This window comes from Perca fluviatilis, chromosome 15, assembly GCF_010015445.1.
Source record: "Perca fluviatilis chromosome 15, GENO_Pfluv_1.0, whole genome shotgun sequence".
Taxonomy (NCBI): domain Eukaryota; kingdom Metazoa; phylum Chordata; class Actinopteri; order Perciformes; family Percidae; genus Perca; species Perca fluviatilis.
The window spans coordinates 15189367-15333545 of NC_053126.1; the positions used below are offsets into that span (position 1 = coordinate 15189367).

Genomic DNA, 144179 nt, shown 5'->3' on the forward strand with positions numbered 1-144179 from the left:
AATGAAGCTCGTTTCAATCAAGCCATTTCAAATCAGGCGAGCTGATGGAAAGAGAACAGCTTTCGAAAGGCCATAGTGCATTTCCCATTTCCTAGACCAACATGAGTATTTATTTAGCTGCAATGCGTGAGAGTGCATCATCGTCACAGTCCCACTGGCGGTGAACTGCAGGAACCTGCCAAACAACTGTCAGTGACCCTGAGAAACATCAGCTGCTTTGAACATGTTGGAACATTCAGAATTCCTGATGTTAGAGTTAGATAAAGACGAGTGATGCCTCTAAGGAAAGACTAATCTCCACAAGTATCATGTAAGTGAATGTCACATCTATCTTAACAAGTTATTTTTTTTTTATCTCAGATTCAGCCTTCAAGACTATCAAAACAATTACACTTGATGTAAGAAAAAAACCTCTTGAAACATGTTGTCTTCTAGGACAATAAGAAAATGTGACTTGTTAAGAGGTAGGTATAGGTTAAGATGTTAATAACTGAATCCATTAAGAACCCTTGCTGTACCTTTTGAAAAATGCCATTACTTCGTATAACACTTTTAGTTGTCATTTAGTTTACTTGTAATAGGAAGTGCTTTGTTTAAACACATAATAATGCATTTCCTTTGGAAATGAAAGACGTGTTTAAGTCAACTGGAGCAGTTCCGAGAGTAGATTTATAAATGAGGTTTTTTTTATATTCTGTGTAGCACTGTAACACACTGGGTCTCACTTGGCAAGTAAAAATAGCTATTCACATACAGTATGTATAAATGTCAGCTACACAATACCATATTGTTTGACACCAGCCTGTGGTGCCCCCCCCCCCCCAGTGTGGTTTGTGGCATCAGGCGGCCTCTGTTTCCTCTGCTGCAGAACAGTTATAGAGACGGAGACAGAGCACCTGCCCTGGTGCCTGAGCACTGTTCCCAGCAGCTTGCTAATGTCAACCTGCCTGATACGCACAGCAGGGTGGCTCCAAGACAGCAGCAATTTTCCACTGCATGCGAATGAGACTGGAGAGCAATCTGCTGGCCTAAGAGCCTCATAATCAGCACATCATTATCAGGAGGGGATTGGCGCATGGGGTGGCAGCGGGGTGAAGGGAGAGAAAATAAAGGGAGTGAGCAATGGATGACAACGAATGAGCTCCAATGAGACTTTGTAAGACATGGAGACAAAGGGAAGTTGGTTATTTGTAGAGCAAATGACAGGGGAAAAGATTCACTGTGGGACTATACAAAGCAGAGCATTAAAGGGACTGAGGTGAGGCAACATCCCACTGGCAGTCTAGTACCACCTCTGTTTAAACTATAACCAGGCTCTTTGAAAAGCAGCGACAGGCTTATTGCAGGTGGTAGCTTGGATGTTCCCTGTTAGTCAATATTACTCACAAAATCTAATGGCACACACTGGTATGTTTTTAAAGAAGACATATTGTGACAGCTCTTTCAAGCTTACCTTGCCCCGCATGCATTTTTCAGTGAGCTCAAAAGGAGCAAGGACAACAAAGCTAGCATCACAGCTCACATGTACCCTCCTCTGTTTCAGAAGTGCCCACCATTTCTGGGTGCCTTTTATCCTTAGTCTGAAAGAGGAAGCATTCTGATGGGGTGAGCAGTCACATATGATAACAGTCTTACATCCTTCTTGATCTCAGACTAATTTCTGAATCACATTAAATTGTCCAGGTAAGCTTTTTCCTATGTCATTTGTTTGTGTAATGGTTTGGCTGTTCTGCTTTTAACCACAACACAGAGCGAGGGCTAACTGGGGCCAATGCAGAACAAATAGATTTATAGTGTATCATAGCCTCACATTTACTTTAAGTCTGTGACCCAGTTAATGCTTTATCCTTTGCAGTAAACATCCAAAAACAGCTATTTGGAAAGATTAAGTTGTCATCAGGTAGTTTTGAAACCCAGGCGTTTAGCTTTTATGTGTCACCAATCAATCAGAGCTGTCTAAATAGACATTTCCTACCACCTTCCGCCGCGTGGTGGCAATAGCGTACAGAACACTTGTCCTGGCAGTTTGGCTTGGGTTTTGCGCACTGCTATGGTCTATGTGATGGTCAGTTCAAATAAAAACTGCCATAAGGACACAATGGCACAATAGAGGTCGTTTTAAAAAAATCAAGAAACCATTTTTAACCTCTGTAGGAAGGTGGACTGAGTCGATTTACACTTTTAAACAGCACCCACACCTGGGAGCTATAGTGCAGCCTTCTGCTGGTCACTAATGAAGTGCCTTGCTCAATGACAGCTGCAATGGGAAGGTATTTAGAGAACAAATACACAAATAGCTGATCTTTTTATTTGATTTTAGAGGACTACACACTTCAAATGTCAGTTTGAGCAAAAGCTGTAATCTATACACCACATGAACTTACAGTATCTGTGTGGCCACCATCTCGTTTTAAATTCATTATTTTTATTTCACTAATCTCTCTGTGATACATTTAGTGGTTATTCGGAGCAGTAGGAAGATGATGTCAATATTCCGTCTCGCACACTTGACAGCCGAGCAAATTCAATTGGACTGACTCCGCCTTGCTCATGCGGGACTTGTCCACAGGCTTCTCATACTACCGCGTGCCTGTCTGCATGCCCGGTGCTTTCTGGCGGAGTGAGCTCTCTCCACAATCCCCCAGTCACTCACCCTCATCACCAGTAGGCACTCTGACGCACAGGACCAGCAGCAGCGGCAGCAGCCAGGACTCTTCTCGGGAGCGTGTGGCCACCGAGCAACATGTCCCCAGCGTGGAGAAGGGGAAGGCGCACCGGTGGCTCGACGGTGGCGCCGTGGACCATGGTTACAGCTGGACGGACTGGACAGGTCGGACAGGTGTGGGTCTGTTGGATTCTGCTGTCGGCGACTTGTATGCTCAGCGCTCGGGCTCAAGGTAAGATGCACAACTCAGATATGTTTTTCTGTTCACCTAATGTTGTTGCTGGAGGCGACCAGAGAAGCGCACAAGAAAGTATATGGTAAAGCTGTATAGTGGCAAAGAGGTTAGGCAAAAATATTAGGCGATCAAAAGCTTTTCCAAAATTGACATGCTTTTACAGATGTGGTCCAAACTTAGACCAGTTAAAGCACAATGCCTGACAAACACTAAATGAGATTAAATTAGTAAATTGTTAAATTCATTTCCTCCAACAACAGCGTGTAGAAACTGTCGGTTTCGCCTCCACCACATATTCCCCATTGTAACTACAAGGCCACTTGCATGTTCTGCTCCAAAAGCTCTAGGAGCACAGCCAACCTCTGCACAACTGTGCACTAATATTTAGAAGCAAATGTTGGTTGGTTTAAATGAGCCTATACGATTTGTCATTGTGAGCAATTTTAAATGCATTAGTCACCTGATAATCATTATGATACAGTATATTGCTCTAAAATGCTCTGTGTCTGTAACTTTAAATTTTCTAGATATACTATTTTCATAATATTTAAAAAAAAGCTCCAACGTGATATGTAAAAACAAAAAAGACCAGTGGCCCTGGATGAGAAAACTCAAAACAAATAGTTTCACTGTTTGGAGCCCTTCCTGCCTATATGCGACCTTAATAGCAGAACCATTCATTAACTTGTATGAATATGACTATGGAACAATGAAGCATAGCTGTTATTTGAAGGTTGTGTTACATTTGCCTAATGTACATTTTTGCACTCTCACTTGCAGTCAGTGTGAAAGTAATGGAGCAGAATGAATATATCACAACATGTAGGGTTGATTCACATCCAGCACATTCAGAAATATGTGGATAAAGGTGTGAACATGATCTACACTAATCATACAATTACTGTGAAATTGGTACGACTTGTCACTTGCCATCATCAGTGGATGACATGTGCTTCTTGACCAGTGAGAAGGTAATACGCTTGAGAGAAAAAGCCTGCAAGAGCAAATCTTTCCTGCCTCAATATTTCAGAATTGGAAAAGCATAACTGCCAGTTGTCAGATAAACTGAAGGTAAGTTGATTAAGGACAAAATATATTGTGTGGGCTTACTGAGTTATCAATTTCATCAGCAGTCGTGATGTATATATTCACATTACTGGCATTCAACTTCTGCTTCAGATTCCAACCACAGGGTCATGGTTTTTATTAGAGACTGTCATGTATAACCACAACAGAAAGACGCATGTTTGACGTACAAATCCTTGCGGCATTTACTTCATTAAGTCCCAAAGGAGGGGAAAAAGTCTTGTATTGGAAGTTGACTCATATGAGAAGTGGCTTCTCTATGCACTCCCCATCCTATAATCACAATGCTCAGTGCACCAAAGTGCTAAAAGCAGCGTAATCCCTTTGCTTGTTTGTCTTTGAACAGGTTGCATTGCTAAAGTGCTCCCAACCTTATCTGAAAAGAGTCTCAGGCGTCTCTTATTATGCAGGGCACAGTTCCTTTAGCTGTTATTACCATCCTTTTCTCGAGCAAACATGCGTGGAGTATGTGAGGATCTGTTGAGTGCTTCAAAGCTACTTCACAGGCTTTTACCTTTCCTCCCCAAACAGACCTCTTTCTCATCTTGCAGTTGGTATTCAGGCCCCTTGAATGTTTCCGTCTGCGCATTAGCATTGGTGAGAGATTCACTCCTCTGTTTGCCTGCTCTTTCAATTGCGAAGGACCTCCTCTATCCCTGCTTTAGGTCCTTTAGTGAAGACGCAGTTGCAGTCTTTACAGTGGGTCCTCTGACAAGCCAGAGGTCTTGTTCTTCTGAAGTAGGAAGCCAATATCATCCTCATGGGACATCCATGTGTGCAAATGACTGGCAGTGTGGCTGTGCCTTTGCCTGTACATAAAGTTAGAGATGCTGTAGTCATTCCCTGAGGATGTCATAAATTAGGTGACATACAGACACACAAGGTCCCTAGGGAACCGGAGGTGGCATGTACTTGTTTTTCAACAGGTTCCTGCTGAGGCTCCTGCTGTGTTTAATACTGCTGGCTGCTCCAGTGCACAAGAGGATACCTGATAGAGTCCACAAGGGAACCTTTCTCCTGCCGCAGGCTGCTCTCAGCATGCCATTTTTAGACTTATTAAGACCCCCTCATCGAAATAGCAAATAAATATGTGAGGTTTTGTCTATCTTCGCCTCTTAGCGGTCTCTGTATCTTCTCACCCCTCCTCAAAGACTCCGTTGCTGAAATCTACCCGTGTGTCTTGTGAGTGACTGTGTTTCTATGTGCATCTTGTTGTGTGTGTGTGTGTGTGTGTGTGTGTGTGTGTGTGTGTGTGTGTGTGTGTGTGTGTGTGTGTGTGTGTGTGTGTGTGTGCGCTTGATGACGCTTATTGTATGTTCCTGTCTATTGAGCTTTAATCTAGCAGCATGGACATTCTGCCAAACGGCAGCTGCTATAATTTTCTGGACGTACGTTATTATGCAGCTTGACAGCTGTCAGGCATTTTCAAATCTTTAAATCTTATGATAATCCACCATGCTTACAAAAAAGCATTTGTTTAAAACACTCTGAATCCTTGTGTGATTAAAACTCCCTGCTCTAATGCGGGCACCAGATCATAATTCATCTACATCAGTGACACACCAATACACACCCGCACGCAAACACATCTACTGAAAGATAGAAAAATCAATGTGTACAAGATTACACAACTCCATCAAGAGAAATATAAGACAGTTTTAATAGAATCAAAGGCATCTCTTAGTTCCAACAAAGACTGATGACAAACCAGATCATCTCCGCCCACACGTACAACACTCCATCACAAATAATAGAAAGCTTAATCTGTTTTGCATGTAGCTCCACAAAAGTAGACCTACATACTCACATTGATGCCACATTGGCCTCAAGCATCTGATTTTAGACATGATAACAAATCCTGAGCCATATGTGAGGAAATCGTTGCGTTTTCCTAATCTTAAAGTCTGGGCTGTCGTACCCTAGCAGTGTGGTTGACATATCCGGAAAAGTCTGGCGGTACGCGGACATCCAATCGAACTAACACAGCTGCAACGAGAGTCTATGGATGCAAAGCGACCCATGGCAGTGGCTCGTTCTTCGGCTCAGCGTCTTCAGGGGACATGCCCCCAGCGTCTCAGAGCAGAGAATATTGCTTATTTTTTGCACGATTTTGAAACCTCATTTTATATACTTGGCCATTTTTTTAATCATTCAAATTTGGCGGGTGGTTAATAACACATTTTCCTATGGTTTGACAGACACTATTATTTTTGCTTTACCAGGACTTTAAAGCACTTTCATCACATCACAAGTTCCATATGGTGCACAGTGATGTGGGAGTGCTGTAACATCTCAGCCACCGTACCATAATTACACGCAGTGCATATTTATGATATATGTATCTACCCTGTTCGGTGAAATGTAGTTAATTAAACATGTTCACTTCTCCAGAAAGCTAACAGATGTCTGCTGAAATTTGGACTAAATGCTTGTTTTCTTCGCAACATGGCTCATGCTCAGAAAGACCAGCTAGTGGCTTGCACAGCCTCAGGTGAAACGTGGTGGCAGCCTGGTTTCCAATTCAGGCTCCTTGTGTGTCTTCAGCGCCTGCCTCCCATGTCTGGCTGGTTGGCTGCTTTTTCTCTGGCTGCCAAATGCTGTCTACACATGTTTATTCATGTTGCCACAGGATGCTTTATTCACCAAGATGGAACATATCACAGCTGAATTAGAAAAAGAAAAAACAATCTGTGCTCACTGGCAGAAACATTTGAGATAAATTAATGAAAACGCCCGGTACCTTTTTTTTTTTTAAATAATAACAATGGTAATGTTTCAGAAAAGAAAGAAAAGTGCCTCGAACCTGTGTAAGGGTGACAAATGATTACGATCTGCTTTATTGTTGAAGAACAATCGGGCCGCTGTGCTGTCATTGTTTTTTAGCTTAAGGAGGCCTTTAATTGGCTCAGTCGAGCAGCAAAACTGTGTTTATAGTTCATAATGGAAATGTAATCAAATTAACTTTTACCGCAGGGTTTTGGCATTCACCCCTTGCCCAGTAATTGCCATTTGCCCGAAGGGCTATGGTAATGACTATTTGCATGGAGCAAAGAGTCCTATCTCCCACCATGAGTCTGTCATGCTGCCATATTAGAGGAGCTGGCTGAAATGATTACTTACTATGCAGGAGTTTAGTTTTGCTGTGCTAGGGTTAAGTACTTATCACTATGATATGAGTTTATGTTGAGAATTATATTGGCTAAAGAAGGCCCACAGTAACTACATGTTTTGTTATGATAGGCTGGAGAATTCAAGGTATGATGCAACCTGTGGGGTAAGACAAGATCCTAACCCTAAATGTTATGCAGACTGATTTTCTTTACCCACAGACAGCCTTTCTTTGTCCTATTGATAAGGAAAGGAAAGGTAAAGGCTTCTCAAATTAGATTTTCCAATACTAGCAGCATTGACTGAGGAGGCAAGTCCTTCTTTTGGGGCCAATGTTAATCATAGCTGAGAGTGGTTTTGTTTCCATGTCTCCTTGTTTACTGATGAGGCTAAGGGGAGAAGCGCTGCAGGGGGAAGAGACATATTCTTCACATATTAATTCTCCTGGTTAAAAGTCTAATCAATCTGACACAGGACCAGGAGGCACCTCTTCAACTATCAAGAACAAAAAGAAATGTCAGGCCCTGAGCTGTGACTGGGAATGAAAAGGAAATGACCTTGTATGGGGGGGGGGGGATTCAAATTGGCACTATTCGTTCAATTTGTCTAATATAATTATGTTATATTATATATATTTTGGTAAAGTTCTGTTGTGCATGCTGCTTCATCAAAGCATCATTCTAAGGATCGATTTGAAAAGCACTCAAAATGGTGTCATTACTTTCATCCAGGGGAAAGAGGGATTGTGCTAAGGCAGTTTTCTTGGACCATACATCTGTCTTGAAGCCCCCAAGTTGTTCCTTGTAAACATTTAAACAACACAAAGGCAACTCAAGGAACACTGTGGTGAGAAACAATGCCTTTTTACAGCATAATGTGCACACTGAATCTCTGCTCTCATTCGGCTTGCCCCTCCTGGGGACTGGTGAGTGTGTTCTTGTGTTGTGAATAAAATGGCAAAAGAGGCAAAGAGATAGAGAAATGGTGGGGGTGTGGGTTCCATGTTTTGTCTCCCTCTCATAGTAAAAACAACTGTTGGTGCCAATCCATTTTTCTTTGTACTGTACATTCACATGAAAGAATTCACATCTTGACATTGGGTTCCATTCTTCTACTGACCTCAAATTAAGGCAGTCACAGCAATTGGTTATGTTACCTAACCGCCAGCAGCAAGTTTCCCCGCAGGAAGTGATGACATGGATAAACAATGTTGCTGTTTCACCTAATACAGAAACATGTAAAAGGAAATATAAGCGAATCTGATTAGCAAGCCCACGACATATGGAACTGGATAATACTGGAAGAGAATATTTTCTTTTTGCTTACAGTTCTTCTTCACTGCCTGCTTGTTTGACTATTAAAGTTGCATCTTCCTTACCTTGCACGGCAGCTGGATTCTCATGATATCACGAGATCACGCAATTATCGCAATGGCTACGCGAAAGACAGATGGTTCATCTAATCACGTGCCAGGTATTTTTTTAAAGCGCCTGCCCTTTTTCAAACAGTTTCCAATGACGGCTTCTCATTTGGTTCTGTGTAACAAACCATCTGGTACGTCAGGTTAGCATCTTCCAGCTGATACTGCCAACTTTAACTTTGCTGTTTGAAGAGAGCATTTTTTGTTTATGTGCCATGTCCCATGCATGGAGGTGGGGTCAGGGGTCAGCAGGTTGGGCATTGGTGAGCGGATAAACTATTTCAGTTCATGGCAGGTCTAGAAAGCAGAATCGTCCGTGCTCTCCATCTGCAGGGCTGAGTTTGCTGCTCCGGCTGTGCTTGGCAGTAGGCCTACCAGTCCCACTAGGGGCCCTGGCGAAATGCCTCAAGCTGCATCTCAATGCCGTGTGCTCAGTATTGATTAGGACCAGAGCTGACTCTCACTCCCCATTGTCCTGTTCTTGGCCACATGGGATTCCATATCATGTTTGATATCAATTTTGTTCTGCAACACCTGGTTTCTTCCTCACAGTGCTCCACCTTTACTGTAAACAAATGGCTTGCAACTCCAGGCAATGTCAGTGTGGATGTTAAAACGCGGAACATGCAAAGGCATCAAGTGAGATAAATCTTAAGAAATTCCAACCGACAATCTCATCCAGCAGTGTGTTTGTCTTTGCTGATAAGGAATTCTCGTCTGGTATACATTGCATAGAGTATAGCTTGATGTCATTTTAGTATGGCAACACTTTAATGTATAATATAGAGAAGTACATGTAACACACACCAAGGGTTGTATTAAAGTGCTGATCACTATAAGTAAACTTGAAAGAAGGAAAAAAGGTTGCACACTCTGGCTCCATATGCATTTCTCTTTTATTTAGATGATGTTTCGGCCCTCAGGCCTTCTTCAAGAGCAACAATCATGAAGCGCTTTTATGTACACATATCATTGATCACTGTCCTTGCCTCTAACATCAGCAGAGTGTCAGTTCAGAAGTGTGATGGTGATGGGAGCTGACAGTGGCTCATGTCACATCTGGATTCCCTTTCCTTGACCTCTCAGCACAAGCCATGAAAGTGCTTCAGGTGCGAGACTAAACCATATGGTGGGATTCAACCATATGTCAAAGCCCAGACAAAACCTTTGTCCAACACTGTATGGAGGCCTGCTTTCTTCTCCTAAGGCACATTGCATGTAGAGAGATATTTACAGACGTCAACCTGATGATTTCTGTTGGAAATCTTTTTTTTAACCTAGTCACAGGTATGAGGGCATTATTACAACTACATTATCTGAGAGCTCAATGATGGATGACATATTTGATTACAATCTTCTCTACCGATAATGATCATTACATATTATTTCATGTGCTAAAGAAAGAATTGACTGGTGAGATTTAAAGTACTTAGACAGAAGATAGAAAATGAACAAAGGTTCCAGAAACAGGGATGGTCCGAGAGCTTGACTGCTTGACTGATACAAATTATGTAGGTGTGCAGTACATACAGAAATCAATACAGCACAGCAGCTCCTATTTAAATCAGCGAATTGAGAAACTTGTGTTCACTCTTCCTCTACATGGTTACAGGATTAATTGATGCAGGGCCACAGAGAGCCAGTATTTGACAATGGAGCATGATTCTGCCAATACACAAATCAAGTCCATCATGTGTTTCTGCCTGAAATGATTTAGGGTCGTTTTGGGAGAGCTCCTCAGAGGTTAAGTGGGAAGTCTGTGGGACTTTGCACCTCTGAAAGCAAACAAAATGGACAAGGATGAAAGAAATCCTGTGCAGATACATATATTTATTTCAATTTCAAAGGCAGCTTGAAAGAGGAATACAATAAAAGTGCCTTTGTTGCTTAAATGCATGTTAGCAGATACACAAACGCACACAGCAAAAGAGTGCATGTACACCAATAAGCAAACACATTTACCTACTCTGACGCATGCACCTGCAAACACATGCGTGAATTGTTTCATTATCGCTAAATGGAGCTTTCTCAAAAGACCAAAACAGTGTGTGAATGCTGTTTTCGGCACGACTAATGAAAGTGGGGCACAGCCATGGTGTCTCGTGTGAATAGACAAAATCAGAATCAGCTTTCTCAGTGTGAAACGTCATGCTCTTATGGTCCTCTGTGCAAAATACTTTCCAATTTAACTTGTCCCCATGCCATGTTGCAGTCGCTGCCAACTGCAGTGAGGTGATGGAGAAACGGGAACAGAAAGAGAAATGAATATTGCTATGGACATTGTGAGGAGGCAATAGGTGGGGGGATGGTAGAGTGGGGGCTGGGGGGGTATTGATGGAGGAAAGAAAGGATAGCGCTGCATCAGTGGGGTAGAGATTGCTGTGGTATACAGTAGCACAAATCCTAAATTCTGTGCAGATCCGACGGTAGCTAGGAAACAGCTGACAGTAAAATGGGGGGATCAAAGGGATTAGTGTGCCCAGTTTGAGCCCAAACAGTAACCCTTCCACTTCTCCCTCTGCCAGCCTTTTTATACATTCACCCCTGCATTTCAGTGGTGTGCTCGGCCCGTTAGACACAACCCATCTCTGGTTATCCTACCCTGAGTCTAATTGTTTAATTTGGAATGAGTCTTTTTACACACTCTTTAGCTCTTTATATATTCTTACAGAAAGGCAATGTGTAGAAAAAGGTCACTCTTTCAATTTTAGAAGTGAAGTAGGCAGAGTGGCAAAAAACGTCCCCGCTCGAACACAGCAGGGCTCCAGAATAACTTTTTTCACTAGGAGCACAGTGACCTCCAACTGAAAATTTTAGGGGCGCAACCAGAAAATGCAGGGGCACACACCGTAAATCAACATGCTAACCAAATATTCACATTTCTACTAATTTCTACTGTATTACTAATACATACTTTGATAATAGATGCAGAAATTAAAATGTTTCAAATTCAGTGTCACATTTTATTGTGCACTTTTGAAGATGCAACATAGAAGGTAAACCGACAGCACCATCGCTGTCATGACAGTACAAATATAAAAAAATATATACCATACATTCAGAATAAAAAAAGTGCTTAGTAACAAAGTGCTTAGTAACATTTTGGTAATTTCACAGTTAAAAACAATACTTAACAAATGCATGTACATAACATTAGGGGCACTGGCCAATAACACTCCAGTAGAACAAGTAGCTGGCTTTTGAATTTGGTGAAGGGTAGTTCCTCCTTAGCAACGAAGTAGGCCGTGTTAAATTTCATGAAAATCATCTCTGCCTCATCTGCACTCTGATTTACAGCCTCTTGTCTTCTAAAAGCAACCGTCAGTGGCGTTGCTTTTTCATTTATTAACATGTCACAGCATACTCTATGCTTGAGGCTAAGATTGTGTTTAACTAGTATCTTGTGCTTATACTGCGAAGTGCCTGGCTGCACTGACGGCAAACTTTTTGTTACACGCAGTTCATGGAGTTTGTCTCAACCAGCTGAATTCTAGCAGCCAGACGTCCCGAAAATGGTGGGTTCGGGCCTTTTTCGCCACACAAACCTCTGACTCTGAATCATTATCCAACTGTGACACTGTAGACTCTGGCACTAACACACTAGCCGCAGGTCGGAAGAATGAGTCAATAGTTTGCTTGCTCATTGTTCAGATGCACATAGCAGGTTGTGATATCTGTCTCCTTCCCACAGATGTTTATGCGTGCTCGATTATCTCTAGGACCCTCCCCCCCTCCACACATTAGCCACTTGCAGTGGCCATTCCCTATCCTTCTCACACTCATTCGCCTGCCACAGATTCTGGATTCATTGACTTTTAACGTGTAAAAAAAAAAAAAAAAAAGGATGCAAATTAAATTTACTGGTCGCACATGTGCAACTGGATGTGTTCAGTCGCACACTCTCAAATTTTGGTCGCAGTGTGGAGCCCTTCACACACACACACACACAGACACACACACACAGTACAGAAAAGAATACAAATGCCTACACACAAGTAATCCAGACAAAACAAAGCCATCGCATCTGAGGGAAGAGGATGCACATGTCAGACGCAATCAGTGCTGCCTTTTGTGATCTGAGTAAGATTTCCTGTCACTTGGGCTTGAGACGCAGCCTGCTTAATTCTGCAGGGGATTGCCATGTCCCAAATGCTTCGGTCACTGTCTCCTCTTGTCTCAGAGTCAGAGAGACGTACCTAAACAAACGAGCCCGAGCGTCCCCTGTTGGGGACATGTACTGTACCGCACCAGGAAGACTTCTGTCAATGTTGGCTCCCTATCTCCACACTGGAGATGCAGCGGACATGTGAACACACTCTAGGCTGTCACAGAGCTTTACCCAAGAGAGTAAAGCCAAATCAGATCTACATCATATGTGACATACATATGATGGCTCAAAACTGATTTGTGATGCCTGACTTAAGCAAGAGCATAACGGCAGCAACAAAGGGAGGGTTGCCTCATGTTTGTGAGCAGATTCTACGTGTGGACATATGATGGCTGCAGATGCTCAGACTTGTGTTGCAGAGGCCTCGGGCTAAATTTCTGTGTCATTGTCCTCAAAGCTTTCAAATTGCTGGTCAAGCTATTTTCATTTGCAAGTCGGGGGCTTTAATGGGGTAATTTCCTTGTTCTGTGAAAGGAAATGTTCGAGCACATATCTTATTGTAGCAATGCTGGACATGTTCTCTGCCAGTGGGGACAGCAGAAATGTTATAGTCAGTGGGATTATATCAGTTCAATGAAGTTGCTCCGGCTGATGTTTAATTTCATTAAATTAAAAAGCTTTATTTCCATTTCTGTGATCACTCAAGGGGTCGCGTTCATTAGATTATAGAGAAGGAATTGTGAGAAGAATTTACCATTAACAAATGTGTTCTTTGAGTGCATGTTATGCTGATCCGCTAGTGACTTTCAAGTGCTTTACAGTGAGTATTGTGACTGTATAAGAAGAGAAAAGCTGCAACAGAAAATGTAATTGTAGGGGAAGGAACAGAGTGGAATAAGTGGGTTGACTGGGTATGTGTGGTATGCAAAGATAGGAAGAAGTACAGCTGTTAGAAATGGACAATAGATGCAATCACGGTAGCATAGCAGCTACACTTCCACTTTTATCTTCCTCTGTCGACCCCATTCTGATTTTATTGTTGAAGCTCGTGTTATTGCTATATATGTTAAAGTGGGCCCAGCACTTTTCTTGTCTCCACTGCATTAGTGAGGCGTAGTGAAGAAGAGAAAAAGAGACCAGGTAAACGATAGAGACAACATGTACCCCACCAGTTATGACAAACACAGACTGCAGAGCTGACACATGCAAACTCAAAGGGTGGTGGTGTTTAAAAGCTTTAATCACACCACTGCTCGGAGCACATTGTGGCGTTGCACTCTGCATCATTGAAAGCTTGTTTTATTAATGTTGTCCAGAGTGAAGTACCGTGGGGTAGTGGGGCTTGGGAGGGATGCATTGTGCTCTTGATTTAAAGTGGGGTGGAGCAGAAACAATGGCCATGAAAAAAACATGGCAAGGCTGTGAGAAGCAGCCCACTTCCATTACTTTAGAAGGCACAGTGCCCAAAATGGTGCATAAGCAAGTAGATGTACAATATAGAGAGAAACAGTCACACATTATGATTCTATAACAACTATATTCATACGTCAAAATGTGCAGTCATGTCAATCTTACTACGTAGAAGAGTCTTTTTCCCCCCCAGATATCAGTCATAGAGAAAGTCTTGGTTCTTGCGCTCTGGTTGACTGTTTGAAATTAGTTCATCATGTGTCTTATGTGACACATACAAGTCAATCAAGGCAAAGTGTGCTGTCCTTGAGTGAGAGGGTGAAGTGAAATCTTGTGCGAGTCTGATGCCTAATTGCTCTCATTAGCAGCCGAAGTTCACACCAGTTATTCTGCACAATTAACCAGCTGCCACCAAGATGTTATGAGGCAGAATGTTGCAGTGGGTCAATGAAAAAAAAAGGGGTTGTAATTAATTCTCACTTAAATTAATGATTTCATATTTCAAAGGCTGGTACAATGGCATTTTTTGTTGTTGAAATTCCCCAAGGGGAGACCACTGATGAGTGTTTTTGTGCGTCATGTGTAAATGAGGTGTGCGCAAATGATGGAAATCAGGAGCCATTGTTGTTTGACAGTAGGCACCTTTGCAGTGATTGCCTGTGTTATTAATTTGTGGGATGAGAAGAGGCAGGCTCCTCCAGCCTCTGATGGTTACGTGCCACATTAAAGAACTGCTGCTATGAATGACACTCAGGACTAATGAATATGAATATATTTATAAAAATAGATACGGGCTCCCCTCTCAGTGCAGATTGGGAGTGACAGTCACATTGGCTGGGTGATGAGAGAGGCAACTGCTGCCCCTGGAGATTGAGGGATCAGACAAATAACCCTCTGTCTCCAACACACACACACACAATCACACACACACACAAACATGATGACATTCCAAAAGGACCCCATGCATTTAAGAATGACAATCGTGTCATCTCATGATACCATTCACTCACTGGACACAAACAATCTGATCTATCAAAGCCTGCACCTACTTCACTGTTATGTCCCTGAAATAATACCGCAGTATCCATCATAACTAATTGCTCCATTTGTGCATGATGAACAGTGAATAGATCATTTGTTATTATGTGTGAAATATCAAGCAGGTGGGTGACTTGAAAGAGGATTTCTCTTACTTTTGAAAATCCACAGGTGTCATATTGTTTGCTGGTGATTTATGCCGCACAGAAAACACATTTACATCGCCTGTCAACCAATTTATAGACTGTTTCCTGTGGAAACAAAGTGCAGTAATTTATTGTCATTAATGCACAATTCATTACTTTCAGACTTACTTTGGGTAAATGAGGATATGTCAATTTATCTCTCTTGTGTTTGCAGTTTGGCATTTAAACACTGTCATTACATTACATTGCTATTAATTACGAACCAATCTTAACTGAAAGGCTTTTACTCATATTGTTTCCAATATACAACAAGGGACGCTTTCAGTTTTACAGTTGCTGTTTGCAATCAGTAGCAGACTTATGCAATAGGAAACTTTTCTTCTTCGTGACTAGAAATAAAGATCAATGAGTAATCTATCACATGCAGTCCATCGCACACAGGCTGGTTTCTCTAAAGATGTATTTAATTTTCCTATTTATCAACATCAAACCTAAAAAAAAAAAAAACGTCCCAGCCAACAGCCATCAGAGAAATTTAGTATCACTGAGTTCTTTCTTTAACACAGATGATAGTTATGGCAAATAAGAATATGCAAATATCTTCATCTGTTTCCCTTGGTGGGCAGCAATTTAAATTGATTAATTGAGAATGTTTATTTGATTGGTTGCGGCTTAATAATGCAAGATGTTATTTGTCAAGCTGTTCACTTTAGGTTCAACAGTGTGACTGTTTGCCTTCCATTTTCCCCCGAAAGTTAATATCCTTATCTTCCCCGAGTTAGAAGCACAGGCAGGACCAATCCCTCAAAGATTTGTGAAGGACTTTGATTGAGATAAGTGGCATTCTCATTGGCTCTGACAGACGTAACCTTGGTGAGTGTTCTCTGGCAGCCACTTGAGGAGGATGGCAGACTGTGAGTGTCGGACATTGGGCATGACTGACACCATGGTGCTAACCTTGAGCCAGGTTCCTGTAGAGAAGCGGCTTGGTATTTAGGGCCCAGAGAAAACTCAGTGAGCATCTGACTTAACTGGGTTAGACTGCACCCATGGATGCAAGCCATCAAACTGAACTAATTAACAGCTGAAACAACCTTGAAAGCTGCAGACAACAGTGCGTTAGCAGCATTTTGCCCCCCCACCACTCTCATTCCCCCACTATTCTGGTGTCTGTGCTATGTGCTATGGTACTCAATTCATTTATTCTGCACTTCAACAACTGTTACTTTATAATCGTTTCTCTCCAGCAGAAATTAGGTTAGAAGTACCTACCCATCAAACCGTTCTGTTGAAAATTGGAGAGGCATAAAAGACAGATAAAAGCACTACATGTTGCCCCTGAAAAAACATGTCGGTTTGTGGGGTTGGAGACAGAGAAAGGGAGAGAACAGATGCAAGAGCAAGCTCGGAAAAATGCTCATCACTTTCTAGGATGCTCATAAAGATTCTGCTTAATGGGATGACTCATTTATTTACTTGTTATTTCTATGTCGGCATGTCTGTTCATGGTGTTGCGCTAGAAAGTGAATGTCTGTGCTTTCGACTTATGTTCACATGAATCAAAAACAGTAAAAAGGATTTTCTAAAAGGGGAGACTCATCACATTCTGTCAGATTTGAACTCTCATACCACTGAGCCCCAGGGATTCTGTTTGATTTCTTCCTGATTCAGCAAGGCTGCCATTTTCTTCTGTGGGTAGTTTGGCTTGAGTTGCTGCAGGGGGTCAGGGGCCAATTCAAGATTATTGAATAATAAATAAATAGAAATGTATTCTGACTGTAGCTGATCCCTGTTGTTTCTTTTCCTCTCACTTCGCTGGGCAGACAGACAGCAGCTGGGGCCTTGTATTCGCTGTAATGGCCTGTATATATGCAGGGCTTCATATTTCAATCACCACCACGGCAGCAGAAATTGGTGGTTAAAGATGAAGTTGGAATTGGAAAGTGGCTATCGTGTCTGCATGAGAAAACACATTTGAATCCCAGTGGAGAAGGTGCTTGGCAACTGCATCTGGAACGCAGACTGACAAGTCCTTAGGAGTGGAGTTAAAGTTAGAGCCACAAGTGCTCCAGCGCCTTTCAAGCCTTAGCCAAATGATTTTCCAGCGGAGGTCGCATCAGGGACATGAGATTTGAGGAAGTATTTCATAATAGCCCTATAATCAATGATTCATTACTGGAAATAGTAATGAGCCATAAATGATGTATTGGACTCTGATGAGGTAGATCTACTCACATCGTTAAATGTCACAGGGCTGCTTATTCATGTTAATAAGGTATTTGTGATAATTAATGTTTTGTGTCATTTGGCTATGAAGTATATGTAAAATGATATGCCAGTACACGTACATTTGCTTTTTGTTGTGCTGTAAGGCTGTGGAAAACCAGTCTCTACTTTAATTTATTGCTGTCACTTATTTCTGTTCCTCACACAGTCTTTTCTCTCTGCTACATTAACTGAATATTCATTATGTGGCTAATAGTGGTGCCTTTGAAGAGGAATGATCATATAAAATTTTCTTGCCTGAGAAGGAACAAGTCAGTGAAGAGAGTGTGGAGGAGAGGAGTGTATGGGAAAGATTAAGGGGAGGGAGTGAGAGAATTAGATCAAGCGATGAATGGAGCGGCAGAGGGGCATGGAGTTTATGGACCGGCAGGGCTGGGAGGGTGGAGGGAGGGAGGGGGTGAGTGTCCAGATTACAATATGATTATATCAGTCTATCTGCCTGATAGCATTGATTGACCTGCACCTGTGTCTCCCCAACTCCTCCATCTCTCAATGCCAGTACAGTGTATGAGGATTCGAGGATTCTCCCGCTTGGAAGAAGAGAGTCATTCTTTTTACTTTTTTCCGCTTTACTCTTGGCGAGAGAGGGGAGGGGATCAAATTATGAGAAGAAAAAAAAAAAAACTCAACCAGTGGCCACAGCGGCATTTCTTCGCTCCAGCAGCTGCAGTCCCTGGCTGCGTTTATCGCTTTATCGATTACCATCACAAGGCAGTAATTTGCCGGGACTTGCAGGGACATGATTAAAGATCCGCAAGCATTGCATGGTGGCTCAAGTTGGTGCCGGGGTGTCATGTTGCTGAACACACGCTGACACACACACACACACACACACACACACACACACACACACACACACACACACACACACACACACACACACGAACGCACGCACACACACAGAAACTAATGCTCTGGTAAGTGCTCAAGGGAGGGGGGCTAGGGGTGCATTCCTGTCATAGACATCAATGGCTTTAAATCTCCTGAGCTAACCTTTTAATGCTCTCAGTTCCTTATGGCTGGCTGGATAATTGATTGTGTTTGGTCTAATGGGATTAAGAGACAGTAGTGGCCTTGGGCTGGACACACTGGTGGTGATGGCAGCAGTGGTAGCGGATTGGAAGATGGAGAGCTAGATAGAAGCATAAAGTGAATGGAGTGTGGATTGAATCGAGACATAGGTGTGTGTCTGAGTGTGTGTTATAGTGTAAGAAATAGTGAGAGAGAATTATAGTGAAAGAAAGAGTGAGAGAGAATGACAGAGAGTGACAGAGACAGAGAAAAGCAGCAGATTTCAAGAGTGAGATGAAGGAGGATAAAAACAGGGCGGATAGATAGCTGTGGGTCTGCTTCTCAGTCCATCCCTAATTAGTTGTATGAGAAAACCAGGGAGTTGATGGTATCCCCAAGTGAAAAGCTTGTTAGCGTAAGAGATACTATCTGCCGGCTATTGGTTTTAGCTGTGTTTTTCTCGCTGGGTGAGTCACTGGGTCTGCGGTGTGCAGCGAGATGAAAGCAGCGGGAAAATGAGAGCCAAGGTGGTGAAGCCCATCCCCCTCTTATTACCCCGGTATAAAGCCTGTCCTATCCTAACTTATCAACAGCCTCTGTGCTTTAGCTTCATCCCTTACACCAGAGCTTTTGAATGTGTCAGTCTGCTAGCCTCCCTTTCTTCTTGGAATTATTTTTAACTTCCCTCCACACTTGGGATGAGATAAAAGCAGAAGTTTGTGTGGGAGAGTAGTGAGGGATGAGGCTGCGGTTAGTACATTTTTGCTGGAGTTTTCACTGACTGTTTGTCGCCCTGTATATTGCAGCCGTGTGTCTGGAATCCCCCGTCTCTTTGTGCAACGCGTGGCTCTATCACGAGCACACATGCAGCGCAGAGCTGTCGTCACTGCCAGTTTTTTAGTTTTTACATCTACCCCCTCTCTAGTACTACACACCAGCACCTCCCTCTCCATCTATGTTGTATACAGCAAGGCAAAGCCTACGGGTTAAGAGGGTCTGTCGTTGGTGGATTGCTGGCTCTATTCATAAGTCCAGCCAGCCAGATCATGCCACAGATCCAGGTTTTGTCTCTAGTGAATAGAAAGGCTGCTGCAGCCTACTGGCCCTTTATACTGGGCCACATTTTCACTTGGGCTCAGAATATGCCAGGTCAGGATAACTGTTGCCATTTTAGTGGGCACGGAAGGCATTTTGCCAGCTTTCTATGGCCAGAGTAGTGAAGCTAAAATGTGTTATTGTGTGTATGTGTCTGTGTGTGCATCTGTGACAGTGCGAGTGTTGGAAAATGAGAGACAAACAGAAAGGAGAGAGCACAGAAGAGAATAGAGGGAGGGTAAGAGAAAAGGCGGATGATAAATCCTGTATGGAGTAGGGTATGTGTGTCTGCTAACACTCTGGAGGGAATATTAGAGAGTATGGGGGAATGTGCAGCACATGAAAAACATCCTGTGTGTTTTTGAGTTAGAGAAAATGTGTCACTCTGACCTGGCTGTCTGCCTATTCTTGTCGAGGAGACGACAGGTGAGGGGTTGCTATGGTTACCTAGAGTAGGGGTAGGGTTGGAATGAGTACAGTATTTTTGTGTGGTGGCAAACTTTTTTACGCCTCACTTGTTCCAGTTTTGTGTAGGTGATGGGTGATATTGTATTGTCATACGGCTGCAGCAGGTGTTACTAGTAGCTGAGTGCCAGTCTGTGCACATAGTGGGTGTTAGAAAGAGCTATCAGTCAGCCCCTTTCTCGCTCCGTAGAGACTTCCCAGAGAGCTGTGTTGTCCCTACAAGGGCCACATGCTGCCTTGGTTTGCTCTGCTGCCCTCTTTCCTCTCTTCCCTCGTTCCCAGGCCCACATCAAACATGCGCAGCCCTTTTCCCCCCACAGCTCTAAATCTTTTTAATTCCATCATCTGTTGCCCATTGAGGGCAGCAATTTAGTCTTTACGCAGCATTTTAGTGTGCTATTAAAAATTCTGTGAGGTTGGTGGCTAGGCCCTGTAGCGGAGAGGTGGCCAGTCTTCAATCTATGTCTCTGTGTCTAACCTCTGCATTGCTGTCTCCCGGGACACATCCAACCATAAAGATAGTGTTTGAACAGCTCGGCCTGGACACAGAGAATACATTACATATTCCCTACATGCCACACTCAGCCACTCCATCATGATGATTGTCTCTACATCATTCATATATTGTGATAACCACTGAGGCCACACTATGGTGTGAGGGGCTGCTTGAGTAGTGATCAAGTAGTTATTTTTGTCTCTGCCGTGAACAGTCTTACACATGTTAAAGTAAGTCACTGTTCAATATCTGGCAACCGCGTGAGCTCTGACTTTAACCAACATCTGGAGAGGGAGGTTATAGGTGCTGCTGCGTGGATTTTATAGACACTAGTTTTATGTAATTTCCAGCAATTTCACCATTACTTTTACAGTGATTGGAACCTGGCTGTGCTCAGTTAATGACTTCCCTATCTCCCAGATGGGGAGCAACACCCACACTCAAAACAATGACAGAACAATGACTTGCAAAATAATTCTGTCTTGCAGAATTATACCAGTATGAATTGTTTACATCATTATGGAAACACCACTCTAGACTAACTTGTAGCTGCTCAAGCTTAATAAGCAGCCGGTTCTGCCCTATAATGAGTCAGGGGTCTCCTAAGGGTTGGATTTCACTGGTTTACTCCTGCTAATGGGGGGTTGCTTGAACCGGTGCTGGCCCTTTGACACTCTGGCCAGCGACTCTCCTCCTCTAAGGTGAGAGAGAAGCTACAGTAAACCTGACATTGACACTAAGAGTGATTGGCCTGTCTTAATCAGTGGAGTGCCTTGCCGCAGCAGGGAGTCACTATGCTTGGTGCAGACCTGACCTGCCCTTCTGCCCTGCTGTCCAGCTCTCCTTCTAACTCCTATCAAGTTGGAGGAGAAAGATGTTTTTCTCACGAAGTCTTTTCAATAAACATTTAACCACAAGAAATGCCTAAACAGATTAATCTACTAAAACCGTAATAAATTTTTGTACAAGACTTGATACAGTTAGAATGTTTGGTAACAATTTACTTGAAGGTATCTACATAAGAGTGACATGACAGTGTCATGAACACATGACAGTGTCATGACATATGAACCCTAACCCTAACTCTAACCCTAACTTGTCATGACAAAAACTGAATGACACTGTCTGACAGAAGCATGTCATAACGTTTATGACTTGTTTATAATGTTTATGACACGTTCATGACAGTGTCATGTCACTCTTATGTCGATACCTTCAAGTAAAGTGTAACCAAATGTTTTATTCCCCCCAAATAATTCTCCCTTATTTGCTGATATCACTTTAGAAATCAGGAAATCTGGAAAACCATATTCTTGTCAAGTTAAAGCAGCAACACAACCAAATCCCGCTCACGGAGTGAGTCATAGCACATAGGCCGGCAAATACCATCAAATATATAATGAATCATTATTTTATCTTTAGCACTATGTGAATCATTCCCTCTTTGTCTATGTGTACATTTAAGCAACAATTTGTATGCATGTTTATCACACTGCGTTTACCAGGATAAATGCAGAATATGTTATATTACATAGTATTCCTACCGGTCTAACACATGCAGAGAAGATGTTTATTGTTGAGAAAAGACAAGTCTCCATTCATCTGTTTGATGAGATTATTATCAGTAAATATTTCCTGTCTACCTATTTGCTCTGGTATCTCATTGGCAGCGCCCTGCTCCCATCTGGGAGTGTATTTCACCCGGTATCTCACAGACAAAGATAAACACTGGTGTTGTTTGCTGGTGAGCTGATGTCAACACCAGTGATGTCACGGATACCCATTGTAACAAACAAAACCGCAAAACAATGATACGGGATTAGCTGCCCGCTGATCAGGGACAGCCCAAGGGTAGCAGAGAGATACGGGCCTGCCCCCTCCCCTTTTACCGTGTAAATGCTAGGTGCTGGATTATTCGTGGTGTGGCAGATCATCCGCAGCCCTCTCACCCACCCAGTCAGCCTAAGAGATGGATTAGAGGCATGGTAATCTGACTGTGTGCTGTAACACATGTCAACCATGGGGTGTCTAGAGAGAGGAGTCAGGGTGAATGAAAAATGGCTAGGTAATCCAGGATATATAGCCCCAGAGTCTTTCACATCATTTCTACACCAAGCCCCAGTCACACAGAAACACACACACACACACACACACACACTTAAGTATGTGGAGGTACTTATTGAACACATATGCAGACATTCCTGTACAGGGGCCTGTGGACTTCCTTGACATTACCTTCCTGACATTACCTCCTCAGCACAAGCCCGGCCTAGGATTCCTGTCACATCCTTCCATGAGCAAGACTCACATTTTCATTAAGGTGGAGCCAGTGGCGCTGCGCAACCTTTTTCTCCACTCTTCTTCTCCTCTTCTCCTCTTCATCAGCGTGTCAATCATCACAATGCTGTCACTCTGGATCTGTCTCTGAACTAAGCTGTCTCTGAGCTAAGATCCAGACACACTTGTGAGACAGAGGCACACTACTCACTCAGACGCTTCTCTCTTGAAGTTGTACCAGTATTTCGCTCGTTTCTGCCTCTTGACACTTCCCCAAGTTTTTTCTTTTCCCAGATTTTATTTATTTTTTTCTTTTTCTGATCTAATTTGCAATATTTCTACATATTAGCTGAAGCCTGTACATGCGGAACAAAGTACACATGGCCAGGGAATTGAGAACTGCAAATAATTCCCTCATGTGGAAAGGCTGCAATTAACTGGGGATGTCAGCCTTTGTAAAATATAATTGAGTTCAGGACGAAATGAACGTCTCTAATCCGGCCGACAGAGCACTGTCAATCAGCGTTCCTCGCATCCCCAAAACCAACCGTCATGCTTGTTTATGTCTGTCTCTCAGCTGAATTTTTGGACACTAATGCTCTGGCAGCTGCCTCTCTTTAATGCGTGGGTGACTTTGTGCAAGCCCAGTGGGAGCGGGATGCTGCACTAAAGAAAGAGACTGGACATCTGCTTTTTTTCTGGTTGCGCTGGATATAACATTGTGCGCTCAGCCATGGTGTCAAACACCTGTGTGACTGAAGAAATATTTTCTCCATTACTGAGCATAAATCACCTCTTGTGACGTGCGGAATGATATCAACAGGGAATGTCGCTATTAGCATAGCACGTCTTCAACTCAATTCTAAGGGTCAAATAACAGTGGGGTATTCAGCTGTCTCTCCAGTGAATAGGCATTTTCCTCTCCCGTAGATACTGTATATGAATTACCTTTCCCATCATTGCTGAGCTGTGCAAGGCATCTTCAAGACATCCTCTTGGAAATATCAACCATTACCAGAGCTCAAATATTGCCTGTCATGGCAAAAAGACAAGTGTTGACCTTAAAGAGCCTGGATAAATGAGTCCACTTAGAGAACAATCATTTTTTTGTCCTCTTTATTTCCTTTCCACCTGTCTCTCCCACAGTGGCGGCTGCTTCAGGCTCTGATCTATGGCCTTTCTCAAATCAACCCTCTTACTGAGAGGTAAAGGGCTAGGAACACATCAGATACATCGGTGTCACTCAAAACAGGCCTCTGTGTCTTTGTCTTGTGTGTGTCACACAGTTCAGTTTTTGTGTGTCTAATGATTACCTTTCAAGGGCCTCCTCAGTCATCCCCACAGACTCCCAACAGGCTCCCATGGAAATGGATTAATTACAGGGCGCCTGACAAATGGCTACCCACAGTTGCAGCGGCTTTGTAAACTCTCTTGATTAATCAGCTAAAGACAGCGCCTGGTCACTCAGCACGACCTCATCACCAGCCTGACACTGTAGCTGTGGCTGAAGGGCCTCTAGTCCGAGATTAATTGTATTGAACTCTCAATACTGTTCACCACTAACTGACGCTGTCATCTCAGTCCTGCCAAGGAACGCAGTGGTTCTTCACCCCAGACACCTGTGGACCCGACGTGATTGAGAAAATTCTCTCCGGTGCTCTTCAAACCTTTTATCTCTTGAGAGTTTTGATCTCTTAGTGAAATGGATTTTGGATTGATTGTCTGCTCCCTGTGCTTGGTTGACTTTGAATTTCTATGTTTGTTATGCGCGCTGTGTTTTTGTGCTCTCTGTTTTCTCAGGGATTGTTGAACAGGTGAATGCATTGTTTGTTTTGCTTCCTCTCAGTGATCAGGATACCATTTTATTCGACGTTGCTCTTAGTGCAGCCCTCTGAAGCTGTGTGCCAAATGCATAATATGTCAAATAAATACTGAAATGTGTGTCATTACAAACAAATGATGTGCAAATATCCAACATGATTTCACTAAAATCCCCAATAACCAGAGTTATGTGTCCATTTTTGGACTGAAGTACTTCTCAGTCTGTAACCTGTTTTCTTAGTTGCTTACCTACAGTACCATATGTTGGTTTTGAAGCTAGTTTCTCGTCCAATGCTTCAAAATTAGAAACTTAAATCAGAATATTCATTTAATATATTCAGCCGGCATTTTCTGAAAAGCTGAGAAATGCCTGCAGCATTGTTTATGAATTTGAATTACCCCTTAAATCATAGAATACAGCAGGAATACAGAGTAATGCCCTAGTGTACCTCTAAGAACACCTTTGTGAGTGACTAAACACGTGTGTGTGTGTGTGTGTGTGTGTGTGTGTGTGTGTGTGTGTGTGTGTGTGTGTGTGTGTGTAGAGGGAAGAGGATGAGAGAGGTTTGGTGGGGTGTTGGGCATGCGTGATCCCCCTGACTGGGATCCAGATCCACAGGCAGCACTGAGCCCTCAGTCAGCACATCACATAAAAGCACCAGGCTTTGCAATATTGCAAGCGGAGAGTTTATTTTTTCCTCATTTGTTTTCCTTCCTCTCGGTGAGGACGGGTTTTCTACTATTGTGAGGTGTACACAAAAGAGTCTACCATTATCACAGCCGTAATCAACCATTACAGTTTCTCTCTCATCAGAGTGCTTGTTAAGTGCAGGACAAAAAGCCTCCAAAACAGACAGTGTCCTGGTGCAAACAACAGGATGGTTCACCGTGCCAGCTTAAACCAACAGCTTGTAAATTGAATCCTGTGGCATACAGTCAAGTTTACAGTGTTCAGTGGAGCTTTGCCACTATCAACCAGCCAGCAGAGCCCCAAACTGACCCTGCGGCTCAACAACACCTGGCTCTTCCCTTGTTAATCACTGGCAAGGATCCAACCTAAACAAAAGTGTCTGTGTAGCTATTGCATTACATGTCAGATGTGAACCATGCTTATACATCACAGTGTTTTTAGACTTCAAAAACAATGCTTTTGTTCCATGTCTAAAAGTTTATAGTCTATGTCAGCTGTGCTGCATTGCACCTATTTTAGGGTTAGTATAATTCACTGTTCCTCTCACTGTGTCTGCATCCATTTGCAAGTTTTTGTTCCCTTTGTCAAAGCGTATTATTAGTGCTAATGGCCTTAGATGCCATTCATGATTGGAACTGTCAGCATCTGGATAAAAATGAAGTCTAGTTTTAGATGGAGGACGTGTTTTAAGTGTGTGTGCGTATATGCACTTTTGGGCAAACTGTTACCTGTGCATTTGTGTGCATGCAACTTTACCTACGCTTCGGGTGGTTTATTCTGGAGGCGAACTTGCGACAAATATCAAGTCGCATCAGAGAAATTATGTGCGACAGCAATCACTTTACATTCACAGAACTGAGCAGATGGAGCATGTACAGTGAAATAAACACACTGGTGAACATAACACTGGTAGAATGAAGCCAGCTCTGGGGCTTGGGGAAGGGGTGGAGAAACAAAATCATGGAGAAAACAACATTTGGCAGGGCTTTGTTCAGGGTCGCCCAGTGCATTGATGGACTTAAGGTAGAGGATTAATCTGTTGATAGAAGTAACATTTGTCCTTAACACCATGTCATCCGTTTATTTCAAACACATCTTTCTATCCCTCAATCTGTCCTCTACTCTTCAGATTTCTTCGACTTAAAGTGTGTTGTGGTCAAATGGGATTATGAGGGATCGGACCACATATGGCCTGTGCTGGTCCCCCATCCCTGTTATGGGATGTAATCCTACCCCCCCGCCCCCACCACCACCTTCTGCCCTGCCTCATTATCAGATGTCCAGCATGTGTAGCCGTATTATGCCACATACCAGCACTATCTCTCACAGATAACAAAGCACTTCCTAAAGTTAGTTTTTATCTTCCTTTGTCTCCCCCAAATTATGGCTGACCGAGATGTTTGATATGCTATATTTGGTGGGCTGGTGAGGACAGAATGGACTTGCAAGGAGATTACAGTGAGGGAAGTAGAACAACAACAATGTAAGGATTACAGGCAGGATTTGTGTGAGGAACACATGATATCCTCTCTCATCCCTTTATCAGATTGGCTGTGATGGAGAGGCAGTAGTGGCTGGGACCAGAGAGGAGTAGGGTTTGGATTCATTAGGACAGAGCCACATCAGGACAGAGAGTGATGATAGCAGCTCATAATTCAATAGAAAATCATCTCACAGTCAGAAGACGTGGCTGCCTGCAAAGTCCATTTTCACTAATGTTAGAATCAGCTTTTTTCCTAAAACGAGAGAATACATTTGCCAGTTGGATTGGATAATTGCAGCAATCTACAATTCAACTTGTTGAATTCATAGATTTCTATAATTAAGTCACATCACTGTATTTCAGACCAAATGCAGTTCTTTCATGAACAATAACACTTGTTCCTGAACCAAGAGAAAACACCCTCCTAAAACATGCTCTAAAATAACAGGATTTTTAAAGACTATTGCAGTGGGGTTTTTGCACAACCATATTTCAAGACTGTCTTCTTGTGGCCATGGTAATTGGGACTTGCCCGTCCGTAGCAGAGGAGGGAGTCATGTGAAATGTTGAAAGAAAAACAAAGACGTGGGACTTTGCCATAGGAGACTGTTGTTCATTTTCTGTTTCCTAGTGTAGTAGTTATTATTGTGACAATGACGGTCCCCCAAATGTTTTTCTAACCTCGACTATATACCTGTTTAACCAAAATCATGATCTCTCCCTAACCAAGTCGTTTTTGTGCTTAAACATCACCAAACCTTAACCATAACAGTGTTAGGTAGTAAAGCAGAGCTTTTTCAAACAGCATTTTGAAACATCTTTTGAAGGTACTGACAAGGAGTGTTGGATCACAAAACGCTAGTTTGCGCTGGTAATTACAAATCACTTTGCTCATTCGATATACGTTGTTCAGTTCAAATATTTGTAGTCACTGACAATGTCGGTTTTTTTTTCCTGAGCATGAGCGTCCGCATCCCCTTTGAAATGCACTTCAGTAGTTCATTCTGAAAGCTACTGATTTGGTCAGTGATTTAGGAAAGTCGGTCTTTGCAGTGAGGATTCCTTGATGAAGATTCGTTCGTACATGTATTGAATGTATGTGTTGTTCTGGAGGGTAGTTACCCACAAACATATTTTGTCGAGAACGTGTTGCATTTCTCACATTACTGTTGATTTCTTACCTTCCAGGCAGACATTGGTTTCATTTCAGTTTTTGTCGGATACCTCACCTGATTGCCGCACGGTAATGCACTGTGTTGCAAATTACCTGTATTGAAAACTCTTGGTTGCTGAAAGCCATTTAAAAACACTAGTAATATAAAGCACAGTTAACTAAATGTGCACAAAACAACCAGTATGGTCTTTTAAGAGAAAATGAGATGGGCATTTTTTCTGCAGTGATGTCGGCCACATAGTTAATGGGAGTCTCTCCAATCTCAGCAGTGAAGGAATTGTAATTTAACCTATACAGACAGAAAATCTATTCTTTTCCTCCCATGAAGATGTACGCAAACACAGAGCAATCAACAGCATGCTCTTTACCTATAGTTATCTGTACTGACCGAGGGGGAAATGAATACACAGTTTCCTACTGTATTTATGGTCTTTGTTCTTGAGAACCCAACTCAGACAGCATCAAACAGACAAGGCTGGATCCATCAAGCTGACACACCTTCTCACAGTGCTGTCCTCCCACACCTTTCTCTCCACTCCCTCCACTTGTCTCCTCTAAATAGCCACAGTACAGGCTTGCTATGCATGCAATCATTGAAAAAACTCGCTAAGGTTCACTTTCTGCTAGTGTAGTTTCACCATAATGCCAGTCGGGAAAGTGATAGAAACATGAAAGAGCAAAGAAATGAAATAGCTAGAGAGAGAGAGAGAGAGTAAGAAAGGCAAAGAGCTGAAGGAATAATAGACTGAGAGGAATGGGGAAGGAAACTGATCGAACAAGAGGATGCCATGACAATTATAGGCAACAGAGCCCCTAACGTCAAAGTGGAACCTTATTTCTGGGAGCTGTCTATTCTTACGCATGTGAGACAGTAAATACCTTGTTTCTATCTTCCCCAGATGTCATTGTGACCACCAGCGCCACAATGGAAACCCTGATGAGGAGCACATGCAATTGCTCTCTCTTAATAAAATCTCACAGTTCCCATTACATCCCGGCACAATGGGCCTCTCGCCTGGCCGCTGATTGAGTTCCTACTCTCCGGGAGCTATAATAGCAGCCAAGCCACTCCCTCCCACCACCCTCCCCCATTTTACCCCGCTTCCCTCCTCTGCCTTCACCAGCCCTTGTCCAACTCCTTGCATTGCTTGGGCTTGGATTTTGTCACAAATGAGATCTTTTCACCCAATATTCGTCTCCTCTCCTCTCTACATCTACCTTTCTTTTATTATTTCTCCCCTTGCTTTGTTTCCCCTTGTTTCCTCTCCCACAGAGGAAAAGCGTGAGACGCCCGATAATGATCTGATCGATGAGTGGATACTTTTAGAGTGTTACCCCATCTTACTTATGTGAGGCACACCTTTATCAGTACGACCTTAGTAGCCCTGCAGAAACAGCCTGCCAAGGAGCAGTGCTGATTATGAGGGATTTTGAGGAGGTTTGCTGAAAGAGTCACGAGGTGGGTTGGATTCCTTTGCTGAGGAAAAGGGCAAGATAGTTCTCAGAAGTGGGTTAGCTTGCGGGAAAGGGGAATTATTTGGAGTAATTGCACTTTTTTCTCTAGCTGTACTTTGGCCTCAAGCATAAATAAACCTTGACAGAAAATTCACCCCAAAGTAGAAACGCAACTAACAAATGTAACAGTGAATGCAGAAACAAATATGTAAACCTCTACAAAGTATTTAAACTCAATTCAGATTCTTACAGCCAATTTAATGCCAATAGTTATGCCCATACATATTAAGTTGGCATCCCATAATGAAAGAATAGCATGAATAGAATTTGCCCTAAGATGTATTTTTTATCTGACAGAGGAATTTAGTCAGTTGTGGCCTGACCATGACTTCATCTGACCTTTGCGACTTTTTAAGGTGTGGTTTTGGTATTGAACTGCAGCAGCGGTTGAAACGGCTGTGTGGTTACTACAAATTAAAGGATGAGCATGAAACTAGGATATGATTCATTAAATTTAACTGACTCACACTGACTTTGAGGGCCTTTGCAGCACAGCCCACATCAACTTCGTAGTGGGTTAAAGAAGTAATTTTCTTTTTTCTTGTTGACTTGTAATGAAATAATCAAAACATTTTATGATGTGCATATGTACACACAACACACAAACACACATCCACACATACAGTACTGACCCAGTAAATAAATACACACATGAGTAAACGGACAAACACACACATAGCTTCTCACAGGTGGTAAGACTTTAGAGACCTTTTGATTAGCTGTTTTCAAGATGTGAGTCAGTTAAACTGAGGCATTCCCCACTGATGCTAGTAAAGGTCAGCAGCTGGTGGCTTTGCTCCCGTCTACACCACACTTACTCCCTGAGTAGAGCTCAGACACCCTGGGAGTGAGGGGAAAAACATGAAAAAGCTTGTATTCACTAGCTGGCTTCATGTGGAGGCCACATGTATTCTCCAGAGAAGAAATACACAATTGTGAGCAGACATAAAACAAATCACAAAACGGATGTGCAATTTTGTGCTTTACACACACTTTTTTTTAGACATGAGCATGGCTTCCAGATATCACTTTTTCTCTGGCAGGGATGATTTCAGATTTCTAAACTTGGCAGAGTGTGTGACAGCGAGCAGGAGAGATAGAGAAAAAGGAGAGATGTTCATTCTGGCACTGTCCAGTCTACTGTTTAACTTCAGTGAAGCTGTTTGATGAAGGTTTAGAGCTTTTGATGTAGGCTTTCCCTAACTCTGATATTCCCTGGGCCATGCATCTGCTGCTTATGTCATAATAATTTCACATGGACTAGTAGATGGGCAGCATCTGATGTACTTCATATTGATTTTTTGTGTGTGGCTTATATTTGATCCAGTTGGCTGACTTGTCTATGTGTGAAGGAACTGATACCATGAAGATAAGGGTGTCAGATCAGTCGGGTGCCATGCTTTATTTCCCCCTTGACAAATCCGCCGAAGTTTTCTCATCTCATCCCCGCACCACGGTGACAGCCCGACAGGAGGGGTCCGGCCTGACACACTGCAACGATAGACAGCTCACGCTGACAATAATGCCACCATTGCTTATGCTGACAATAGCTGAGAAAGAGAGAGAGAGAGGTGGAAGAAGGGAGAGTGGAGAGGTGGTAAAGAGAGGGAGGTTGACTGGCATCCAGTAAAGGTAAAACGACTGATTTTTGAATGTTAGACAGTCTGCCACCGTGATGGTAATCCTTCAGAAACACCCTTCTTCTGCTGTGTAGGCAGACTTTTAAAGTGATAAGAACATGCACACACAAAAGCATGGATTATATAAACCTGGCCTGTACTGTACATACGTAAGCAACTTGTATGCGTGGTAAGTCAGTAATATTTTGACGTACAGTAGAAATCACTCTCACTTTCAGCAATAGAAATACAAATTAACCGCTGCAGTTGTCTAAACACCAATTTTAGTTGAGTCCAAAATCAATCTCACCTCTCATGAGAACAAGATGAAAATGTCATGTTAACAGTGATCAACTGACGACTAAAAGTTGACAATAGTTACAGCAATATTAATATGTATTCAATCTCTTCTGCAAACATTTCCTCACCAGTCTCTGTTATACTACTATCTATAACTATCAGAAGCAATTTACATCAGCAAATATGGGTACAAGATTTATGTTTTGCATTTCAAACCTTGTGTTTGAAATGAGCCTGCACTTATTTGCCCTATAAATGTGTATGATGCACAGTAATGATGCCAGTCAGCAACATAGCCACATAGCCGTCTTCAAAAGTCTTAAAATCTGTCTGTGTTGTGCATCTCGGCGCAGTCTCACCCACGTTATTTAATCATAAGACATATGCTAATTATGTCAAACTCCCTCCGGTGAAAACAAATTCATCTTTGTGATTTCATTCTACACTGAAAAGCAACCATTAGTTGTTTTAAAGGTCCCATGACATGGTGCTCTTTGGATGCTTTTATATAGACCTTAGTGGTCCCCTAATACTATATCTGAAGTCTCTTTCCCGAAATTCAGCCTTGGTGCAGAATTACAGCCACAAGAGCCAGTCCCACAATGAGCTTTCCTTAGGATGTGCCATTTTTGTGTCTCTAGCTATTGAGGAGGAGAGAGGGCGGGGCAAGGTGGATGGTGGGGGTGTGGCCTTGACCAACTGCCACTTTTCTCATTTGAAAGCCATGATGTCTCTCTCCCATGGGTTGGCCAAATTCTCTGGGCGGGCAAAGCAGAGAAAGGGGAGGTAACCTTGCTCCTTATGACCTCATAAGGAGCAAGATTCCAGAACGGCTCATCTGAGCTTTCATTTTCTCAAAGGCAGAGCAGGATACCCAGGGCTCGGTTTACACCTATCACCATTTCAAGCCAATTGGGGACCATAGGCAGGCTGGGGGAACTCATATTAATGTTAAAAAACCTCATAAAGTGACATTTTCATGCCATGGGACCTTTAAAATGTGGGTGTCTGGCTCTTTGAGACTAATGTGATTAGGCGCTGCACAAATAAATTTAACTTGACTTTTCTTATTAGGAGTTGGACCTGTTAATCCAATTTTAAATGTAAGCTTACATTTTTGTTTATAACCAATAACTATGATTACTTTCAGCCTAAAGAAAAGCCTTTTTATTTTTTTATTATTTTAATGCCAAAGATAGTTTTGAAAATATTCTCTTTACTTTTGCTTGAGTTGGACGTCAGAACTGTGAATATAAAAAAACTGATTTTTATCCTTTGATCGACCAACAACCCGTACAGCCTGCTTTACGCTGCTGGGATGTACTTAACCTGTTGAGAGAAGAAGCACTTATGTGAGAATTAACTTTGCGAATGTACAAAAAAAAAGCAAGGAAAAAAAATAAGGAATGAAATTCACAACGCATAAAAGAGTAGCTAGTATTACTTTTGTGAGGAATCCCAACAGTGTTAAACACATGTAGGACAGCACAGCAGAACCTGAGTACTCAATACATAAACATGGCATTCTCTGGCTGATATGCATTAGATTAGATCAGAGTGGATTAGAGGAATGTGGAGACAGGTTGGTGAGAACAGATCACCTAGATTGAAGAGGGATTTCTAACACTTCTAAATTAGATATGGGCACACATTCAGAGACAAGAAGCTGCATATGAAAATGGGTCAATTGTTCTGCAGGTTTAGCTTGAGATTAAGAAGATTATGTTCCACCAGTGAAAAACAATGGTAAAGTCAGACAGCAGCCCAGTTGTACTGGCACTCCGTCAGCCTGGCTGATCCCTATTCTGTCCCTTCACCAGCATTCAGACTTTCATGTTTTGAGCGATGGGACTTAAGGACTGAGGCAGTGCTTGTCAGGCAGCAGCTTTTCTGCTGGTATCGAAAATAACAAAGCATAGTATAATTAGACTCGTTCGCAGACCAAAGACTATTTTGATGAAAGTTCTTGCGGCTGGTTGTGTCTTTCTGGTCCCACCACATCATCCTCCAGAGTGATTACAGCAGGAGCACTTAGGCCAGAGCTAGTGGTCTGCTATTGATTGATCAAACCTGGCCGTTGAGTCTTGGAGAACAGGGAGGGTTTCCATGCTGTCTTCTATCTCTCCTTAATGAAAGGGAGGCAAAGCTTGCAGCCCCCTTTGATCCAGAAGGGATTAAAACAGTGTTGCTCATGGAAGTAGAAAGATCAGGGCTGCCTGTTTTTTTGTCTGTCTGATGTACTGCTGGGAAAGATATACCTTCCTGTGAAAGCAGTCTGAGCCTGGGTCAGTTCATGATGGGGCCAGGAGGTCTGATTCCCCATATGGTGGACTAGCAAGACCACCTGCCGCTACGATTTTTTGATCACAAGCATCATTGCTCACTCATCTTTATTTATTTTCAACCTCTCTTCTGCGGATTTCTGTTTGTTTCTCATTTCCTTCCAGAGTGATATCTGTGTTTGCTGCTATTACATGTTTCCTCTGTGTCTGCAAACAGTTGTCTTTGTAATGAATCACAAGCCCTCCACTGCAGGCAACAGATCTTAGGTTTTTGACGGTATGTCTTTTTGCAAATTGGAAAGCATGTTAGAATCAATAAGATCATTTTTGAAATGCACAACGGCGCCTTGGACTGCTTTGAAGGAAATCCTGAAAAACACTAATAAACTTGAAGCCACGCTCTCAATAATTAAAGCTGATTTTCTCTGAGAGAAAATATTTTTGAGGGAGCTGGTGAGGTGGAAGGCTTTGATACAGCCCAGAAACCTTTTATAAAAGTTTTAGATGTAGAGAGGGTAATTGACATTTTTCACAAGTTGGCAGTCAGAACCACATATGCTTTGCCAAGTAGGCCCTCAAGTTTGTGCTGTCAGTCTCTCTCTTTCTCTCTCTCTGTCCATTCTTTTCTCTATCTCCTATACACACCCAGGCGTGCACACACACTTACACACTTTCTGTCCGGTGCATTGTCAGTTTGATCTGTTTATTGGAAACAACTCTTGTTTTTGAGCTGTGCTGTGAAATATCTATCAGATCAGGATACAGTTGTTTTTGGAGTGTGGACCATGCAGTATTCATATCTGCATGATGCATACAGTGCAAAACGTAAACCATGGTGGAACTGTTGATTAATGAACATATCTGCCTGATATATCTGTACTGTTGCACACGCACACATTGAGGCAGGCACTTGGTGATGAAGCAGTCGACCAGGTACTTAGGTTTTCGAGCCCTGGGGCATTGGAACGCAATGTGATATGTACAGTGACATGTGGTTCCGCTATTAACCGTGCACTTGTTGTATGCCCTTGTGTAGCTGTTTAGAATGGTCTGTTTATGATAAAGCTGGCCACCAGAGGCTTTGTGTGTGGCTATTTAACACACACACACAGTTTGTTTCCCACATGTATGTTTCCACAGAGGGAAGGTGGAGTTGTCAAAGAGACACTGATAGCCGCTGGCAGAAGCTGTAGCTCCGTCTGATCGTTCTCTCTAGGAGCTCTGTGCATGAGAGAGCAAAAACACAGCAAGTGGCATCAGAGAGAGTTAGAGAGAGACACTTTTTCTGCTCTGTTCATCCTCTCCCTCCAACTACCTGCTCATTAGGCTGGAGAACGGGGAGCTGCGTGAGGCCTGGAAACTGTGTGCCCACCAGAGAAAAGCTTGACATTATCGCCTATTTATCAGAAGTTGCTGAACTTGTCACTGCACTACAAGGCATCAGTGCCTCAATAAATCAGTGATCACTCTGGGCGGTCTTGACTTCTATAGCTTCTTGCTGCCCTGACACACTTTTATATACTCCGTTTATTCACTTTTTATGTGCTAGGTTGATGTATTTTATTGAGCTAGTTACTACAGAACATAAACTAGGGATTACAACCTTGTGCATAAAAAAAAATCTGCCCCCAGAGAGAAATGGAAGCAATCTGTTTTTAATATACCCTACTTCTTATTCTCTGCACTGCTTCAATGCTTCGTTTTCCGTCACTCAGCCTGCTGTCCTTGTTTCCTGTGTATATATGCAGGAACTGAGCAACATTGTTTTTATATCCTATTATCCGGAGAATTTGCCTGGCCCTCTCACCCCTCCACCCCCTCCACCCCCCTCTACTTTACCTTTCTACCTGTTAAGACTTCCAGAAGCATATGCTGTTATCTCCCAGGCTCAACAGCCTGTCACATCCACTAGCTTCTGCCTTCTTTAAAAGTCTCCCACTACCTTGCTGGATGCACTCCCTGCGGTTTCCAATACCTGCTGGGAGGTGCGGCCTGCAATGTCAAACTTGGACGACTGCAGGGAAAAAAAAGGAGGAACCTAAACAAGGGTCAGAATGATGGAAGGAAGGAGAGCGTGTGAGTGAAAGACTAAGGGGTGCTGCTGCAATACTATTATTTTTTTCCTTCTCTTTCCAAAGCTGACTTTATTGATTTTTCTAACCTAAAACACAGCCACAGTAGAAATCTTCCATCGTCCTATAGATTGGAATTGATTGCCTTGAGGCTCTCTTGTCCTGTAAATATTTGCAAGGCTTTATTGATTCCATTAGGGGCTGGCTGCTATTTGTGACAATAGTATGGATGGCTGTTGGTAAGAGTAAACCGATGCTGGGAGGACAGACTTTTTTTCACAGCACATTAAGGTCTTGTTTCACACGTGTATTGTTGTATACGACCTGTCCTTGCAGCCATTATGAGGCAAGTGGTCACCTACTTGATTTGTGTGGCACCTTTAGAAAGCAAGCTATTCAGGTGGATGATATACTAGCTCACAGACATTCTCATTAGTCCATTTACTCATCTTCAAAGGAGGCATCGGTATTCTATATGCTACCAGATGTTACCATTCTGTATTAGAGGATGAAGTGTTAGCCCAAGCTGATTTCGGCATGATGGAAAAGAAAGGAGGAGGCCACTACTTTAAAAGAGCTGTAGCCCCATGCTGGTAAAGCCTGGACAATACAATGATGTACAGTGTATATAGACTGTGGGTGTTTCATCTAATCTGAGAAAGTGAGGGGCCAGGAGAGTGCTGCTTAAGAGCACAGGGGAGAGCGAGGTGGCCCACGCACTGCTGCTCTGTTAACCTGCATCTCTTCAAACTCCTCCCCCTCCTGCATGTTCTACTGTTGTCTCAGGAACACAAAGACTATTTTCAGGCAGCCAATCCACAGAGGAGTGGAAAACTGCAGCCCTGCATGCCCCTAAAAGCCTTCATGACTTTTTAATCGGTGGCTCAGGGCTCTGCGTCCGGCGGTTTGAGAGTGGACCCCACTGCCAGAGTTTCACTTCATGGAGGGATCAAATCCCCCATGCTTGAATCTCGGGCCTGTCAAAGCAGTCAGGCATAGAGGCAGTGGATGGGTGGCATCTGCAGGTGAGAAAGGGAGGGAGAGAGACAAAGTTGGCAGTGGAAAAGAGCAGTTTGCAGATGAGAAGGGTGGATGGTAGAAGGCAGCCAGGAGGGAATGTTTGTAAAGGGCGAAAGAATGTATGTGAAACTGCTAAGAGAAGGAATAGCCCTGCACCAAAATAGTGATTTCTGAGGTGAGAACGAGTTTGTTCAGTGGAGTTGTAAGAGAAAAGTGATGTGTGTGTGTGTGTGTGTTTGTGTGTGCATGGTACGTTCGGTAGGGGCAACACAGCATTTGTAAGTGATGTATTGTTACAGCATACCAAACAGAGTAGGAAAGGTGGGTGGTGGATTTTATTGGAGAGCTGGAAAGGTTTTGTGATGAATAATAGTCATGAGTGAATTGGTCATTGTCAGAACCCTCCAGAGCCTATTGAATCAGCAAGGCTAGGGTTTTACAATGAGCTTCAGCCATGAAGATCAGCCTGTTGGGTCGTAATAGATGGAAAGTGAGTTGATGGAGGCAGGAGGTACAATAGATGAGGCTAGCTCTCACCGCTGGAGCAGCATTTGTCTGTGGGGAAATGGGCCACAGGAGAGACCTGTGTTCCTCCCACACACTGTGCAGAGATCAGAGAGCAATATGGATGCATTGGATGATCGCGTACAGGCATGTGCACCCACCACACACACGCACGGGTGCACGCACACGTACAATGAGACTCTGAGAAAAGTAAATATGCTGCAGGGGTAGCATGCTGGCTAATGATGCCCTGTTGACCCATCATTAATGATCCCCCTCAACTCAGCCAGGAACATGATGGGCTTTGATCTGTCTATCATTAAGGGACTGTGGAGTAAAATCACGTCTCTTTAATCTGGTGAAGAATTCAAACATACACGGATCAACTGGAGAGAGAGACACGCACACACACACACACACACACACACACACACATTCACTTACAAGGATGTATCCTCATTAATATACATGCACACTCACATGTGAAGACACAAGTAAACACCTATTCTACACTCACAAACATCTACATTTACTGTATACTATATAAAGGTGCCGACATTTGCATTTTACACACACCACACACACACACGCACATGTGCGCGCACACACACACACACACACACACACACACACATATATCCCCCCACATGTCCACACATTTGGGGGGATATTGCACACATATGCAAGAAAGCACACAAACAGCCCTTGAATCCATGACAGAGATTAAACATGTCATTTACTCGCCATGGTAAAGGAGAAGTAATAAATAAAACAGTTGATTTATTAATATCCCGAGTTGTAATCCACTGCATTATATGTGTATTAAAGCACATTACTTACCATGACATGGTGAGCGTTAAAGTGCTTTTAATACAATTTTTAAGTGCCTACAGGCATTTCGAAACAGCGGCAGATCTCTGAGCAGTGTCTCACTAATGGGACTGATGTAAATATGTTCATTTGTGAATCTTCCCTCCAATTTAGTGCTGCTCACATTGTAGATGAAGATTATACAGGGATTATGAGGCTTGAAAAAAAGGCGATTTGATGTGTATTTATGCATGGCTTATAGATGTAGTAATATGGAATTAGGTCCCATCATGGGTGAAAAATACAAACGTGAAAAAAGTGTCACTCCTTCCTCCCCCATCTGGCTCCTTGTTAGGTTGTCATTTAGTGATATTCGTTTCCAAAAGTGGAAATTTAGCAGACGTGTATGATGCAATTCACAGGCTCTAACTCTATGTTGTGTGGAGGGCCGCATCAAGCCTTCAAATCACTCATCCCGTTGCTTGTAACATTATGCCATATCCGCTTGATTGTTTGCATATTTCAATATGTGACTGCAGCCAACAACAGTGATGAGCCTCCGCTTTGTAGGTCCTTAGAGGCGGAGAAAGTTCAAAGAATTACCAACAAAAAAAATGTTTCACACTGGTTTGTTAAGAGCAGTAATGGGAACATTTCAAGAACACAGCAGGGAGGGAAAAAAAGATCTCTGAATACATTAACCTAATGGAAGATGGTGTTCCGATTTAAATCTATGTAATTTTTTAACGAAAACCTCCAGGATATATGTGACATTGTGTGAAGACTAAAATTGCTGTGGTTGTAATTCCTTTTTTTATATGTAAAGAGCTCTTACATATGCATAAGACTGTGACAAAAAATAGAGCTAACCTTGGTTTTTACTTTACAAATTCAGAACTTCTTCAGACCTTTCCATACTTCTCTTGTATATCAAATGGACGTGTTGGGGTACAGAGAGTTGAAGGTTTAAATCCAGGATGAGGCAGGGTAAATGTTCCCTTTAGCAAGGTACAACCCAAATAGAATAAAGCAACCTTGCCAACATCACTGCAGCAACACTGGAAGCAATGTTAGCTTGAGTGCAAGCTTACGAATATAATTACAAAAACAAAATGAACCTCATATATTAGATAGCATTGTTGGCCCAGGGCTCCAAGCTGTAGTTTGTGCCAGTGTTATGATAACTATCAAGGGGTATGCTTTGGTTTTCTTGTAAGGCAGCTTGCAATTTTGAGATCAACATGACTCAATCTTTACAAGTGGAAATTTGGGCTTGTTACATTTATCATTAGGTGAACGGATGGCAGGCATTTTAGAAGGAGAAGGGTGATTAATTACGCTTAGAGTTTGATTGTATGTTTAAAACATAGTCGAATTCAGTGGACATATCTTCTGCTTTGTTATCCTAAGTTGTGTACTTAGATAATCAAGAGAAATATACACAGATTTAATGTTCTGGTGTGGTCTGTCAGAATTACTGTCTAATCATTATTCATTAATTTCATTCTCACGCATGCATAATTTCAAATTATTCACATAGGATGTTATTAAGCGCACGCGATTCTCACAAGTCGTGTTTCTCGCACTAAACCATCCTAAAAGATCATGCGGGAGATAAGACAATTAGGATCCCTGACTGAGAATTTTTTCCTGCTTTGTTCAAATTGCAGGCTTCTCACTCTGTGCCCATTACTGTATCTGTTAATTGCGATGAGCAATGTAGTGTGAAGTCATGTAAGAACCAGCCAAAAGATTTCTATTAGCATAATGTCAGGGCGTTCAGATTTTCTGTCTGCCTGCTGGCGTTGTGTTTGCTGCCTGTCTTCACACAATGCCACGGAGCTGTGTTCATTCTCCTGCTTGGGGGGGCATGTGCACTTCACAGACACTAGAAGACTCAGATGCATCAGAGGTCAGAGATGTGGCCTGGTGGGATGTTGAATAGGAGGCTTGCAGCTTCGAGCTTCCATCTTTAAGGAGTGATTTTAGGGGGTGATGGGGTAGTCTTACACCATCACAGAGCATGACTTGGTCCCACTAGCATGGATAAAGGGAGAAAATAGTGGTCAGAGAGCCTCTGTAATGTGGTGGAGACAGGCAGTGATGTGACAAGCTCCATTCTGTTAGCTCTCACACTCCAGAAGTCTCAATTAGGATCAGGGACTTCTCACAGGCTGCCCTGCTCACAAAGGTGATGATCCTGCTACACATCATCCCAGACCTGCAACAGGTATAGAAAAGATAAAAAAAAAAAGCATCCATACACTCTTTAACTCATCTCATTACTCATCTCCAACTCATCGGGTCCAACTCAAGACCTGACGTGTAATCTGTGTGACGTATTGTAAATTTGAGAAATTCCTAAACTCCCAATCCTCGAGTGCATGATGCGTTGACACAAAAATAAGGTGTATGTCATCTGCAAAACATGTAAATAAAGCATTGCCAACAATGATTGCTGTTCACGTCTGGGCTCAGAGGAAGGAAGTGAGACAGACAGGCAGGCCGTGTAAATGTAATGAAGGGAGATAATAATTCTTTTCTCTGTCAGCTGCTCTCTGCCATTAGCATTTACTGCCAGCCCCTGCCACTCACTGCTTGGCGCCCATGCACTCTGCCACACTGATAAGAATCACAATCACCAGCCATTCCACACGCATATATTACAATGGCAGGCGCCCTGATACCTCGCACCTAGCAAAACACTATTAGCATGCCAGTGGTATCTCTCCAATTCAGAGATTCAAAGGGATCGGCTGGGGAGAAAAGAACGAATGGGACATGGCAGTTTTAGTCTATGCATTTTGCCTGATAATATTCTGGTCACAGTCACAAACACACAAGGATGAGCATATTCACATATGTTTTCATCCACAGGCACACACCTGCACACACACACACACACACACACACACACACACACACACACACACACACACACACACACACACACACGTGCATTATGAGGGATAAAGGAAAACAAGGAGCAGACACGTTTTCATAATGTCAAGAGCAATGTTGACTCTCTTCTCCAAAAAAAAAGGAGGGAAGATCCAGATTACGTCTGGTGCATCAAGCAATTAAATCAAGACCTGTCTGATATCTTCATGGAGTCACCAACAGAGGGATTCCAGGATGGACAGGCAACACAGCATTGCAGGTGCATCTGATCATCTCCACCTCAATGCATGTGAAATAACGTTTCCCCCACCATACCATCTACTAATTAGGATCTAATTATCCAGGCTAGTGTAAACAATCGCGGCAGATGGCATAGCGTGCAGTATTAACTCTAATGACCTGGGGCCCTGTGGAATTCACATTTCAGCGCGTTTGTTTATTTTCCTCCATTAGTCTTTGCCCTACTTTCTAAATTCACTTAGGCTTATTTCCAACCTTCTCATGCCTTGAGAAAAGCTGCCCGCCTCCTATTCCCGATGCAGCTTGTGTTTTTTTTATTTGCTATTTCTTCCACTTACTGTCGTTTATCTGTTTTTTGTTGCTTACTCTTGTTTTTTCTTCTTGTCTGTTTCTCCTTTTTCAAACAATGTCAATTAGCTCTCAAAAAGATCAAGTGAAATTTCAATTTGTACCTATTTTCTTCCCCACCTGCTACCATCTCCCTTCTCCCTAGTGAAAAGAGAAAAGAGAAAAGTCGGAGAAAGATCTGTATGTGATCTGGCACACAAAACCTTACTAAATCATAGAAGCCACCTGTCTCACCTGGGAAATATTACTCTTATGTCAGTCACGCACGCACTACAACGGGTGGCAAGCCTGGATCATTTCCAAATGTGTTCTACCCATAAGAGCTATCCAAATCTCACTTCCTTAAGAAAGAAAGAATTTCATATATCTTGTCTTTAGAAAGTAAGAAATTGCAATAGTGTCTGGCTTACATTACTAAGTTGAAATGTTGATCTGTTGGCTCCAAGAATATGTTGACAACTCACCGCTGCATAAATCTTATTTGAGTGCTACAAAGTCAGACACGAATCCCTGCTTTGTCTTTTACAAAGCTATAGGACTATCCCTTGGTGATTAAAGACATAACCTACATCTAGCTACAGTTGTTCATTTGTGGTTTCCCCACTGTTCATCGGACAAGGCTGAGCTAACTAGAGACTTGATGCTGCAGAGGGTGTGTATTGGTGGCTGTGGGTGTGGGAGGTCTCATTAATTGACGCCGGGCCTTGTGCCTGTGCTCCTCTGCGTGCCGTGTTCTCTGCCAGGAGCTGGACTTGCTAATTAGGCTCCTGGATATCACAGACACGTCCCTTGGTACGCCATACATTATACTGCTAGTGCTGAAGAGAATGAGAGAGCAGGGCAATAGGATGGAGGAAAATGGAGTAAGGAGCGATGCAGGGAGATGAGAAAGATGGAAAGACATCTCGACAGAGCTCAGAAGGAAGGGACGCAGAGAGAAAGGGAGAGTGATGACAACTGATGAGAGGGCAAGGAGAGAGAGTATGAAAACTACTGTATTGGGAGAGATCAAGGCCACCAAGAAAGAGAAACTGCCACAGCACACAGGGAGGAAACTGATGCTGTGGAAAGTAAAAGAGAAGACAAACTTAAGATGGAAAGAGAATAGAAGAAGAGGGAATCAAAAAGAAAAGATGGCATGAGACAAGCATAGCAGAAAGGTAGAGGGAGGTAGAGGAGCAGCAAGACAAACAGGGAATAATTCTGTGTGTGTGTGTGTGTGTGTGTGTGTGTGTGTGTGTGTGTGTGTGTGTGACTGAGAGTGTGTGTGTGACTGTGAGTATGTGTGTGTGACTGTGAGTATGTGTGTGTGACTGTGAATTTGTCTGTGCTGCCCACTGGAGTGTGTGTCCAGATAATTCAATCTGCTGCACATTGACTGGCCTCCCGCTCCGTCTTCGCTCCTAATTAAATCTCAATTTGTTGGCTGGATGCTAGTGCTTCTAATTGTGTTGCTGTAGCATCAGATACACACACCTAGACACACACACATGCACACAGGCCCCGCAGCAAGTGGGATCCCAGACACGTCACCGCAGTACATTACACCTCAATTAATCACATCAATTAACATCAATTAACCCGTGGCGATCCACTAAACACAGCTGGTATGCGGGCGGTATTTCATCTGTGGCGACCTGAGGACTTTTTCTGCAACATCAAAGCAGGAAAATCAATATTCCTACTTCATCTTTTTCCTCTGAGCAGTGAGCATGATTGTATGAGCTTTTAAAAGCATGTCACTTGGGCCATGAAACCTATATTGCCACAACATCAATACCAAGGGGATCTCATACAGGGCGTTATCCCACTGAATGGTGCACAACATGTTCTAGGGGCTATAAATACAAAGGGGGTAGGGAGACATCGAGATATGATGGACTGGCACTCACATGCAGCATGCAGATGCTGATCCATGGGCCATTTCTCTAAATGAATGTAGGGTTAGATGGAGGCTCTCCCTCTCCCCTCCCTGTCTTTCAAGCCTGGCCTGCTTGTTTGGCTCTGGCTGTAATGGGTCGCTTCACCTTGCTGCCTAGCGTTGGAGGACATCCTTTCATTTCTTGTTTTCCTTCTCTCAGTCCCTCACCTCATCCTGCCTCTGTACATCACTTCTCAATCTCTCTTTTATCATTAAACCCTGCATTTTTCTCACCATCTGTTTCACCATCACTCTCTCTTCCTCCTCTCTGTCTTTTCTTGTTTGCTCTTTTTCTTAAACCCTCCCTTCATGTCCGCCTATTTTCTGACTCACCTAAGTGATGGAGTGTAAATCGGTGGGGTGCCTGTTGTCCCGGTGACAGCAGCTGGTGACAGAGTGACAGATCAGCCTGACCTTCAGGACGGATCGTATTTCCGTGGGGGAAGGTGTGAGTGTTTGTGAGTGTTTGTGTGTGTATTTATGTGTTAAAAGAGCTTCATGTCCTGGCCCAAACATTCTCATCTCAACTTGTAAAGCAACAATTCACCAAAGGCAACCCAGTAGGCGTGTGTGTGTGTGTGTGTGTGTGTGTGTGTGTGTGTGTGTGTGTGTGTGTGTGTGTGTGTGTGTGTGTGTGTGTGTGTGTGTGTGTGTGTGTGTGTGTGTGTGTGTGTGTGTGTGTGTGTTTGTTGTGCGTGTGTGTGTATCTATAAGGGTGGTGTTTCATCAGCTTTTAAGATGCTTTTAACCCCCCTCCACCAACCCCACAACCCACACCCGTTCACCAACTCATTACTAGGCCAAGGTCACTGCCATGACTGTTGCATAACCCCCATCAGAGAGGCTAACCATGACCCATCTCGCATGTTAAAGTCCAATTGGAGAGGCTAAATGACAGCTCTAAATTTTCCTGGATGACATGATGTGCCATGAGGTGCACTGGAAGTGGTCCATGGAGCAGGGAAGTTATGTGCATAATATGTATATGTGTGTGTCTAGGAAGCGAAAGACAGGTGGAGCGAAAGACATAGCGATGTGGAGTGATTGAGAAATGGCGTCTCCAAATGTTTCAACAGGCAGAGGCTCTACTTTATCGCTACATCTCAGTGATACAGTTGTGCCAAGTGCTAGCTAGGATGTGGTTACATAGGCTCAAACACAGTTGCCTGAGGAATAAAAAGAGTGCAGGATGAGCTCCCTGCTGCTTGTGTGGAGCAGGGTTAAGGAGGTGAGACACAAAATAAGCAAGATAAAGAGTACAAGACAAAAGCCGAATGTGAACACTGTCTGTGTGATTGCATGCCAGCATGGCGCAATGGGGAACACAATGGGCCTTGCTTTAAAAAGCTGCCCTGGTGCCTGTGGTCTTTGTCTCACAGACATTAAAATTCTGTGTATGCAGCAGTGGACCCGGCTGGAGCAATGCCACCATTCAACCTCAGCTGTCAGGTTAGAATAAGGTGTTTTCATATCGTTTGTGAATAGTGTGGTGGTGCAGCTTGACTGTTGGGGGCAGCTGCTCTGCACAGCAGCCACATTAAAGCCTTCCTGGTCCTCCCATGCCAGTTTTTGGTCTTCCCTAGATCTGCCGACCCATCTCGGTTGGCTTTTATCTGTGCTCATAGTGCTGCAGGAGTCCATGGTCCAGAAGGACTGCCCTCGAGCTTTCCATCTGGATTCGAAGCCTGCAGCAGGCACTGCCTTGCACCTGCCAAACCCACCACTGTCCCTTCATTCATCACTGGAATAAGGAGACACCAGTTCTTCATGGCCAATGCTCTTCCTTTTCTTCTTCCCTCCACCCCAGACTTTTTCCAAAAGATGTCAGCTCTACCTTTGACATAGTGCTGCCATGTCTGCTTCAATCAGATGGGCTAATGTTCTCCAATCATTAAGTTGATTCTATAGTCCCCTATATGTACTTTTGATGTGTGTTTGTGTCTACAGGCACGTGTGTCTGTAAACATGAGACATGTGCTATGTATTTGTCGTGTACAGCAGTGCTCTAAAATGAGATGACAGCTGAGGCAAATTATGGATCAGCTCAGCGATGATGATACCACAGTGTAGGTGTACAGTGTAACACATCCAGCTGACATATTAGTGACAGCAGCATACTCATCTACTGTGATCTGCATGCAGTGTCTACCACAGGCACAAACATGTATCAGCGTTTTTTGACCTCAGCAAAGAACAAAAGCACAGTGATGAAGAGGAAGAGGAGAATGAGGGTCAGACAATAGGTTCTCTGTCGGAAACTCATTAGATCCCAGAGCCCAGTGTGCAGAGGACTGTGTCCTATCTTCCTTCAGCATTAAGAACTGTTACAGCCAGCAGTCATTTAAGATTTCACAGAGACTCAAAGAGAGGATCACTTCAGCTGTCTTTTACATGGTGAGAAATCTTTTCTTGGATGTCAATTCTGCACTGTATGTAACAGTGAATTTTCTCTCTTCCCAGCTGGCTTTGCTCCTTAACAAATACACTTTTGTGAAATTGGTCACGAGTGCAGCAGCTAGCCAGGGTTCAGGGATTCACAATCAGGGGTCAACTCAATAAGTAATTTAAGGCATAAACAAATAGGAACACAATGGCACTAAAACATGTAACCACATTGGTGATTTTTGTACTCGCAATTCCCTGTTCCGCAATTTCACATCAGTAACTTGGTATTATGCATATTCCTTGCCTCAGACGATCAATGTGTGAGTACGGCATGTGCAGGTCTCTAATGGTGGCTTGTTGATGTAGCTGCATTACTAAGTGCATGTAGCCACCGTGCCCCTGAACCAGCTGTGCGTTTTTTTCAGGCATAAGTAAATGTTTTGGGATTGTGTGTGTGTGTGTGTGTGTGTGTGTGTGTGTGTGTGTGTGTGTGTGTGTGTGTGTGTGTGTGTGTGTGTGTGTGTGTGTGTGTGTGTGTGTGTGTGTGTGTGTGTGTGCGTGTGTGTGTGTCAAGTACAAATGCATTTACTAGTGGATGGAATTACAGCAAAGCCACCACTCCAGCAGCTACTGCCTGTGGAAAAAAAGGGATGGCTCCCACATTTGGGCTCAGACAAAGATCAGTTTGTTTTGGATAGGTTCATGCAAAAGTGGTAGAAAGAACAGATCAGCCAGGTTGTGGAGTATTGTTGTTACCAAATGGGTAAAAATGTAAGAACTGGTTTTGGAAACAGAAAGCGTTGAGGTGGCTGTTGTTTGTTTGCCTCCTTTTATGAGTGGTGTCTTTGAGGGTAATAGAAAGGGGAATAAGCTGCAGCTTTCAGAGGGGTATTGTGTGCTAGTGTGTATGTCTGTGTCCTGTTATCTGTGTTTCTGCGTCTGCATACAGTGTGCGCGTGGTCGCCGGTGTGAAACACAGAGGTGCGGAGTCATTCTTTTATTTACAGTTTCAATCAGGTCCAATTTTTTGTATCCCCTCCCCTGCTCGGCGAGGCTGCCCTCACATTCACCCAGTTCCACCACACCATCCTCTGCTTTCACCACCATAAATCTTGGGCATGAAAATGCGTGTGGATGTGGAGAGAGAAAGAGGCTCCAGCAATCTGCCATGAGAGTGAGTCAGCCTAGTGTGGTAGACCTACAACCAGGCGTGCTTCAGGCCTTGGCGGCTTACTGCAACTATTAATACAGACTTTAATTAGCCCGCCACAAACACTGGCACAATCGGCTCAGTGTCGCCCGTGGCTGGCGAGGCAGACAGATCAATAGGTCTGATCATGCCTTTTTCATCAGCTCAAATGAAAGCACTTTGTCTCCGAGCTCAGCCCTGGACCTTGCGTATCACCTTAAAGGCTTTCTGTGGCTGCACTGGCTGTGTGCAGTGTTGCGGATGGGGCCTGTATAATCTGGCTGCATTAGGGAACTATAAAGATAAATGAAGGGAGGCACAGAGCATAACTCATCCTGTCAGAGAAGAGGGTTTAAGGCTGGGAAACTTTGTGTTTTCTAAAGCAGCCCTTACCACCCCCACCCCCCATGGCTTCCTAGTTTTACACTCTCTCTTCCTCCTACTTGCTTAGGTTTTTTTTTTGTGTGTACAATCTCTGCTGTATTTTTCTCCATCTGCTTTCTGTCTATTCCCCCTTCCCTCCTCTCTCCATCTCCCTCTGCCTCTCCCCCTCCATCTCTCTTCCCATCCTCTTTTACTGATCTAGAGGTATGGACGAGTTCATTTACACTTCCTCTGCTGCACAAATTGCTCTTCTACCTCTTTGCCAGCACATTTCAGTTTGAAATAAAAGAGTAAGCTGCTTTTGCAGCAACAACTTATTTCATGTGCTGTTTGGCAGGCTTTCCTCTTGACCTTCAAGTTCCCAATCAGTGCAGTAGAAAAAATGGAAATAGCTTGTTACTGAATCACCAAAATCACTGCCTTTTTTAACCAACTACCCCTCTGACTGCTTCACATTCTTCTTTTTCCTGTCTTTCCCAATATGTCTTTTTATATCACTCTTACGTTTTTCCCTTCCTTCTTTTCTTTGTTTTTCCAACAGATGATGTCCCACCTTATTTTAAGATGGAGCCCCCTCAGACCCAGGTCCACTTGGAGGGGAACCGCCTGGTCCTAACCTGCATGGCAGAGGGCAGCTGGCCCCTGGAATTCAAATGGATCTACAATGGTACCGAGCTCACACATTTCTCCTTGGAATACAGGTAAGGAACGCAACCTTGCCTGCTGATTCTATTATCATTTTTTTTTATTCATCAACTATAATTAGCTTACTACATGAGACATTTTAGCAGCATTTAATTGTAACTAATAGCTCATAGCTCATTTTTATTCATATTCAAGGCTCATTTCTATGGATTTATTCAGGACTGATTTGGCTGCTGTCTCCCCTGAGACATAACACACTGTGTTCAGGGGATTGTCAGATTCATTCCAATTTGTATCTCACACTGTTTGCAACATGCAGAGATGGTGTGAGCAGATAACTTCTTTTCTCCTGCGGTTTGTTGAAACTATCATTGCCGCAACAAACTCTAACTGTAGCCCACTAACTCAATTCTAATTGGTTACAGGATTATCATGTGCCCCTTCAAATCTGAGAGATCTGTTGCATGGGAGATGAATTGGTCAGGGGTACTAAAATGTAAAAGTAGGATGTGTCTACAGAAGCCAACAAATTCAGGCATATGACTCTGACCAGGATGCAGAGAGGCCTAGTTAGCTTATTATATAGCTATACTGTTATCATGAGCCTAAAGCTCCCATGCATTCATTCTTAGCCATTATATCTCTTATTTAACACATGAATGACATTACTAGCATGCTTGTTGGAGCTCATTTGAAAGGTGAATATCGTCTGTACTCACTGTTTCTCGGTAACTCAGAAAGCTGTTAATAGCAGTCTTTTCACACCCTCTGTCCAGCGGGAAGCTGTAAGATGAAGAAACCTGTCCTGAGTGTTTGTGTGCAAAACTCAGGCTCTTCTGCCATGCAGCGGAAAGTCCTGAGCATGTCTACTGCAGCATCACGTGTGGCAGCATCCGATATACTGAACTTACAACCAGCTCTTAGCGTTTCTCTGACTGTTTCCCGCTTCTCTCGCTCTCAATCAATTCAATTCAATTCAAATTGCTTTATTGGCATGAATGTCAGAAATAACAATATTGCCAAAGCATCAAGGATAATAATGTGAGAAGAAATACATACCATTCATTGAGTAAACTAAAATATATACTCAATCTGTTTCTTGTTCCGTTAAAGCAACACTAGAGCACTTTTCCTGCTTCGGTCCCCCTACAGGTTGGAAGTGGAGTTGTCCATTACCACTGTCGTAATGTCTCATTATGTCTCATTCGAACTACAGATCCGCTACCCGATCTGGCAAATTTACATAATGTAATGTAACAGACAATTCCGCTTCCAAACTGTAGGGGGACCGAAGCGGGAAAAGTGCTCTAGTGTTGCTTTAAGTCCCACCCCTCAAAAAACCCAGTAGGTTCCAAGACTCCTCTCTGATTGGCTGCACCCAATACAGAAGAAAAGCACCTGAGATGTTCAAGGGCTACTTACAGCAGTAGACATTTCACAAACTATGTGTTTCTCTATATTTATGCAAAAGTTATTATATATACCAGGCATAATTGAACCAGCCCATATATTTTTGTTAACAGAAATACATATAGAACAATATATAAACAAATTTAGCATGGTGCTATAACAATGCATATTTTTCATCAGATTGTGCTGTGTGGGTGGGCTATTAAGGTGCTGTTTCACTGACCGTGGAGTTCATCTGGGCACCTTTTTTTGTAACACTTCAGCCTCCGAACGCAATGTGGAAGAATTCAACTAACGGCGAGTTGTGGCAAGAGAAAGCTTCAGCCTGTGCTAACAAAGCCTCTCTGTGTGTATGTGTGTATGCATCAGTGTGCCCATTTGCCCATGTACTGTATGCTTGTGTGTCTGCATGTGTGTTCACAAGTCACATTTGCAGTCCACAGTGAAAGTCAGTTTCTATCTAATTCTAGCTCGTTTTCTTCACTCTCTACTCACAGTCTGGCTAGTCCCCTAGACATGGACAGACTCTCTCAGGTGGCATTGTCTGATTGCTATCACTGGCTAGTGGCTACACCCCTCCTCTGCTCCCCACACACCCTTTCCCATGTCTCGCTCCCTCTCTCACATCCTCTCTCTCCTCTTCTCCCCCTCGTCTTCTTCGGATTCTCCTGTCTTTCCTCAGTTTTTGGCTGTGCTCTCACGTGGCTTAGTCTCTGGGTCTGCTTCTTTGCAGCCCTCTGCTTGTTATTCTTCACCAGCCCTGATCAAAGAGGAGAACTGGAATCCATTTAATCAGACACCCCACCCCCACCCACACCCACACACACACACACACACACACACACACTCTGAATTGCAGTGCAGGGGGAACATGGAAGGGGCCGACTCCGCACTCCTAAGTGGCTCTAGCAAACCAATTAAAGGGGACTCAGCTCTGGGATTATCTACCTAGCATTTCACACAAACCATTTAACATGAATGCACATCAGGAATGCCCAGGAGTAACAGGTAAGAGGTGCTCATATGATTTGATTCCACTGACTGAAGATACAGGATAACAATGGGGTTTTGTGAGTCCAGCCAGTCTGTCAGAAACTCTCTTTGCTGTTCACTATACAGCTGGCTTTAATATTACATTCTTCTTTCCTTAGTTTATCATCTACTGTCCATCTGTACATCAGCACTGAATCACACTTCAAGGCTACTTTGTTATATGCCTAATTTAGAACATCTATGTCTAATGGCTAAGTGGAATGCCATTTAAACTGTTTCATTGAAACATCTCAATTAATTTAGTGTCTTGAGTGTGGGGAATAAAAGCAAGATGACAAATGCTGCTGTCTGTCATGCTGATGATGACTAATGGCACTTTGTGTTGTGTGTGCCCATTAGGTACCTGATCCCCTCGCTGGACCGATTGCACGCTGGCCACTACCGCTGCATTGTGAGAAATCGAGTGGGTGCTTTAATGCAGTGCAGTACTGAAGTGCAGGTTGCCTGTAAGTGCGAGTTTCTTTCCATACATCTGGCAGAGTAAAGGGAGGACACTGTTTTTGTTAAAGGGTTGTCAGGCACAGTATGTGGAGGAAAGGAGCTTAGCATTTGAAAAAGGTACATAATGTGGAAATAATGACAATTCTTCTTTTTCATTTTGCTGGCATCCATTTCCCACATTTTCTCTTGTAGTATTAATTTTCCTCTTTTGCTCACTTCTATTGTCTCACTTTCTTACACTCCTCTCTTTATGCCTGCTAGATATGGGTGGTTTTGTGGAGGGCGAACGGTCTCAAACTGTATCCCAGGGTGAGGGGGCTCTCATCCACGCACCGCAGATACACAGCTTCCCCAGGCCACAGATCACCTGGTTCAGAGATGGACGTAAGATTCCCTCCAGCAGCCGTATGTAAGTCTACCTTTGTACGAGTAGAGAGTGAGTGCATGTGACTCTTGTGTGTTTCTGCGCGTGTCTCATATACACTCATATATGAAATGTTGGTGAACGCTGAGCTGCTGAAGCAGAATATTTTTCACTTCAGAGAACTCCAAGAAGTTCAATACTGCTCACAGATTTTCTCCAATCCCCCCCACACACACAACATGAGCGAAGTTGAGCAGAGTAGTTGATGAACAAATGTTGGCGCCGGCCCTGTGTTCATCATTGAATCACCTCTCAATGATAAAGCGGGTTATTATATTGCCCCTATTGACTTTGCAGGCGGAATGATTGAAGGGTAGAGATAGAGCAGGCAGCAGGGGAACCAATTAGACAAAATTGGACAAAAGGCTTCAATTGATGATATGTTTGACTGACAGCCCTCACCCCTGGGTGTGTGCATACGTGGTTGTGGTTAGAATCTCTTTGAGTCCAAATGTGCACAGTGGGAGTTACAGTATATGTATAATTGTATGTAAATCTGTATTATATGGGCTATGCTCCAAGCATGAATGTGTGTGTGTGTGTGTGTTAGCTTTTTTTGTTCACTGAACATGTGCCTGTTCAGATATGCAACTTATCAATCAATCTAAAGGTAATCACCTAAGATCAATTTTGCCATCCAGACAAATATAGGTAGGCAGTCCACAACTCCTCAGAACCCAATTCATCATGTATTATTCAGCAACTACCATGTTGTAGCTGACATGAAAACTTTCACCCCGAGTTGCATGCTCTCGATTAAAGAACGGATCGGTAAGGGAAATTGTAAGAAAAATCTCAACCCCTTCCATTAATGTTTTAACCAATTCCAGAGCTGATTACAGTGTGGCTGACTCTTATCAGAAGTGAAGCGGTGAAGCTTTTCTCCGTGACAATGAGAGATACTGACGGGACACTCTGCATTTACCGCTTGTTTGCTCGCTTTGTGTCAGGCCACATTGAAATTCACAGGTGTGTGTGTATGTTGGTGTTTGTGTGTTTGTATAAGTGTCTGTTGACTCTGTGAGACTCACGGCTCTTAATTGTCCAGGAGTCTGTCTGTTTATCCTGTACCGATCAGGCAGATGCTGGCAGATGTGAAGATCCTAATCTGGCCGCGTGCTTAGTGTCAGCCTTCATTTAATGGTCCCCTCTGAAACGTTTGAGCCCATTTGCCTAACCAACATTCAGCCATTCTCGAGGCACAAAAAGGATTTTTAGCATGGTGTTTTTCAAGCAAATTGGATAGTATGATAGATGAAATAGTATAGTAGAAATAGTATCCATCCATTGTCTTGTATTCTGTGTATCTTATTGTAATTATAAGTGCAATGAATGTGCCCAAAAAACACTCCACGAAACAGCCAAGCTAACATGATGCTAATGCAACACCTTATATTGAGTTTATAGCATTTAAAGAAATATAGTTGTCTGCATGGCTAAATTCTAGACTTTATGTGCTGTCTTTTGCAATTATTCATCTATATACACTGTGGCAGGTTGCAAAGATTGGCTTTGACAGTGGCTTACATCTTAAAATATAGTTTAAATATAAATCAGTAATCAACAGGTTCATCAGTTGCTCAAAGCTATTGTAGGACCAATTCATTGCTGTATATATTAAGTATATCACAAAACCAGCCTCACTAATCTAAAACCCCTGAGTTACTTTGTGTTAATACCCAATTACTGCAGAAACAGAGAGTATAACATAATAAGGGACATTCTGAACTATTCATTTAAGACACTGCAGTACCTTGTAGATGGAAGTGCTCATAAAAATTGGTTTTCTGTGCTTCTTTTCAGACATAATTTATGAGTCAGTGTGTATGTGTGTGTGCGTGCATGCATGCATGTGTGATTGTGTGTCAGTTTACCCTTAGGATTTATTGACTGTGAGAAGCAACTACTCCCTGGTTTAATGATATGAGTGTGTCTGTGCGCTTGTTAATGTGTGTATGTGTGAGTGGTTTAGCGTATGTTTGGGGACACATTTTGTAATGCACACCAGTTGACTGGGGATGTCTGATTAATTGGGAGCCAAATTGGTGACACCAATTTGATTTGACTAAATTTTTCGCTAGCTAAAGCCGTTTATGTCTTCATGAGGGTAAGGTTGAGATTAAGTGAGTGCCATGGGAATGCATGTAAGGCAATGCAATGTCCTTAAAAGTTAAAGTTAAACTATTGTGTGTGTGGGCATGAATATTTACTTATAGTGCCATCACCCTGGACAACACGCTGGTCATCCTGTCCACTGTGGCCCCTGATGCGGGACGCTACTATGCCCAGGCGGTCAATGACAAGAATGGGGAGAACAAAACCAGTCAGCCCATCACACTCACAGTGGAGAGTAAGTACACATGCAGGTGCACGTGCATCCACACACATTTAAGCAACAGGCTTCCTCGCCCACTTAGCGAAACATACCTCACTAGCAGACTGCATTAACAGGTTGTTGCAAAAAAAGTTTCATTCCTCATATTATTTTTCAGCTCAACACACATTCATTCAGCACAGCAGCTACACAACAGGTGGCTCAGCCAAAGACCAGAGTAAACAGAGATAACGCCCTCTACTGGTGCACCCTTTCATCGTATCACTCCTTTCTGCTGTTCCTTCTTCTCTCTCTCCAACAGAGTATTCAAACCCATTACCTACAATAGTTGTCCTCTTGTTCTGCAGTCCTCCTCTGACCTCTGGCTTCGAGCAGTGAATTACGGTCATGAGGTGTGTGTTAGGTAGAGCTCCAGCAGCTCTCTGACTGGCTGGATGTACGGGCCCATAAAGTGGACCTTCAGTTTAATCGCTCCTCACAAAACGCAGATTTATGAAAGTGGCACTGGGCAAACGGGGGATGATTAAACATGCACACACACACACAAACACACACATCAGATTAGAAGGTCGGCCTCTCATATACATGCTCACAACTTCAAATAAAGTTTGGAATTGCTCATGCAAACCCGGTTACCTGTCAAGTTATTAGCGTTTAGCTGAACCTGAAGCTTCTCTATCCTTCTAACTACGTTCGCCCTCTTTCATCTGAACATAGTCACTCAAATTCTCCCAAATACTGTTACTTACTTTCTTCTAGTCAAAATCAGTCTCTACTACGACCAGCCAATTTAGGGAGCCACTAAATGCATTTTCAAACTGTCTCTGAAGATAACATATTTGATAATATTTTATACCACATATGTTACAACCTTGTGATTTGGATCATTTATACTATTGAATAAGGATTTTAACCTGCTCTCATGTGGAGCTGAACATTTTTAATATCAGCCATTTGCTCATCATATTGTGAGCACAGTGTTTGTAATTCAATGCTCAATACGCATGACACAGCAATCTGTGGGGACCAGATATCACTGAATATCACTGAATCTGACCTTGCAGATCACACAACCATATTTTGCATCTGAAAGTCAATAAGGTTTTTACAGCTGCATTTGTTCATTTTAGAAATTCTATGGAGAAAAGATGGAAAAATATGCAGTAGAGGGAGCGTGTTGTTCCAAAGGGAGCAGCATACAAATGAGACAGAGCTGAGTCTAATCGTAAAAGGCAAACTGACATTGGCTAAGTGGGCAGACATTTTGCTTTTTGTTCTCTTCTTTAGAGTGTGAAATTCACTACAGTTGACTTGGGTTTACAATTGTCTTTGGACACAGACAGATGTCAACAATATGGTGACATTAGTTTCAATAATTTGCTATGCAGGTCACCACGTTGTTTACTTTTCCCGTTTAATTAGAAGATTACACACTCGAGGTATTCTCAACACTGAGAGTTTATGAACTGCAATACATTAATTAGTCTCTGCCAAGGAACCAGTCATGTCTTCCAGAAAATAAAATGAGTTATTTGGCTAGTCTAATGGATTCCCAGTTTTCATTGTGTCATTGGCAAACATGGACACAATTCTCAGACAAACTTGTTTAATTTGTATATTTAAACAAAACTGTAACACATTTGATAAACCTTAAATATATATTAAAGTGTAATACAATCACTATATTTAAAAGGGGCACGACAACATCAGCAGTTACAATCAATGAATGATGCATAGATTATTTATAATAGTATTATTTATGTGCTGTTTATACCACTACTCGTCTCTCTTGGTGGAAAGATGAATATTCTTCTTCTTCCCTCTCCATCAATCGATTCTTCTCCTGCTCCTCCTCTCTCTACGTCTAATTTCTTCTCCACTAAATGTATCAGGAGCTCAGAGACCATAAGACCCACAACAATCAAACTTTCCACATAATCTCATCCATTAATTAGGAAACAAAAATTACATAGATCTGCCAAATGCCTGTAATCTTAAGACAGTAAATTCTGACCCAAGTGATTAAAATTTTTTCCTCATAAATCCTTTGGACTTTGGTAAATCCTTGCAGCCTGTTTCTGTTTCTTTTCAATTTTTTGAGTCTTGTGATTACTTGACAAAAAGCTGTTCTACATGGATTGATTGGTCTTCAGTATGCAAATAAATGATAATGTCAATAATGCCCTCAAGATGATGCTTGTACCACCATAATGAAATACATTCTAAAACCTTTAAGCTGCAAAATTGCAAAATTGATCTATTTACCTTTCAATCAATGGGTAATCCTTTGCCTCCAAATATTTTCTTTTGAATAAAACACATTGCATCTCAAAAGGATGAATGTTGCTGTTATTCGCCTGTCTACACGTCCAGACTGCTTGCTACAAAACCCAATTTGAGTTTTTTATCTACCAAACATAATGGCAATGCATTTCCTGGTCATTGTATGCTGCCATGGAATTATCTTTGCAATCTGAGTTTAATGATGCTTTGGTCTTAATTCAAATGTCTTCATTTTGAAATGTTAAATGCTATTCTTTAAATATGCCAGCTAAATGTCAGCAGCAGCTTCATTTGACTTGTTCTTCTTTTCCTTCTTTGCTGCTTGTGCTTGAAGCTGTACAAGCATAGCTAATAGTATGTGGCTCAGCTAAAAGCACTACTTTTTAATACAGTTGGCATCTTATAGTCTACTGTGAACATTTGTACTCAATGCCATGTTTTATATTTGTTTTAAAACCTAACCCTCAACTTTACAGTGTGTGGCTTGTTACTTAAACAAGAATTTCTGCTATGGGAGCCCAACAAACAATCACATTTCAAATGGTAAATTGTATTTTTATAGCAACCTATTGATAAAAATGCATTCAACTGGGTTTGTAAAATTGTAATGCAACCAAAATTATGATTTTTCAGACTGTACAGCTGAAGAGCTGGAGACTTGAGCGAAGCAATCAAATGGGGAGCAGAACCAAACGGCAATAACCCATCAGGAGGGCTGTGCCTGCATTTAGGCAGTGTTTGTACAGGAAGCTCTGTAATTACACTGCTGATATTCCACAGAAATGGGCCTTGAAAGGGTGTGTTATTTTGTGACACAATAAGATGGCACAAAATAACAATAATGATAATAAAAATGTGATTACGGGCCCTATTAACCTGGTGTAGCCCTGAAAAAAACCTGCGCGTGGAAACACATGGGCAACACACATGCACGCAGTACAGGCCGTTAATTAACGCGTAAACGCGCAATCGCTCAAACACATAGAAGTGCACAGGCCCATACCCGTACTCTGGGGAGGTGGGGGAAAATGAGATCAGATTCAGAGAGAGATCACTGATTGAGGGCAGTGAATCGATGGTTGGCTGGAGGCTCCGTGAAACCCGTGAGTGATGGTGCTGCATTTAATCGCCTTTTGTGTTTGTCTCAATTATGCTACATAATGGCTTCTAACACCTGGGCTAACATCGTGCTGCAGGAAATGCTGTGTGCACTAGAAAAAGAATCTAAAGTAAAGACAGGGCTGTTAATAGTTGGGTGATAGCAGGCTGGCTACCTGCTGGTGATAGTGACTGTCAATCTCTGTGTACGGATCTAGTCATGCTCAGTTGGCTATATCAGGCAGCTGCACAGGCTTAATATGAGGTCATCTTATAGTTTATAGATTTCTTTTCACTTTTTTCACTTCTATTATCTATGTCCATTTGTTTCTGTGTGTGTGATAGATGTGGGAGGACCTGCAGACCCCATCGCCCCCTCAATCATCATCCCCCCCAAGAATACCAGTGTAACCATGGGAAGAAACGAGGCTATCATGGAATGTGTTGCTAACGCAAGGTACTAACACAGACACACGCATGGATACTGAGGAAAAGACAAATACAACCCAGACAGACACGCACACATTATCAAAATACCTCCACCTTCTCTCGCCTCCACATCTGATATTTTGTGATTCAAATGAGTCTGGAAACCCTTTGTTTGAACATGATAGAAAAGTATTTTGTACATCTCTCATTTTACCTCTCCTCCATTCTTCCCTTTGATTCACGGCTTCACTCTGTTCTCCCTATCTCGCGCAATCTCAGGGCTGAATCCTGACTATTATCTCCAATTCAAAGACTTAATCAGAATGACAGATGTATCCCATTGCTCCCTCAGTGCTCTGTAACCTTGAAACGGAATAAAAATCTGTATTAAAAGCACTAAACTACACTCCCTATCTCTTGCTTTTCTTTTCATCTTTTTCTCCTCCAGACCTCTCGTCAAAATGAGTGTTACTTGGAGGAAAGACGGGGTAGTGGTCAATACGGGGATCCGAGATTTCGGCCGTAGATTGGTCATCACTTTGCCTGCAGTCAGCGATAGCGGCTATTACGAGTGTGAGGCGTCACTCCGCAGTAGCAGCGTCCCATCGGTCACTGCTGGGGCCTTCCTGCATGTGCTAGGTAAATAACCCACAATTTCCATTTTAACCTTCCACAGAGAAGCTGAGCTGAAATTATCCAAATATTGCATCAGCATGCTAACCCCCATGTTGAGAGAACATTGTGTTGCCATTTTATACTTCAGTAATTGAGTTGATGACGATATCTAGAGTGTTGCAAATGCTCATTCAATAGAGGAAGGTAGAGATAAAAAAGCACAGATGATCTGTGAGTCGTTCTTAAAGGCTTAAATGGGGCAATGTTTTATGCTTTTTCTTCTTTGAAACAGAATATCCTCTGTTTGTAAAAGAGCCGCCAACTCACATCAGTGCAGAGATGGAGAAGGTGGTCAATATCCCCTGCCAGGCACGGGGTCAGTGGTGTTTGTTTTTCTTTGTGCTATTGCATGTGTGAAAGAGCAAGAAATTATGAAACAAAAACCAGAATAAAAACGTCACAATGACGAAGAAATAAATTAATCCTCTGCTTCCTCTGCAGGCACGCCGCAGCCAGACATAGTGTGGTACAAAGATGCAGTGCCCATCAGCCCGGTAAAGATCCCCAGGTATAGGGTGTTGGTAGGAGGCAGCCTACAGATCAACGGTCTCCTGCCAGATGACACAGGGATGTTTCAGTGCTTTGCCCGCAATCTCGCAGGAGAGATCCAGACAAACACCTACCTAGCTGTTACTAGTATGTCCCCTTGAAAATATTTGAAAGCTATCTACATGTCTGCTTCTTAATTCTGCTCATCTTTCCCTCTCTGTTCCCTCCCTTTCTTTTCCTAAATCCGCTCCTCTGTTCTCTCTAATCCTCTTTTCTCACACTCTCTGTCTTGCCTCCTACACCCATCTATCTATATATCTTTTCACATTGACAGATTTGTCACCTTGGATGCTTGGGCAATTATTGGCTATTTTTGAATCAGACAAGGTGCAGGAGAAGCAGCGAGATGTCAGATTCTCAGAACTGTCCCTGAGAATAAGACCTGACAGCCGCCCCTTTTGTCAAGTCTGTTAAGCTCTCAGCTGGCGTCTGCTTTATTAGGGTGAAAGCTGTTTATGTCTCTCATTATCACCTCTGTCTCACCTGATTTTGTTTGCCTGTGTGTGTGTGTTTCTGTGTGTGTGTGTGTGTGTGTGTGACCCCTCCCCTCTCAGGTATCGCTCCCAACATCACCGCTGGCCCCTCTGACAGCGCCGTGATTGACAGCATGTCAGTCATTCTGCATTGTGAGACCTCAGGAGCCCCACGGCCAGCCATCACCTGGCAGAAAGGTGCGTGGGTTAACAGCATGAGGTTCTGAGGTGGGGGGTTCATTATGGAGCATTTGGACTTGTCAAAGTAAAACGAGATCTCTGGAAAGGACTCAAAATATGCATTTTCTCTAAAAAGTTAAAGCTTTACTTTTGCTGCATTGCTATTCCCTCCTGTTTGTTTTTTCCTGACATTTCTCCAATACCCTAATCTCTCTTTGTCCCTGTTCTCCCCTGTTTTTCTCTGTCCTCTATTCCATACCATCAATCATTTCCACCCTTCCTTGCAGGTGAACGTGTCTTGGCCAGTGGCTCAGTCCAGCTGCCCAGGTTCACCCTGCTGGAGTCAGGCAGCCTGCTAATCAGTCCCTCTCACCTGTCTGATGCTGGTACCTACACCTGCATGGCCAGTAACTCCAGGGGCATTGATGAAGCTTCAGCCGACCTAGTGGTCTGGGGTAAGCAAAACAGAAACTGGATACTCCCCTGCTTGCAGCGTGTGCAAACCCCTGTATCCTCATTTTCTACGTTGTCCAGCACAGGTGGAAAATACTGCAAACTATGAGTCCAAGCTAGACCTGTGGAAAAAAATAAAGAAATAAAAAGAAACATTCTTCATTTTTTTAATCCATGACTTACTTATAGATGCAGAAAGTACCTGGTTGCTGGAGGTCATTCTCTAGATAGTCTGAATACATTGTCTAATGACTCATGCGTGCACTCATTTTCTGTGCATAAATTCACATCATCAGTCTTTGAAAGCCTTGCAAAATACTCCACCCATTAGAAATGTGGTGTATTTCATCCAGTTTCAGAAAGACATTGAGTGAAAGATGAGACCAATTCCACTAAGCTCTGTTCAATCCGCTGCTCAAACACAGTCTCTGAATAACAACCTCTGTGTGTGTTTGCAGCACGTACTCGCATCACTAAACCACCACAAGACCAGAGTGTCATCAAAGGGACCAAGGCTGTTATGACCTGTGGTGTGACCCATGACCCCAGTGTCACTGTGAGGTAATGATAACATCCACTTGCAATATCTGTGGATTTCTTTTTTTCTTTCATCGCATACTATTTTGTCAGACATCACATACTTTCTGCTAGCTATTTCTCTATACAACCCAAGTCTAGAAAACAAGCTTGGGTAGCAATGTTTACTTAATTAGTTTATAAAATCTGCGAGAGATCTTTTAGTGTTTATCCACCCTTATGCGACCTCCTATGGGAAGATTTTGAAACTCTTAGAATCTGATTGAGGAATTAATCCATCGCTTCTCCTCACTCTTCAGACAGTCTTGATCATGATAGAGTGTGTGCACATGCATCTGTCTCAGAGGGAGTGAAATGATGTCTGTGGAGCCCAGTGATTAGAGTGCCTGTCACCTGTGGGCCCACAGCATTGATCAGATCGCAGGGTAAACAGATGAATATGTAAACAGAGTAATAACTTCAGACAGCGCCTTTAATTAAACGCAACACAGAGGAGATTAGCTGGAAAGCCCGAACAGTCGCAATTAATCACAGGAGCTCCTGGTGTGTGTGCATGTGCAAGTGTGGTGGGGGGGGGGGCAGCCATATGTACGGTTGGGTATATGACAAGGAGAGAAATGCATGGAGGAGAGGCTCTGTACTGTATGTATGACAGAGAGAAATGGTTTTAAGATACAAATCACTTTCCCATCAGCCTCACAAGGCTTTACACCGGTTTCAGCGCGTTCTGTGTTTTGCTGTATGAACTGACGCAAAGCAAACAGAGTAACTGTCACAATACTCAGAGATACAGAGTGTGTAAGTGTGTGCGTGTGCCCTGTTGTATGTGTGGACTACTCTTACATGATACGTGTGTACATACCTCCAGGTACGTGTGGGAGAAGAGCGGCTCTGTGATTGACGTGAGCTCGTCCCCCCGCCTGCGGCAGGATCCCGACGGGACCCTGCACATCTCCCAAACGTGGTCGGGTGACATCGGAACATACACCTGCAGGGTGACCTCAGTGGGTGGCAATGACTCCCGCAATGCCCACCTTCGAGTCAGGTCTGCATATTTGCCTTATGTCTCCCCTGTCTTATCTTACCGTCTGTATTTTTTTTCCCGTCTTTATTTACGTCCCACCGAGACATGATGGATGGATGTTTTCCCCACTGTTGTAGTTTATCACCGCTCTCCTCTCTAATCAATCAAATCCTCTAATATTTAAAATGCAAGGCTCTTGGTTTGGCTGTTTAATTCTGTTATTTGCTACCTCTCTTGTCTGATTCTATTTCTGTTTATCACTTTGTGCCTCTCATATGTACAAACAGGCAACTGCCCCATGCTCCAGAAAACCCAATAGCAGTTCTGAGTACCACAGAGAAAAGGGCCATCAACCTCACATGGGCCCAGGCCTTTGATGGCAACAGCCCCCTGATTCGCTACATCCTGGAGGTGTCAGAAAACAGTGAGTGGTTCATTGTGATTCCCCATCACGAATGCACCAGTGTCCCCATTGACAAAGCATGTTGCTAAAAAACTGATGCAATTGTTGTTTCTAGTCATTTTAAAGGCCATATTGTTACTTGATCCTCCCTGGAAACACTCATTTGCTGCCCCTCTTATTATATTACATTTCCATTGTCTCCCTAAAATTGGAAGTTGCATCCTCTCTTACCGTCTGCAATCAGTATAACTCAATTGCCTCACCTGTACGCTTCCTTGCGAATGATCAGGGGAACCCAGTTGTGTTGATGCCCAATGCTCTTGTCTTCCTCTCGTTTGATCAAATCAAAGAAGTGAGAATGCTTTCACCTATAGAGTGTAAATCATTCAGCCATTTCTCATTGAAGCTCAGGCTACTGAGAAGATGACAACTCATTAAGGGGAAAATGAATCCGAGCATGCAGATGGGATCTGTTTTTTGGATAATTGAATTTCAATCTTATATTTAGAGGGAGTGTACACAAAATAAATGACTTGCTTTTTTATCAGCAGCTGCAATATTATTACTGAAAATGAAAGTATGGTGTGCAATAATAGTCAGAAATAACATAGAATTTAAATTTTCCAAGTGCTGAATAGATTTATCTTAAGAATGTTCTCACAAGGTCATTTACCGTTCACTTGCTATTGCTCACAGCTCTGTCTATTATGTGTGTCTTCTCCGCCCCAGATGCTCCTTGGACGGTGCTGCTGGCCAACATTGAACCCGAGTCTACCGGGGTCACTGTTGGTGGCCTCATCCCAGCGCGCTCGTACCAGTTCCGCCTGTGTGCCGTCAACGACGTGGGCAGAGGCCAGTTCAGCAAAGAGACTGACCGGTGGGTACTGCACTTATTATGCATCTGCTGAATATTAAAGATGTTGCTGGTAGTCTGTGTAACTGTGTATGCTGATGAGAACAGCGTTGCACTTCAGGGACTTTCACAGTTCTGGAACAATCCGTTCTTCTCCCCCGCCTTGGCAGTTCTATGGAAGTGATTACTTCATGTGAGTTAACTTTTTGGTCTTCACTCCTGTGGGAGTGAGCGAGAGACGAGCCAGCTTCCGGACGGACCTTTTCAAGATAAAACTGTGAATGAGCTGAAATTGCACTTTGTGAAGACATGATGGGTGCGCTGACCCAGCTTCATCTCTCTCCCTCCTATTAACTGTCTTTGCCGTACTGCATAGTAAAATACAGAGAGGCTTGAAAGAGCTAGAGCTTCACACCGACTCAAATCTCGAGTGAATTCTCTTGACTAGCAAGACAAAACGGTCATCATCATACAGCGCCTGCCCCACACACACACACACACACACACACACACACACACACACACATGCTTAGCTCATCATGAATCACCTATACACACACCACTGTCCGACCTTGTCCGCATCAACACAACCCATTTGCTGTTTTTATACCTGCAGCAAGGAACTCCCTCACAAGCCATCACTACCCTTCACATACCTTTTGCGCCACACACTCTTTCAGAGAGTTCCTGTGTGAATGTGCCCAGACAAGAGCACACCGCAGGAGGGTGACTGAGCGTCAGTGAGAGTGCAGGGCTTTTTCTGAGGCATCTCACGGGCACACCTCTTTGATCCTAAACACTCTGCTTCATCTCCTTCAGAGCAGTGCTCCAGTCCACTGGGAAGAAATCAAGATGTCATCTTAAATTGGCTTTAGGGAAAAGTCTGCCTGGATCTCTCTTTCTTGTTCTTTTATATCTTTCTCTCACTCACACTGTCTCTCTATTGTGCTGCTCCATTTCCACCATGGCCTCTTTGATCCTTGTCTTGCCATAGCAAGATGTCCCTCCGCGGACAGTATTATAGAGAATATGCTTTGGACAAAGCCACATGTATCCCAACTTTCCTTTATGGTGTTCCGAAGAAAATACAAAAAGCTGGCTTTATTATGATTTGATGCCTATGATGAAATAGGATAGAAATATGCAGAAACTACCGATAATTAATGCATGGTTTCACTCTGTGTCTCTTCTTTAACCTCTCTTTTCCTTTTTCTTTCCTTACTGCTGCAGACTAACTCTCCCCGAGGAGCCTCCCAGCGCCCCCCCTCAGACAGTCATCGCAAGTGGCCGCACCAATCAGTCCATCATGATCCAATGGCAGCCACCCCCGGAGAGCCATCAGAATGGGCCACTCCAGGGCTACATCATCAGGTAAGAAGACCATGACAGGCTGCATTATTTTTTTCCTAGGGACAGGTGTCTGTCTGGGCCAATGCCATTCAGATGTGATAATAACTGTTATGTCAGCTCTGTTTCCTCCTCTCCATTTCGCATCAGTCTCGCTCACTGCTGCAATAGAATAATTGGTGCCAATTAAATACCTTCCCCTCCATTCTGTTGTCACCTCCCTTTTGTTAACCATTGTGTGCATGGCTTTCCCTCTTTTACCACTCTCCTCCCTCTCTTTTTTAGGAGAATCTGCGTTCTAATATATTTTTCTGTCTGTGTGGTCTCTGTCTGTCTCTCTGTATCCCGCCTCGCTCTGTCTATCGATTACTCCCTCTGCTGCAAGGTACTGTCTGTCGGGGCTTCCAGTGGATTGTCAGATGAAAAACATCACCAACCCAGACCAGACCAGTCTGCTTCTGGAGGACCTCATCATCTGGACCAACTATGAAATCGAAGTGGCGGCTTATAATGGAGCGGGCCGAGGCACCTACAGCCACAAAGTCACTGAATGGACTCTGCAAGGGGGTGAGTGCAACACACAGGCTTTACATATTCTGTAGATATACAAAGCCTACAAACAATCCAAGCTACCAAGTCTGCAAGCATTATGTTATGAATTTCAATTTTTTTCCTGCAGTTTAGTTGCTATAAGAGGCTTTATTTAGTTCTACAATTTCCATTCATTACCTGGAGTCTCATCATGTTAGTCCCTTGGCTAATGTTAAACCTGTGGCATAAAACTTGTGACTGATGGTTAATCCAATCATCTGTTTTTAACGAACAAATTAAGAGCAATTACAGCCCTGTTTTTCCCACAGCATTAAAAAAATCCTTTGCTAACCTTGAAAAGCTGATTCACACATGTTGTGAAGAAGACCACAGCAGTCATCACTTAGTACAGACTGCAGCAGCAAGGCTTTTAAAGGAATGTGAAAGACATGGTCATGTAAGAGCAATTTGCCTCTCAGCACTGCTTATTTGTTTTGTATGTTTTTATGTAGCCTCGTTAATTTCTCAATAGGTTCTGCAGTACTGTAGAACAAATTGTTTGCAAACATGAGCCACTATCTTCCTTTTCCTTTCCCCTTGCTTTTACTTTTACTACGTTTTTTTAATGTTTAGATTATTTTTATCTCATAGATTCTCGTCATATCACCTATTTTGGTACGGTTTCACAAATGAAAAAATGTTCATATTGACCACGCGGAGACGTCGGCGGGCGTCTCTGAGCACACATTTAATTGATTCTGCACATTAATTACCTGGTGATGATGTGCGTCAGACTTGTAACATACCTTTAGATTTTGCCAAAGGAAGCTGCCTCGGTTGACTCGGTTTTCTCATTCTACATGCTGAGTAGCATAATTAGAACACGCAGTATGAACTTTCCCCGGTGTCATACAGCTACATATTTTTGTCACGCCCAGTGATTTCAGCACATTATGATCCTTGCCTCCCCTGTCTATTCAAAATCTTCAGAGGAGGAAAGTCAACTTGTACTAAGCCAAATCTAAGATTATTTTTGCCACCGAATCTAAGACATTTTATAGAAATAGAGCCAAAGTAGGCTATAGCTAATGCATCAGCTTGTTGAAAGGTTAACCCATGTTTTCATTCCAGGAAGATTGAATAATGCTCACTTTACTGGCTTTCCTAAAAAATCCTAGATCATAGATTACGCAGAGTTCAAATTGCTGCTGCTAGCCTTTAACAAGCACAAGAAAGAGGATATCGCTCCTGGTTTAGATACGCTGCTGCGCTGGCTTCCAGTTATATTTTAAATTCCTTTAACTTGTATATAAAGCTTTGAAAGGCTTAACACACTCACATATCTCTGAATCCCTGTCATGTTACATCCACTCCATGGACAGAGATCTTCTACACCAGACTCACTAAATATTCTCAAGCGCACTCATAAGAAGATTCGGAGTGTTTCCATTTCCTTTCCCTGCTTAAATGCATTTATTAGAGAGGGTGAATCAGCAGATATTTTGACTTTATTAGGTTTTACAGGTGTTTGTGATGCTGTATACCAGTCTGCCAAACTTGTTTCAAGTTTAAGTTAATTTATTTGTATACCTTTTTGTTAAAAAAATAAATAAAAATAGACAGGAAAGCAGTAGCATAAAGTATTTCTCATACTTGCCTGACAGCAGCGGGTCTGAACCCCACACTCATTAAAACACACACAAAATTATTCTCTCTGTCCGAGTTGTTAATTGTGCTTCACATTTGTCAATTTTACCAATCGTTGCTTTTGATTTGCTTTCTTCGGTCTTTTCTCTTTTTTCCGCTTTCATTTTTACATTTCTTTACATTCTGCTGTATAAAGATGTTGTTTTCTTTAGTTCATTTGTATTATGAGCACTGAGCAGGTGTGTGTGCGTATGTGTCTGTGTGTTTGTTTGTTTGTGTGTGTAAAAAGATGGCTTTTATGTATGTCAGTTTCTTTTATGTTTCTGGATGATTAAAAGAAATACTTTAAAAGCTTCAGAGATAATGGAGTCTACCTGTCACACATGATATCGTTAAAACCTTGGAAACTTCTTCACCCTTGAGTAATGCCTGATCAATCAATCCATTAATAAACCAGTCCAAATCAGAGTCTGATGCATCTGCAAATAAAGAAATGTACACATATATATATATATATATATATATATATATATATATATATATATATATATATATATACAATTTTCTTTGTGTTCAATCAGCAAAACTAAAAAGATTCTTATTTTATTTCCATGTCTCTTCCCCTGCCAAAAAAATAGATAATAATTTCATCATCCAAGTCAGTGTCAGTGAAATACGACAGTGAACAAGGCGCTCATGTTGTTTAGCTCAGCTCTCATTAATTGGATGTTTCTGTCACTCACTCCATTAAAGGCTCAAGAGATGATCATGATGAGCATTTAAATACGCTCAAAACGAAATCGCGGATAGCATGGGAATATGAGGACCAATACTGGCCAATCAGCTTCATTAATGTTGGACTCCCCGACTGTTTTCTGGTGTTACATCAGAATCGCATGCTCACTTCAAACAAACTGCTGCAGGGTTCACCTGGAAGCTGCCTGAGGCAACCGCTCTCACACCCGGTTTGATTGGCATGTTCTTACTTCCCCAAATGAGCCAAAATAAAATAAAATGCTTTAGCCTGATTCTCACGCTCTAAACGAGGCTGGTCTGAAAGTGCCTCTTGTACATTTTCATTTTTTTCCTTCCTTATCTCATTACCATTCTCTCTTTTCCCCCCTCCCTCTTCCTCTACCTCTCCCCCTCTCTGTCTCCTTGGTTTTTCTCCCTCCTCTGGAACAGTGCCCACTGTGCCACCAGGAAATGTACAAGCCGAGGCTGTCAACTCCACCACTATGCGTTTTACCTGGAGTGCCCCGAGCCCTCAGTTTATCAATGGAATCAACCAGGGATATAAGGTGAGCCCCTTTATGTCAACTGGTGCACTCTAGTGGTCAGAGCTAAAGGAGCACTGTCCACACAATCTCATTACGTTGTCTGAAAGCTTAATTTTCTCAATAGATCATAAACTTAAAAGATGTGAACGGTATTTATTTGACTTTTTACTTTATTAAATGTAAAAAAAAAAAAACAATGTTGATGCTGCCAGTGGTGTGCCTAAAATGTGTGCATTAACACCCATCACTTATAGCTGTTGGCCTGGGAAGTCAATCGTGCAAACGAGGTCAGTGTGGTGACAGTGCGGCCCAACTTCCAGGACAGTGTTCATGTTGGTTACATCTCCGGCCTGAAAAAGTTCACAGAATACTACTCATCAGTGTTGTGCTTCACTACCCCTGGAGACGGCCCGCGCAGCCCGCCTCAGCGGTTACGCACACATGAGGACAGTAAGTTTTCCCATTCAGTATATAGTATTTACAAATAATTACATGTTGTTCTGTCCGTTTACTGCCTCTTTTTATTTTTATTTTTACAGCCCCTGGTGCTGTGGGACACCTTAGCTTTACTGACATCTTGGACACCTCACTAAAAGTCAGCTGGAAGGAGCCACAAGAGAAAAACGGTCTTCTCACAGGTAACCATTAAAGATAACTATGCAAAGTTAACATGTCTTCTCCGCTTTTCTCAATGTATGATTCACCAAGCTGTGTTTACTGTGAACACTGCATAACACTATTTGGATTTTGCCTCCAGGCTATCGTATCTCCTGGGAGGAGTTCAACAGGACCAATACTCGTGTGACCCATTACTTGCCCAACCTAACTCAGGAGTACAAGGTGACAGGGCTCACTGCTCTCACCACTTACACCATCCAGGTAGCAGCCATGACCGCCAAGGGCCAGGGCCTGCTCTCCGCCTCCACTATTTCTTCTGGTGTACCACCAGGTGATTGTTCAGATGAATAGATTAACTGTTTGACTTTAAGTTGAGAATGTAAAAGTATGTCAATTATCCACTGAAAGGGCTACAACCACTTACTGTGACTCAACGGATTTCTACTCAGCTTTTTCTTAAAGCAGTGACATTCGGGAATTGATTTTAATGTCCTTCCTCCATTCTCCTCCACAGAGTTGCCCGGCCCTCCAACCAATTTGGCCATCTCCAACATCGGGCCTCGCTCTGTCACCCTGCAGTTCAAACCTGGTTACGATGGCAAGACATCCATTTCCCGTTGGCACGTTGAAGCCCAGGTAAGATGCTTCATATCTATTTTTAACATAATGACAACAGTTGTTTTTTTTCTTTTTTTTTACAACTTGTTTGATGTCTTCGTATCAGTGTACAGGTATTACGATAACAAGTGGGTTGTTTAATTTGTTCTGCTGCTGATATCACCCCATTCTCTGTGTGCATTTCAGATTGGCATAATAGGAGAGAATGAGGAGTGGCTGATGGTTCATCAGCTGGCTAATGAACCTGATGCTAGATCACTGGAGGTCCTAGACCTGAACCCCTATACTTTCTACAGGTGAGCACACACAGGGCGGCTGTGGCTCAGGAGGTAGAGCAGTTGTCCACCGATCGGTGGTTCGATCCCTGGCCCCTGCAGTCTACATTTAAAGTTTCCTTGGGAGTGTCCCAAGATACTGAACCCTAAATTTGTCCCGATGTGCCATCAGTGTGGAAAAGTGCATTCATTTCATCTGTTGAGCAGGTAGCATTTTGTATGGTATGAATTTGTGTGTGAATGGGGTGAATGGTGCCTGTAGAAAAATAATGAAATTGATCTTGGGCATGAATGTCCCATGAAAAGTACATTATGAAAATCATTGAACCTAATACATTGTTGTTACTGGTTATCTGTAATCTTGATGAATCAGTTTACTGTTATGTAAAGCTTGATTTATCCATCAGCTGGTTTCCTTTGCCCCAGGTTCCGTATGCGTCAGGTAAACATTGTGGGCACCAGTCCTCCCAGTCAGCCCTCCAGAAAGATCGAGACCCTGCAGGCCCCTCCAGACATCTCCCCCACCAATGTCACCCTGCGCACAGCCAGTGAGACCAGCCTGTGGCTTCGCTGGGTGGTAAGTTGTCACAACCCATCGCACATTGGGCCTTGTGTATATGAATTAAGTGTAGTTTTAGTAGATTGTTATTAGATTTAGATATGAATGTCTAGGTTTTTCCTATTCAGACTACACTGAATGCCTTCACATGCACATAAGCTATTTGAAATTGCGGTCTTTTTTTCTTTTGTGTGCTCTCGTTGGTGGAAAATCATGTTGGGACTGAATTGGCAATATGCCCTTGGGATATTAATTGGATACAACATTGATAAGATAAGCTTTTTCGAATCAGATTTAGGCAATTTCCGTTTGCCCATCCAAATCACAAAAAAATCCAATTTTTCATGTATTTAAAAGTTTGACATTAAATTATGACTTTCTCCTTGACAGTTGGCTTCATCTCAACTGACTTACAAGCCTCCCTCTTATAACCCCCCCCCCCCACACAATTTAGAATTCTGCACACTCCATTGGGTCTTAATTGTGTACATTATCGTTTTTGTTCATGAAATGTTGGCTTTTTCTTTACATTTGTTCTTGTACACTTGGGGTTGTGATATGATGAATACAGGCCATGGCACTGATGATGTTTTTACGCGCTCTGATTATTGCTGCTTCCTGTGTCAGCATTTGGCCAGTATATTCTTTGCCACATCTGTCCATTATCATCACTGTGCCAGTGCTTGAGCAGTGCCAGGCAGTGAGAGAAAGAGGAGAGATACCGCAGCTCCTGCAGGATTATAAAGAAGGCATGTCACCTGGATTTAACAGCAGATGGGTGTCAGCTGTGCGATATGACTCTTTAAAGGTGCACTATGAGATACTGCATGGTTTCAGCACGATTTAATTTTTGTCTCAAATCGTAGGCATCTCTTCTTGATCCGCTAGCTGCCTGCCCCCTGAATAAGCTGTGAAGAAGCCCGGTCTCGGGAGACAACACAGGGGTCGTAAACGTCAAACAAACACTAGGGGCACAGGCTATGCACCAAGATACAACAAACCACGTTTGCAGCAGCTACTCTTAGATACAACTCACGCTACTTAATCAACTCTGCTCACTGCCCCCCCATTATATGCATGCGCACTAACCCCCACTCCCTCCCTCAACCATCTTGTCGGTGATTGGGTGGAACGTGGCTTGTTGTATTTTGGTGCATAGCCTGTGCCCCTAGTGTTTGTTTGACGTTTTTGACGTGCTTGACGTGACAACCCCTGTGTTGTTTCCCGAGACCAGGCTTTTTCACGGTGTATTCAGGGAGCAGGCAGCTAGTGGATCAAGGAGCGATGCCTGCGATTTGAGACAAAAATTAAAGGTGCTCTAAGTGATGTGATGTGTTTTTTAGGCTACAAATTTTGTTTTCACATACAGCAAACATCTCCTCACTATCAGCTAGCTGCCTGTCCCCTGAACACACTGTAAAAAAACACAGCCTCTGTAGACAGCTCAGGCTCCACAAACAGCAACAAAAACAAACCGCGCCAACCTGCCCCACGAACCATAACAAACAGTGTTTCAGCCAACAACCGACAAGAAGGAGTTGGTTTTGCTAACGCTGCTGTAGTGATGACTCAACCAGCTCCTTCTTGTCGGTTGTTGGCTGGAACACTGTTTGTTATGGTTCGTGGGGCAGGTTGGCGCGGTTTGTTTTTGTTGCCGTTTGTGGAGCCTGAGCTGTCTACAGAGACTGTGTTTTTTTTACAGTGTGTTCAGGGGACAGGCAGCTAGCAGATAGTGAGGAGATGTTTGCTGTATTTGACGAAAAATGTAGCCTAAAAAATCCGTCACATCACTTAGAGCACCTTTAAATTGCGCTGAAACCATGCAGGAACTCATAGTGCACCTTTAAATGAATGATAAAGCTCAATGATTGTGACCCTTTTCAAAAGATGTGCGTTAAACTGTCATAAATGTTTGAGGTCATGGCCGTGGAAGTCTTAATCAAGGCCACGTTAATTTCAAGCACTTTGATAGAAATAAGCCCAGTACATATTTAAGTATACTTAAGTAAGATATACTGCATAGAACAAAGGATGGTCTAGTTTTAGATTCCTACTCACTGAGGGACTTTTGGTGATTGCAAACACCCTGAAAGCACAACAGTTAATTTCAAACCTGTACCTATGCCTTTTAAGAGCTATTGTACATTGCCTTATATTATTATTGATTTAACAGATTTAGTGAATGTGCTATTATTTTAAGACAATGGAGTATTTTTACATTTAATAAAACCAATAATTGCAGAACTAAGTGCTGAGAGGGTTTAGCTTTTCTTCCCATATTGCTTCTCATCATTCCTGACAACACCTCTTAGCTGTTGTAAAATCACGTTGATGTATGGCCTCTCATGGCTTATTACTTTATCATGCACTCCGTTATGATGTCATTTATATTGATCTTGCTTGAACTGGAGGAATAAAAACAAAATAAAAATCCTCTTAGCCTCTTCCAGAGTGGGAGTACAATGGGAATCCAGATCTCGTTGGCTACCGGGTCCAATACTCTAAAGCCGGGTCTAAAGGGGGAGTTCTCTCCCATGTCATCATGGACCGGCAGGAGAGGGAGTTCACTATCGAGGACTTGGAGGAGTGGACAGAGTATGAGGTCAGAGTTCAAGCCATCAATGGTATCGGCTCTGGGCCCTGGAGCCAGCCAGTCCACGGCAGGACCAGGGAGTCTGGTGAGGAAGGAAATATATGCAAACACATGCCAAACACATGCACAAAGGTGTGCTTGAAGTGTGCTAAGCTCTGTGCTTGACCTCTTACTGTAGTACCCTCCAGCGGACCCACCAACGTGTCAGCTTTTGCCACCACCTCTAGCAGCATCCTGGTGCGGTGGGGGGAAGTCCCAGAGGCTGACCGCAATGGACTGATCCTGGGGTACAAGGTCAGCCCCTTACACCATTCACCTGGAAATTGTCTCTGTTTAAGATTAGGATCATCAGGATTTAGCATCGCTAATTTCTTTCTGAAAAATAAAAAAATCGCCTTAAAGTCATCTAAGTGTATAACATTCAGTGTATGTGTATTTAAGGTTGTGTATAAGGAGAAGGACTCAGACACCACTCTTAGCTTCTGGGCAGTGGAGGGCAATACCACCCATAGTGTCCAACTGACTGGTCTGGGCAAGTACGTCCTGTATGAGATCCAGGTCCTTGCCTTCACACGTATAGGAGACGGAAGGAGCAGCTCGCCGTCCATTTTAGAGAGGACCCTGGACGATGGTAAACAAATCCAGCTGACCCTTTTAAATTGTATAATTATCTAAACAAACTTATTGTTAATCAATTCATCAATCATTTTCTTGTAGGAAGTATTTTTTCAGCAAATTATTGAAATTTTCTGCCTTAAGAAACATGTTATACTTATACGTTTTTTTTAACTCTTGTTTTAAGATGGATATATTTCCTTGATTCATTTTCTATGAGTGGATTTATGTCACATGTATTACTCTTGTCTGAGTTGTCTGATTTGTCTTTTTGTTGATTTTTCGTGTGATAGTACCTGGCCCTCCAGTCGGCATCCTCTTCCCAGAAGTCAGAACCACCTCAGTCAGGCTCATCTGGCAACCTCCTGCACAGCCCAATGGCATTATCCTGGGTGAGTTTGCAATATACAGACTTTCATCTATGACATCAGATATTATCATGAGATAAAAAGAAATGTCCCTCAAAAATACTGTTGTTTGATTTTGTAGTGCAGCTGACTTGTTCTTTTTTCTGCATTACTTTATATTGATATGAGTTTGTCCTCTTAGCCTATCAAATCACATACAGAAGAAACTCTTCAAATAGCAACGCCGCCACCGTAGACGTGCTGAGCCCCAGCGCGCGACAGTACACAGCGTCTGGACTGAAACCAGAAATGGTTTATGTATTCCGCCTCACTGCTCAGACACGAAAGGGTTGGGGTGAGGCCGCTGAGGCTTTAGTGGTCACAACAGAAAAGAGGGGTACGTGTAAAATACTGCAGCTATTTAATTTATTTAAAATGTAATTTCCCCTTGTGGGATCAATAAAATATTCACCTCTAAATTTAAAGTACAAGATTGTGTGTGTGTGTGTGTGTGTGTGTGTGTGTGTGTGTGTGTGTGTGTGTGTGTGTGTGTGTGTGTGTGTGTGTGTGTGTGTGTGTGTGTGTGTGTGTGTGTGTGTGTGTCTTTCAGCCCGACCCCAACCCACGAGCCGTCCCGTAGTGCCTCAAGAGGACGTGCAGGCTCGCACAGTGCTGTTGTCATGGGAACCAGGCAGCGATGGCCTGTCCCCCGTTCGTTACTACACAGTCCAATACAGAGAGCTGCCGGACAGCAACTGGACTGTCCACTCTGCATCAGTCAGCCACGAGACCCACTCCTACATAGTGGATAGGTAAATGTTCCCCTCAGTGTCAGCAGTTTTTTTTATTATTCAGTCAAAAAATAGAATGAGTAGGGTAAAACATGTCGTACACATTGCTCTCTTTTATTTCTCTTCAAAGGCTAAAGCCTTTCACTTCATATCAGTTCCGTATAAAAGCCACCAATGACATTGGAGACAGTGAATACAGCCAGGAAAGCGAGGCCATCACTACACTACAGGATGGTAAGATTGTGCGACTGGAGCATTAGACATGAAGCAAAAATGTCACCATTACGCAGTCATTATCCGTTGATGTTCTGTTCAGTTGTACAAGAACACTTTTGTAATTGTATGAACATGCCTTTACATTGATGTTTTGTCTTTGGAGTTTCACAGAGAATGCTTTACGTCAACAGTGTGTGTGTTTACTCTCAAGCTGTTCCCTGGCAGACTGTTTGAATTATATATCACTGTGTTCAGCTGTGTTGGTTTGCTAACACCACCATTCTCTTTTTTCCCCTATCTTCTCTAGCTCCAGACAAAGCCCCAATAATTCTGTCTGTTACACCTCACACCACCACGTCTGTACTGGTCCGTTGGCAGGTACGCTGTTGAGTTACTTGGCACTGTGTTTTGTCATTGGAAGCATGAATGTGTATTTGTTAAATATTGGGCATTAAACAGACCTCTTCTCTTTGTAGCCTCCCTCTGAGGATCACTTAAATGGAGTCCTTTTGGGGTTTAGGGTCAGGTACCGGGAGTTACACTACGACCGGTTACGCAGCTTCACTGTGCGCACAGTTAATAGTCCCTCTGCCAACTGGGCTGATCTCACTGGTGAGTTTACTTGTTCACTGCTTATCCATCAACTACTTCTGGTTATATGCAGAAAGTGCTGCTACCTGGAATCTTAAATGTACTTATTTTTACATCCAAGTATTGCTTTGATGCTATCAGTAAGGCCTGTGGTGTGTTTTGCTAAGTAGACAGATAAGTCAGCTAATATTGCTACTCTTCCTCAATCCTGTGATCTACCCTTGTTTTCCCAACCCTGCCCATCCTCTGTTTAAACTCCAGCTCCTTACAGCATCAGGAACTTGAGCGAATCCTCGCTCACCCAATATGAACTGGATAGTAAGTCTTATATTTCCCTTTATGCCTCTCTTCCGTCACTCTCCATCTGTTTGCATGTCATCTCTTACATAAAAATATGCCATTTGTATAATAATTTACGGCAACTGCGCTTTGCACCATCCTCCCACTCAGCCGCATCCGCTGAGGGGCTGCCGCTGATTCTTAAAAAGTGTATTTGACTTTAATCTCTCCAAGCTGCCCTGACATTATTTCAGTGTGTTTTCTTTCTTTTTAATCGCTGACAAATCTTCCCCATGTCCCCACACTAACCCAATATTTTCATCACTTTGCCTTACAGTTCCACCCCTCCGTCTTTTTGTTCTATTCGTGATGTTGTCTTGCCACGGGCATCACTATGACTGTGTGTCTCTCTGGAGAAACTTCTTATTTTGCTCTTTTATCTTAACTGTTCCATTATAATGCTGCTATCGGTTCTCTCCTTGCAGATTTGAGTAAACACAAACGCTATGAGATCCGTCTCAGTGTGTACAACGCTGTGGGGGAGGGTCCCAGCAGTGCACCACAGGAAGTGTTTGTTGGAGAGGCTGGTATGTTTTGCCCCTCACTGTGCAGCATGTGCTACTTACCTTTAATCTCTATTTCTTAAATGTTAAGCAAGTCATATGAGACATAACAAAAGGGGTAGTGTTATTATTCACACTCTTTCGTTCCATTCTAGTCCCAACGTCCCCTCCCCAAAATGTGGTGGTCCAGTCCTCAACAGCCACACAGCTGGATGTAACATGGGACCCTCCTCCTCTGGATGCTCAGAATGGAGACATACAGGGTTACAAGGTATCAATAATGTGTCTTTTTTTTCTGTGTTACTGCAAATCAGCCAAGCCTACATCATGGCTTTTTTTATAAATATATTTTTTCATTGAAACATTCTAAATTCTTTTATTCTGTTTATAGATCTATTTCTGGGAGTTTCAGCTCCAGAATGAGACGGAGCGCCTGCGTACTCTGTTCCTGCCGGAGCTCGGGGTGAAGCTTAAAAACCTGACAGGCTACACCACCTACATGATCAGTGTGGCAGCCTTCAATGCTGCAGGGGATGGGCCTCGCTCCCTGCCCACCAGAGGGCGCACTCAGCAAGCAGGTGAGTTGCGATAAATCAAGATGCGGTTGAAGGGATTACATTGATTGCTCAAAAGACCAGTGGCATTAATCTTGCAGCTAAAATCTTCTGCCAACACCATGTGGCATTTCACAGTTCTGTATTTCTTTATACCCCTCTGTCTTTCCTCTGTCTGTCTCCCTCTGTCGTCTGCACAATGACATTCCTTCTTCTTATTTAATTGTATTACTTATTGTGCTGAAGTGTTTGTGTGGAGTACCATCAAAAGGTTGGTCTTCTTTTCAGTCACAAAAGGTGCTTACAAAAGAATAGATGATGAGTACTTTCATTTTTTAAGTCAGTGTGTTAAAAAAACTGGAACTGAAGTACTGCAACTTTCAGACAAATAATGTAAGACTCACAAATTGTATTCACCAAGAAATAAAAAAATGTCACTAAAGAGTGTAGTTTGGTCCTGTGAGATATAGCAGAAGAGATCAGAGTCTTCTTGGCCCCTTTATCCAAGCCACGAGGGTGGAAGCCTATTGACAGCGCAGGAGCAATGAATACAGAGTGCGGGGGACACATGTAGATTAGTTTTTTGGCCGCAGCTGCACAAAGACGTCTGTGTACCAGCGAGTGAGAGTCCCTCCTCTGCGGTTTCAGCACAAAAATGGTTTACAGTATAAATATCTCTTGTCTTTTCTGCCCCTTTGAAGGCTGTGACATTGGCGAGGGGTACAAAGCGCTGAGATCTTAAAAAACACAGGCAGGAATTTTGGCTCTCTGCACCACAGGGTAATGGGAAGTGAGCCAACACAAGCTTTTGTGAAATGTATGCAGAATTGTGGCAAAATCCTGACACTTAGCTAGATCTGGGTTGGGTTAGCACGCAGATTTCTCACAGCTCTCTTTCAAGGTTACAGAATGATTTTGCCCACTCTTATGTTGACTTCCAGTTTGCTTTTTAGTGACTTCATTTTCTCTTTTTTTTTTTTTTTTATTCAACAATGCCCTGATAACAATGAACAATGAAACCGCTTTCATTGTTTACCTCCTAGTATTTCTGATTAATGTCATCTAGCGTAACAGCTTTTCTTTTCTTTCCTGAATATATCAGATTGCATGCTGTAGAATATCAGTACTGCCTTTGGATTCCCCTCTGTCGTACTGGCCCAAATCTACTTTTGTTGCCAGTTTACCCAAATGTCTTGGGAGTTTGGAGCAAATAGGGGAAGTAACTGTGCTGTTGAAAATGTACTAAGTTAACCCTCTGAGGACAAAAGATGCACCAGCGAGATTTGAGGAATTTCAAAAAAGCCAACATCAATGTTTCAGCTTTAGCGCCAAATTATCTCTTTACACATTGCTCTTGGACAGATTTGGGGTTCACTATATAGAAAGCTGAGTTTGTTCTGAACATTTTGATATGAAACACATGGAGATCAGTTAAATGCAAATACCTTTAAAAGACCCCATAGGGTTAATATTGGGACTTATGAAACTCAGAGGAACGTAAAGAATGAATGACAAGACTCTTGAACTTTAAATTGCTTTTTTTGTTATTAATCTGTCCCAGTTTGTACATTAATTACATCTCCAAAGTGACATATCCACGTCATGTAGTAGGTCATTGTAGTATGTTTTGTCTCCATACTGTGAAGAGATCCAACTTTCATCACCTCTTTTCTCTCTTTCTTCACCAAAAGCTCCGAGTGCACCCAGCTTCATCCACTTCAGTGAGTTGACCACCACTTCGGTCAACGTGTCCTGGGGAGAGCCCAAGCAGGCCAACGGCATCATTGAGGGCTACCGTCTGGTTTACGAGCCCTGCACTCCAGTCGATGGTCAGAAACTCTGCCTTGAGCCTAATAACTCTGTCATGTTTTGACATTCCTCAGATGGCTTTCTCAGACTGTGATTTACAACCTCTTGCCTAGTTACCCTATACATTTTAACTCACTCTGCATAAGCTCATGCTCTAATCTGTTACAGGCGAGTGTTGGCCCTATGGCATAGCTGATAAAATATAGTTGGAATGCTCTGGTGAGACTTTGCACAGCTTCCTCTCTCACTGAAAGAAACATGGCTAATAGCTGGCTAAGTGTGGTTGCCTGGACCAGATTGTCAAGTAATTGGGAGCAGAGGTGGAATGCTGAGCTGAGGCTGCTGTGGTCCCTTGGCTATCCACTAATGGACCCAGAGCAAAGCCGACCAGAGCAGTTAAGACAGGGAATATCAATTGGTCTATTATAAAAAGGTCCTTGTGTTTCTTCCTATCTGGATATCTAGAAGGCTGCTGGGTAATAGACCTTTTCTGTTGTATATGCAAATATATGCATGTCTCTGATAGTCTAGGCGAGTCTGTCTGTGTAGTCTTCTAACTCTTTGCATTTGTCTGTGTGACTATGTGTCTGTTCATATGCAAAAGCTTTGCTATTTGTCGCTTGTATGTAGAAAGCAGCATCTAGAGTCTTTAGTGTTTCCTGTACAGACTCTTCTCCTCGCACTCCAGGTGTCAGTAAGATAGTGACAGTAGATGTGAAGGGCAGCGCTCCCCTGTGGATGAAGATCAAAGACCTGGCTGATGGCGTCACCTATAACTATCGCATCCGGGCCAAAACGCTCACTTACGGCCCCGAGGTGGAGGCCAACATCACTACTGGGCCTGGAGAAGGTAGGACTCTAAATCTGCGATGCATTACTGCCTTTTCTGATATTCATGCCAATAATATCATCTTTTAGGTGCCTCCTTGACTCATAGCAGGCCATATTTTCTAACTATTCACCATTTATGTCTTCCCAAGGAGCCCCAGGCCCTCCCGGAGAACCCTTTATTTCTCGGTATGGCACTGCCCTCACACTGCATTGGACCAGCGGTGATCAAGGCCGTGCACCCATCACACGATACGTCATCGAGGCCAGACCCTCTGGTGAGCCGCATACATGAACAGTTTTTGGGTTCCATTATCTCAGCTAGTGTTTCCTGTTAGGGAAACCTCAGGAGCAGCTAGACTCTGGATACCTGAAGAAGGTTCGGGAGACTTTGATGACTTACCCAGAAACATTTAATGAATCTTGATCGAGGAGAATCAGGATTAGCAATACAATTTAACCATGGTGTAGTGTCACGTAGTGCCATCCCAACCCTGAAGGTCCTGTCCTCCTGAAGGAGTATTTAAATCAATGCTGGACATACAAGATGAGAGTTTACCAAATAAGGTCCTTCTTCTGTCTATGCACATGTGAAGATGCTATCTGATCAGTTATAAGAACTATTCTTACCTACGTAACAAGTCACGTTGTAGGTACCACAGATCACATTCAGCACATTCATCTTTGGCCGTCTGGGTCAAATAACTTCTTATCCAGGGTTTCTATGTGTGTGTGTACTGCAGTTTCTGTGTGTATGAGTGTTAGGTGTGTATATGAAAGTGACTGAGTGAGTGTATGTGTAAGTATGTGTATGTAACTTCCTTCCCTGACCTTGGTGGGATGGGAGCACTTGAGGCAGCACTGTTTTTTATCAAACAGCTGTTGCGTCTCCTGAGACATAGCGTTGAACTACTACTCTGCCTGAGACAGGATATGACTTTTGCTGTTATGTTGAAAACTGACCTGAATGAGACCTGGGGTACCACTTTCTCAATTTACACAGCATGAGTTTATAAACTTGAAATTCTACCACATTTCCTATTCATATATTTTCTCATCTTGCCATTAGATGAAGGATTGTGGGATATTCTTATCAAAGACATTCCTAAAGAAGTGACATCCTACGCACTTAACCTGGACATGCTGCGAGAAGGCGTCACCTATGACTTTCGAGTAATTGCAGTTAACGACTATGGCTATGGATCACCCAGCGCCCCCTCCCCCTCTATCTCAGGTACATTAATCTAAAAAATAATGCCACAGCATGTCAAAAAAACTATATTTTTGTTCGTTAATGTCTATTATTTGTTATGTGTTTAGCCCAGAAAGTGTCTCCGTTCTATGAGGAGTGGTGGTTCCTGGTGGTGATCGCGCTGGTGGGCCTCATCTTTATCCTCCTTCTTGTTTTCATCCTCATCATCCGAGGCCAGAGTAAAAAATACACCAAAAAAACAGATGCAGGTAGGAAGCACGACTGTCTGCTAAACTTACTGCTTCTGTCTCAGTTGCTCTGTCTGCTTCTGCGACTTAAGCTTATCGACTGGAATTTGTCTTCCTCTTGGACAGCTCTGCTGAGAATGGCATTTTAACGATTGCACTTCTTAAGTCTATTTTGGAAAATGGGATTGTGAAGGCTCACACAATTAATTACAAATTACCTAGGTTTTCTTAACATTGTCTGGCTGACAGGGGAATGATGAGAATAGAGGTTAACAGTGAAACAGCTGACAAAGACAGGTGAATAAACATTATTGTTCATGTTTAACTGCAGCGAGGATCAATACTGGGATAAATGGCCTGGCAGTGGTTTAATGCTCAGGTCATTACTCAGACTGAGAGTAATTATGTAACTATAGCACTAGCCGCACTCACACCACTGTATCAAGAAGCCAATTTTCATGATTGTGAATTATCCCAGGTAACATTGCAGCTACTCGAAACCCTAAAAAACATAAGGTAGGGGACGTTAATCAATGTTGGTAAACTTAATGTTAATACTTCACATAATGGTTGCCAGGCAATCACAGTGAGGGCCTCTGGGGCTAATCTTTTAAATGTGGTCTAATCACCCAGCAGCATGAAGAATCCAGTAGTAGAGATGGTAAGGCCGGTTACACACTGCCTGCGTGGCGTGAGCGTGGCGTTTCTGTTGCGTGTCAGCTGCTTACACAGTAAAGACATAGAAAAATCCACGCAGCTGACACACAACAGAAACGCCACGCAGGCAGTGTGTAACCAGCCTAAGGAGGGACATTTGGGGGGAAAAGTAAAGGGTCAGGCCAAACCTTACTAAAGCCTCGTATCAGAGACGTTTTAGCCTAGTCAGCATTTAGCATGGTGCGAGGGTTACCAAGGTCAGTAAACAGGGCTTAGCGAGACCAGTTCAGACAAGGACTGAGTTTGTGCAGGGACACAAAGAGGGCTTCTTAGCCCCTCTCAACCCCTCCCCAATTTTCTCAGCCATGAGGCTGATCTGTCTGTTTGTTTTACTAGAGGCCATGACCGGACAGTGGGCCTGACTAACTGTCAAAAAGCAGCATTTTTACTTTTACAGCGTTTTGTACATGCAATGATGTGATCAATAAAATGCCTGTATATAACTTTTTTTGTTTTTCCGTTTAAAAAAATCTATTTAACTGTTTAAAAAAAGTATAAAACTATGTGCAAGTTCAAGCCATATGCTTGAGTTTTATTGTGTCGTTTTCAACTAATCCTCAAGACTGAAATTGATTTTCCTGAAGATCACAAATCACTTATTTCATTCCACAACCCACACAGTGTCGTCCTCATACCCCTGTCCAGGCAACCACTCCAATTGCACAGCTCTGCCTCTGACCCACGGAGAGATGGTGCGCCTGGACGAGGGACGCTTCCCAGCCCTGGAGCTCAACAACAGACGCCTCTCCGTGAAGAACTCCTTTTGCCGCAAGAACGGCATCTACACACGGTCAGTCCCAAACAATCAACCACGGTGTTCAGCTGATGAGCATGGTGCATCCATTTCCTTCATGCACAGATTGCACTTCTTAAGCATATTGTTAACTCAGTTTTCTCTTCCAATTCAGTGTTACATAAGTGTTACTTATGATAGAGACAGGAATTAATAATGTAGTTGTGTGTGTCCCCCATCATCCCTCACAATAGTCTGTCGGTCTTGAGAGAACAAACCGAGCCAAGAAGAGCCGAGCTGCTGATTTGAAACTCCTTTCGCTCCCCTCGTTGATATTCAGTGTTTGTATGAAGCAACTATTTATATAAGGGGACAGCACAACACCAGCTAATTAGCATTCATGAGCTTCTGCATTGCTCTTTGTCTGTCCATCACCGCTCTAGACAAAGGGTGCTTATGGGTCGGAGCCGGACATTTTCTTTTGGCCTTCAGCCCAGAGTTTCTCTCCAGTGCAGTGCTGTGAGAGCTGTCTCGATGTAAAGTACAACACCATCAGTATGCCCTTCTACCCGTCAGCAGGACTTTGGGCTCTTCGGTAATGTTTAGGTAAATATTAGATAAGAGGAATTTCACAAACTCTGTGGCTCAAGAAGCAAAGGGAATTTGTAGAGGCATGGGTCACACATAATTGGTGACTGGATGGATGGTCACATGGTTATTTTGGGGGATGGGAGTCCAGAGTCTGCTTCTTGTTACAGCAAAACAAAAAAAGATGTTGCTTTTTGCACATAATGATAGAATGTGCTAAATGGGGTGCATTAAGGGCAGGGTGATCTTTGTGGTTTTTTTCCTTGACCAACGAAGCCAAGAGTGGGATAAAAGGGTCTTGAGTTGCTACGTATCTTTTGAAGAGCTCCATTCTGGTACCGTACTCTGTGCTAATGATCTGTGGATGGAGGAGGAAGAGTGGGAGGGTTCCCTAGAGGATATTTGAAAGGGTGAAGGATAGAGGGATGAATTAGACAGATAAGGCAATTGCAAAAAGACAGTGCTCCTAAATAATTCAAAGCTCACTTGCAGCATTTAGGAGTGTGATTGGTAGCAGGATCCATCGCCCTTCCCCATGCGCTCACGTGACCCCATTCTTTTAATGTCTGACTCAACCTTATCTGAATTCTAAGTAGATGTTGATTTTTTCACAGTCAGCCCCCTCACGTCATCCCCTTTAACCCAGAAGAGATGTCTCTTTGTTGTGTCAACCCTTTCATGGCCCTTGTCATGTTGTGTCTTATAAGCTTCCTGTTCTTGGCATTCCCAGTGATTTAGCTTGCATATATCTCAGAACATATTCATTTGTATTTGAGAGGCTGTCAAGGTTGTCTGCTTAATTCCTTAATATTACACTTGATATCACAGCATTTTATACCTGCCTATTCTGCCCCCACAACATTTTCCATTTCAGATCATTTAAACTTTCATTTTACTTTAAATTTACTTTCATGCCATTTCTAGTTTATTTAATTCTTGAGTCTTTTTCTGAAAACAACTGAGCAAACTCTTCTCTTAATGCTGTGTTAGCCTGAGTTACATACTGAGCCCACCGATGTAGCTCAGTGATGTGAATGTAGTGCTCCAGTTTTTGCCGTCTCTGACCATCCAGTTCAGTCCCAGCAGACCTTGCACACAGCAGCAGTCATTATTGCAGAAGAAGAAAAATAATTGTCTGCATGGATGTTTTTTTCTGCTTCGCTTTATGGACTTAATGGCTGGAGATAAAAGAAACCAGGAGTTTTTTACTTGACCTGCGCTCATAAAAGAATGCAGGGCCATGCTTAGTTAAACAGCTTTTTTGGTTAGGTCAAAATCTCTGACTGACTCAATCTGTTCAGCCATTCTGCTCTAATCACCACAAAGAATCCTTTCATGAAGATGCTCATATGTTTTCATACAGGATCTTGTTTGTGCATTGAGGTGAGCTGAACTCAGCCTGCTGCCAAAGCTCCAAACGGACACATTGACAGACGAAAAATGGCGAAAGAATAAGACCAATTATAATCTCTTCCCTGTATTTTGTAACCGTGGCTTCAAGGAATTCACAAATAACCCATTTCTTAATCAATGACTCTGTGCTGAATCTCTGCATCACACTGAAGCACCTGTGGGATGTGAAGCCTCTTCATTTTTAGAACTATTTTGCAGCCTTCCATTAGTCCTATACAAGTGGTGTCAGTCACAGGAATGACAGGGCATTGTAAGTGTTTTCTCTCTCTCTCTCTCTCTCTCTCTCTCTCTCTCTCTTTCTCACAGTTTTGCTTTCTATCTCTTACAGACACTTTTTCTTTGTCTCATTCTCTCCCATCTGTCCAGGTCTCCACCAAGACCCAGTCCTGGAAGCCTGCACTACTCAGATGAGGATGTCAGCACTAAGTACAATGACCTGATCCCTGCAGAGAGCAGCAGTCTGACCGAGAAACCCTCTGAGATATCTGACTCTCAGGTAAGCAGTGACCCTGGCTTGCAGCCCATGTCCACTCCTCGTCTGGAATAGGCAATGAACTTAAATTAGAAAGTAAAATTCAACTGACAAAGTCCTCCAGGGCAGAGGCATAACCTTTCCTAACTTAAAAAATACTTATCTTATTCCACTTTCTTTTACTTTTGTCACATTCACATTCTACTGCCATTCTTTTTTTGTTATAACCACTGCTTTTCAAGTTGCAACTAGATGGCTGTCTACTTATGAAGCAGAATGACAGTCAGCAAGACATTTGCCTCAAGTGGATAACCTTGAAATTAATAGTCATGGCTGACATCTCTGGATCTGACTTTTAAAACTGATTTCTCCCATGGGAAGGAAGTACGGGGCCAATTCTCATGTCTCATGTGTCTTGAAATGTCTTCACAACTAATTAATTTTCCTCCAAGAGGAAATGCGGTATTAATCTGGGTTGCTGGGTCTCAACTCGTCATGTAATGATCTGAACAGCTCAGTGTGTGTGTGTGTGTGTGTGTGTGTGTGTGTGTGTGTGTGTGTGTGTGTGTGTGTGTGTGTGTGTGTGTGTGTGTGTGTGTGTGTGTGTGTGTGTGTGTGTGTGTGTGTGTGTGTGTGTGTGTGTGTTGTAATAGCGAGGTCCAGTGAAGGGACAGGGAGGTTAGAAGTGATGAGGGATGATCGATGCAAAAGGCAGAGAAGCTGATGGTAGCAGATTGTGAACATCTGTCTTCCCACACTTGCACTGGGTCTCCCTGGCCAATTTATCTGGTACCTGCACAGTCAAAACATTGTTCAACCTGGTTTGAACAAACACTGCTCCCGTGGGAGACACAAACTGGTGTTTTTCTTTTCCTCTGCATAGCCTCCCACTGTTTACCTACCACTTGTGCAAATAAATGGTGCTTCAACATCTGTTAAGCTGCAGTGTCTCAATAGAGCAGTAGATGGGCAGGCACTCATCAGGGACACAAATGTGCCAAGTGTGATGTTTTTTGTGAGAGTAATTTGCTCTCTGTTTGTTTTCCTCAGCCATTTCAGTGTGCTGGAACTGCGACAGGATTCACCCACACAAACATTTGTAACTTACAAGACTGATGGTTTAATATTACAACGAAAGCTAACAGCTTTCTCTGTCCAATTCTAGGACACTCTTGTGTACGCTTATCACTTCTGTGCTCCTCAGAGGTATGGCTGAGCTCTTGTGAAAGACGCTCAATAGAAGTGATTATCTGCCCCGTAGAGTTGCACATGGATTAATAGATTTCCAGTTATCTCTTAGTAGATTATATCCTGCTGTGTCATGACCCAGTATTGTGAAGTTTGAAAGTGAGGGTGCTGTATTAGAATCAGTCTTGATTTGAGAGCATGTAGCTGTCTCTGTAGTAAACATCCTAAACATATGTGTGTTTAGTAATCTCACGGTCTTCTAAGTCTTTTCCCTGATTGTCCCGCAGGGCAGCGACAGCGAATATGAGATGGATCAGAGCCGACAGAAGACCCACTCCTTTGTCAACCACTACATCAGTGACCCCACCTATTACAACTCCTGGCGCCGGCAGCAGAAGGGTGTCTCTCGTCCGCCGGCATACGGCTACTCCCAGCCCGAGCCCCTTGTGGAGCAGGAGTCACGGCAGCACCCGCCACCCGTGCCCCCTCTGCCACCTCTGCCACCTCTGCTCCCCCAGAGCGCCCCATCCCCACAGCCCCAATGCCAGGGCCAGGGCACTCTGTTCAGGTCTAAGGGAAGCCGGACTCCCACCCCCTCCCTGCTGTCCTCCGAACCCCCCAGCCAGCACAGCACCCTCTACCGGCCCCCCAGCAGCCTGGGCTGTGCCGCTCAGGCACCTACCGCAGGCTTCTCCTCTTTTGTTTGACACACAGCTCTCCTTCCAATAACGACAGGACCCTGAGGACGAGTCTTTGATTTTGTTGCTGTTGGTTTATTTGTATTTTGCTCTTTTTCTATTTTCTTTCTTCTTTTTCTGTCTATTTGACAGAGTTGTTGCTCAATATTAAGCATTGCAGGCATCTTGAATAGCGTTTTCTCCTCTGTGAAGAGTGTGCGTGTATGATTGTGTGTAGCGCGTATGATTGGTTAATCCATGTGATATGTATTTTATGAAAAGACAATCATTTGAAAGTTTTTTTATTCGTTGCTTAAGTACATTTATTTGAAGGTACAACCATGTAAACAAGGTAATAAAGAACCCAAGGTTCTGAAAAAAAGAAAACCTTGTTTTAAAAACACTGTATTATTGTTTAATATGAGAGCTTTATGGAAAAACAACCACCTTATAACCATATAGAGTATGGACCATTTGGCTTGCTGAGACTGGACTATGGAAAAACCAACTCTGATGGAATAATGTGATGTTGGACGGAGGACGAACTGATAGTGACAAATGAACTCTGACTTTGGAGAGAGGCACTATGGTCACTGCGGCCCTCGGTGGCCTTTGACTTCCTCACTCTGCCTAATCATTGTTGGAACTGCATTGTGTGTTTACTATATGTACTTGTCTAATATTGTTTACCAGATATTTATATCAGTCAGCTTCAAGCTAAACATTTTCAGAACATCACTAGTGGCAATGTTATGAATCACATTAAAGCATTGTGGCACCTTTATAGTAGTCTGGGGGATGTGTTGATTGTGTGCTAGTACTCATGTCAGTAGATATACATGCTAAGATCAATTTCTGAATGTGCATCCGTTTGCTTTTATGTTGTCAGAGAATATGACTGAGGACCAATAGCACAAATCTTTTTGGTTCAAAAGATTGTATCCAATCACACCCACTTCGGGATGCTATTAATAGCTGTCAAAGAAGAACAAGAATAACTATATTTGAACAGGTTACTGAGACATAAAGAACAGTGACCAAACTCTAAATTAAGATGTGAAACTTACAGACAGTAAAAATTCAAAAATAAAGAAAGCTGTTATGTATCTGTTCATGAGGTTGGATAAGAGTTCATCTTATTGGTGTATCTATGTTTATTTAAACTTTATTTAATGATTGACAGCAACAGGACACAAGTATTGTACATGAAATGCATCACAGAGGATCGTCATGTGAGTTCAACATGTTACAGTGTAACATGGCATTGATATGACTGAAAATGTGTTTTATGCTCACCGTACAAACATATACATATGTTATGATGAGATGTTTTCTACCACTCTTTTGAATATGCTGGTTCTTTACTAAAGGGTATTGCTGTGCTGGAGGTTGGACTCATAGTGTATAAACTTAGACAGTCGCTCCAAATTATCATCTGTCAAATTTCCAATGTGACCATCACTGTATACATCATGAAGGAAACATTATGGACCTATTCATGGTAGCGCTCTAAAATAAATTATTCTATTTTGTAATGGCTTTTTCTTCATGCCTCATCTGAATATTTTAGAATATAATATAATGGTATACATAATAATATATATTGGCAATTAAGGCAGGTGACTAATAATTCTGATATGAGAGAGCGTGGGAAAGCTATGAAACAGTGGTATAAACTCAGGATTTTAAAGGAAATATAAACCATATCAGACCCTGCTGACTATTTTACACATCCTAAGTAGACCTATTTGCATGGTCTGAAAGACAAAGTGATTATAGGTGACAATTGACCCAGTGCAGAAATAACCTGATTCGCTCAGCCACAACAGAGACATAATTGGGATGCATAAGAGCATGAATTCCAGGAAAGAATTTGAAGAAGAACCTGATCCGGTGCAAGCATGCTGAAAAGCTGGGGGAGGGTGGGAGAGTGTGTCTGGGTAATCTCCTTATTTCAGGCCATAAAACATTGATCTTAAGCGAGGCAAAGGAGGGAGGAACAGAGGGATCAGGCTGGAAGGTTTTAAGAGAAATGAGAAAGTCAAGTCAAGGGTACAGTTTGTTGGTGTTGGAACATTTGTTTTTACCCTGATTGAAAAAAAGACCCAAAAAAGAAATCACATTGACCGATCGTTACATTTGCAAAAGTGGATGGATAAGCATATGGATAATTGATCATTATGCAAATGGTATTATTTCTGAGTGGCATTACAATGATGTAAAATGTCTAAATTAAAGTTTTTTTTAAGTTTTCCCCAGCATGAAGTCTACAATTGCAGAGGAGAAATCATGTCACATCCCGTGTAAACTATATAGCCCAACTTGTCTCTTCAACAAAACTAAAGCTCAGTTTTTATAACTAAATATAACATATTGCTTTGTAACATTTTGAATTATTCTATGTTGTAAATCAAAATTATGGTAGTTCTTCATACTCAACACAACTGTGACTATTGTTCACCTTCACTCAAGTCACTGGCAAGAGGCTCAAAGAATAATCTTCTGTTCACACACACACACACACACACACACACACACACACACAGACAAACTCACAGACATGGCTTCACATCAACAAATCTGTTACATTTTTACATTTCAGTTCAGTGTCTCCTCATGGGACCGACTTATACAGAATGTGTCCTAATTCTGACTGTGCTTGTTGGAGTGCATCAGAGCAAATTTGCAACACAGCTAATTCAGCCTGACTGGTGACTCCAAAATGAGGACAAAATCAGGATGTATGATACAGAAGGAAATTAGATGTTACAGCTTCTAAAAAGTTTGAGAGGTCCTCTGGTTTTATGTTATTTCCCTCACAAGATACATACTGTATCCATCAGTATGCAGTCAGTTCAGGCTTCTTCAGTCTGGACAGTCAATAAAATGGAGATTATGCATCATAATCCATTCTGTGAGCATTGGTCCATTATAGGTTTCCCCACTGCCCTCTGCAAGGCAGGGTTTGCATCTACTCTAACCAATCAGGTCTGTCTAGACCTTTGCCATGGTTTTTTGTTCTTATGCACAGTAAATAGCAACCACCACCCAAATTGTCATGGGTGGAGCGACATGGCTAAAAGGTTAAAGGGCACAGTATTCTCTCTCTCTTATGTGGTTTATAGGCTTAGCAGTGAAGCATAGCCTTATTTTGCACCCTCTGTTGTGAAATAACTAAAATCACAAGACTGACAAAGGATCCCTCTGCACTGAGGATAGAAAGTGTTACATCACACACCTCCTCATTCAGACTAACGCAGTCTGAAACCATTGCCAAAACTCCATTGACAAAATTCCAAACTGAAAGTCCTGTAAGGTTCAAGGGTTCCCATGTACAATCTGGGACCTCAACGTCAAAAAGCCAGACAGCTAAAGATTTTCAAAGATTTAGAATTGACTTTTTGAAAGATTCAAAAACATCAAACCCGTAGCTAGCAATGGGTGAGGCAAATGCTGAGACACCAGTGCACCCTGTTGTACCCTGATGTACCACTGAACAAAGCTGTCAAAGCTGCCAATGCAATACACAAAGCTGCAACGAAAGGAGACTGTTGCAGTATAGGCCTATTTCTCCAGCAGCAGCAGCACCTAGAACTTTACTTTTGATAGGTCGCTGAGAAGTACAGCTAATAGCAAATTTGTTTTTAAACTGTACTGCATTAAAGAACTAAATGAGTACCGGATGCATGAAATGGGTGTGTTAATTCAGCACAGCTAGATAATGGCCTGGAGAAATATCTGATTACAGACCAGCTGTATGTAAATGAAGGTTTTGTAGTAACCAAGTTTCTGCTTTGTTTGGAAGTGCATTCTCTGAAATTCTGTCTTAACCAGATTTCAATAACCAGGTTTGGTGTGTGTGAGAGAGAGAGAGAGAGAGAGAGAGAGAGAGAGAGAGAGAGAGAGAGAGAGAGTCATCTTTTAGGGAAACATCCTGTTTAATATTCATTTTAAGTGTATGTTAATCATTATAGAAGAGAGTTGTAAAATTAAAATTTTTGGGGCATGGGTATGTCAAAATAGCAACTTATAACATTTGAGTTCAGTCTGTTCCTGGACAAAAGGCCACTACAGTCAAATTCTCATCATAAAGTGTCCTGTTCTCCCATCAGCTGGTGGGACAGATCATACTGGGAACATAGCCAAAGGCAGAAAATAACTTCTCAAATGTGTGTGATGGACATTGTCCATGCAACTCATTACATTCGAGATTTTCAAGAACAGCATGGATGAAAATGGCTGTAAAAGAAAAAAGTGAATAGTCATTCTATCCAGGTAGTGTAGGAGCCTGACTTTTGCCCTTTGATAACCATTCTCACATTCCTTTCCCTTGAGTTCAGAGTGAATATGCAGCCATGGGGTGCACCTTAGCTGCTTCCCACTCATTTCCATTGCAAAAGATACTAATGAGCGGTCACTGACCGTGGGCAGCTGATCAGCCTGGAATACACAAGGTCAAACAAATGGGTCAGTCACTCAAAAAGGTCTTGTGAGACATTCATAAAAACTTTTGGACATCTTTCCTCAAACTATTTAACTAAAGTGTGTTTTAAACCTCATACTTGTACTTGAATCCCTGTATATAACATCCTGATTTGTTTTATCCTAATTGTCTGAAGAGAAGTGAATAATTGTCTACACAGATACATTGTTAGTGGGTCCTACCTATTAGCCTTGGTATTAGCTTGTGTATTCTGTTCTCCATGTAAAGTTAGTGAAGTGTATCACCGAGGTACACTGCATGCACCTCCTTAAAAATGTAATGGATATTACTTTATCCCACTTCCTTTGATACATCATGGTGTCTCACAAAGGATGACTGTGCATGTTTTCCCTCTCACTGACAACTTTGCATCATCAGCCAAGCCATTTCTAATATCACAAAGAGGAAGTGAAGGAGGAAAGACGCAGTACTTTGTTAGAAAGGATTACACTGTTATTTGCAATATAAACACAGCCATTAATGCTGAATAATTCCTTGACTGATGGAGAAGATGGGTTTAGAGCAAAACATTCTATGGTTTCCTTTTAAAAAATTATATTATTAGCCCACTAAAACACCATGAAGTGGTTCAAGTGATAAATTAAAGATATGTTTTCCTGGTTTCTTTTTAGATTTCATGACACAGACCCGCCTTTTATGCTGAAGGAAATGGGTCTGTCTGAGTGGCCCCATGCTGGCAGCCTGTGTCTTTAAGGAGCCATGTAAAGAGGGCGTGTTCAAACACACTACCGAGGCAGCAGCAGGCATTCTACTGAGTTATTGCGCTTCAGATTAGCAGCGCAGGTTCTGAGGATGCGGTGACAACATTAGTAACAATTCTATAAAAAGAGATCTCTGTCGGTCTAACAGAGTTATTGAAATTTCCCGAGAGTTTGAGCTGAGCGCTTTCTTTACGTCTCTGTCGTTTGATGAATGCGCCCCCATTGTCAACCTGCTGGGGGCCTAACAGTGAAGCAGCACCGGCTTTATGAATGGGGATGCTCGGTAAGTGCGTGCTCTTCAGTGTTTGTACTTGCACTTAAACTTAGCAACATAAAATGTTCTTTTGTATTTGTTTAATACAGAATAAATATGTATTTAACAGAGCTGCTTTATTGAGCGATTCAGTAGAGCGCACGGCAGCTGACGCTTTTGTGGTCAGCTACTTATTGTTCTCCTGCCATTGACCCACCCAGAATCACAGCTTTATTGTAATGCGAGTGGATGACTAGACTGATGAATACAAGAGTGCTGTTAAATGGACCCCTGTGAAGACGTATTTTTAGTCCCTAAAGCATTTATATGTAGTGTCGCAAGAATCGAGCTTATTTGTCTGCAGCCCCTAAGCAATAAGCTAATATAAATGCCATCATCATATTAGCTTATTTGGGAATGCTTTGTAGTTAGACTTGATGCAATTATTTCTTATTGTTTACTTGTTACCTTTTACCAAAGGCAAACTCTCACAGGCCTCATATGAGAACAGATGTTGAGCAAAATCAGGCCCAAAATGTGTTTGGTGACATTCTGCTTTGCAGTGCATATTGAGTGAATGTAATGTACGTTTACACAGGCAGGATGTTGGCTTTTACAAGACCTGATGACTAAAACAAAAATAACCCACTTTCTGCCCTATCATGCAGAGCACGTCTGTCCTGTTTGTCCAGTTCATTACCCACCTATCCCTGAGCATGTTTACTTGGCAGTTCTGTTCAGTTTGCCTGGCAAGGGTGTCATGATGGCATCTGATGAGCTCATTGACTGGGATAATAAGGTGATAGGCCTTAGGTCTGTAGGCCATCACCCCATGACCTCCTTATTACTGATAAGAACTGCTCAGCATTTGTTTGAGGAGATAATGTTTTTGAAGCTTCTGCTTGTGAGGCAAATTGGGTGGATTTCTTTGTTTTTGCAGGGTTGAATGTGACATTTGACCGGTCTCATCCAAAATCTGAGGGCTTTGCGAAATGTTGTTCTGCCCGGACGCTGTGATGGATTTAGGTTGATGACCTAGCAAACAAGCAAGCCCCATTGCCAAGATGTATGTGTCACAGGCTTAGCCTGTTTACTTTTCCCCCCAGAAGTACCCCTGAAAATGCCTTCAGAACAGGCGACACATTTCTCAACCAGCCTGCACAGGTTCTGCTCCCATTACTTTCCTCTGTTTCTTAAATTACAAAGCATCTAATTGCCTGCAGGAGACATGTTTAGTGCCTGAAGGTGAAAGTTATCCTTCCGCCGTGTGGTGTTGGACACTGTGCCAACCACTCTGTTATTGGACACAGCACAATGTAGACCGCGTTTCCTGGCTCACAGCCCAGGAAACACAACCTGCTCAGAATTTAGTTTCAAAAGTTAGCAAGTTTATGCGCCTCGCTTTCATTTCGGAGATAATCAGTATTTTGAAATCCTTCTGCGGTGGTGCTGAAGTGCAACTTTAGTGTGTTATTTGTGGCCAGTGAGTGTATGGTCCTGCACCCGTGTTTGAACATGTCTGCAGTTTGTGTGCTCATTTGTGGCAATGTGTGTGTCCTGTCCAGCCCCTTCACATTCCAGGAAATACCAATATAAACTGTTATTTTTTTCTGGAAAGCCTCTGTGGATGGTGATAGTAAACTGCTGAATTATTATGGAGGACGTGACTGGTCTTATGAAGTATTTGTAGCATAAGTAACATATTAGGTAGTTCTCATTGCTCTGAGTTACTACCACAGGCCTGCAAATGTTACATAAATCCCCATGCAGCTCAGTCAAAAATGTACTAGTTGTTAAAAACGTTAATTTTCTCAGTACACAATTCATGGTTTGCTAGTTTGACTTGTGACAAAAAGCAACAGTTCATTAGTACGCTGCCACCTAACGTTTTTATAACCTTGTTGTCCAAACATCAAATTTTGAGGGCGTCTCATATTTCAGTGTGTGAATGCTGTGTTTGTTCCTGTGTCTTTTGTTTGGGGGCATTGTTTTCTGGTCTGATCCAGCATGCTTTGCATTGTGATCTGGTAGGCTGGGGTTGGTACTATAAGCTGGGGGAAATGTTTGTTTCCTGCCATCCTGTTTCCTTGTTGTATTGAATGTAGATGATATTAGCGTAGCAGGTGACAATGACACTGCACAAATGTTATAATGGCTGACCAGAAGACCGCAACATTTTTGACTCTGTGTGAACCCTTTTTGGCTATTTGATTTGTAATAATCCAATAATTTGATATTACATTCTGAGAGAGAATCCGTGCACAGTGCACTTATTATACAATCAAGAGTGAGACTTTGGCAATACTTTGGCAAATCGAGTGGTTTCTTGTTTTAAAAAAAACACCTTTTGGCAAAAAGAGCCCTCCACTGTTTGATAGCTGCTTATTTGGCTTTCCTCCAGCATATGCATTTTGTTGCTTTTTGGCTGTTCTGACCCCTATAATTATGACACTCTCGCACTTTAAAGCAAGATTCTCTGGATCCCATAATTTCCCTGCATTCTTTCCATTGAGGAGCACAGGTTTCCACTTGAGTGTTTTAAAATGTAACCTCACTCCTCTTCTGCAGCTCTTAGCAGACACCTGGCCGTTCTGTCCTGGGTGACAATACGGACACCTGGGCCCGAGGCCAGGGCTGCCATCAGCTGGGACACAGCCATACAACTATGTTTACATTTTTAAACAGCGTTTTGAAATAACTGGACTGGACATGCGTGTGCATTCACATTGACTGTGGCAGTCCTCAACCGCTCAACCTGAAAACTCAGGTCTTTCCATTCATTTTGAATGTGGGGAGTGCGTTTAGGCTGTGGCGATGGGGGCCACGTTGGGGAAGCCAAAAAAACAGCAGCGGCCCGAGGCAGAAAGTTGAGACCGATTCAACTTTTGGAGAAACGTAAACCCACGTCACTGCGATGGCCAATCATATAACCGGAAATTAGACTTGACAGTCGGTTTTGAGGTGGTGTGAAAGTCCCGTACAGGTACACTGTCTCTATTGCTGCAACAAGAAAGTTTTAAACCAGTATGAGGGTTAGGGCTGCTCGATTATGGGAAAAAAATATAATCACGGTTATTTCGGTCAATATTGAAATCACGATAATTTAACACGATTACTCGTTGACTTCTGGAAAGATGTTGCAATTACTCAACTTAAACAGTGGAAAAAGTTAAATAAATCAACAGTAAAAAAACAACACATAACTGTGAAATTTGCCTTAATACTTTTCCTATTTCAACTTTATTTTTTCATTCAGAACACAAGAGAAAATAAGAGTTTACTTGCAAAACGTAATGAGCTAAATAATTGGGTTTTTTTCCCGATTATTCTGTTTTTGTGGTCATTGGGAGCCAAAATCTTAATCACTATTACATTTGATTAATTGCACAGGAGTTTGTGCAGCTGACTGTTCCTGCAACAAGCTCCAGCACAAAGCACAGTCGCTCTGTCTCTTTTCTTTCTCAATTTCTCCGTGAAACAAAGCTGCCTTCAAGTGCGCTCAGAAATGCTCGGTCTACAAACGATTGGACGGAAAACAATAATTGTGAAACATAAAGTCTACTTGTGCTACATTGGGGGGGTTAAAGAACATAATAGGACGTCACACACATTTAAGTGACCCTCCATTTTAGGGGCTCGGAAACAACTGAGTAGGCTAATGAAGATGTGAGGCATAAATTCACTAAAGTAAAAGATAAGCGTAAAAATGTATTAGTGTGGGCGTAGCCTAAGCTATCTGCTGTGAAGAAGATCCGGTTGTGTTCAGTTTCTAAAATTAATAAATGTATCTTAACCTGTGGCGCCCCAAGCAACTGATACATGTTCCATTTAGTTGTTGAACACACAGTTCCAGCACTGGCCTACATCTCTGTAGATTAGATTATTATAAATCTGTTGATGGAGATATGAACTGTGTTTGGAGGACGTGGAGGCCATGTTTACATTACCAGTTGTCAGGAAGGGCAGACTAAGTAGATTTCCGGAGAGATGGGAGGGTTTACTGCCTCATTTTCTCCCTGCCCTTCCTGTGGACGTACCCCTTAACACGCTAACACGTTTCTCCGTAAACCACTTCCACCATGTGTGGCTGTGCCTTTTTGTAATTTTTTAATAAAGGTGGGCAAATTGCTCTGTTGAGGTTACTGGCGTCTGTCACTTATCTCAGTGGTAATTTGTCAGGTTCTTACAATTCTGTTTGCATACAGAATGCTGAGCGCTGAGATGTCATTTGTGGAGACAGGGGCAGTTAATAATGACCTAGATCTGTTTGTTGACCTGGCAGTTTCAGCTGGAGGAGAATGAAAAAGCTGGGAAGGTTTTTAGCCATGTCTCATTACCGAAAACATTCAAAAACTAATGCTAAGTGGTTATTTCTGGCGTGCTCTTGTGTTGATATCGCCAATGTCAACCTCCTCTCTGCTCATTCTCTCTGATTATGTTGAGACACTCAAAATGCTGGAGTGGTGCCAATGTCTGCCCCACTCCATTTGTATTTAGATGCCATGCCCAGTACACAGATGACGTTGATGTCGAGCCATGCTGGCTGCTATTTCAGTCACATTTTTATAACTTTCATTCCGATCAAAGACGATAGCACAGAGCGGAAATGGACAATAGTGTTTGTGTATAAAAAGGCATTGTAGGTCTGTGAAAATGATGAGTGTCAGTCTTGTATCCCACACAACACTTTTCATTCTTGAAGTGGAGTTGGCATTCTTGTCTGCCATTCGCTGCTGTGTCTGTAATAAAAGCTGTCAGTTTCACCAAAGTGGAGGACCGAGAGAGAGAGAGAGAGAGAGAGAAGGAAATGGAGTGTCTTGTCTGGAGGCTGTGTCGACTGTAAATGTAAAAGGGACAAGTCATCCCTCGGGTATCGGAGGTCAGCTGGTACACGTCGAGATGACTTGCTGAGGCCTGTTCTCTGCCAGGAACCCTTTCATTGGCTGTCGGAGCTCTTTTGAAAGTATCTCTGCTCTGTCCTGGTCATCATCTGTCCATCACTTTATCTCCTTCTCTCTAGCTCTTCTGACCTGCTCATCTTAACTAATACAGACTTTTATAGTTGGTCTACTGATAATGCAGCTACACCTCCACACTGATTATTTTTAACAGCCTGTTTAGTTGTAAAATCATGTAACAGTACTGTATACTAAATGTTATTTTTAAACACTGCTGAGTTCTTGTAAGTTAGTTCTTCCAGTCAGAGCTGCTTACCTCAAAATTTCCACTCATCTAAGGATTGCTACAGATTTAGTAATCATTGATATTGAATGCCAATTCAAAAACCTACAGGCACTTTTATCAGCAGGGAAGCTCTAAACATTGATTGCATGCAATAGCTTAACAGATGCCTCACACCAGCTTGCCAGGTATGAGTGGGGATAGCAGAAACTCTGGTATGTGAGTTTTTTTGCTGTCTGTGTTTGAGAAATACACACGCTCGCAGGCTTTTTATCTTCTCCTTCCTGTCCTCCGAGGCATCATTCACCATTTGTGGAGGGACTATATTGAGGTGTTTAATTCATCTCCTTATGATTAAGGGCATATACCATTTTGGACTTACTGATTTGATTATATTTCTATTTAGGGCTGCAACTAATAATTATTTTCATTATTAAATTGTCTCTGTTATTTTCTCACTAAATGATGACTTGTTTTGTCTATAAAATGCCAGAAAATAATGAAAGTTGCCCAGATCCCAAAGTGACTCCTTCAACTGTCTTGTTTTCTTCATCATTTCTTCAATCGACACTTCAAAATATTCTCTTTTAAAAAGTGTGAATCCTCACGTTGGACGAACTGTAACAACCATGTTTGCTTGAAAAACGAGGATTAATCAATTATACAAACCGTGGCCTAATACATTTCCTGATTGACAAACCTATTAATCAACTAATTGTTTCAACTCTATATCTATTAAAGTGCTATAAAATGGTCATAAAAACTAAAGCAAACATGAAGAGGCCAAGTTTGGTGTGAAATGCCTGGGATTTACCCATCATTTTCAGCATTTCACAGTAATATATTTTGGATTTGCCTTGTTCTTTGGACCACAGAGGATTTACACTTTGATCAAAATGAGCCCTTGGATTTCTTGCTGTATATCAAGCGCATGGTGAAGAGAGGCATGGAAAATGGGTGATGAGGCAGGAGTACACTCAAGTTACCCTGTAGGTCAACAACTTGATCAGAAACAAAACGCCACAAGCAAACGGTGTGCCACATAGAAAGCCCTAAAATAGACCATTTAAGCAACTGCTAAATCTGGCTTTTATGCAAGTTGGAGGGCTTAATTTTTACACTAGAGCTGTGTATTTTCTCTCATTGCTGTGTTTATCTCAGAGGGCAGCATCAGTTTGATGTCTGTTGTTCCTTGTCTGTATGATTTAGAGATAATGTGATTTCCACTGTTTGTCCTTGGGCTGCTCCTTCCTAAATGAGAGATTCAGCCCTGCTAGCTGAGTTGTAGGCCGATTTTGTAGGCCGATTTTGTCTACTTAATTACTGGAACTTGTGTGTGCTAGCCTATTACTGAACAATTGCTTGTGTTACACTTAAACATATGGTAATGAATGAGTTTTCTCTCACAAATGGGATGTTTGCAAATTGTATGATCATCAGAGTGATTTTACAGGCAGAGATGTCAGTAGGACGGAGGAAACCAGCACCTTCCCTGTTTTTCCACATAGATCTAGGTACATGTGGCCTCCCACTCCCCTAATGTCATTCCACCCTCAGGTCATGTGTTTGTCCATCCAGGTCAGTGACTTCAAATGAGGCAGACAGAAAGCCCCCGTCACTGCAGCAGTCACCATCTACCAGACTGTGTGTGTGTGTGTGTGTGTGTGTGTGTGTGTGTGTGTGTGTGTGTGTGTGTGTGTGTGTGTGTGTGTGTGTGTGTGTGTGTGTGTGTGTGTGTGTGTGTGTGTGTGTGTGTGTGTGTGTGTGTGTGTGTGTGTGTGTGTGTGTGTGACACACATTCGGTCTTCTGTTGTTTTTTTTGTTAGCTGAGCTGTACAACCTTAATGGATGCTATGAGAGTTTTTTTGAGTCATAGCTTAAGCTTGATTTTTTTTTTTTTTTTTTTACTTCCTGTGATGTAGCATCTCTCTACAGTATTTATGAATTAATGCAGCCTTTCCTTTTGAGATCCACAATTCTCCGAAGTGAATATTCTCAGGTTACCGTCTGATTTAGTCAGATTTTTTCTCTTCCATTTCATTAAAAGAACCCATTTCTATTTACCTCCTTATTTCGTTATTTTTGTCCTTTTTCCTCGGAAGTAGTGGGTGTGTATTTTCCTTAGCCCCAGTCTGCTAGGTATTTATATTGATAATTGTGTAATGTGATCTGTAAACAGAGCTAGCATTACATTTCCCATGACATAAATACATTTGGGGGAATTGGGTTGGAATATCCTTTACCCAAACAGATGTGAAAAGATGTGAAGCAGCAGTGGCGACGGTTTGGAAACGTTCCCAGTGTGTACAAGTTTATCACAGTGTGTATGTATGTATGCATGCACGCACAGACTGCTGCTTTTTACTCCACAGTTGAGAAATACCACATCAAGACTAGTCAGTCATCTTCAGAATCCTATGTCATTCAAAGGGCTCAAGGCCTGTAGGTCAGTGTGAAGTATGTGTAAACGCTTTCCGATTTTGCTGTCAAAATGAAAAGATGCAGATGTGCCTCATTTGCTCATCCTGTCCTACATTCTGTGTCTCCAGTCAGTTTATTGCTGCAGCCAGCCAGACCCTGAGTGTTGTGAAAGTCTGTTTATAAAGTCCATCCCCCTGCTGTGACCCCATAGTTCCCATGCTAACTGCTGCTTTCTCAGGCCCTTTTCCACTTTTTTCATTCACGTATACACCCACACGTGCATGTACGCGCACTTATACAAAGCTATATTTATAGCAGGGCTGTGAATCAGGTTTGAAGTAACTGCTAAAGGCCTGTTCTGGATCCTGGTTAGATTCAGATGATGAACAATCTGCCTGGTGGTCTGTAACAAATTTCTGCACCCATGTCCCTGCAATGGGCACTGTTGAGCTTTTCAGCTTGATCCTAGCCTGGGGGGTGGGGGGGAGTGGGCGGTGGAATGGAGGAGTGGGAGGCGCCTTCCTTGTTTCATCCGCTGGTTGTTTTTCCTTGCCTGTTTATGCCACCCAGAAGCTAACTAGTCAGAAAAAAACTTTGTTTTTTGGCTGGGTGTGAATTATTTCCCTCTCATTATTTCCCCCCCCCCCCCAAAAAAAAAAAAATCATGCATGCAGCTTCAATAATAAACATGTTTCTGCTGTCCTTGTTTGTGTGTTTTGGCACCAAACCATTTGGAGTTCATGGAAAGTTTTCACATTGCGTCGAAGTCTCAGTAAAAAATGCTGCAATCCTACATGTATATGTTTCTCTGTAGATGCCTCCATTTCCTTGTCTACAGCATCGGAACAACTGCGTATTTTAATAAATTCCCTTTTTAACAATAAAAATACACACAACATGGATGGATTAAATATGTGAAAAATAGCAGACATCACATTAAAAGGGTGTATTGTATGAGCTCTTGGTTGACACAGAAGGCGGCCATGTGTTGTATGCTTGCATGAAGCCTGAAGCCTTCCGCAGCCCCTGACAGGAAACACTGTTGCTTGCATGCAGGAGGGTGTTTCCATGGAAACCAAAACAGGTGAGGGCATTAACAGGAAGAAGAGTAGAAGCTCAGCTGGCAAAGACGGGGGGGGGGGGCGGGGTTGAGACGGAAGAACGAGGTCAATGCACTAAAAAGCCTGCCACGCAAACAGCCGAAATCTCCCAACGGCACTTCTACCAAAAACAACTCTGACTTAAATATCTTTTTGAAGGCTTGCCTGTAAGAAATCCAAAGTCAAGGTTAGGTCACGGTTTTAATCTCCCTGTGTTAGCGTGGGCAAACAAAGAAAGAGGCACTCTGTGCAAGCCAGAGGTGCACGCTGCAGACGGCAAGGTAAGTGTTTTCTTCAGGTCCGCTTATGTGTAACCATAGAGACTTTCCACCACAAATCAGAGGGGTGTGTGTTTCTGATGTCTGTCTGTAGAAAGTGCTTGCACTTCATCTTTGCAGACCACCACGACACTGCTCTATTTTATGTGTATTTTATATGCTGGGATGTAACGCTAATGAGCTGCCCCTGTCCTCCAGTGCAGCACCTTGTGGAAACGGCAGTGACTAGCTGTCAGCCTGTGGTGAGGCTTCCTCTGTCTGGGCTGCATGTTTCAATAATGCAGAGACACATTTTCTATCCACTGTCAGTTACAAACCTCTAGGGACACAAACACTGTTGTCGAAGAAGGAGGAGGAGGAGGAGAAGAAGAAGGAGAAGGAGGCCAGGGACTCTCATTTCTCATGTCTCTTATCACATTTTCATATACATTTGTCAAAACAATGCTTCGGTGACTGTTGAACAGCATACTCGGTTGAGTGGGGAATTAGTGTTCTGTATAATTGACTTTGTCTGTGACTACAAGATTATCTTTTGGTCATGTACTGATATCCGTGCAGTCAAAGTTGAGCTTTGCCGCAGAAAATCCCTGGCAGCCCTCAACTATCCTCCTCCGATTCATATTGGTCTGTGGTTGATGTTTTGCTCTCTATTATAATTCTGCCGTTTTTTAAAGCACAATCTTGTGGTGTTCCCCGTGTTTTTTTTGTTTTTTTTTAGTGCATTTCAGTGGTCCTCTCACAGAGATGTTGGAGTGCTGCTTATCATTATGGAGTTGCATAATTGGTAGCTTCAGCTCTTGTAATTAATGCATTTGCGATTCTTTTGAAATGTTTTTATTTACTTAATGAAATTAAAGAGTCAAATGTGAATGTTCTACACGATCGACTGTGAGTGTTGTGCAGTACATTTATGTAGGTTACCCTTTATATTAATTTATCAAAAATAATTAAATGCATTATGTGTAATTTATTCTATTTTAATTTTTCAGGTTCCCAGTCTGACTGCTGTTGAGAAGCATCAATAGTCACTCCAAGATCTCGAACAAGGATTATATTTGAAGATTTTGAAGCTCTTTGTGCATAACAAAACAGCCACCATGCCAATACTAAAACAGCTAGTGTCTGGCTCCTCCCAGACCAAGCGGCGCTCACGCATGGACCTGACCAGGGAGATGATCAGCGCTCCACTGGGCGACTTCCGCCACACCATGCATGTAGGCCGCAGTGGTGATGCGTTCGGAGACACCTCCTTTCTCAGCACCCGCTCAGGAGAACCTCCCCCGGAGACCAATTTCTTTCCCCGCTCTCCCCGGCCCGGCCTCCTGTCTCGCACCTTCAGGAGCAGCAAACGCTCCCAGTCGGTGACCAGAGTTGACCAGCAGAGCGACAACACCCTGGTGGGTCCTGGTGGGTCACCCACCTATGTAAAGAATGCCATGTCTCTGCCCTTTCTCAACGATGACAGAGGGGACAGTATGGTGGCTAAGAGTTTGTCCTCGAGTCCTTTAAAGCAGCACAGTGAGGTGGATGGGAGAGGTGCAGCTTCAGCTGCTCACTTCCTGGAGCTGGAAGAGCGCAGCTTTGGGGAGCTGACTGAGCTTCCGGAGAGCTCCCACCACTACGGAGGTGGCATGAAGCATGCCGAGTCAGTAATGTCTTTTCATGTCGACCTGGGACCCTCCATGCTGGGTGACATCCTGGGGGTGATGGAGAAGGAGGATGACGATCTTGGCTACGAGGAGGGCAAGAGCAGCGAGGGCCATGCCTCACCACCTCTCAGCATCCACGGTGAGGAAGAAGATAGTATGGAGAGAGAAAAAGATGAGGATGCAGAGGAGGAGATGGAGGAAGAAGCCGCAGATCTTCAGCAGCAGGCCTCAATGCATCCAGCTAGCTCTGTAGATCTGGGGCCTGAGAATGGAGGGCCCTACACCCCGGAGTACACTCCCGAGACTCGGCCTAAACACTTGCAGCATCTAGACAGCTGCTCCATGTCCAGCTCTGGCTCTGCTGCCCTGGATGAGAAACCAAGCAGCCTGACGTATGCAGGAGATACAGACAGCGCCACCTTCAGTGCCCCGCCAGAGGAGGAGAGCAACTTCTCCTCTTTCTTGGAGGATGAAGACGATGAGATCCACGTATGAGACTCTGAAGTCTTCTAAAAAAAAATATATAAATAAAAAAAATAGGACAGAGCTCTGGAAGGGGTTCAAGTGAAACTAGCAAGTCCTTTTGACAATGTGGATTTGCACTTGAACAGGAATAAAGACACTGTTGTCAGTTACTGTGGGAATGGGAGTGTGAAGAAGATGGAGGCCACTTACTTTGTAGGTCTGCAAGAAGACAGTTACTGCTCCTTTTTGGAAAAGCCCAAACTCCATCTGTCAGAGCCTTACCCTCCACTGTCTGTCAATCTGTCTCTCCCTTTTGAACACTGAGGGAACTGACATGGAAGAGCAACCACTCTTTGAATATAGAACATTCCAGAAGTAAAAGGGGAGGATGGTTTCGAAAGAAACCTTTTTTTAGGAAAAGAAAAAACACTTTCCATAACTGAAGCTCAGTTCACGCTTTCTCTCCCTTCCCTCTCTTGATGCTTCACATGTGCTCATTTTGGTTCGCCTCTCCTCGTCTTGTTGTGCTTTCTCTCACTGGCGTTGGGATATCATGATGGCTGGGCTGTCACCACAGGATCACTGGTGGGTATCTTGTCACAATAAAGGGGGCTGTGTTTGTCACTAGAGTGTGAATCCCTTCCTTGAGCCCCTTTTCATCTGAAACTATACTAAAGTGCCATAGATCTGTCAGTTTTCTCCCATATGTAACTCAGGGTCCTTGCGATGCTGCTCAAAGGCTGCCATTTCCTGCTGTAAAGCAGGACCACAACACCCAAAACCAAAACTCTCTTCTGTTTTTAATTCACTGTGGGCGCCACACAGGCTTAGCCTCAGTGTAAATTAGAGAAAAGCAGTGTTGTAAAGCTAATGGAGATGCATTGGCCTGCATTAACTATAAAGCATGGTGTTACTGCAGAAAGCCAGAGGTGTAAGTAGTAGTGTGTGGCAAGCTGGAGAGGGATTGTAGAGTGTTTGTCTCTTTTTCAATGAACATATTTCTTTTTTTTGTTCCACCCTAAAGCCATAATGATGATGCTTTTACAGATTTCCGATAACTGACATGAATTGGCTATCTTCCTCTTACTAATCTGTTATTTCAAGTTGAAACTGAAAAGAGTTTAATAACCACTTCCTTCCTTGTTTTTGTACATCCGAGCAGCTGCAGTGGTGCAACTGAACTGTGTAAAAGATGTTGATCCTCATTAGTCCATGGGCTGCCTTTATGTATAAAACAGTTTCCACTACTAGTCATGAAGATGGCTTTAGGGTATGTATTGTTGAAAATCTGTGCACCAGCAGGCACATTTAAACCAGACACTACTAGTATTTGGTGTTCAATACCTATTGTTTTTTTGTTTTTTTTTATCTTTGAAAAAAAACTTTGTTATGTCTGTTTATAGAGTGGATGAAGAAGAAAGACTCAGCCAGCAATAGCATTGAAGCATTAAAAAAAGATTGCTATTTCTGTGCAAGTTGATAGTCATTGCAGCGTGACTTTATCTCTTGCATCATTAAAAGCCGCGGCCAGAAGTATTGGGGCTCAGTTGTGCTGATTGATTTCCCTGCCTTAACTGAAACTGACAGATGTGCCAAATCATAATTGCTTAGCCAAATATAATTTTACTTGTGTAACTCACTTTTGGGAGAGCCTGTCAAATCGGTCTGTCGCTTCCTTCTCTGTATGGGTAATCACTGTTGAATTTAAGACTTAAGTTAGGTAAGGTTAAAACATATATACAAGTCTTCCAAGATGTCAATCAAGCAGGAAAAGACTGAATTTGCATAACTGGTTATTTATGTTTCCAATCACTCAAACACTACAAAATATATTCAGGTTGTTTCTAGGGTTAACAATTTTGTGCGAATGGGAAGTTGTCTGTGTTGCCCTTTCTGTATATTGATGTATATTATGCCTTACTTCTTTACTGTTACCTTCTTTCTGCATTATCTAAAATAACCTATATTTTTCAATAAAAGAAATCATGAACATCTTTCCTGCTCCATATTTTATTGCCATGTTGTCACCGTGCATCAAAAGATAATGAAGTCAATCGGCAGCATTAACAAAGGAATTCCTTGAGTGCCTTCTGTTTCCTGTCGCTATTCTTTGGCTCTCCCAGAAGAGGAAGGAAGGAAGGAAGCAATCTAGGCCTAGTTGGATGGGTCTCTTAACTATTGGCTATACAAGCGGAGAATGCTGTGATGACTCATGAGTAAGAGAGTGTGTGTGTGTGTGTGTGTGTGTGTGTGTGTGTGTGTGTGTGTGTGTGTGTGTGTGTGTGTGTGTGTGTGAGAGAGAAGAGTCAAAATGTTTAAAAGCTCTTCCTAATACCCTCGTGACACAGCTATATTCTCACTAGAGATCTAGAAGGGGTAAAAGATGGATGGAGGAAGGAAAAGTTTATCGTTATGGAGAGCTGTAGTCATAAACGGTGATGACAGGTAATTCTTCTCGCCCTGCTGATTGGAGGACGGATGAGTTGGGCAGTCGCATAAGACCAGGATCCCACTCATCACAGGTTCACAACTGTTCTGTCACTTGATTTTACAGACCACGCTTTGGCTTTTCACACACTAGTGAACCTCTCACGGTTCGGTCAAAGTTCAGTGCACTCTGTTTTTTTTAACACTCGCTGCACACAGTTCAAGGTCTCACCCATATCCTTCCACATTAAAACTGCATGCTGAAAATACTGCTCCATTCTTCTTTGGTGTCCTTTATTTCTCCATTCAATCTTTCATCTCCACTTCGGGGGATCTTTAATCTCCTTCCACTTTCAGTTTTTCTCAGTCACATTACTGTATGCCAGCATCCAATCTGCCAGAGGGCTAGAAAAAGTCATTATGCTTACACTTGTGGTAAAAACAGGCCATTTATATTGATTGTTGTGGTCAATACAAACCAGTGGAGCTATTGATCCTACTTTCTCTTTCTGTACAAAGTCATTATTCTTGTTAGACATTAGATTTTTTATTTTATTTTTTACTTGGTTCTTTGAGAAGGAAAGACTACATCTTCGCTAGTCACCACTTTTGCATTGGTTTTGAATAGTCTTTATTTTTTATTTATTTTTTTCTTCAATAACCCCTTTTAACTTAATTATTTATCATGTGCTGATAGAACAACAGCCAAGCAACAACTCACATTGTCTAAATGTTGTTATATACTGCCATCTAGTGGTTGTGTGGGGCTCACATCTGATGATGGGTGTGTCAGTGAAATTGCTGGTTCGGCTTCGGGGTTGTAAATGAATCTTTTTTTAATATCTTTGTATCAGCCTGCACCCCAAAACATAATATTGATCGATGAGTTTTATTTAATTGTATTCATTTTTCCGTGCTACGCCCACATTTTACAAGGTCTACAGAAAAACAGTTGAAAAAAAAACTCATCACCAAGACTGTCAAGTGAGATCATTTGCATGATTTGTAGCAAGAGGCAGGATGTGAACACAACTGTTGAAATTGTCCCTCACATTTGAACTTGATACCGGAGACGGCAGATTTGTTCAGGAGGCTCAGCTCACCTCCCTCCCCCATAGAAAGTCATTGCAATTTGAGTCTGCCTTGCAGCTGTTTCTCTCTCTTAAACACCTGTATCTTATCTGCTTCAGAGGCTGTCAAATGTCACTTCCCTTTGGTTTCTAACTCACTTTGAAAATCATATTTTCTTCCTCCAGCCACCAATGGGAGGCGCTCATTGCCTTAAGGTTTATTATGTTAGAATCCCTTGCCTGGACCCACAACCTTTTTCCGCCAAATTCCATCAGCAGACCTGCAACTCTTCCAGGAGGCCGACGGCATGCTGAAATCTGGAAAGCATTAAACAACCTGCTGGTGGAGGGGACTGGGGAGGGGAAGGTGGGGGAGGCAGATGAAGGAGGGAGAGAGGTGAAGTAAAAAGTGGGGGATGGGGGAGAAAAGAAACAGAATACTAAATTGTTCATTTACCGCCCTTTGCCTGGCTCTGCTCCCTTTTCCCTCCCACACACACACACACACAAACATTAGCGTGTGAGCTCCCCCCCCAAAAAAAATCCAGACCACTCCCCAAGTAGCTACAGCATTTTTCTTTTATGTTTGTAGCAGTATTTTGCTCCTCTTTTTTTAATGGGTCATATACAAACACTCATTTCTGCTGTGTACTTCTGCACTGAAGAGGATAGGAGTGTGTGTGTGTGTGTGTGTGTGTGTGTGTGTGTGTGTGTGTGTGTGTGTGTGTGTGTGTGTGTGTGTGTAAATGAGTCTGTGGAGTTTGTTGGCACAGAACTAGAAAGTGATTGCCACGGTCGAAAGCCCCAACTGTGCATTTGTGGTCAGCCGTGAGAATGAAAATAACTGGCATCCTTTCCCATGCTTTGTTACACATATCTCTGACCATAGAGTATCTGGGAGGACGTACTGTACCCCAGTGAGAAGGCCCGCCCTTAATAATATGTATAGAATCTGAACTGTGCCAAGATATGTTTTTAAGCAGTCAAGCAAGATCTTACAAAGAGTATGATCTGTATTTACTGTTACATGTCAGTGCATTGATGTTTTTATAAAAAATTAATCTTGCCCTTCATTCTTCGAAGATAAAGTTTGACTGTATTTCAAATGCTATTATCACCGATGACCATCATGTATATTTGTTAGCCATTTATTAAAGACATTTCTGCTTGGCTGTCTTTTTTATTGATTAAATCTCAACATGTATTGCCAGAGTAATGTATCTTTGCCTTTTCAAATGCTCTACATCTGCCCTCACTTCGGTCTGCCAAATAACCAAACAAATTGTAAGACAGTCAAGCTAACAAATGTTATCATTAGGAAAAACAATGTTTTCCCTTTGTGGCCTTAAAGATGGGCTGAGGTATTCCTGTTGGAGTGCAATACGCAGCACTACGGATATTGGTGTTAACAGGAGCAGCGAACATAAACATTCCAGTACCCAGTTTTGACCTGTTGACCTGTAAACCCTGGAAGTGCAGGGCGGGCAGCAGGAGACCACACACACGTGGTGGGAGGAGGAGCGGGGAGGACGGAAAAACGTCTCCGGTGTCCTTGCTTCAGATGCCTGTGTGCAAGACTGTGAAAACTTAGCCCATCCTCTAAACATCAGTGCAGTCTTCCCTGTTCAGGGATTGTTGCAGATATGTCAGAATGTGGGCATATGGCTTTCTTAGATGGAAAAATGAATCCAAGGGAAACACGGTTCCTTTCTCTCTCTCTCGTTCTCCCCCCAGTCGTTGAGCAACGAGCAGCTTCTTTCATAAATCTGGAGATTGTGTCATAGCCTCTTGGGGCTGGACTCAAAATCGGCAGTGTTAAAATGTGTTTTTCCATCTCACAATTGCAAAATCCTCAATCCAGCTCAGCAGAGTGAAACCATGTATTCAACAAAGTTGTATTGCTCGTTTTGCTATGAATGAACAAACAGCCAAAATTCTTTTTCTATACGTTATTCTTTCAAGGTACAGATTTCAAAATGTACTCATAAAACTTCCACCATGATTTTGCATTGAGCATGAAACACTAAAATCTGAACATGGAGGACTCATTTTTGCCATAAGCACAGAAACAATGATTCATCCCTTCATTTTCCATTCTTTCCTTCTGTCTGTGCGGTGCTCTGCTAACCCTGTCTCACTCCGCTGAAGAGAAGAGCGGTTCCTGCAGCCATGTGCGTCCCCAGGAGGACTGCACTCAGCCATGACCACAAAGAATGGGACTGGGGGTTCTGCTGCTCTCTATCCCCTCAAGTCTGCCAGAGGCTGCTTCCCTTTCCAAGACCTGTCCACGGCTGGCTGACACTGAAGGAAGGAGAAGTCTCTATATACCCCCTCACATGCTACACTCTACACACCCACACCTTTAGGCTGCCGTGAAATGTAAACTTCCACTCAAAACGTTTTAAGCAAATATTGATAAGGTGAAGTACATTTTTAAACATCAAAATGCCTAAATTAAGAGTTAGGTTTCCAATTTGTTCTCCTTTCATCTCTGAATGTAGCTCATTGGTGGGTACAGTCAGTTTATCAGTGAACCCAGGATTGATAAAAAAGAGGCTCAACATGTTGAGGCTACATGCTTGCCCACATAGACTTGGACACATTCCATCAGAGGATGTATGTCCATACAATGCCCTCCTTGTTTAGTAGAAACTGCATGCCCGCTGTGGAGCAAAATATTCTAAAGCTGACCAGGAAGTGAGGGATCACAGAGGGTCACTTCCCATAGGCCAGCTTTAAACTTTGACCTTCCAGTCCTTTTTCAACTTAATCTTCCCTCTCTCCCAACATAATGAGTAATACCAGTGCCACTCATTCACTGCAGGGGCAGAAGGATCTGAAGGACAGTCTCACAGATTGATGCTTGATGATAATCTGGTAATAAGTGTCTCCTTTTGTCCAGCACATTTCGTTCATTCAGCGGCTCTTTTCTTCAGCAATCTAGTTATTTTTGGTTAGCCCTGCGTGTAGAAATTAAATTTCTGAACACCTCTCTCTGTGTTTCCCCAAACTCATTTCATATTCAAATGTATTTTCACATTCTTAAAAGTACTTTAAATTAAAGTCTATTTGAGCAGATATTAGTTTTAAAGTTAGTTTACAGTTTCCAAGTGAAAAAATGACACCAAGATATGCAACTCAATAGCTATTACTTCACCGCTATATTCAGGAGGAATTCAAATGTTCCTCATTCACTTCTGACTTTATACTTGGTTGGGTGGGATGAGGCAATGAGCTCAGGCCTCGTGCATTCCTCTGTCAGCGTAATAAAACACAGTGTCCACTTTTCACACAGGCGAAACCTCAGTGATTTCATAGTGCACCCGTTAATATCAGCTCTGGCAGAGCCAATCAGACAGACTTTCCATTACAGTCTATCACCTTCATGTTTTTATTCAACTTCATACGCAACCTCCACTAGTGGAAACAGCAGTTTAAAGGCTCATTCACTTCTCTCAAATCTCTATTGCATCCTAAATCAGGGCGTGTCTGGAGATAGAAAACAACAGTAGGGTGAAGAATCCCAGAGCTCCATGTGGAGAGTTGACTTTAAATACTGTACTGGGTGTTGGTCCTCCATTTAACAACTCCGTCATTCAGTTTATGCTCCCCTCCCTCTGACCATGGTTCCCTCAGGGCTGAGCTGGAGAGAAGAGGGGGAAAAGTCCGGCCGATGCTGGCTCTCTTAGTTGTCCTGTCGGCCAGGCTCTGACTCTCCTCCTCCCGCTCCGAGTTTACACAGCCCATCAGATCAAGAAGACCATAAACAGACGTATTGTGTCATTGTTTATTTGTCTGTTGGGTTGGGTTGTCTTTATTTTATTTTATTAAGGATTGAATTAGGCTGGATTTACACTTTGATTCAATAAACCAATTAAGCACTTCATTTTATGAGTTCAAAACAGCAGAGAATACTGACTGAAGAAGAGGATGATGTGCAGAGTGACATAAGTGAGAGTGATTTGTAAAAACGGAGTTCTAAAAGAAAATTCAGCATGGACAGTATATACAAGCTGCAATAATGTACAAAATATTTACATCTTGCACATATAAAATTTACCCTGTTTCTGCTCTCTTTTGAATAACAGAAGTCAGAAAAGAAGACTGTACAGCAGTGGTAACCGCTTATACAGTCACCATCATGCAGGCATGCGTGCTATAGGTGTAAAGGCCGTGACACACCAACCCATCAGTGACTCGAGTCTGTTTGGTGTGTTCTGTGCCGTTGTCCGTCGGAGTGGCCGTCAGCCTTCAATGACCAATCTGATTGGTGGAGTGCTAACCCGGAAATGGCGAACGGGATGAGTGACGAACGCCTCTCAAAATCTGACTAAAATCTTTTAAACTGACCTTTGTCGATCTGAAATGAAGACAGATTCAGCAACTGTATGGCCTATTTCTCGTTTAAAATGTTTTCAGAAACACGTTTCAATGAACTATTTTCGTAAAATATGAGATCGTATTTCAAACAAGATGTCATTATCGGTCAGCTGGAGAAGCCAGACCCACGTGACGCGTTTGTCATTTCCGGTTTTAATTTTTTGTGATACGTCTCGCGCACGTGCAAAACGTAAGCGTCAAGTCACCGTCACTTCTGTGTGTTCCAAGGCACTTTTTGGACCTCGGGGAGCCGACTGCCTTTTCTGTCGACGTTCAGTCGTTGCGTTGGTGTGTCAGGGCCTTAACCCTCCTGTTATCCTCACATTTACTAACATCCGTTATCCTTGGGGTCAATTTGACCCCAGGATTTTAAACCTCCAGAAAATGATGGTAATTAAAAAACTTTTACCAAATTTTTATGTTGATAGCCTAAACTGGCAACTAGAAAATGTTGACAGTGCCCCCACCTCCCCCACTCCCCCTCCCACACACACACACACACACATCCAGAATACCTATTATGTGACTATTGAAACATATGAAAATCACTACAAAATCTCCCTGATTCAACTTAAATTGAAATGAAATGCAACCAGACCTTCATCCACAGTCATGTGGGGGCCTGGATTGTAGAGAAAGGGTAATCGCTGCACCCACTTGTCCCATACATCCCGTATTGCTGCCAATTTGTCACGAAAACATTGAATGTTTTCAGAGACATAGTGGCTGGAAATATTGCCCTTCCAGTTTCAGCATTCCAAAGGCTTGCTGTTGCTTCACTTTTTGACTTGTATCCTCCTGCCAAAATGAGCAACCAAATGTAGGCATGGAAGTCTGTCACATCCACATCTTTCCAACTGTCCACATACACAGGACTTCCCTCTAAATTTGTCATCTCAAGTATATCTTTTTCAACTGATGGTGTCATGTAAAGCTCAAATGCTGATTTTATGTCGTGGACATGGCTGACAGCATATCTGGTGGGGCATGGAATAATTTTTATCACATTAGCAGCACTAAGTCCACCATGTCGTATCATAATCAGGGTCCTCCTCAACATTATCCTCATTCTCGGACACATTCTCCTCTATGTCACTTTCAGTGTCAAAGAGCTGTGACAAAACTTTGCTGACAGAAAACCTTTTCTTGCAGGCCATTTTCAAATGAAAGTGAGTGTACAGAGAGGGCACATCGAGCACCAAGAGAAATGGTTTAGAAGGCCGCGGAGCCTGCGTGTGAGCTTTTATATGTTCGCCCCTCCCCTGTGTATCATGTGATACAAACCATCCCTGCGAGAACCATATTTTCCCTCCCTCAGAGTGCGGGAACAATATCTTCCCTCTCTCAGAGTGCAGGAACAATATTTTCCCTCTCTCAGAGTGCGGGAACAATATTTTTCCTCCCTTACAAAGGGTGGGTGCGTGTGTGCATGTATGGGGTGGGGGTAGGGGAATTGAAGATTGTGAAATTGCAACAACCTGCATGTGAAAGTGACCTCAATATCAGCTAAAACAATCTCAGCAAATTTGTGTAAAATTTTCATATTTTCTATGTTTTTTACAGCTAAAACAGCCTGGGGTCAAATTGACCCCAAGGAACACTGATGCGTACAAAATGCATACAGGACATTGAAAATATATCATCATGTTAATTTTATGTTTACCCAGTTGTCCCCATTAAATTAGGAAAAGTCATTCAATATGAAGCAAAAAAAATTATGTAAAGCACTTTTTTAGAGATGTTAAACATTGAATGGGGTCAAATTGACCCCAAGGATAACAGGAGGGTTAAATGTTCACTCAAATACTGGATTAAAACCAGTGTCAAAAACAGCACAGCACAAATATTTGATCTATTATACTTAACGTTCTCACATTTGCAATGAGACATGTTTTGGTTTCTGGGTGAATTTAGGCCTGAAATTGAAATCTATCTGCAGTGTTCAAATTAAACCTAAACACTCAATGTGATGCTTTGCATGTGATGTTGAGGCGTTTCTGGCAGTGAGTTTGAAAGACACAGCTGAGCATGAGGCCATCTTCTGGCTTTCCTGTATCAGACAATTGCCTTTTGGCGGTGTACCTAGCATGGTAAATCCTGGTTAAAGCCCTCTCCACCCTTTCCATCTGTAGCTGTTTACTTTGATTGACAGCTCACTGGGATGCTCAAAGAGAGGCAAAGAAAGTTGTCCCAGATTCATGTCAAGCAAAGCACTGCCTCATTCACACCACAATCTCCAGAAAAACTTCATGTTGACAGTGAAAACCGCAAGCTGTATGGGAGCGAGAATTGTGTGTGTGTGTTTGTGTGTGTGTGTGTGTGTGTGTGTGTGTGTGTGTGTGTGTGTGTGCGTGTGTGTGTGTGTGCGCATGTTCAGGAATGCAAAAGTGCTTACGTGGGTGTTTGACCGACTTGGTGAGCAACAGCGAGGTTGGACAAAATGTGAATCATAGCAGGATGGAACAAATAGAGAGGGAATGGTTAAGTAATCATCCAAACCATTTTTTCTCTCTCTCTATTCTCCTGCTGCATGCTCCAGCTGTGCTGCTGTTTTGGGCCAGTCAGGAAGTGTTGGAAGGGGAGAGTGTGGGGTGGAGGCAGGGTGAGGTCACTGTGCTGTTGGCCCCTGGGATGGGAGGAGAGACAAGAGACACTCAGCCCACTGTCACAGTTCTATCTATTCATTCTTAATCTTATTGTTAGCTGAGCCCTTCATCAGACACATATGGTATACTCCAGCACTACATCTGGAACACCACACAGTGCTGCCATTTGAAACACTATCAAACACCTATTCCCCTCTTTCACATATGCCTATGCACACACAGGCGTGCATAGTGAGAGTGAGTCACCCACAGGGCTGTAGGCATGTTTGGAGACCACTGTGTGAGTGCCTGGCCCTGCGTGCTTGGGATGCCTTGGGTGTGACCAGGGTGGCCTGCAGTGTGTGTGTGTTTGTGTGTGTGTTATGGTCGCTCCAGCTGCCTGTCGTCTGCAGCCTGTCCGATCCGTTCTCACTGAAGGAAGAGAGCCAGCCAGACAGCAACTCAAGTAGACAGTACACACACACACACACACACACACACACACACACACACACACACACACACACAAACACAAACACACACACACACATACACACACACGCACACACAGAAGAAATGCTACTCAACGGAAAGAACTGCTGATAGAATTAGGAATTTCCTGATCACCAGCAAGTTTCATTGGGAATTAAGCACTGGTCATTTTCAGGCCTTTACTGTGGCACTGATAATCTCACACAGCTCATTAAAATTCTAAATGGGTGAACCACAGTCAAATTCAATAATGAAACCGAAAGAGTTGGCATTTAGCCACCTGTTATAAGTCAGTTTTACCGTCAACACAGAGTCTCCAGTTTTCCATGAAGTTTCCAGTCATCCATTGTGCAACAACTGCACTGCAGTTAAAGTCTAGTGATTCTCAGGACTTGGCCAGCGCCCTACTCCCTCCTCCCACAACCATGTGTGTAGTTTTTACAGACTGGAGATCTACAAACCCAACCCTGACCTCAGAGAATTAAATATTCTCCTCGGAAAACCCCCACATCCCCAAAGTGACATTTTAGGTTGTCAGCTACATTGTGATTGTATGTAGTTTCTGTGTGTGTGTGTGTGTGTGTGTGTGTGTGTGTGTGTGTGTGTGTGTGTGTGTGTGTGTGTGTGTGTGTGTGTGTGTGTGTGTGTGTGTGTGTGTGTGTGTGTGTGTGTGTGTGTAAGAGAGAGAGAGCAACACAGAGATATTTAGTTTGTGGCGTCACAGTTTTCAATGAGCATGCATCCCTAACTTGTGCTTGCTTTTGTGTGTGTAGTCAATACGTGTTTGAACTTATAGTATTTATACAATATATTGGTTATTACGCCCAAAAGAGTGGCATTAGGTCTTGCAGTAGGCCAGCTTTTAACAAGGATGAGGCTGAATTGTAGGCCCACTGTAATAAGGGCCCAGGTACTTATTTTTAAAGGGTAATTTTATAATGGAAAAATATAAAAACAACCCCTGTTTTCAATTAAGTCTTTCCATCCCATCCCCCCCCCCACAACTCTGAAAAAGTGGAGAGTTCAATCCAAGCTGCCATGCTATATTTTCTTCTCTGAGTTCACCACTTGCTCACACCATATAGCCAAGAATGGGATTTAATGTAATTTTTCCGCTTGCACATTCGAAACCTCAGTTTAGTCTTCGATGATGGCTGATGCCTCATTTACAGTCATTCTTCTCTAAACCGTTTAGTTTCAAAAGAAAGAAAAAGTCATTCTTCTCCAAACCGTTTTGTTTGAAAGAAAAAATGCTACATGACAGAAAATGCTACACAAAAACAAGTTCAAGTTAAAAAGGAATAGATAGTATTTTTTTCTCTTTGTAACACTGCTTGTTGTTTTTGACCACACCCCACTTTTCTGTTGTCATGATAGGGTAAAATGAATTACATAGGAACATAGCAGAACACATGTTTTGAAACACTCACATGGGTGGGGGAACAGGCTAAGGTCTCATCTGGAATGCATAAAGCATAACAATACATCCCAACGTCTCTCATCGATCTGGATCATCAGCGAGGTTAGGCTGGGATAGGAGTGGGTGGGATCTGCTGTGTCTTAAATCCTGCTGGAGTAGTATGGAGTAATAGGAGTACTAATGCTGTAGTCTGTATAGATCAAGCTGTTCTTCCTGGGAACTTGTTCATATGTGTGAAAAATGCACTTTTGGGGAGGTAACTTGTTTGCTTGCAGTAAGGTTAAAGTGATAATCTGTGAGATCCATGTTTTATGGGGATTTTGGACACATCTTTTATGTTAAGTGGGGACTGCAATTTGGTTTATAAGATCTCACAACCAATTAACTTGGCCAGTACTGAGATATATTATTCCTTAGATTTTCCTTTGATGAAGTCTATGTGGCAACAGACTTTTCTGTTTGTGCTCTATGGTGGTTATCACTGTTCGCAGTAACTGTGTTTCTATTTATTCCAATCTAATTATGTTTTTTTACATCATTTTCTACTGTGTAGAGAAGCTTTTGTTCTTGCAGAAACCTACATAGTAAGCTTTTATAAGCCTTTATGAACTAATCACTATGACATTATACAAACCATGAAAGTGAGTAACAAGACTACAAGTCTACAGCCATGCTAGCTGCTCTGTGAAGCTGTACTAAGGCACAGTGGGGCTTTGAGCTAAATGTTAATGTCAGCATGCTAACATGATCATAATGGAACCACCATCTTAGTGTAGAATATAAGCATGCTAACATTTGCTAACTAGCACCAAACAATTTACCAAAGTACAGCTGAGTCCAATGGGAATTACATTAGTTTTGCAGTTATTTGCTCTTTAAACAAGAATTGGTCCAATTCAAATTTTGACCTGAGGATGGCACTAGATGAAGGGTTAAGGGATCAGCAAAGTTATGACAATTCATCCTGAGGGGGACATGAATGTGTGTTCCAAATCTTATAATAGACAAACATCTAACAAACAAAAAAAGTCAACCTGCTGGTGGTGCTATGGAAAGGTCAAGTCATCAAAGTCATTGGGATTCATCTTCTGGGGACAATGAATGTATGTTCAAAACCCCATGGTCATTTCCCAAGTAGATATTTCAGTCTGGACCAAAGTAAAGGAGAGACTGAAATTTGCCCTAGAGCCATCCTGCCAAAAATATATATAGGAGAAGCATTTTTTTTTGTTTGGGTAGATTTTAGGATTAGGGAAGGGTTGTCAGAACCATAATTTGTGGATGTTATCAAGTGTGTGCATTATGCATGTGTGGGTTTGTAGGATGTGCTGGTGCATCTCTGTGTCTGCCAGAATTTATAAATCCATCCACACCTCCTCCTTCACTCTTCCTCCACTGAGAGGAGCTGTCTGTGGGTTATGTGCAGATTGTGTGTGAGAGGCAGCACCCAAAGCCAGGCTTTACAGCATTGCCACAGTTTCCTTTGGCCAGGCCACTAGACAGTCACCAGGCTAGCCATTGCTGTTTATGTGTTTCACCACATTCCTCAAAAGCCTCCAGAGTGACCAGCCATCTTCTTCTACAAATACCGACAGGAAACCAAAACACTATGAGTATTATGGATTCCATTATCAAGTCTGGTTTCATGTGTCAAACAGCCACATGACTCATAACTTAAACAGTGAGATGTAGACAGAGATAAAACGAAAGCTCGTTTAGCAGCATGCTTAAGGACGGTCTTATTCATTTTTGTATGTAACGCTTTAGATTACAGCCCGCAATGTAGAGCATAATTACTCTGTAGTTACAGTTTGCCTCCATTCTTTCACACAAGACAACAGCTAGCCATTTGCTAGCTGTCCAAAAGCTAATGATCTGTTGACTCACCTCTCAGCTGTTTTACGCAGACTTAATAATAGTCAGTGCCTTACATTTGGTGTAAAAACCTCCTGATGACGACAGGGTACCCGAGCTGCACTCACCAGTGCTAATCATGTCAATACATCTTACCTCAAAGAGTAAATAAGCTCAATGCTAGGTGTTTACATTGGCCTATCATGACCTTTGACCCCAGAGGCAGCTCTATATATCACTTCTACAAAGCTACAACAAATACATGCCTTGGATAATTCACTTAATAGGCAGTTAGAGTCAGCTCCTTATTCTCCCAGGTAGACCAAATTTACAAAAGCTACAAAGTGCTGGCAACACTTCAGAAAAGAAAACATTTGCTGGCACACACCATTCTTTGCATAAAGTCATTCTTGGCAGCCTGTAAAGGAAGTGTTGAACTGTTAGCTGTCAAAGGAGCACAGCTACACTGCCTTGAAAAGATAGCACAGCAGCAGGAATGAGAGAACCACTCATAACAAGAGGACACGAATGATTTTCTTCTCTGGAAGTTTAAGTGGATTTTAGGTGCAGATCAGCAAATGAATCATGTGGCCATGAGTCGTTATTCAGCCATTTGATTGTATGCAAAGATAACTAGCATGGAGTGTGTCTGATCCGGCTTAGATATTTATCCATAGATAACAGAGCAGTGAGAACTGTGTAGGAAATGAGAGCAAGGCGATTCAAATTGAATTCTTTTATAGCTTTTATTGCTTCATTCCAAACCCCTGAGGCCAGTATCACTCTGATTCGAAGCAACAGTTTGTATGCTGGTCTCGCCTTTTGGGATGTGTGTGCTGATCACATCGACTCCAACAGGAAGCCAGGGGCTAATGATTAGCACATGTTTAGGATCACTAGGGTGCCACAATCTGGAGTTCGTCATGCCGTATGTCTCTGATTTATTTGGTTGTTGTTCCTTCACAGGGACAGGCCCATTTCTAAAGGGAAAGAAAAAAGCTTTTTCACCACTATAACATTTTGGCCCGCTTTATCTGATTTAGCTCCCAACCAATGGAGATCTTCTGCTCCGTCACGGTCTATTGTGGAGCTTTAGAGTTTAAAATGGAAGAGGTGAGATGGGGCATGCACGACACAGACGCTCTAATGTGATCCTGCTTTACACTTGCACACAGACCTGCATATAATGCTTTACACAAAGCAGAGACGTATTTGATAGTACAGCCTCTCAAAGATAAGCTGCAGACATTACAGTTTGAGGCCTGGTTAAATGTGAAGCCAGGGAAATAATGTTGTCTTTTTGTGAGGACATGTGCATGTTTATGGTGCGTGTAAACATGCAGTGTAGTATCAGTGTCACCGCGTTTGAACAGTTTTACACGGCCTTGTTAAGTGTGCAATCCTTTAACGTAGGTATGGGTCTGGAGGGCTGTGCTCTGTGGGATGTTATCTGATTGTCACTAAGTGATGCAACACAAACACAAAGAGCCGCACAGGGAGGCTGGTTCAGCCATGAGGATGGGGAAGCACAAGGAAAGAGATGTAGACATCCTGGAAAGCAGAGAATGCATCTGCAAGAGGAATGTCACTGTCTGTGGTTTCAAATAACTAAGTGATGCATTTTTGCATTTGACTGTATTTTGATCAAACCAGGCCACAACACAAACTTGCCAAACTAACAAAAGCTTGAGGTTCTGTGAGCACCTGTGTGCAATGTAGATCCCAACTTTTTCCAGCTGTGATGATTCAGAGATGTCCAGTGAGATATCCTTAGATTTTTTTTTTATGGACAGGCGTTGTCAGCTACTCCTGATGACTTTTGACCAGACTGACTTCAGAGCTTTAGTGTTTCCTCTTGTTTTGGCAGTGGCTTCCATAGGTGAAGGAGCACTGAGGCATTCCACCATTCCTTCATATTCCCACAAGTAAAATTGACTGTCCAGCTGTTCCACTAAGACATCCTCTAAACAGCCAAACCAGGGTCATGTCCAAAACTTAATCCCTAATTGTCTATTGGAGCTGAAGCATTCCAAAAGAGTCATTTGGTCCCTCCTGCAGCCCGGCGCTATATACCAGGGCTGGGCTTAAACTGAGGCTGACTCATTCTGTCACAAAACAGCGGACCATTCCAGTGACTGTAACACAAGTCTTGACTTGACTTTTGATATGAGCACTAGAGGGAGGCTGGCCGATTGTGGCTTTGAAAAATCTAAGATAATTTGCATCGATGCCAAAAAGAAAACTGAAAGTTCGCACTCACCTTGACTCCTGGCCAATAACAAAATCACCATATTGTGATTGTAAGAATAGAGGATTCATGTTCAAACGAGAGTTATCTACACCTATAAAAACTGAGTTTTCCAATAAAGTCACAGCCCAATGTTTCGTAGCATTACAATTTGTATTTTCACTAAACAACAGAGAAATCACTATGACGCCTCTGTGGTTTTGTTTTAGGTCAGTTGTTTTGCTCGAGGTACTGCTTAAACAGCAAGGTACTGTAACTCTTTTGCTCAAACCTGTGAGGTTTATTTAGGGAATCAGAAAAACACTCCAGTTTATATCCGCAAACGTGTCACTTTCTAAATAACCAACTATCCAAAATAGCTCACCTGATGAATCCCTCAATGAAGCGGGGTGTGTTGGTTTTAAATTTCAACTGCAGCTTTGCCACAATGGCCGTGACTATAGTAACTGGTGGTGAGCTGCTCCTTCCTGTTTCCTTTGTAATCCCACACTTTCAAAAGAAGAAGAGAAGAGGAGCTGTTTGTTTTCGTTTAATGGGTCAATGGTTTTGGATGGTTTCCAGTGCTATCAGTCATAGGAAAGATCCTGACTCTTCAGAGTTAATTTTGAGCCTTGAGCTATCACTGACAGCACAAAGTAATCAGTCAGAGGGTTTGGCATGCAGGGTGTCCTCACAATAACTGGGGATTCTTTTGGCAATGGGTTTCATTCTGAAATAAGTATCACAACACATCAAACAATAATGACATAATAATGACAGATTCATTAAAAAAGGCATTATGTGCATGTTTTTTGAAATATTAAATATCCAACCGCTGTATAATTACATGAGTGCAGTCTCACAACTTATTAAATCAAATAAAGCTGTAGTGAAGAAAGGGTGGGGCACTTTGTTGCTTACTGCAGTGACGCTTCATTTACTGAGGAATGTATCACATATGCTGAATATAGACTTTAGAAATAGACCTGCCCTTTTTTACTATTCTGCTTTATATGTCTATGTTGTGAGTAATAGTGCAGGATTGTGTGTGAATCCTCTGATTAAAGAGGAGTGTAAGACGGCTGTGACATTTATAGTCTCCACTCGCACACCTGCTCCAGCTGGGCAGCCAGGTTTGACTTCTCACCCTGCTGCTGGTGCTGGCGCTGCCTTTCACCTGACCACTGCACCAATTACATCTTCATAAACAGCATCATGTCCAGCTGAGTGGTCGGCCGATTGTCAAAGAGTGCTCTCTCTCTCTCTCTCTCTCTCTCTCTCTCTCTCTCTCTCTCTCTCTCTGCCCCCTCCAGCTCTGCCAGGGCTCACAGCACTGTCTCACATCCAACAGTTAGCCTGGGCAACAGTTCCTCCCCTCGCATGTTTACAAACAGAGACCACAGGAATCCAACTGATGAGCCAAGAACTGCAAGGGAGAGGGGAAAGAAGGAGGCACGAGCTGTGCTCTCTGACCAAACAGCTGATCACAATCACGTTTGAACTAGGGTGGTTTCAAAACAGCAAATGTGTGCTTGTGTCACTGTCGTCTGCATTCTGGTTTGGTTTGTCACTTTGTTGTGAGGAAATGGCCTTAAAACACAGTGTAATGAGGGATGCAGAACCACGGCGGGTTGTGGTGGGCAGTCTTTGTCATTCATCCTTGAATCATGTGTGAGTGGAGATCCAAGCCATTCCATCAATTCAGCATGGCCGAAACATTGCAACGTGTTAACACCCTTTGGCACTGGACAAACTCTCCCTTATCTCAGACGCAGGAGTAAACAGGAGGCCTGCTTCACACACTTAGGCATTCTGGGCATACCGCGGGGCTTCCAGGGGGCTGTTCTGTTCACATGCACACACACACACACACACACACACACACAAACACTCACAACACACACCATCTGGTCAGAACACTGCTTAACATGTGTGGTTTAGCTCAGTGTGCACATTTAAGTTCCGCCAGTCAGTGGGGGTCAGTCGGTGTGTCCTGTAAAGGCAAAACATAAACAGAGATGCATGGTGCAGTATGTGAATAATGAACACCTTGGGATGCAGGATAAAGTGCTTTTATAGGGAAACATCACAGCTGTAAAATGCACTTATAACACATTAATCATAAAATTATTGAGTATCATAGACACATCATGCCCCCACTGGAATATGTCTGGTTATGTCATAAGGATTTTTTTATTAGGAGTGAAAATATTGGATGATTCCTATAGTAGCCTATAAATGCAGAGAGGCTTTGCGGTTTGCACAATAATAGCATAGGATTCTTCAAACAATCCTGTGGACTTTAAGACAATCCAGACGATAGGCTACCACGGAAAGAAGAGAAGAAGAGGGGAAAAAAGGAAAAGTTTTAGGACGGGCCTCTGGTGACGTGCAGGGCATGCAGGGCGGTGTTTCTCAGGCGGAGTCTGACTGGGGTGTGTGAGCCACATCTGGAATAGTAGCTCCAGAGAAAGAAGTCGAGAGAAGCAAAACCTCGCTGATACTTTCCACAACTCTTCACTTTAGCACTCCCTTTTTCTCGGAAACAAACCTATTGCTTTGCCTATTTGTAAGTTGGACTAAGTGTTGGAGTTCCTTTTGTTTTTGTCAGTGAACTGTTTTTTTTTTTATTGACTTTTTACCCCAACTCATACAACAGGACGTCACCACTGGACTTTAAATCGACTTTGGATTTACTTATATGAAGCGAAAAAGCAACTGCGTCTCATATGTGGCGGCTTGACTAACTCGCTCGTCTATCACCATTGTAGATTTAGATAGCCTACTCATACTAGACAGTCAAAAGATTGAGGCTCGCGCATGGCGGCACTACGCTGGAATGTTTTTCATGCAGATGGGTTGAGTTTGTTTTCCAGCAGCATGCTTTGATTAGTCTTGAGTCAGCCGTTCTTACTCACATCGACCTCCTTTTCGCCGAGATTTTCTCCCGAGCTGTTTCACTTATTATGCCAGCACGCATTGCTTAAATTGATGAGTTGTAATTAAATAATTTAGAGTTGTAAAATAGATCAACGGTTCGTGAAATCAACTTGAGAATCGAATTAGTATCACTACAGCTCGACTTTAAACTCAACATTGCCCGTGTTAGCCCCATCAGGAAGAAATTATAGTTTTTTCCCTTCTTCCTTTCTTTCTACGTTTGAGTGTAAGGGGATACTTTCACATTCAGGTAAACATTGCGGTTGGTGTAGAAGTGAGGAAATAGCGCCATCTGGCGTCGAGATGAGCTAATATTGAGCTGCACGCCAACAACGAGGGTTATGGAGGGTTGGTAAACTCATGTGGATTGACTTTTTTTTGTCTCTTGTATCCCTCCAGATCTATTTGACAAAATGCTGCTCATTCTGCTTGGAGTGCTTATTTTGCACCTAATCATTCTCACTCTTCTCATCGTGTCGACAGCAGCCAGTGTAAGTTGTTCTGTTACACTTTATTCACTTTTAAATTGTGAAAACAAAAGCAGAATGGAACAGGGGCATGGTGTGAATAAGCTAGACTCTAGTTGCGTTATTGTAATGATCATCAACTGTTATTGTTGCTGAAGATTATAGCCATCGGTTGTGCTGTGGATGCCTCAGCGTATTTAAATGTTTCTGTGTTGTTGTGTTTACCAGGCCTGGTCTGTAGGTGGGGAAAGCAGCACAGATCTATGGTACAGCTGCACGACGACTAATGGAGGCTACCACTGCAAGACAGCCAGCACTGAAGGTTAGTCAGCATTCCAGAAAAAAATTGCCTTTGGTATGGAAAAAGTTCTGGATGTGTTTAAATGCATGCTCTCCATCTGTCTTCTAGACTGGATCCAGGCAGTACAAGCCCTCATGATCCTGTCCCTGCTATTCTGCTTCTTCTCCCTCATTGCGTTCGTGTTTCAGCTGTTCAAACTGGTCAAGGGCGGACGCTTCTTCTTCACTGCCATCTTCCAGATCTTGGCAAGTGAGTATGACTTCATCACACTGACGGGTCACACCCAGAGCGGAGTTGGGTGGAGTCGTGAGATCATTCTGCCGTCAGATCCTCCTCACCACTCTTCTCGTCTCTCCTAGGTGTGTTTGTGATGTGCGGGGCGATCATCTACACCGTGATGAGTCCGGATAATGATACCACACAATTCGGCTACGCCTATGTGCTGGCCTGGGTGGCTTTCCCTCTCTGTCTCATCAGCGGCCTCATTTATATCGTCCTGAGGAAGAAAGAATGAGAGAAGGAGCAGAGGAGAAAAGAGGAGGGGTAGTTACTGTAAGATACCCCTTACAACAACATCACACTGTGCCTACTGCCCACAGACCAGACTGACATCCCACAACAATACAACAAAATTGCATGTGTCACTAAAAATTGTAAACACAAAAGGGAGACATTTATCATAGCAGGGGATCTTTTTTGCTGTATTTCAGTATCCATAATGTTCCCATCAAATGCTGAAAAATATCACACCTGTTCACATTGTGAATTTTAACAAAGTGTCACTACATGTTTCCCGCGGTGACAGATTGTCTTCAAACTGTGTTTATATATGTGTTGGCGACATATTGACTTTTGTTGCATGCTGGCACCCACAAATCGTGTGATTATAACAAAGATGAGTAATCCTGCCTCGCTTCAGTACAAAGATGTACATAGTGTCTGTGGCTTTTAGACATATTTATAACATTTTTACATACATTTTGTACATAGTGTTGTCAAGTTAACATTATCATGCTCTTTTATGTGATAGAATTTTTTGTCTCTCACAAATCATGCAGCTGTGCCAAAGAGATGTCGCTTAAACTGCAAGAGTAGAGTGTCAAATGCTTTGAACCACGTGCCTTACTTAGAATATCTGTGTTCGTCTTGAAGGAAATGATAACACTCCTCAGAAAAAAGATAACAATAAGAAGTCTTAATAAACTCCTGAAGTTTTTCTGAATTATAATTGTACTTGATATGCCAAATAAAAAAATGATTTTGCATTTTGTAATCTAGTTTTGAAAAAAAATGGTGCTTTTTTATACTATTCTTGAAATGTATAGCCTACTTTGTGATGAAAGTGTGTCATGTCCTGTGATTAATTTGCTTTGTACAAACCCCAGTTTGCATTTGTGTCATTATTCTTCTAAATAAACCCTTTGGAATGAATGATTCTTTTTTGGAAGAACCAAATATATGTGAAATTAACAGAGATTGGTTGAATGACCTGTGTGCAAGTATACAGTACAGGCCAAAAGTTTGGACACACCTTCACATTCAATGCGTTTCCTTTTTATTTTCATGACTATTTACATTGTAGATTCTCACTGAAGGCATCAAAACTATGAATGAACTCATATGGAATTATGTACTTAACAAAAAAGTGTGAAATAACTGAAAACATGTCTTATATTTTAGATTCTTCAAAGTAGCGACCCTTTGCTTTTTTATTAATAAGGGGAAAAATTCCACTAATTAACCCTGACAAAGCACACCTGTGAAGGTAAAACCATTTCAGGTGACTACCTCATGAAGCTCATTGAGAGAACACCAAGGGTTTGCAGCGCTATCAAAAAAAGCAAAGTGTGGCTACTTTGAGTAATCTAAAATATAAGACATGTTTTCAGTTATTTCACACTTTTTTGTTAAGTACATAATTCCATATGTGTTCATTCATAGTTTTGATGCCTTCAGTGAGAATCTACAATGTAAATAGTCATGAAAATAAAGAAACACATTGAATGAGAAGGTGTGTCCAAACTTTTGGCCTGTACTGTACATTTAGTGTTCACATCACACAGTGACCTTTTTTTTAACCTGATATTTCTTGTTCAGTGGTCTTACTCTGAACTCATATTAGCTCATGTATTAACAGTATAGTATGCAGGGACTAGCACATGTGTTGAAGACTGTTGAAGCTCCTTGTAGTAGCTTATTTAATTAAGTACTACTTGGTGGAGCTGTGACACAAAACACTCCCAGGACGTTCACCTTAGGGTGAAATATATCAACGCCACATAGTCATATTCAGATAAGATAAATGCATTGAGTTTAAATACAGAATGAGGACTTGGTGAAAGAAATCAATGCTATTAAAAAATTAAAAATCACAAGTTTGTACACAGTGACTTCTAATAAAAAGGATTTCTCTGTAAAACTGATGATCAAATAGCTTGTCATGCACATTTATCCTGACTATAAAAGGACACACTTTAAACAAATAGCACCACCTGCCTACAGTTTGAGGACATGTTTATTAACTGCTGGAAACTTGACATGTTATCTTAGCAAAACACATAAAATAATATAGTTAAACGTGGTTCAGAAAAAAATGCCTCAACAGCATCTTTGTGATGAAAAATCTGACATATTTAGACGTCACAGTAATGTAAAGCTTTTAACACTCATTGGAGAAACTGACTACTGTCTGAATTTATGGGGTGCAGGTATCACCACTAGATGTCAGTATAGGATTTATTCACATGTTACAGCATTTGTTTTAGTCAGTGGTGGCAGAAGTATTCCAGACTTTTACTTAAGTATAAGCATCAAAATCAAGAGTCAAAGTATTCATTATGCAGAGGGGTCCATTTCAGAATCATATATATTTAATGACTGGATTATAATTAGTTATGTGTAAGCATCACTAATGTTGCAGCTGGTAAAGGTGGAACATATTTTATTCTACATGTCTAGGAGACAACCAATTGGCAGGAGTCCATTAAATTGTGTTTTAACCTGCATTAAGCATCTAAGCAGTCTGTGGGGAATGCTCATGGCAAGAAGAACATTTTGAAGGATCACATTGCTTACATAAAGTTCCACTAGGTGGGGACTGCAATCAACATTTACTTGTAACAAATTTTCTCCAAAGATCTTTTTCTGAAGCTTTTTAAATTTTGAAAAAAATAATCAAAACTCTGTATGTTGTTGTTTGAGTCATATGGTATACAGTATGTTGCTGTTTCTCCCACACTGAAGAAGATACATTTTCCTGCTCTGTTTGTGGTTTAAAGCATACAATACTGGGGTAACATGACACTAATCTTCTCTCATGCTCCCTCTTAGAAGTTGGCACCACAGTGGATTATTGAAATATGATTCTGCTCTTTGATCAAATGCAGTTTATAGATGTCTTATACTTAACATCAGAAACAAAGTTTATGCCTGCCAGCTCTCAAATGTACAAAACTACAGTGTGCACATGGCGTAGTAAAAAATCATTCATAAAATTCCTGTTAGAACAAATTCAATTGTATACTAATAAAAAGGTCCTAGTGTCTGCCATTATTAATACCTGTACATTGATTATATGGTATTGGAAGACATATCTTATGTGTTAAACTTTTGGAGCATCTAACACTTATTTACATATTTAAAGTTTCCCCTCTGATTAGCATCTGTCCAACGGTAGTAAAAACACATATAGGGAAGGAACGTGTGCGTTTTCACAGTTGAATTATGTGAATTGCTGTCGGTCTACCGTCTGCATGTTTAGCAGCCATAATATCTGTACAGTATAAAATTGACACAGGCTGTGTAAAATATGTGTGTGTGTGTGTATGTGTGTGTGTAATTGCACCTTGGCGTCTGGTAGGCAGCTAAAAAAAGGTTGTAATATATGTATGTGTATATATATATACATATACATATACTACATAGCAATTCACATAATTCAACTGTGAAAACGCAGCCACGTTCCTTCCCTATATGTGTTTTTACTACTGTTGGACAGATGCTAATCAGAGGGGAAACTTTAAATGTGTAAATAAGTGTTAGATGGGCCAAAAGTTTCATGTCAGTTTTATGTTAGTTCTGTACAACATGAATGAGAGCATCTTCAGACTCCAGACATCATCACAGATAACACCAGCAGCCATGAAAGATAAACACCAACCTTTTTTTAGCTGCCTACCAGACGCCAAGGTGCAATTACACACACACACACACACACACACACACACACACACACACACACACACACACACACACACACACACACACACACACACACACACACATTTTACGCAACCTGTATCAATTTTATACTGTACAGATATTATGGCTGCTAAACATGCAGATGGTGGATTAAAATCACATTCTCAGGTTTGTTGGTTAAAAGGGCTCTTCCTAACATCATCAGTCCTGACACAAGAGAGAGGCCAGTTAATGTTGCTCTGGTTTAAGTCCCTGGGCAAACAGATAACATATTGAAGATGTCAAGAAAACTCCGGAGGCCTTTAATGGCCTTACAGCTCCATTTCAAACGTGGTTAACCTTAAGGGTTATTTATCACTGGGAGGGTCACCGAGGGGCACTTAGTATTTACTGCAGGACATGCAGGATGGGGGAGAGGGGATTGAGAGGAAGCCACCCTCATCACCATCCCCTGGATGCTTACCTTGGTGGCTAACATACATCAACACTGTTTAACTACTTTATAAAGACCAGGATATTTCACTGACGTGTCTGACTCTCCTAAGTGTTCAAATGTTGCAAAACAACAGCCAAAGACATTTACATGTAGGCAGCCAAGTGTTTTCTTGGTATCCCAGGAACGCATCAGGATCATTTCCATAAGTTTTCGGTTGGGAATTTCTCTGGTGAGGCAGTAATGGTCGTGAAGCAGCACATACAATGGACTGCAGCCAGCTGATAGGTTCCTGAATGGGAGATGTGAGGACTTCAGAGGAAGCTGCAGCCCTCCTCTCCTCTTTCTCTAGATTTGTTGCCTTTTTATCCAGGGGGTCTGTCTCCCGGAACAAACCCCGGAGCCTTCAGATGTAGCTAAACGATAGAGAAAATAGGCAAGCCCAGTTTATTCAAAGCTGATTTAATCACGCCCATAAATCTCGGAGAAATCAAAGCCCATCTTATGCCCGCCCCTCTCCTCTCCCTTTGTCTTGCTAATACACATTAGAGTTCGGCTGGCTGCCCACTTTGACAGCAGCCCGGACAGGATCTGGGCAAAGTTGCAAATTTGGAACCTGGAGGCACCTTTGACCCATGACCCCTGCCGTTAAATCTTGCCACTAGACCCCCACCATGCAGAGGTATCTCCCAGCTCAATTTCCTGCCTAAAACTCACAGGGAGACATAAACACATGTAGAATAAAGATGACGGGCATGAGAAAAAAGAATAGTACTTTTTCCTTTTCTGTACACATACGCAAAAGACCACAAATGCACATGACTTCACATAGGCATACACACACAAACTAACTTACAAACACACTCATAAAATAAATTGATTCTAATGATCTAAATTGCTGTATGAGTGTGGATAACATCCCACAAACACTAAATCACCCACCCTTCATGCTCTTTATAGAATGGTTTTAGAGTAAAGAGCAGGTCACAGATGTGAAAAAAACATTTTCCTTGAGCAGTCAGCTGTCAGGAGCGACAGAGCAAAGAAGTATGCAATGCAAAACTTCCACACTTAAAAAAAAGAGAATATATTTTCTTTTAAGTTTTAGATTAAAGTTTAACAAACAGTGTGTATTTATGGGATTATGTTTGTGACTTTAATTCCATTTTTTCCATTCCGAATTTGTATTCACTTATCCCAAGTGATTTGGAATAATATTTGATTCATAACATTGCTTCTGTAACTTGAGACTTAAAATTAAACAGTTAATAATTTAGCGAGACTCTACCGGTCATTTTTTTTTACAGATATTAAATCTCGTTACATAAGTTTATGGGAAGGATTTGGGAAGAAGTGCTAACGTGCTTCAATATGACGTTTACCTCCATATTTCTGTCTGTTCATTTGTCACATACACATACACCTCATACACAAGACATGCTCAAAAGCTGTGTGGCCACTAGCCAGCAACAAAGACCTTGTAATCAAACACTGGTGGCTAACAAGGGTTTTTGCACAGGTGTGACGAGGCTACTGAGGCAAACATTTCTCCTTTAATTATACAACAGCGAGCCGGAGAGTGTCTTGCTGCTCTCTGGTGTTTCAGGCCTGAGCAGAGCTCCTCCAAATTAGAGAGCAGTGTGACAGTGCCGAGATGCTTCACTGTGGGGAAACATGGAGCGGCGGTTGCACTGCTGCTGATCCATTTATGGACTTCAAATACGCTTCCCACATTTGAGTTGGAGATGAAAATATGCAGATAATTTGAGAGATCTTGTGAGAGCTTGCGCATCCAGGCACGTGAGGACGATTACACACAAAGTTGCCAAAAAAAAGTCTTTGAAAACATGATACAGTTGAAAGCAAAAGAGATTATCTTCTCTTTACGCATAAATGAAGAGGCGATCACCCCAAAATGAAAATATTAAATGTATGTGATCAAAATGATGTGAAATTGTGACAGTCTCTTATTAAGTGCCAGGAGGCTGCTTGCCGATTCAGAGGGTGACAGTACAGAAAGAAACCCCTCTGTACATTACTCCCAGAATTAGTGTCTTCCAAATTTGACTGAAACTGCTGCACATTAATATTTCCTTGTGAAATTACGTAAACCATTTTGTGAATATTAGCTTTTAGTTTCTTGTAGCTATTTTTATAATCTATTGTGGAGTTTTTATGCATCATTATTGGATTTCTCAGTAGTACAGAGTAACCCTGAAAAAGATAAATGTATAGACACATACATGCATGCATACATAAATACATACGTAAATCCAGTTACAGGCATTCATCTGTCAGTGGGCTAAATAAGCCTGAGAGGCGGATGTGATATCTGTTGGCAGATCAAATGAAGGATGGCGGTTGTGACCTAATTGAGGGGTCAAACTGAAGTAGCTGTGTTATTTCAACCTCACTGACCCTGGCCGGTGGCCCCAGTCTGCCCGGTGGATTTCAGAGTGGATAGGGAGTTGAGACCAGACGAGCAGTAGGTGTTTGTAGTGAGTGTCTTTGTTTGTCTTCCCAGCCTCAAAAAGCTTCTTTGGTGACTGATGATTAGAGTCCTGGTGGCTGCTGAAGTCTGGAATAAGGGAAGCTAGAGTTACACCTTCAGCAAACAGTCCACTGCCCAAAGTTCAGAAAAAAAAGGTTGATGAGATTGTGGCTTATACTAGCTGAAAGCTTCACATACTCAAAGCTACACACACCAGATACACACACACACACACACACACACACAAGCACACACGCATCGCCGACGCGCCACGGACGCACACGCTAAACGCACGCACACACACACACACACACACACACACACACACACACACACACACACATACACACACACACACACACACACACACACACACACACACACACACATACACACACACACACACACACACACACACACACACACACAGGTAGGTCCAGAAGTTGCCAGTTCCCAGACTCAATCTGCTCAAACAGATAGTCTTTGTCAGGATACCTTTCTTATCTAACTGATTCGTCAGCAGTAAAATCCTATGGATCGCCTGCATCCTCTGATTGGATGTAACGGCCTATTTCCTCCCTCTTCCTCGTCCTCTTCTAAACACTATAAGCCATGTTAAGTTTACACCAAATCATCCTCATCAATTGAAAAATGGCTGAGGCCAAAATATCTTGTGAAATGCAGGTCTGCTGTCGCTATGCTACGGCTGCAAATTCGTTACAGTAATAGCCAGGTCCACTTATGGCATTGGGACCACCCCACAAGCTATACGTTATTGTCGGTTTAAATTGCTTACAATTACTGAGCGTAACAGATTAAAAGACAATTTGATAATGTTCAGAAAGTATAAACACTATGTCATTCTCAATTACTGTAAACTAAAACGTGCCTTCATTTTAAGGAGATTTAAAGTAGCAAAGAAATGACTTCCTCTCTGCACATTTAAGTGTAAGAATGTATGAGTAAGAATTCCCAATTAGGGCTGTGAAGAGTGTTGATGTAATAGAGACTGGACAATGTAAGCAGCACGAAGGCCAGAAAACCTTTTTAAAGTTGCTGGCATAAACCTGTAAACACTAAGGAACCCCAGCTGTAAGCAGCCAGTCAAAATCTTGTTATCCCACAGTTAACCCTGTCAGGGAGAATGGTCAGACACCTACACATTAAGACAGAGGGAGAGAAAGAGAAAAGAGAGAAATATCTTCTCAGAATACAGACTCCTAAGTTCAGATGGGGTTAATAGGTTCACCTAAACGTCTGCATTGTGCAAATATTGACAGTGACTCCATCGTCTCATCTAATGACCTCATCCATGTCTCCACCGGTCATGTTGCCTACAGACTAAAGAGGCCAAACAGCTGCTCTGTGATAACTTCACTTCTGTCCTGAGTAAATCCAGACCAGTCTGGATGTACCCACATCCCTAATGATTACCCATACTGTGTACAGCAAAGATGGGAGATTTAGGGGTATGCACAATTGAAAAGGAAAGCTACAGAGGGATGGATGCACATATTATTAGTTCATCATAAGTCACTTGAGAACAACCTGACTTTAATGAGAGGTGTGTAACAATATCTTCTCCTATCAGATGTTTTCAATAGATAATTATATTACTACATCTGGGGAAGGACATTATTTAATTATCTGAATAATGTAATCTCAATTCAAACACAATATTACTGCGTAACATGTCTAATTGTAAACATTTAAGGAAGTTAACATGAAATATAAGATCAAGACGACTTGTGTGAGGCCATAGTGTAACTCAATCAGTTTCACATTCGACATAACAATTAGAATCTGCTATTGAAGTAATTAAAAGTTAAGAAAGTTTGTGATCCACCATTTGTTCAAAGTTCTTCAGAGGAATGATTTGTTGAAAACCACTCCTTTGCACTGGAGAAGCGTCTTTCATATTTTCTATTATGCTTGCGTCAAAATAACAGTTAACTGAGACAAGCCAGGTTAATTCAAACATTTCTAAGAGCCTCTTATTCAATTCTTCATCAACAGTGTCAGGCAGAGAAATTTTCCCAGGCCCACACAAGGCAGTGTGAACCATATAAATGTGTTTTGGAAAAGTGTGAATTGGTGAGTGAATTGTTGACGAGCAAGAAAACACTTAAACAGTTAAACCCCGGCGCACCCTCTGCACAGCTGGCGTGTACATCGTTACTGCCAAGTATAACTCTGGCTACTGGAATATGGCTTATAAATTAATCCTCTACATGTATAAACCCAAATCATAGGAATGAATAGCATATAATCAGATATTCTATTCTGCAAACAAAACCATGCCAAACTTAATTGCTCATTCTTCAAAAAAAAATGTAGAACTTCAAAAGGATTTTTTTGGACATCTTAGAAAGCCTCAAGTGGCAATGGCAAACAGTGATGATAATTAGCCATATCAAAAAGGGCATTGACTAATGAGCCAGTTAACCTTTCAACCTGGAGACACAGGTCTCCTGATTGGCCAGTGAAGTCAAGCATGACGCCTTTTGTCAACTCCATCAAAACAGGATAGCAAAGCTTTTGGACAATCACCTGCCTTCTGTTTTCTTTTTGTTACAAAGCCTGCATTTAGGACATGCTTTCACAGAGTGTTATGTTGCATGATGCACACATACAGTATTTAATCCCAAATAAAAATACAAAATTGCAATAGTTACATCTCTCCAATGGAATGAAAGCAGGAGGTTGTTAAACCATGCATTCATTTCTTTCATTCATTACTGCTCTCTGCTCCTTGCTGCTCGACATGGGTTTTAAGCTATTTTTCAGAAGTCTGTAAACATGACTGGAAAAAAACCTCCATGCATTCATCTATTCACTGAATAGAAATAAGAGCAAAAATAAGAGATCTTTGATAGACGTAACGCATGCTTTTACAGCTCCATTGGCACATCGAGTGTGCATATGCATTGTAATGAGACTTTTCCATCTGAGGCTGTCAAGGTGACAAAAAGCCTTTGACAGCTCCAAAGTTCACACCATGTTCGTCTTGTCAACACTAAATTCCTGGGGGCACGAAAAGCTGGATTCACAGGAGTAAGATGAGGATTTGTTCGCTGTAAAGCCCACGGTGGAGCACAGCAGTCAAATATACTGACTTGCTATGGCCTCGAAGCTGTATATCATCCCAGTGAAACACAACAACTGGTGATCAGTTAATAAGTCATAATGGGGTCATGTTACACACAGATTTGTCAACAGAAGAAATCATCATACAGGATGCACTTGAAAATATAATGTGACATGAGTGTATACTGAATTACACACTACAGTATATGTACACATAAAGAACATACTGATGTCATTTCTATTCCCACTGCCACCTCAATTGGAAAGGTTAATTGATTCTCGATGTGTAATAGGACTATGCAAGTACAGGACTGTATGTCACACGTTCCTACCTCTGCTCCCTATTTCCCATGAGCACAACAAGCATCATAAATCTGATCTGGCCATAAAACTCTGCCCTCAACTGAGGCAAACACTTAGACGTAAACACAACACATTCCTTTGCACACAGCTGGATAAGTTAAAACCTAAATCTTTATCGTGACTATTATTATTATGAGCTTAACATGGACTCATGAAACCTGTTTTAAATGTTTGCTGCATGTGTTAGCTGTACCAACATGTAAACAAAAATACACCAAGGATAGTTTGTGATAGTGTGTGGCTACTGCGCAGCCAGATGTCCGGACCACACCAGCCTCATGCTAAAGCCTCTGAGCGTTCACATGTCCTTCTCAACCGCTGCTAAAGATGAGTGGTGAGTGTAGCTGACCAACCCTGACGGCTGTGGCTCACCAAAGTCTATTTGATCTTGGTGCAGACTGCTTTAAACACCGTAAGGCAGGACGTTGCAGGATGTCTGTTGTGGGCATCATGAAATAAATTTCGATACTGAGTGACATGGTGACATAGTGCAGCTGAAATGTTCGCACAGAGGTTTTCTCACCTGGAAGGTAAATTGTTGCCAATCCTTTCTGAGTTTATCCCATTGATTTTATAAATGTGGTATCCCTCGAAGCAATGTTTAAATTCCTACAGAGGGCTGTTTAATTTTCAATTATTTCAACAAAACTTTACTCAAAAATGTCTTTTGCTTATTGTTACTTCACTTGGGTGTTTGACCCTCACTGTGCATAATGATGTACAGTATGTGCAGAGTTTGAAACCAGAAGCTTGTTTTCACATTAACCAATTGAAGGGGAAAGTTTCTCTGTGCTCACCTTGAATCTATCGAGTATGAATGAGCAGGACTTTGTGACATCACAACTACTTTGTAAGCTAATCATGGTCCAATATGCAATTTACACAAGTGTGATGTGTAAACATGAAGACTGAGAATGGACTTCAGTGATGTACGAGATTTTTGGCGTCCAGTTGTTTCCTTTTGAAATTAACAATATTTGCATAATCATGATTTCTGGAATTTTTAACAAGGTTATTGAACTTTCTTTTGTAAACATAACATATCGGACACAAATTATTATTCCAAGGAGAGTTTTTTTCATTTATATTGTATTCAATATGTTGTAAAAGATGTCCGGAGGGAACCCAAATTTAGTTTACAGTTAATATTGGTGTAGAAAAAAGGAAATAAAGTAAAAAGGCCATTTATTCTCATGAAATAATTGTCAAATATTGTGTTAGTTGTACAAAATCAGACAACTTTCTTTGATAATATATTGCATGAATTCCCAATTCACACCCCATAAAATATCTGACATGATGTACTATGTGAACCTCGGGCTGTTGTTGAACTTTGACATGGATTTGTGTTAGGCGCTGGAATAAACAATGAATAGCAAAGATGAGGAAAAGGGGCAGTGTGCCATGTCAGCTATTATTCTGCCTTCAATTTAAATTAAGGAAAGGGTGGTGTGCACTTGCTTCCTATCTCAAGAAGCTTTTTGAAAGATTAATTGCTCCAGACCCCGCTCTTACAATGTAGGTCAGATATTGAGCTTCATTTTTGCCTGTTAACTATTTGCAGGAGGAGAGAGAGAGAGCTGAGGAAAAGAGAATAGAGAGAGAAGGCCCTTTGAAAAGAACATCTGAACCTTCTGAGCTGTACTCGGGGTGGATGTTGAGTTCTCGATGAGCTAAAAGCGATTTTTCAAAGTTCGTAGGACAGGAAGCCATCTTTAAAGCTGACAAGTCTTTGATCCAGCGGTTTGCCATGATTTGTTTCTGATTAAGGTGGAATTTGGTCTTTTCATTCATGTGGATACGTCCCCTCCTTTTAACACACACACACACACACACACACACACACGCAAACACACACACGCACACACACACACACACACACACACACACACACACACATACATGCATTCATCTGCTTCAACACAGTCACACAGCGCTGACAGACCAAATGGGAAGAGAATAAAAAACATAATTTGCAAAATAACAGATTATTAAGGATCATACTACTGGAACGTGGTTTCACTGACAATTTACTTCCCAGTGTAGGCATGTAACACATTGCAGTTGAAGTCAGGCGACAGTAAACAGATGATATTCCAGGTGAAAAAAGAGAACATTACCTTTCATTTCAACACTTTTGTAAACTCCTCATGTCTCTTTAACTTCAGCAGACTATTTGAATGTATTGCTCCTCTCTGTCTCGGTTACAGAAGTGGAAACTTTTTTTTAACACAGCATTCCTGATTATAACCCGAAAGTGCCATCCATCATTGTATCTATTTTCACTGCTTGTCCTGGTCAAAGAGTGACAGCTTGTATCATACATGGTCAGGCAGGCAGTATTGTACTTTAATTATATTTTCAACAATAAATGTGCCTACATTCTTTGTTCACTTTCTGATACAAGTGACGGTGAGAAAGTACGTTTACGAGAGTAGAAGATTACTGAGCCTTTCTTCAACTTGTATTTACTTGCAACAGAATCTTGTAGAATTAGAATACACAAGCAGTCCAAACTGACCAATCAAAGGTCCTCCGATTTCCATGTGATATCTCCGTAGCCGCAGTCACCTCAACGTGTAGTAGGTATGTTTTTAAGGAGGTACGCCTTCTTGTTTTCTTTCTTGGCCTACAGAGAAACCTCATCTCAGCCACTTGATCCTATTCTGTCAGTCACAACCCAAATCTTTCTTGTGAATGTAGGCTAAGTGAGGGATGGAATGAACATTGACTGTTAAAGTGAGAGCATTGCATTAAAGCTAAGTCCTCATATTTGATACAAAGTAGCATTACTACAGCCGTTGTCTTACTCTGGTCCATCACTCATGGACAACATCCTAATGCTTCATTTCCACTGCCTGGTTCAGTTGGACTAAACTCACTCTCAGTACCATTCTGTGATCAATCAGTGGTCTGCAGTGTTTTAACTCCACCTTCTAGTATCAGCTCAGATCGCATGGAGACACTTTTGGATTAATGGTACCAAAAATAGTAGGCCTACCAGGTACAAAGGTCTATCTACAACTTTTGCTAATGGAAAAAAAAGAGCAAGTTGAGTTGAGTAGAGCCGGGCCGTACCATACAGTGGATATGCGGCAAAAGATAGTAGTCCACCTGACTTCAGACCTTGTGGTCCTCATGATGACCACATCCCAGTCTGCTGCAAACCATGCAAATGAACATCAGAGGTGACAATCCAATTGAACCAAAAAGACATTATATCCAAACAGAATGTGTTTCAAAGTAAGCAGTAGAAGCTATATATTTGAATTGTAAAGGATATCTTCTCTGACAAAACCTGTTCATTGAGTAGAGAAAATTGATAAATTCATGAAACATCATAATCATATGATCATAATAATTATGAGTATAGCAGTGAAAAAAAACTGCATGCAGCCTATTCTCTGAACATAATATAGTCATTACAATAACAATAGTAACTGTATTACTGGAGGAATAATTGAATTATTCTGCCTTGTCTCTCCTAATATAGAGCAACTACCATTCATCTAAGACGTGGGTCACTGGTTAATGCTTTGGCAAGTGACCAGAGAGGAACGCAAACTGTTTAACTGTGTGAAGTTAATAACTGGATGTAGCGGGGACACTGTCACAATACTGCAAATGTGGGATGACATCAAGTACTAAGTGTGTGTGTGTGTTTAAGCTATGAGGACATGAGATGCAAAGCTGAACCATCCACCCACCTACCCACGATGTGTTATCCCTCCCACCGTTTTTCCTCTGTGCACTAATGAAGGTTGCAGCAGCAGCTAAGTCAGGAGAGCCAGAGCTGGGCAGGGAGCAGGATCGAGTGGGTGGTCGTCTGAAAGCCCACTCAATAAAACATCTCTGTACATGAGGTTAGGAAATATCCTTGGGCTTGTGCTAAAGAAGTTACTGTTAAATATGATATTTACTTTTCTTCTCCATCTCCCCGCTACAATGCAACACAAATCATGGACTCTTGTCAATTAGTAGCACTAATGATAACCTTAGTTTTAGTCAGGCTATCTATTTATTTGTATGTTTGATGGATTTGCTGCCCTGTTCTGGCCACCTCAAGCTCTAAATTAAGTGGAGAAACAATTTAGAAAAGGGTAGTAATGGTGATGAAGTCACATTAAGTCATGGAAAGCAACCCTTGTCAGTGTCCATCCAGATGTCCTTAATTAAGTTTCTATTGGACAAATCCTCACCTCCAAATGCCAATGTTTATTACAAATGAAGAAAAGTCAACAGCAACTACAATCTTTCCATAAATTTATCTAGTTTAGATGTATAAGCCTAACCACACCTTAACCATAGATTATGTGCCATAACCACAATGTTTCCCCAACTTTAACCATAGTTTCCATGCACAGATATTGAAGAAAGTGAGAATGAGAAAAGTATTAGAAGTGGACATTAAAAAAGTTTGCCGTTAAAAGTAATCCAAGGTTTGTGCGGATGTTAATCTCTTGAACCAAAGTTCTTTATTTCTATGCGTAATGCATTAGTCAAAACATGTTTGAGGCAGGTATGTCATATTGTTGTGTTGACAATATGTTGGCTACTCAGAAATGCCATCATTTTGCTCATTAGTAAAATATTTTTTTACGCAGTGTGGTTCCAGAGGGTTGAAGGGGCAAAAATCTTGTAAAACAGAGCCTATAATTAATCTTCTCTCACTATGTGTTGTTTGACTAAAAACAATGACAAACTCAGTGCCAATGCCAACAATAACCCATAATCCCTCACTTTGATGGGTTACTTTCTTTAAAACGGTTTATGCTCTGACAGGTGAGAAGAGATTTTTAAGTTTGTATAACAGATTGGAGGTGTTTGATTGAAATAAACCTTGATGGGTCTGGAGCCTCACCTTCTCAAACTAGCACAGCGGCACTCAGCACCCTCAGCACTGCTGCTGACATAAATGTAACACTTACTCACTGAACATTTAAATGGAAGGTGACACATGAAGGAAAACAACAGAACAAAGACAGTTTCTGCCCTCTAGATGGGATGGATGGCCTAGATAAAGATCTCTCTTGTGGTAAAGGCTGAAATTAATTCCATACTGTACTGCAACAACTCTCCTGTTGTAATCATCAGGCATTGGTTGAAACGTAGGCAGAGAGAATAGGAGCATCTTAATTGTGAACCTTGTTACTCTGAAGACTTTGAGCTGTCATAACCCAGTGAACAATAAAGCTGTAGGTACTGCATATGTTACAGTAATGATACTGGGAACAGTGTTTTCTATACAGTATGTCAAGCACCAGTGGCTGTGTTGTGAAGCAATAGCAGAGTAGCTTCATTGTGCCACGAGGAAGGAAAAAGAGAAGATCAGAGGAGTTCCTCCACATAACTTCGACCAGCTGGTGCATACCCACAGAATGGAAAAACTGGGCTTTGGGGTTCAGCATGTTTTCTCTCAATGTGACTTAATGGAAGTCATCAAAGGGAAAAGCAGCGGAGAGTAAGGGTTTGAATGAATTACAGGATAATTGCTGAGGCTTTTAGATGTGGTATGATGCAGCACAGGCTTGGATACGGAGGGAAAGAGGAAGAAGACTGGGATGGGAATAATGTGTTTGTCTTTGTCGCTATAGTAGTGTCTCTGTGTGTGCTTATGTGTTGTTGATGCATTCTAATGTGTTTCTATGCACTTTTACCTGTGTCTATTGTGTATGATACTTGAGTTGTGTTTTTCTCATGCCATCAACCTGCCAGTTGTCTGATTTGATTGATCTGGAATAGTTTAAGCCATCAACCTGCTAGGGACTGCAGATGAAAATTAGCCTGTATGGCTAAATCTAGCACATTTACATGTTGGACTCTGTGTTGATTAATGTGCGTTGTCCCTTTTAAATAAAGAAATCTAATCTAATCTTGTGTGAGAGAAAAGCTTGACTTGAGATACATTCTTTAGCAGACCCACTGTTTGGCTAAATCAATGATTACAGTTTGTTTGGTAGCATGCAGATAAACCATAATTTCTCATAACATCTGACACGTTTCAAGTTTGAGAAACAACAACACTCTCAAAAGAGCACACATAGTAGCGGAGAAAGAAATGAGAGCTTGTCATCTTACAATGAGTGACAGCACTCCCAGATACCATGGCAACACAAGGAATTCTACTCGATAGAGCCCATGACGAATCAGGACCTTGATGTTCGCTGCTTTCCAACTGAGGACAGCAGGGGGAGGGAGATCAAGGACGGGACCCATTAAGAACAGGAATAGTTTGCAAGCGTTATATAAGATATCAAATTTGATAGTGCGAGTGAATGCCATCCTTATTTTCAATTTGAGGCTCGCAATTATGAATCATAATCATAATCAACTATAATTTAGTGGTTGGTAGTGTGAAGAGCTCAACGATGCAAAGAAAAGTTTGCAATATTTACACAGGTGGTTCAGTCAATGCTGCAATTGTCCTTTCACCCTTTGTAGAATTTAAAGGGATTGTTTGGATTTTTTTTAAGTGGGGTTGGATGAGGTACTTATCCATAGTCAGTGTATTACCTACAGTAGATGGCAGTCGGCACGTCCTTAGTTTGGAGAAGCAGGCAGCTGGACAGGCACGGAAGCTATAAGCAATGTACTGTACTGTGTGTTTAGTCACCTAAAGAAGCCCACCTAACAAAAAATCAATATGAATTTAATTGTACGCTATATTTAAATGTTTTCCCTGCTTTACCTTGCCGTCAGATAGCCCTGTTTACGTTTACGTGGGGGTAGTCTCGCTTTGCCAGACCCTCCTCCAAAGCGCGCTGAAGGACGGTCTTGCTACTCCACATAGCATTTGGGGATGGGAGGAAAACATGCTCTGGTTTAATGGCATTTCTTTAAACCAATCAGAATCGTCATGGGCGGTGCTAAACTCTGCACAGAGCCACTGCAAAATAGTTGTGCGAGAGAAAACTCAGATTGGACAGATGGTCTAGCTAGCTGTCTCAATTTACCATGCAGAGATCTGAGGAGCAGTCAACAATTATAGTCCTCATAAATTCACCGAATTTAGAAAGTGGAAGGAAAAGGAAAATACATGCATCCGGCGGAATTTCCTGCAGCACCAGAGCAATCCCTGAAGTGGAACGCAGGATATAGACTAACGTGGGGGGAACTAAGGCTGTTTTATGCTCTCTTTAAAGCAACCAGAATCCATTGACAAAAACAGTATGAGCATGGCTTCAGTTCCCCCCATATAAACCTAAACAGGGCTCTCTGACGGCAAGGTGAAGTGGCGAAAATATTCTAAAGATAGCGTAGCATAAGATAAACTGTAGGATCACTACAATGCTACATGGTACATCCTCTACTTGGAATGTACGCTTGCACACATTTCAATGGCCAGTATAGTGCGCTGATGTTACATTGCATTGCAAAAGACGCAAGCCTGAACGCAGCCTTAAGCAACTGACAGCTAAGGATGACACAACCAATCGTTGATTGGTAGCTTTTTTTCTCCTTTTTGATGCACGAATAATCACCTGAAATATATTAGAATTTATATGAAATTTAGTTTTTTTGGCTGTCACAAACTTGAGCCCTATTGAAAATAAGGAAAAGAAATAAAAAATACTCTAGGAAAGATAATTGATACGTTTGTATGGATTTGAGATGAACAGAGTCTGGTGCAAGGGGCTGTCTTGGGAAATTATCAACTCCATTCTGGCATTGCTTTACTTTCCGTTTAATCCCAGGAGCAGGAGTTTAACGAACCAATTAATTGCAAAATCAGATTAAATCCCTGAAAGCCTTGAAAGGATCTCTGTGTGAAGTGTTTCCCCGATGCTCAAGGCACACATATTACTGTCTCTAGTTAATTGTTATTGTAAAATCTCTGTTAGAAGCCAACAAGTCCTTGAGTTGTGAACTGACACTCCACCCTTTTTATCCTTGTCCCCAGCCATAATGAAATATGTTTAGCAACATAACTTAATTACAATACCATGTGGGCTTGTCTCTGCCATGTCCAGCAGTCAGAAACACTATTTTAAAAATATCCTTATCTATGACACATGTGTACCGATAAATGTAACTGTCTGGTCGTGAGGCCAGCTCAGACAGTGATATGCCTTCCACTCCAGATTAGCACCAGCTAAAGGATCTTCCTGCTTGGCCTCTCTGGAGGTTGCAGACAGACGACAGACCATGCAGTCAGTCAGTAATCCCACTGAGAGTACCACAAAACCCTCACCCCTCAAGGTCCAAATCTTGGATTATGAAGGTGACATTGGTCCATAGAGACTTTAGGGGGCTGTGCACAACTCATTACAGAGAAAGCAGGATAAGACTGTAAAAGCTCTGGGATGTCTGAGCTGGGTGTGGTCACAGGTGGCAGATCCTGAGCAACTAATGCTGTAAATTAAATGTACAGGAAATTATAAAAAGATAAAAAGCCTTAAAGACAATGTGTTGCATCATATAAGACAAACAAAACTATTACTGTGCTTTGAGCAGAGCTGTTCAAATATGAAGTTTCGTCCAACAATTCCGCAGGAAGGATGGTTTTGCAATCGGGGACTCAATGAGTGAGGTAGAGTGATAAATCATCATCACAATCATTACAATGGCATGCCACTGGGATTTGAAGAGGACTTGTCTGGCCTAATGGAGAGTCCAAAGTGGTACCAGGCTGGCGGGCGACTGCAACAAATAGTGCTGGGAGACCACAGAATGAACATTAACGACAGAACTGCCTCTACTGGTTAGAGGGCACTTCTCGCTTCATACCTTTCCTCCAGGGAATCTCTGGTTACAGCACGTGGATTTCACTGGAGGTGATGCAACATTCAGGCTTCACAACATCACAGTATTTGTGATTTGTCCTCTGAACAATATGGACTGAAATATAGTTTTTTTTATATTAACAAAATCTGATCAAAATGAAGCATATAAAAAATGTTCGCCTAATCGTAATGATTGGCATGGTGATGAAAGAAAAAAATACAAGCAACTTCAAAGCTCAAATTTAACAGCCATGTTGAGTTCCATATGTCAAGTCTAATAATCTCATTGGACAAAGCCGGAAGCCTCGACCCTTTAAAGAGCAATGGGGAGATCAGCTGTCTTGCATAAGGTTAATGGTTTAAAGACAACGAACAAAAGGTTTTGTCTTCTGGGAACTTGAACTGCAACATAATCCAGAGTAAACAAAATTCCTATAAGGACAAGATGAGAGCAATTTCAAGTGGCATTATAATACCAACCAACTGCACACAAAGTAAAGCTATGCTAAAGCTTGAACACTTATTAAAGTCAGAGCAATTACTTAATCAAAAATGTGATTAAAAAGAGGTCTGACGACTCATCCCATCTGTTTCAGCCCATGATGAGCTAAAAATAAATAAGTAAAAATGAGCAGCGTGTTAGAGAGACTTGATAACATTCACCGCTGAAATGTGAAGTATGTTCAATGTTCTGAAAAAGGCTAAACTATAACTCCATTCATGTGAAAGTGAAAATCTGTTATGTGGTTTGAATATATTTTATCCTATCGCTATCCTAGTGCAATACAGTGTTAATATGTCTACAAAGTGCTGTAGCAAACTCACTGTAACCGGTACAGTGAGTAACAATAAGTATTTTGATTATCAAAAGAGAATTACTCCTCCTTCTCATCTTTTTTTCACAGATGTTGAATAAACTGTTGAAGCTTCCACATTCTGAAAATTCATTTCTACACAGAATTGTCCTTTTTATGTACTGAGCCCTGGAGCAATAAGAGAAAATGAGTTGTACTAAACCACAGCTCTGTTGTTGCCTAAAACAAATCTGCCTTAATATTCTCGTAAGAACGTGTTGAGAAGTGTTCAGTATGCTATGTGTTATGACAAGTTGTTTTTAGATGCAATCAAGCATTCACTGAATCCTGCCAATGAGGAGCTGATGTACATTAGCTGCACTTCTACAGTAGATTTGACCTGACAAGATCAAGTAGTGGGTGTGTTGTGCACAAATCTGTAATTTAGAAAAAACATCTGCCTTATCTTTACACATACATTCTCACCCATGTTGTGTTTTAAGTTGGGTAAATCAAGTTGGTCTCACACAACACTTAGAAACCATTTTGGAAAAGGGATTGGATTTGGATTAGCTATGTCAGCACATACAGTATATGTCAACTCCAAGTCTACTGTCTCAGTTTAATGCTTGCCCTTCCAATCGGATTAGGATTAAGGGTTTGGACAATGCAGAATAAAAGATTAAGGGCAAGAGAGGAAGGCAATTGTCTTGCTTACCTCTGAAACAAAGTTTAACCACAGTAAGAATGATTATGTCCCCATTCTTATCTTTCTGATGTGGGTGCTCTGTAGATTTCAGAGATGTTAGTTCTGTCCTAGAGATCAGGCTTTCATGGTGCTTGAAGATAAATACCTCCAGTATTTAAAAAAGCGCCAGCTGCACTGGAACCGTTCTTCCTGTCGATGACTAAACCAAATCAACAATGTTAAACATTTGCTGCTCTTCAACCTTTTTCAACTTTCATGATTCTTTGAGAATCTAAATACAAAATAGACTTTGGATGTCATATGCGGCCTGACCTTGTATAATAGCTCACTATATTCATGTGGGAGTAAAAAAGGTCAGCAATCAAAATGTGAAAAAAGTTACAAAAGCTAATTCAACCCTAGCGAGGTGCATTAAGAAACATGATTCTCTGCAGGACCCAAACTCCAAATTTCTCTACATCTGTTCTCTAAAGCAAACAGTCTGCTTTTGGGCTATGATGTTATTTTTTCTTTCACTTGTATTCAGCAGCTCTGATTCCCCAGTGGTAGCTGCCAAGTAGATGTGTAAAGTTTCTTGATGCACAGGGCTGCCAGGTGTCTTATTT

The 144179-nt window shown here is 42.2% G+C and overlaps 3 protein-coding genes across 4 annotated transcripts; all 3 read left to right on the plus strand.

Moving 5' to 3' along the window:
- Positions 1 to 2491: 2491 nt before the first annotated feature.
- Positions 2492 to 87594, plus strand: sdk2a (sidekick cell adhesion molecule 2a). 2 transcript variants are annotated; one of them, XM_039825703.1, is made up of 45 exons: positions 2492 to 2897; positions 48047 to 48206; positions 50953 to 51059; positions 51316 to 51463; positions 53695 to 53828; positions 57540 to 57651; positions 58072 to 58262; positions 58531 to 58614; positions 58740 to 58934; positions 59402 to 59518; positions 59788 to 59955; positions 60412 to 60514; positions 61359 to 61535; positions 61802 to 61938; positions 62647 to 62794; positions 64001 to 64141; positions 64503 to 64684; positions 67481 to 67596; positions 67830 to 68025; positions 68115 to 68213; positions 68333 to 68524; positions 68708 to 68829; positions 68998 to 69107; positions 69513 to 69663; positions 72086 to 72323; positions 72417 to 72532; positions 72680 to 72869; positions 73147 to 73245; positions 73403 to 73597; positions 73811 to 74012; positions 74122 to 74225; positions 74515 to 74585; positions 74684 to 74819; positions 75060 to 75116; positions 75563 to 75664; positions 75796 to 75911; positions 76032 to 76218; positions 77886 to 78023; positions 78692 to 78853; positions 78984 to 79109; positions 79901 to 80065; positions 80152 to 80292; positions 81610 to 81778; positions 84089 to 84218; positions 85670 to 87594. In XM_039825703.1, exons 1-45 carry the CDS (start codon positions 2744 to 2746, stop codon positions 86087 to 86089), a joined length of 6708 nt encoding a protein of 2235 aa, XP_039681637.1. In that variant the 5' UTR covers positions 2492 to 2743; the 3' UTR covers positions 86090 to 87594. The 2 variants fall into 2 exon arrangements, with proteins under 2 accessions (XP_039681637.1, XP_039681638.1); XM_039825704.1 differs by having other exon boundaries at positions 81634 to 81778.
- A 3680-nt stretch (positions 87595 to 91274) lies between these two features.
- Positions 91275 to 104605, plus strand: cdc42ep4a (CDC42 effector protein (Rho GTPase binding) 4a). Its single transcript, XM_039825521.1, has 2 exons — positions 91275 to 91547; positions 101487 to 104605. Exon 2 carries the CDS (start codon positions 101595 to 101597, stop codon positions 102639 to 102641), a length of 1047 nt encoding a protein of 348 aa, XP_039681455.1. The 5' UTR covers positions 91275 to 91547; positions 101487 to 101594; the 3' UTR covers positions 102642 to 104605.
- Positions 104606 to 121478: 16873 nt separating this feature from the next.
- On the plus strand, positions 121479 to 124205 carry LOC120575445 (peripheral myelin protein 22-like). Its single transcript, XM_039826240.1, has 5 exons — positions 121479 to 121635; positions 122406 to 122497; positions 122702 to 122795; positions 122883 to 123023; positions 123134 to 124205. Exons 2-5 carry the CDS (start codon positions 122420 to 122422, stop codon positions 123286 to 123288), a joined length of 468 nt encoding a protein of 155 aa, XP_039682174.1. The 5' UTR covers positions 121479 to 121635; positions 122406 to 122419; the 3' UTR covers positions 123289 to 124205.
- Positions 124206 to 144179: the final 19974 nt, after the last annotated feature.

Bases quoted from the DNA above. Each gene is read 5' to 3' on its own strand.
- sdk2a (XM_039825703.1), top strand. From the start codon at position 2,744: ATGTCCCCAGCGTGGAGAAGGGGAAGGCGCACCGGTGGCTCGACGGTG. The intron at 68,214-68,332 runs GTAACCATTAAA...TTTTGCCTCCAG, and splicing joins GAAAAACGGTCTTCTCACAG to GCTATCGTATCTCCTGGGAG. The intron at 69,108-69,512 runs GTGAGCACACAC...CCTTTGCCCCAG, and splicing joins AACCCCTATACTTTCTACAG to GTTCCGTATGCGTCAGGTAA.
- cdc42ep4a (XM_039825521.1), top strand. From the start codon at position 101,595: ATGCCAATACTAAAACAGCTAGTGTCTGGCTCCTCCCAGACCAAGCGG.
- LOC120575445 (XM_039826240.1), top strand. From the start codon at position 122,420: ATGCTGCTCATTCTGCTTGGAGTGCTTATTTTGCACCTAATCATTCTC. The intron at 122,796-122,882 runs GTTAGTCAGCAT...TCTGTCTTCTAG, and splicing joins CAAGACAGCCAGCACTGAAG to ACTGGATCCAGGCAGTACAA. The intron at 123,024-123,133 runs GTGAGTATGACT...CGTCTCTCCTAG, and splicing joins CATCTTCCAGATCTTGGCAA to GTGTGTTTGTGATGTGCGGG.